We start from the raw sequence: 144,179 nt of genomic DNA, 5'->3' as shown, positions 1-144,179 counted from the left end.
CTGGGCGCTGTCCCTCAGCAATTCAGCTCAAGGCTAGCACTCTACTACTTGAGCCACAGCGCCACCTCCGGCTTTTTTCTTATGTGGTACTGAGGAATCGAACCCAGGGCCTCAAGCATGCAAGGCAAGTGCTCTACCACTGAGCCACCTTCCCAGCCCTTAGTTGAACTTTTTATACTTACTTATTATTGATTTTGTTGTTTACTATATTCAATGACTGAATACATATTGCTTATATACCTAAAATACTAGATCAGACCTATGCTCTCAGACTAGAATGAGCTCATCTAAAATCATAAGGATGGCTAGAATTTATATCCTAGCATCTACCACATTTGGTACCATGAGTGAGCTAATGTTGAATGAAAAGAATACTAAACATGAAATGGGCAAAAATTAATGAATGGTCTTTCAGAATAGGACTGATGAAATTTTCTGGTGTCATCAAAAGCCATGCAAATGAAGGCTCAAAAAGACAAACAGAATATTGAATATTGAAACAGAATAAATGTTAATTACTAGTTTATGTCATTCATAACTGACTCTGGTTCAGATAAGTTCTTATAAATTATCAAGAGACATGAGAAAATACAAAGGCAGATTAAATGCTCAAATGTTGCATATTCTAGTTGTTTGGCTTATTTTGTTGAGTGGTGCAAAGAATCATAATATCTGAAACTTTGAAGTATTCAGCTTTAAGATGAAACACTAAAAAAGTGTGTATGTGTAGGTGCATACATAGGGGAAAGAGTAAAGTAGGCATGGAGAAGAAGGCAGATAAGAAGCCAAAGCTATTCAAAACTGATAAATCTAAATGAAATGAGTTATTTTTGTACTCCTGGAAATTTTCTATAGATTCTATTATATCTTGGGAGAGGGGGAGCAAAATACCTTACTATATGAGAAAATAACTAGAAAAAAAACTGTAGCCACCTGCCTATCCCTAGTCATTTTTCAGCAACATTTCAGACCCATTTCTAACATTTTATTTCTCCCTCCTCCTTATATTTCACAATTTTGGATATATATGCCTTTCTCCAGCAAGCAATCTTCCCCTGGATTCACCTGGAACTGCGCATAGTTCTTCTTCTTCTTTCTCCTGGCCAGATCTAATATTATGAAGTTCAGCCGAAGCTCTTACTGGCTGTGGTCTCTCCACAGTAATCTGCTGAGCCTAGGAGTATGTGTGCAAAGTTTTATTCTTAACATGTATTGATAATATATGATGTCTACATGTAATGAATATATTCATTTTTTTTAACTCCTGGTTTGAGCACTGTCCTTCAGCTCTTCGGCTCAAGGCTAGCGCTCTACCACTTGAGCCACAGCACCACTTCTGGTTTTCTGGTGGTTTATTAGAGGTAAGAATCTCACGGCCTTTCCTGTCTGGGCTGGCTTTGAACCGAGATCCTCAGATCTCAGCTTCTTGAGTAGCTAGGATTACAGGCATGAGCCACCGGTGCCCAGCTGAATATATACATTTTATATATTATATATATCAACTATTCACAAATAACCAATAGACAGATCTAATCATAAGTTGAAAATATATATGTTCATAGTAATATTACTCTTCCTTCAGAGAGATGACTCCAAATATTTGGCCACAAGGACTTTGAGGTATTTTCATCTATAATTAGATCAGTGTGTGTCAACTCTTATATAAAAGCATGAGAAGGCAGCTGTAGGACATATTTCTGGGAAGCAGATGAGCATACATCTTCAGGCATCACCAGAATATCATCCTCCAGGCTCTTTACTCATGTTATTGGTGTTCTGTCTTTCTATACACCTGCATCTACTCTAGTTTATATTTAAAGATAAATTCCTGTGACTATACTCCTGGAGTATTAAGATACTCACAGCAGCCTCAGCTCTGGTCTGCAGGTCAGGTGCTTGATTATCTTTCCTTGATTTGCGGGTGGATTTCCTTGGAGTGCTCATGCTTAATTCTGAAAGTAACACTGACATTAGGAAAATGCACCTCAGGAACAACAGCATATGATCACTATTATGGTGAAAGGCTGACTTGTAAATTTTATAAATTGTGGAGATACATTAACATTTCATAGAGCAATTTTGAACCCCCAAACTTTCCAATCAAAGTACATACACATCTGATTATTTAATTTCAAATAAGCACAGAAATTTCCTCAAGGCTCGTGGCAAAAAAAAACTCATATTGTTCTAGATTCTCTTGCTTAAAGACTGCTGATAATCCAAACTTATTTAGAAAAATCAGTTGTTTGTAATATTTTATTTCTAATCAACAAAAAATTACTTCAGACTTTATTAATAAGGCTTGATTCACAAGTAGAACCTACCTTGAAGAAAACAAAGAAAACAGCAGAAACAGAAAGACCTAGTCAATGCTATATTGATCACTTTATGATTAGTTAAGACTATTCAGCAAAAAGAAAGGGCTTGTTGAAAGGAACTGCATCACCTATTCATTCCTGCGTAGTGCCAAGTGAGACAAACTCATCAATCAAGACCTTTCATTTTCCTCCTTCCTTTCTTTCTTTTTTTTTCTTTTTAAACGATTTGTTTTTCCCCTTCCCCTCCACAAATTATACCGACATCAAATACAGTGAAAGCAGGGGTTATACTGTGGGGGAGGGACATACAAAGCAACAAAGAAATAATCTTATAAATGTGTTAGAAACAATCGCATGAAAGAAAAAAACATTTGAATACATATCTTAGGGTTCATTTCCCTAACATCACCTTATCTCTTTTTTTCTTTCCTTCCTTTCTGCTTTTTCTTTTGTTCCTTTCTTCTTTCTTTCTCTCTATTTCTTTCTCTCTTTCTTTGTTTCCTTCTTTTCCCCTCCCCTCCTTCCTTTCCCTCCCCTCTTCCCTTCCCTTCTTCCCTTCCCCTCCTCCCTCCTCTTTCCTTGTCTCCCCTTCCTCTCTTCCCTGCCCCTTCCCTCTTCCCTTCCCCCTCCTCTTACCTTCCCACTCCCCTCCCCTCTCTCTCTCTTTCCCTCCTTTCCTTTCCCTTTCTTTGTACTTAAGTTTGAACTTATAGGCTCTAATTTGGTAGGCAGGTCCTTTACCACTAAAGCCACACCACTACCCTTGTTGTTTGTTTGTTGTTTTTGAGACAGATTCTAGCAAACTTTCCTTCCCAGAGTGGACTAAAAACAACCCTTCCCCTTCCCACTCCTGCCCTGACAGGATGCTAAACAGATCGCACCAATTTCCAGCCACTTTCCTCACTGTCTGCTCTATCCCCCAACCCCCACCTTCAGGGAAAATTCAGAAGACTAGGGCTTCTATCCTGTGAGCCCCTTAGGGGTCAGTGAATGCTTCCAACATCAGTTTAAGTGTTGTCTTTCTCATATTACTCCATCCCTTCCAACCCAAGGCCAACTTACTCCGCAAAGCTTGATGTCCTGTTCTTTTCTACTTTCAACCTTCCAAGTTGTTACCTTTACAGCTGGGTGCTACTGGTGTTCATTACTTATTCCTGGGGGAGAAATGGACTCACAAAGCATTAGGACCCCTTCCTACCATCCTTACTCTGACTGGTTGCTGACAAATCCTACCACATAAAGGTTGCCAAGCAATTTCCTCACTGCCTGTTCCGTCCCATCCCACCCCTACCATACCCACTTCACCCTATCCCCAGCCCCATCCCCGTGGAGGACTGGTTCAGTGGTCTCTCTCATATTAACACTCTCTCTGAAGGCTACCTTACAAGAGAGGCTTCTTAACACGATCCTTCCACTTTCAGCCTTCCAAGTAGCTACTTTTAAAGGCATGAGCCATCAGAATCCTGTTTTTATTACTGCCCAAGGCAGAGGAGGAGAAATTGATTCACAGAGCAGTAGGATTTCCCCTCCTCGACACTTGCCCTGCCTGAGTGCTGAGAAAGATCTACCAAGCAGTTTCCCACCCCAACTCCCACTGAGAACTAGATTTTCTGTCCCATGGCTGGCTTTTCCTGTTGCCATCATGGGTGCCCTTTTGGGAGCTCAGTGAGGACCTCAGAAATAACCCCCATACCAACTCATCTTTTCTCATGTTACCCCCACCGCACCACCCTCAGACCACCTTACTCCAGGGTCGCCTTAAAACGGATTCCTCCACTCTCAGCATCTCAAGTAGCTACTATTACTAGCGTGAGCTTCCATCAGCTCACAGCAGTGAGCAGAAGTATATTCACTTAGCACTGTGACCCTGTCCCCATCTACTTTACCCTCAATGGGTACTAAATAGATCCCACCGCATCCTGGGCCCAACCGCCCTCCCTTCCCCAATCTCTTAGAGCCTGCCTGCCTTAGGACCTATCTGGGTAGCGGTTACAAGTGGCTCCAATCTGGGGCTCAGTGAGTACCCCTCGAATAACAAAAAATTCTTGTTCTCTTTCATATTACTCCTTCCTCCCCTGTGGGACACCTTACTCCCTGGTCCAGGCTGTGCCACCATGGCAAAGACTTGTGGTGGCAGCAGTACCTGCTGGGATTAAGGATGTGGACCTAGAGGTCAAGGCCGAGTACCACAAGTCCAACCCTCCAGAAGCCCTCTAGCTCCTCCTCACACTATCACACTTAAAGTGCCAAGGAGTGTTCTGAGGCCTTACCTGAAGTCCTAGGAGAAGGAGAAAGAAGAGGCACTCTTCTCTGGTAGCTGGGCACAACTAATCCCTATGAGCCCATGCAATGAGCAATAAGCACACGGCATAGGCATGCGCAATAAAGACCTTGCTCTACGTGGCAACATGCGCAATAAGGACTTATAGGGGGAGGGGCATGGATGGTGCATGGACAGGGGTGGAGGGAGGACCCTGGGCCAAAATCACCCTGTAGTTTGCTCAGCAAAAGCATGTCTGGGTCATGTCTGCCCACTTGTGCACACGTGTCAATTATTCCTGCCTCTGTGCAGAATGGACCCTTAACTGTATCTGAAGACTCAAAACAAAAAGGCCTACAATGCAGTCTTCTCTATTCCTTCCCAACCCTTACTCCTATTTTCAGGAACTTTGAAGAACAGCCCAAGGTCCCCCTCTAGAAGTCTATGTCTGAAAACACTGTGACAGCAATAGATTTTAAGGTGCTACTTTTTTTTTTAATTGTGAAAATACCGTACAGAGGGGTTACAATTACATGGGCAAGGTAATGAGTACATTTCTTATCAAGCATTGTTGCTTCCTCCTTTGTTTCCCCTTCCCATCCCTTCCCATTTCTTGCCCCCTCCCGCCATCCTCCTCCCCCCCCACCCCCCACACCTGCTCCAAAGTTGTAAAGTTCGTTTTTCGACATAACATCTTATACATCTCATTGTTGCAATGGATCCACCTGTATCCCTATTTAAACAATTTGTTTTTTTCCCTTCCCCTCCACAAATTATGCCAACATCAAATACAGAGAAAACAGGGGTTATACCGTGGGGGAGGAACATACAAAGCAACAAAGGAATATCTTATAAATATGTTAGAAACAATAGCCAGAAAGAAAAAAAAACATTTAAGTCCTTATCTTGGGGTTCATTTTGCCTATGGATCAAGAAATTGTGGTATATATACACAATGGTATTCTATGCCTCCATCAGAAAGAATGACATTGCCCCATTTGTTAGGAAATGGAAAGACTTGGAAAAAATTATATTAAGTGAAGTAAGCCAGGCCCAAAGAAACATAGGTCCCATGGTTTCCCTTATTGGCAATAACTAGTATATGTCTGAGGTGCTACTTTTTTGTATATGCTCTAATCGATCATTTAAATTCTTCATCTAGCTTTTCTGTCACACAAGCCATGATTTTACCCTCTCTTGCAGGCTAGAGACATTCTCTTTTAATGGCTTTAGTACTTCTTTGGTTTCATTAGTGTATAAGATCTTTATACTCTCCACAAAGTAGAACAGTATGAATATCCTGTGCTCATTGGAGCCTCATCACTTTTTATGCTTGTAAAACAAACATTTTTAGACAATTGTCTGCTCTTGCTTTTATTATGTACTGCTGATGTCTGTGTGTGTGTGTGTGTGTGTGTGTGTGTGTGTGTGTGTGTGTGTGTGTGTATACTTCTATAATCCTAAATCAGGATTTGCCTTGTTGTCTGTGTGCTGGTACTGTGGCTTGAACTCAGAGCTCTTTTTTTGCTCATGGCTAGCAGTTTATCACTTTTGCCACACTTCCAGTCCAGCTTTTTGCTGGCTAATTGGAAATATAGAAGGATTTTTTCTGCACAGGATGGCTTGGGACTGTGATCCTCGGATCTCAGCCTCTTGAGGACCTAGGATTACAGGTATGAGCCACCCATCCCTGGTTTATGCCATTTAATTTTGCCTAATCATGCTTAACATATCAAGTACTGTTTGTGCTGTAGAGACAGATCAGAATGACACACTACTCCCAGGGGCACAGGAGCAGGGATTAAACATCAGTTAAGGGCTATGAAATACACTTTAGGTAAGGGCAGGAGAGAATGGTGAGGAAGAAGGAGTGATTGATCAGAATGCATTGTACGTAGAAATAGTCATGTTACAATGAAACTTCCTTGTACAAGTATTTGAAGACAAAAGGGGTTAGAGATTTACCTCAGTGGAAGAACCTTTGTCTGGCAAGTGCAAGGCCCTGAATTTGGTTCTCAGCTCTGAAAAAAAGAGAGAAGAAATAAATTTTTTAAAATACTACTGAATTCTGACAAATGCTAATAGAATTTTTGTGCTGCTGTGTTAACTGTCAAGTCTGTATTACAATGTATCCTTTTATTGATTTCTGTGAATTATTAAAACTATCACGATTGGGTAGTTATGGCTTATGGGTAGCAATCTTGAGTGTGAAGGTCCTGGGATTCAAGTTGACTGGATTCTCCTCCTGATCCTAAGCAGGTAGCCTGTTTCCACACTGATTTACTTAGCATTAGAAAAGGAACAATTCAGTCATTCTTGTTTTCTTTTCTTTGTATGTATTTGTCACTTTGTGTGTGTGCGTGTGCGTGTGCGTGTGCGTGTGTGTGTGTGTGTGTGTGTGTGTGTGTGTGTGTGTGTGTGTGTGTGTGCAGGTCTGAATCCTAGGGCTTGACTCTGGACCTGGGCATTGTCCCTGAGCTTGTTCTGCTCAAGACTATTACTCTACCACTTGAACTACAGCTTCTTTTCTAGCATTTTTTGTATATATTTTTTATTGTAAAAATACTGTACAGAGGGGTCACAGTTTCCTATTGAGCATTGTTACGTCCTCCTTTCTTTTTCCCATGCCATCCCTTCCCTCCTTCCCTCAACTCTTCCCTCCCACCTCCCCCCGGAAGTTGTAAAGTTCTTTTTCAATATAGTGTCTTGTGCATCTCATTGTTACAATGGGTCAACCTGTAGCATTATTGATAGTTAATTGGAAAGAAGAGTCTCAAGGACTTTACTGCATGGGCTGGTTTGGAACAGCAATCCTCATATGTCAGCCTCCTGAGTAGCTAGGGTTATAGGTGTGAGCCATAGGCTCCCAGCTTATATTTCACTTTTATAGTAAAATCAGACACTCTGGTCTTTCATCTGATTTCCTTAGCTTCTGAAAAAAGATAACTTGATATGTATATAACTGTTCAAGTTGATGTGTCTATGGAGAGATGATCGTTGGATGATCACACACATCCAACATCTTGCACTTACCTCTATGATTTTTTTGCAAGATGTATGTGTGCACTTTTCAGTTGCTGATGCATTTTGAGGATTACCACTAGGTTTAGACATTTGCCGCATAAATCAGTAAATGTAATACAGGATATAAACAGAATCAAAGGTAAATGTATGAATGTCTTATTTGATGCAGAAAACCCCTTTTATAAAATTCAACATGTTCTCATGATAAAAGGGCTGAAGCTTCCAGTATAATCTGGTTAATAATCCCTTGTCAGATATATAGCTAACAAAAATTCTCTTCCAATCTTTTGACTTGTCTCTATACTATAGTGATTATTTCCTTTGTTGTGAAGAAGTTTTTACATATTGAGAAACCTAAGCAACTCCATTTTACTTAAGACCCCATCTCAGTTCTGCGACTTAACTCGTGACCCACTTTAGCCCCAATGCCAGGAATTTATGACAGAAAGCAATGCACAAACAATTCTTGGAGCCATAGATGGTGTTTGCTTAAGGCAGGTGTTTGCCCCTGAGTGACTTAGGGCTAAGAGTTTCAGTTAAAACCATATAATGTCCCAACCAACTGGTTCTTTAGAACTCAGGGCGAAACATGTCATGCATACTGTTGGTCCAGGTGTGACTCATATCCGTTTGTGGTCAAGCTATGGAACAAGGATATTCTTCTGTAAAGGTCAGCCAATCATATTTGCCCAGCTTATGTTGCTTTAAATGTTAACCAATCATGTAATTTCTTATGTAAAAGTTCCTTAAAGTTGTTTGTTCAATACTATAAAACCTGTGCTGATTCTATGCTTGGGGCCTCTTAGCATCACCAGTTACCGAGTGCATGGAGGACCAAGCTCGAGCTTGCAATAAATGACTCTTTGCTGTTTGCATTAATCGTGGTCTCTGGCAATCTGTGAGGTGGCATCCGAAACTGGGTACTTCAATATGATGCAATACCATATATCAAATCATGCTCATATTTGCTGGGCAATTGGAATCCTATTCAAAAAGTTATTGCCTATAAATGTATATTCCATTATTTTCTCTATTAATTCAATTTCAGCTTCCAAATCTTACATTCTTTCTTCTTGTAGTTTCAGGTCTTACATTAAAATTTTTCATCTACTTTGAAGTTATACTAGTATGGAGAGAGAGAGAGATAGGAAACTAATTTCAGTTTTCTACAGGTAGATATCTAGTTTTCCCAGCATCATTTGCCAATGAGGCTGCCTTTTCTCCAACATATATTCTTTGTCAAAAAGAACATGGCAAAAAAAAAACCAAACATGAGAGTAGGTATATGGATTAAATTCTGGGTCATCTGTTCTGTTGCATTTGGTATTGTGGGGCTTTTTTTTGTGCCAATGACATATTTTTGTTGTTATGGCTCTGTAGTTTGAAATCTAGTATTTTGATACTTCCAACATTGCATATTTTTGTTAAAGATTGCTTTGGCTCTGAGTCAAGCAGAAAAGGTCAGATAAGATGATGTTAGGGAAATGAACCCTAAGATATGTATTCAAATGTTTTTTTCTTTCATGCGATTGTTTCTAACACATTTATAAGATAATTTCTTTGTTGCTTTGTATGTCCCTCCCCCATGGTATAAGCCCTGCTTTCACTGTATTTGATGTTGTTATAATTTGTGGAGGGGAAGGGAAAAAACAAATTGTTTACATAGGGATACAGGTGGACCCATTGCAACAATAAGACGTACAAGTCATTATGTTGAAAACGAACTTTACAACTTTGGTGGGGGGGGATTGGGTAGGGGGATAGGGGGTGAGGATGGGAAGGGATGGGAAGGGGAAACAAAGGAGGAGGCTACAATGCTTCATAAGAAATGTACTCATTATCTTGCTCATGTAATTGTAACCCATCTGTACAGTATTTTCACAATTAAAAAAAAAGATTGCTTTGGCTGTCTTTTGTGCTATGAATTTTAGGATTAACTTTTGTATCTCTATGTTGAATTAACTTCGGTTGCTTTGAATTTACAGATTATCCCAGTGCTACGGTCATTTTTACAATATTAAATCTGCCGAGCCTGAACATGGAAAGACTTTTCATCTTCTAATGTCTTTGTCAATGTTTTATAGTGCTGTTTTTGTTGTTGTTGTTCTTATACTCAGGTTTGAACTTCAGGCCTTATGCTCTTGGAGAGTGGTGCTCTACTACTTGATCTATACCTCCAGTTCTGGGATTTTATTACTTAACTGGAGATAAGAACCTTTTAGATTTGTCTGGCTGAGCTGGCTTCAAATTACATTCTTCAGATCTCAGCTTCCCAAATAGTTAAAGATTATAGGCTTGTGCCACTATCACCTGGCGCTACTTTCACTTTCTTTGTTAAATTTTTATGTGGGTATGGAATTGTAATTCTTCTTTGTACAACTACTTAATAATAAAAAAGAAAGAAAGAAATTGTGTCTAGGTATTTTTGGAAAGCTATTGTGAATGGAAATGTTTTCCTGATTTCTTTCTCAGACTGTTCATTGTTGATGAATAGAAAAGATACTGGTTTTGTGTGTTGATTTTATATGCTGCTACAATGTTAAAAGTCGTAATTAGATCTAAAAGGTTTTTGGGTGTGGAATCTTTAGAGTATTTTAAGAATAGGATGATATCATCTATAAACAAAAATAATTTGATGTTTTACTTTCCTGTTTGAATCTATTTTTATTTATTTCTCTTGCTTCATTACTCTGGCTAGAAGTTTCAGAACTATATTGTGAAAGAGTGCGGAGAGTGGATATCCTTGTCTCACTTTTGGCTTCTGAGAAAATGATTACAGCTATTTCCTATATAGAATGATGACATTTAAAGCTATCATAGAAAAGCCGAGCGCCGGTGGCTCAAGCTTGTAATCCTAGCTACTCAGGAGGCTGAGATCTGAGGATTATGGTTCAAAGCCAGCACGGTAAGGAAAGTCTGTGAGACTCTTATCTCCAATAAACCACCAGAAACTGAAAGTGGCGCTGTGGCTCAAGTGGTAGAGTGCTTGCCTTGAGCTGAAGAGCTGAGGGATAGCGCTTAGGCCCAGAGTTCAAGCCTCAAGACCAAAAATCCCAAAAGACAACCTTGATCATATATAGCCTTTATTATATTGAAGCACACTCTTTCTATTCCTAGTTTCTTCACATCTCTTATCATGAGAGAAAAGGCTTTTTATCATGTAGAAAAGGCTTTTTCTGCATCAATTGAGTTAGTCATACATTTGTCTTTGATTCTGTTTATATCCTGTATTACATTTATTGATTTATGCAGCAAATATCTAATCCTAGTGATAATCCCTGAATGCATCAGCAAATGGAATGTGCAAATAGAGCATTGAGTTTGATAGTGACAAGAAGGTGAATTGAGCCTCTCTGCCTTCTGCTTCAGTGTTCCCAGAAGTATCAAGTAATCTGTCTGTCTGAGGGTTTTGGAGTAAACTGTAAAAGTCTTCTAATTTTGAGGATTTAGACTCAGGGCCTTCTATCACACCTTGTAACATTCACCAGGTTGCAATTCCTAGAGGTACGTCTCAGTGTTTACAGATCTTATGCATGGGGTGTGGAGGATGCACACCAAATGTGTGCTTTATGGCCCTCAAAGACATGCAGCAAAGACATGGCAGGACTACAGATCCCACATGTGGGCTTTAAGGCTTTTAGGTCATGTATTGCTGTTCATCTCTTTGTTGAAGAAAAGCAGCCAAGGTTCTTAGTCTTACCTACAGCCAACAGATACAACTAGGAGGTAGACTTTAAAGAATAAATAGTATGCCACCCAAAGGCTCAGTGTTTGTTTCTAGTGCAACCCTCAGGCCATGAGCCTTGTTCCCTGCCTGGGGGATCACAGTATCTGACAATTGTGCCAATTTGGTTTTGCTTCCAAAGTTCTCTATTAGCTGCACTTCTCTTTGGAACTCTATCAGTCTCTTTCTTTCTATTACTATCTTTTGTGGATGTCTTCTACTCAGACACTATGGCATTGTGTCCCAACACTCTCTGAAATAATTGTTTCTTATTTTCAAGCCTCCAAAGTAACTCAGTCTCAATCAATAGGCCTTTGTCAAGATTGCACCTTGATTGGTTTCACTGGTGAGGGGAGCTACAGAATTTCTTCCTTTATTAAGGTTAACTTTTCATACAGGACTAGTCATTGTCTCACCAAATCACTATGCTGTATTTTATTTTATATTTTCCCTTAACTATTTAAAAAATATTGTGAAGGTAATGTACACAGGGCTAATAGTTACATAAGTCAGGTAATGAGTACATTTCTTTTTGAACAGTGTCACCTTCTCCCTCATTTTCTACCAGTTTTTCCTTCACCACCCTGTATTTAAGATTTGGAAGAGGTATGGTCTTATTCTGAAGCTGAAATTATTATTTTGTCACCAGGGCCATCTGTGATTGTGATAGTGTCTTCAGTTTCATCCTCCCTTCCTAGGGGCCAATATCAGGATGTTTAACTGTTTTCTGGTTTTCTCTGTTGTTTCCATTTCTCTGTGATTTTCTTCTATCTTCTTCCTCTTTTGTTATTCTTAATGATATTCCTTTCTTCAGCATTCTCTCCTTTGTTACCCTAACTTTTCTCATTCGTGGAGTCAAAACAATGGGCACCATCTTCTCTTTTGTTTTTGTTTGTCATGGAAGGGATTTTCATTGTCGTTGTTGCGGGTTGTGGGGCTTGAACTCAGGTCCTGGACCCTGTTCCTGAGCATTTTTGCTCAAGAGTAGCACTCTTATCTCTTGAGTCATAGCTCCACTTAAGACTTTTTGGTGGTAAATTGGAGATAAGTATCTCACAGACTTTCCTACTCAGACTGGCTTTGAACCATGATCCCCAGATTTCAGCCTGCTGAATAGCTAGGATTACAGTTAAGAGCCACCAACATCTGGCTTTTTTTTTTTTTTTTATGAAAGGAAGCTTTGCTAAACACAATAATCTAGTTTGGCAGATGTTTTGCTTCAGGGCTTGGAAAACATTATTTCATTGGTGTATCTTTTGGGCTGGCACAAGTTAGTTCATAACAGTGCCTTCTGACCCCAATTCTCCCAAGGATCTTATTGTTTATTCACCTGCAAAATGCGTTCAGACCATCTTAACATCCTGACTACACTTAATCTATTCCAGAATCAAATATAAATCCAAAATATCTAAAGTTAATGATCAAGGTTTTTATTTGTTTTGTTTTTTGTTTTTTGGTTCAGATTCTGCAGCAGTTTGAACTCAGGGCCTAGTTACTCTCCATGAACATATTTTTGCTCAAGGCTAACCCTCTTCCATTTGAGCCACAGATACACTTCTTACTTTTTTGGTGTTTAATTGGAGATAAGGGTTTCATGGAATTTCTTGCCCAGTATATATTTGAACTGTAATCCACAGATCTAGCCTCCTGAGTAGCTAGAACTATAGGCATGAACCACAAGCACCCAGCTAAGAAGTTCTTAAATTTCGCCTTCTAAATTATCTTTATCACTTGGGTTAAGGCCATTGGGTATTAATTATCCTGTGCCAAAACTCTTCTTCAGGGCCACCAGGAAGAAGGAGGCTGCAGAAGATATCAGCGTCACTTTTGAAGATCAACAAAAGTTAAACAAACTTGCACAGAATACAAGTAGAACCACAGAGCTAAAAGAGGAAATAGAAGTAAAAAAGAAACAGCTCCAAAACTTAGAAGATGCCTGTGATGCCATCATGCTTGCAGATGACGACTGCGTAACGATACCCTATTTGGAGATGTGTTCATTAGCCACTCTCAGGAGGAAAACCAACATATGTTAGTAGACTCGAAGAAAAACTTGCAAGAAGAAATTGACGCCTTAGTATCCAGAGTGGCAGCCATGCAGAAAGATCTGAAAGTTCAGCTATATGTGAAATTTGGCAGCAACATAAACCTGGAAGCTGATGAAAGCTAAACATTTTATAATACTTTTAACATTTGTTAAATAAACTTGAATATTAAAAAAAAAACCTCTTCTCCATCTGTGGATTGTGGAACCTCAATAGCAAGCTAAATGATTCCAATATACAATGATGGGATAAGGAAAGAATTGTAAAAGAAAAAGTTAGTTACAATGGAAGAAATGAATAACTTGGAAGGAACAAAAGCGAATTGCTTCAAACAAATCTAAAACTAGTAGTGAGAATTTCTTGAATTCCAAGGTAATAGAATAATCACTTGTGGTTTAGTGCACTATTATTTAGCTCTACTGGGGGGCCCTGCTCTTATTTCTGCACATAAGTAGACCCATACTTTCTGGCATATAAACTTTATGACTTTTCTCCCAATCTCCTCCTTTGTTTGCCAGTCTATCTGGCATGATTTCTGAAGACATAAAACTGAAATGAGTTGCCCCGGCCCGCGGGGCCGGTCAACAAGGGCTCGAAGAGGAACTGACCTGAATGAGAGACAAAGCAGACCACGAGGAAGGAGACCAAGACAGGGTTCTGATCAAGGTCTCAAACTTTATTTTTTACACAGCAGTATATATAGCACGCTGAGCAGGGTAATTAGCATCAGCAGGTCAATAGGGTTGCTAGGCACCAAAACTGCAAAGTACATCTTGCAAAAGGTCATAGGTGAGGAATCTTCAGAAGGCGCCAAGCAATGTTGTCAAACAGGACATCGGTAAGTTGTAAGGCTTAACGGCTCTTATGCAAAGTAGTGGCGGTTCTTATGCAAAGTGGTGGCTCCAAGCAATGTTGTCAAACAGGGTATCAATGGGCTCCGAGGCTTAACAACTGTTATCGAAGGTAGTAGCTGTATTTTCTAGCAAACAGCACTTGGTTCCTGGCAATCAGTGGGAAAGAGGAAACAGCTGATGCTATGTAAAACAAAAGAGATGTACATATCACCCAATGTGAAAGAAATAACTGTATTGCAAAGCTCATAGAACTCATAAATGTTATAGACCACAATAGACAATTTGCCCCATGAAAGTTAGAATGTGTTTGTGACTTTAAGCATCACTAGCCACAATACTGTGAAATTTGGGAAACTATGTAATCACTTAATCACAATAAAAAAATTGAAAAAAAAAGAAATAATAGGCTCTGACTTTTGATGCACAAATAGCCAATGTCATGTTGAAGAAGAGAATGCCTATCTTTTGGATATCATCTCTTCTGCATTTGGGCCATTCTTTTGTGAAATGCCATTCTTTCTATTCTCGGCAGCAGCTGCTAGGCTTTTAAAGCAGATCTTTAAAAAAAAAAAAAACAACTCTAACACTGTATGTTGATTTTCTGTAGTTTTAAGGAAATCCACACCATAGACATGAAGATTCTCCTCATATCCTTCATGGTTAAATTTCATGTCTGTTTTTGGCTTCTACTGAAATGGTTGAGTGGATTCATAAATCCCAGGCCTACAAACCTTAACAAATATGTGGCCAGACCAACTTTTAGCCCTGTTTTAAGGGCATGCTATCTGGACAGGCTGGGAATTGTATAATTTTTAAGTGCTGAATGGTCTAACTGTTTGATTCCTCAAATTGTCCCTTTCATCTAATCCAGTGAGACCAAGGGATAGAACTTCAATATATCTTTTGAATTAAACAATTCAATCTCAGGTACATATTTTAAGTTCTAATTTTGTCCTCATTAAAAAAAAAAAAAAGAAAAATAGAGGGCTTTACCAAAATGTGTTCAAGGCTACATAGTTGGGAATTCGGACTCTGAATCCAAAACTGCCAGAAAAAATTCTCGGTTGTACATGCTATGGATGGCATTAGCAGTGTTAAATATATTAAGACCATTCAAATATCTTAGCTTTTATTTATCTCTACATTTAGAACCAGAAGGTGGCAGTCTTTAGATTGGAGTCTAGAGTGGAGTTCATTGTTACTTGTTTTCTAATTTAAGGACTATGAATTTGAAGATCTGTTTAATCTCCTGTGATGATTTCTGAGGCTTGGGGCCTTACCACCCCCATTCTTACACAGTTTCCACTAAGCATTTCCCTGGCAGGATGGATGCAGGGGACTTCCTTGTGGGACTTAGGTGGCTGCAGATGTTCTCCGAGGATGGTGAAATGGGTGGTCTATGCTCTTTCCAGCAGATGGGGACTTTGGTAGATTCAATTCTTCCTAATGTGTGGGAACCTAGGTAGTTGCTGCCCTTGTGGAGACCTAGGTAAGCACAGACACAGGCGGTTACTACACTTTGTCTGTACCTAAACTGTAGCAGCCAGTAGACAGTAGCCTAGCAGTTGCAGGTGCCTAAGCTTCTGATATCCTATGCTGCCTGAATGGTTTCTCACAGCTTAAACTCTGCACATCTCATGGCTCAGCCTACACATCCTTGACCACTACTCATGGATGTTTTTCACCCCAAATTTGACATGATGTTCCAACACTCTCTGAGCCTAAGTGTGTCTTGTTTGTCAGTACCCTCCACCCCCCTCAGAGTGTTCCAGTTCCAAGTAGCAGGCTCTCTCTCAACATGGAATCTTTTGGTTGTCCCCTGAAGTAAGGTGGTAGACACAGAATGTCTTTCTACCAAGGCTAGCATTCCACACCAGAACCATTACTGTATCACAGATCCCTACTCTGGATTTAAGGATTGGGGTGTGAACTTATTGTGCAGTTAGAAATGGCAGTTTGTTATCAGGTCCATCTATTTTAACTTGTAATGAAGTTTTTTGCTTTCATTTCCCTTCTGGAACCAGTAGGGCCTGCTTGGAACTTCTTGCTGTTTTTTGTTAGTTGGTTGGTTTGTTTGTTGTTTATTCCTCCAGCCCCCCTATTTTTCTGTGGTCTCCTGCCTCTCTGATGAACTTTTTATGGTTCCTGATACTGTTCCTTCCCTATCTTCAGACTCTAGTAGCACCGGTGTCACTTGATTTTTCTCATTCATGAAATAAAAATAGTGGATGCTTCTAACCTGTCATTTTGCTTCCTTTCATATTTCTCATTTCCCCCCACAATTCCCATATCCTTCCTGAATTACTAATCTGTGTCAATGACTGTCTCAGCCAGATCATGCTTCATTCAGCTGTTTCTTTGATCCTTCCATGTCTTTTAAAATAGATACCTCTTCCAATTTTATTCCTTGACTTCTTAGCTATATTTTCTTGAGGGATCACTAGAGGCAATAACAAGCCCTTATAACAATTGTTTCAGGTTGAATTGTGTGTGAGGGCGGGGCTATCAAAGGTTAGTTGTGAGCATCAGGGTTGCATTCACTTTAAGATATCATTTTGTACCTAGAGTTGCCGCTGGCCCTAAGAACCATAGCTGTTGGCTAGGCACCTTCCTTTCACCCATATCTCTGCGCATACATGGATAATAAATGTCCAAACCTAGGGATTTCCACAGAGTCTATGCAAACAGAGCCTTGAGATCTTCACTTGTTGGGGGGACTAAGGATATCTGGCATTTGATTTCAACATAATAGACATTTCTGAATCTGACCAACAATAAATCACCCTGCAGGAAGGAGGCAACTAGAGAAAGAATAACCCACTAGACTTAAGCTCTGAGTTCTCAGAGCTCTCAGTCCCATCTACCAGCTACCACATTTGACATGGATGCATTCCCAGATATTGAGCAGTCCCTTGACTGGCTTGGATGGTTCAGTCTCTTGATTATACACAGGTGATAGGGTTCCTTCTTCACTACAGTGTCTAGAACTACCAATATCTATGCTTTTTACAGCCTAAGTTTCCTAAGACCTAGGCTTGTCAGTGGGTCCAAGTCCAACCCTGCACCTCCTCGTAATATAACTATGTCTCCTGGTTGTATTTCACCCTGTATATCATTAGGTGTCCTCAAATTTCTAGACAGACTCACATTTATCCCTTGTTTTCAGGCCCCTAGTGTAGCTGTCAAGATGGCTCCCAGCCATAGTTCCCAATATTAGTCTGTCATGTGAGAAGGTTGATTGTCACAATAAATTCATACACTGAATTTAAACTTGCAAGGGCTGTTCGTTTGTCCTGTAGTTAGGACTGTCTGGCTTACCTTGTCAATTTGGCTTCCTTTTCCTTTAGTTCAATGCTGTGCGATGTTTCCTCCTTGGTGGGTGGCCTATCTATTCCTCCAAGGGACTTCAACTCTCTTTTCACCTATTTCATGGTTTAAGATACTCATCCTTTCTTTGGAATAGTCTCTTCTTCATTACTCTGACTCCTCTCATTCATGGAGTTAATTACGTGAAGGAAGCTTCTGTTGTAACATTATTTCTAGTCAGTCATCTTTTGTTTGTGGTGGGGGGGTGATGAAGAGGGCGGGGGGTGATGAAGAGGGCGGCGGGTGCCAGTCCTGGGGCTTGAACTCCAGCCTGAACACTGTCCATGAGCTTATTTTTGTTTATGACTAGTGCTCTACCACTTGAGCTACAGCTTCACTTCTGGTTTTTTGGTAGTTTTTGGAGATATGAGTCTCACAGACGTTCCTGCCCAAGTTGGCTTTGAACTGTGACCCTCAGATCTCAGCCTCCTGAGTAGCGAGGATTAGAGATATGAGCTATTGGTGCCTGGCTATTCAGCCATCTTAAAAGGACCCAGATTACTTTATCTTCCTGTCTCCAAATTTAACACAGCAATACAGGGCTAATATCCTTCTTTGATTGTTTGTAACCTATTTTTGGCTTCAAACAAAGGAGGAGGCTACAATGCTTGATAAGAAATGTACTCATTATCTTGCCCATGTAATTGTAACCCCTTTGTACAGTATTTTCACAATAAAAAAATAAATAAATAGTAGCGGTGACAGTAAGATGTAATTTGATTTGAGTATGCCATAAGATCTACAATATCTTTCTTTGCCTCTGTGTGGAACTATTCTCAGGGGAATTTTGGCCCACCTCATGACATCCTGCTTTAAGCTGCTTAGGATCACATTACTTTTTTCCAATTTAGAAAAAAGCTTTCTAGAAACAAAAACAAGGTTGAGATTTATTTGAGTATAGTAGGCTGTGGTGTGTGAGCAATATTCTTACAATATTTTTCCATTACAACAAGGAATTTTTCTAAGTATTCAATCCTCAAAATTTGCAGTTAAACAATAACCTGTCTGCCAAAAAATTGTATACCACAAGGTTTATGACAGAGAAGGGAGCAGTTTCCATATATTCTTTCTCAAACTATATCACTTATAGTAGATAAAATATGAAAAATAAGAGCCATTAAATTGCTAAATTTTCTAAGAGATAATACTATCTTGTTACTTTGAGCTTCACTTGCAACATCAGTTGAATTGTCACTGCTGCTTAATTGATTTATTTTTTCCCTTTCTAACAGCTACTATCTTTCTCAGCAGTTATTATTTATTTTTACCCAAACACTTACTTGTTTGAATGATATATCAGCTTCTGTCACTGTGCCTTTTGCAATTGACAGGAACAATATTTATTTAACACATGTCAGTCAATCCACCCTCATTTAAATTAGATTTGCACATATTAGGTAGGGTTGCATAGGCTTAACTATATATCTTCAGAATTAGCCAATGTTGTATTTATTGTCAACTTTAATTATTCAGGTGGTATTAAAGTTCCATCCATTATATTGATTTTTTATTAATTTTTACATAAAGGTTTGAAAGTATAGAATGTATTGCTTGTGAATTCAACTAATTTGACAGGGCTTTTGTAACAAAGTAAGACAGCCTGAGTAGTTTAAATAACAGAAATTTATCTCTTTGGAATTATTTAGGTTAAAAAAAATCTGAGATCAAGTTGTTAGCAAGATTGATTTCTTTTGAGGCCTGCATCTCTCCCTGGTGAATAGATGGATATCTTCTTCTCCATGTATCTTTAAGTGGATACCCTTGTACATGTACACATGTATTAATCTTTTCTTCACTTAAGACACAAATCATATTGGTTTAGGAACAACTCAATGAACTAATTTAACCTTAATTACTGCTTTAAAAATCCTTTATAATAATACCATTATGGGAGTTAGGTCCTTGACATACAAATTTTGGAAATCATGTTTTAGACCATATCAGAAGTCATTCCTGTTATGACAAGTGAAAAAGAAGCCCTTGTCTTGGCATCTGTTCCTCAGGTAGAAAAATAAGGAAAGTTGTGATGATGTGGGCAAGAGAGGAAAAAATTGGGTATAGGAAAGAATTATATACTCATTATCCTCTAGTCTCCTATTCTTAGAATCTCATCTTGAATAGCATAGATGCAAAAATCCTTAACAAAATACCAACAAATGTAATTCTGCACTACATAAGATCATACACCAGAATCAATTTGGTTTTACTCCAGAGGTTCAAACATGGTTTGATATTTATAATTCAGCAAATGTATCACACTAGCAGAATTAAACTTGGAAGATTATATCAACTGCTACAGGAATACCATTTGGTAAAATTCCACATGCTTTCATGTTTAAATTTCTGACACTATTACATATAAAAAGATTATCTCTCCGGGCTGGGAAGGTGGCTCAGTGGTACAGCACTTGCCTTGCATGCAGGAGGCCCTGGGTTTGATTCCTCAGCACCACATATGCAAAAAGAAAAGAAATCTGGAAGTGGTGCTGTGGCTCAAGTGGTAGAGTGCTAGCCTTGAGCTGAAGAACTGAGGGACAGCGCCCAGGCCCAGAGTTCAGGACCCATGACCGGACCCCCCCACCCCAAAAAAGGATTATCTCTCAAAATGTGAACACTGTATATCACAAACCTACAACCACCATTGTATTCACTATAGTGAATTGGGAACAACTGAAAGCATTTTCCCCAAGCTAAGGAACAAGACAAGACAACTCACTTATTTTAGCAATAAGTACTATATATTTTAGCTAGAACAATGAGGAAAAATAAATAAATAAAAGTTATATAAATTTGACAATGGAAGTCAAACTATCCTAATTTTCAGACAATGCAATACTATATATTAACAAAACCAAAGGTCCAGCCAAATCCTAGAAATGAAAAATGAATTTAGAAAAACAGAAAATATAAAATCAATATACAATATTGATTAGGTTTTTTTATACAATGACAAATTTGTGGAAAAAGCAATTCCATTCACAATATTCACACCAATAAATAAATAACCTGGCACTGAAGGCCTTGTTACTCAGAAAGCTGAAATCTGAGGATCATGGCTTGAAGCTAGCTTTAGCAAAAATGTTCATGAGACTTATAGCCAATGAACCAGCAAAATGCCAGAAATAGAAGTAAGGCTAAAGTGGTAGAGCACTAGCCTAAATCTAAGAGAGCTAAAAGAGAGTGCCCTGGTCCTTTCCCTTTCTCTGTGTTTTTTTCCTTTCTCCATTCCCTCTCCCTCTCCCTTCCCCCCTTCTCTCTCACTCACACACACACACACACACAGAGAGAGAGAGAGAGAGAGAGAGAGAGAGAGAGAGAGAGAGAGAGAGAGAGAGAAATAATTTTTTTAATGGTAAGGAAACAAAAGACCTTTACAATGAAAATAATTAAAAACTGAAGAAAGCAATTGAAAAAACCTTAATAGGTGGAAAAAAAACTCCTAATTTTCATGCATTGGAAGAACTAGTATTGTTTAATTGGCCATTCTATCCAAAAGCATCTACAGATTAAATGAAATCCCCATCAAAATACTAATACCATTTTTCACAGAAATAGAAAAAATCCTCAAATTCATAAGGAAACACAAGATATTGAATAGCCAAAACATTCTTGCAAAAAGAAAAAAAGAGAGCATAAATAGAGGAATCAAATTAGCTGTTGAGCCATAGTAATGAAAACAGCATGGTATTTTCATAAAAATAGACACATAGACCAGAGTAAAGGGGCAGGGATCCCATAAATAAACTCATACATTTACTGCCAACAGTTCTTAAGAAAGATGCCACAAATATGCATTGGAGAAATGATAGCCTTCTGAACAAATGGTGCTGTGAAAACTGAATATCCATTTGCACAGAATTGAAACTTGACTGTTATCTCTCACTCTGTATAAGAATCAAAACAAAATGAAACAAAAGCCTAGATATAAGAAAAAAAAAGATATGGAACTCTGAAACTACTCAAAACAAATGAGGGAACATTTCAAAATTCTCATTTTGTGGATATGACTCCAAAGCACAGAGGGGAAAAAAAGAAGCAATGACAGGATTACATGAAACTAAAAATCTTCTTATATCAAATCACATAGTGAACATAATGAAAATCCAGTATGTATAATGGGAGAAGGTATGTGACAACTATTCATTTCAAAGAGAGTGAATACCCAGAATATATGAAGTACTAAAAAATGTGAACAATTAGAAAGCAAGTAATCCAGGCTGGTAGTGTGATTCATGTGGTAGAATGCTTGCCTAGCAAGTACAAGGCCCTGTATTCAAACCTCAGCACCAAAACAATAAAATATAAAATTAATCCAATTTTTAAAAATAGTATTTTATTTGAATAGACACTTCTATGAGGTAATACAAATGGACAAGTATATGAAAAATGCTCAGTATTATTAGCCGTAAGGGAAATACAAATAAAAGCTACAATGAACTACCATTTCATTTCACCCCTTTCAAATGATAAGTAAAAAAAGGTTCTGATGGGATTGTAGAGAAAAGTGAACTCTTTTTTTTGGGGGGGGGAGTCCGGTTGTGGGACCTGAACTCTGGGCCTGGGCGCTGTCCCTCAGCTCTTCAGCTCAAGGTTAGCACTCTACCACTTGAGCCACAGCACAACTTCCGGCTTTTTTCTTTTTGCTTATGTGGTGCTGAGGAATCGAACCCAGGGCCTCATGCATGCAAGGCAAGCACTCTACCACTGAGCCACCTTCCCAGCCCAAAAGTGAACTCTTATTCAATGTTGGTGAGAATATAAATTGCTATAGCCACTACAGCATGGAAGTTCTCCAGCAAACTAAAAATAGAACTCTTGTCTGATCTACACACTTCATTTCTGCATAAGTCCAAAGAAAATGAAATAATCATACCACGAGATTCACAGAAGGCCAGATTTATTGTAACACTAGTCCAAGTTACTAAGATATTAGATCACTAAACTCATTGAAAGCTTGAATAATAAGGGATAGTGGGAATGGGGCCAGTGAGAATGAAGGAGTTAATCTGAATATGCATGGTGAAACCCATATGAACAATTAGCACATACTAGAAGTTGAATGACAAGAACGTAAAACAGGTAGAATGGGTGTGAGAAGCATAAGTAAAGAGGATTTTGGATAGCAAATATGTTCAATATACTTTATGTACATGTGTGGAAATGGAACAATAAAACCTAATTGGATTGATTTGGGAAGTAGAGGAGGATGAAGGAAAGTGACAGAAGGAGTGAATCTGATCAAGGTATATTGTATGTGTATGTGTGTGTGTACACATATACTACATTATACACATATGTATATATATTTATATCTTGATGGATATATTATTGTGAAACTGCCTTTTATATCCTATTGATGCTAATAAAAATAAAAAATACTGGGATAGGAAGTGTGACTCAATTGGTAGAGCGCTAGCTAGTGAACAAAAGCATCAGGTATTGAGTTCAAGTTTAGGTCTTTGACCTAAAATAAATAAATAAATAAAAATAAAAATAAAATCTTGTAAGTTAAAAAATACATTTCAAATCCTAAGTCCTTTGAAATATCTTTTATAATTTAATGTAATATGAACTTTTGATTTGAAAAATATAAAATAGAATTCCTGTGCAATCTATATCCATGAAATGTAATATGTTCAAAATATCAAATAACTTACTACATTACTCCATGCTTCTACCTGTTTTCTAAGTTACTTCTAAAAATAAAACTATAAGAAAAAACTAGACAATATAAATACAAATTGTGTTTTTCTTCAGTAAAGAGAAACTACCTCTCAAAAAAGGAGTCTCACAGCCAGAGGATAAAAAGTGAAAAAGAATGAAAACGAATGGTGAGAAACTTTCAGACAATATTAAAAGAGCAAGCATTTGGGCTAGTGAGGATCAAGCAGGATTTGAGAATGCAAAAAGGGTAAAACCTCTTTAGAGAAGGAATAGCTGAAAATTTCCCAAACTCTAGGAAAAAGTACAGATATGAATATACAGGAAAATCAGTGGGTAAAATTCAGTTGTAGTGGAGTCTTGTAAGTCCATGAGAAAAAACTTCAGTAGCAATTAGAGCCAGTGTTTCACACTTGTAATTCTAGCTACGCAGGAAATTGAAATCTGAGGATCACGGTTCAAGGCCAGTCCAGGCAGGAAAAATAATGAGACTCAACTCCAATTAAACACCAAAAAGCCAGAAGTGGAACTATGGCTTAAGTGGTAGAGTGCTAGTCTTGAGCAAAAAAGCTCAGAAACAGTACCCAGGACCTGAGTTCAAGCCCCAAGACTGGCACATACACATAACAAGCCTCAGTAGTGTTCAGCTTTGTGGTCATATTGTCAAATAAATGGTTAAACTCATTGAGTGCCCAGATACATACATATCATTGAACCATGTATGGGTCAGGTTTGTTGATAACTACTTCTAGTTAAATTCTATGGTATTGGAATGGAGAGCAGATGCCTGTGCATTTAGAAGATATCTGTCTTTTACTAAGGACCAAAAACAATGCTGTGTAAAATAAGTACAATTTCTTGTCAAGACCACCTCAACAAAAAGCGCAGTTTTGCTATCTCATGTGATATGGCTAATATTTTTACTATTTGTTTTGGCTACTGGTCAATCTTGAACTAGATCTTAAAAAAGCTTCTTGTGGAGATGAAATTTGAATTAAGCAAGTAAGCTCCTAATAAATTGTGTGTGTGTGTGTGTGTGTGTGTGTGTGTGTGTGTGTGTGTGTGTGTGTGTGGGTGTGGGTGTGTGTATGCACGTGCACACGCGTGCGTGTGTGCTCACATGTGCACACATGATGTTTGAACTCAGGACCTTGACACTTTCCTTGAGCTCTACCTATTGAACCACAACTCCATTTCTGGCTCTTTGGTGATATCTGATATCTTTGGAGATAACAGTCTCATGAACTTCCCTGCCTAGGTTGGCAAAAATTGAGATCCTCAGATCTTAGCCTCTTGAGTAGCTAGGATTACAAACATGAGCTATTGGTGCCTGATTGCTAATTAACTTTTTTTTTTGCTGGTCCTGGGGCTTGAACTCAGAGACTGGGCACTGTCCCTGATCCTCTCTGTGCTCATGGTTAGCACCTACCACTCAAGCCACAGCACCACTTCTGGCTTTTTCTGAGTAGTTTATTGGAAATAGGAGTCGTATGGACTTTTCTGCCTGAGCTGAATTCTAACCACTATCTTCAGATCTCATCTTCCTGAGTAGCTAGGATTATAGGCATGAGCCACTGGTGCCCAGTTTGCTAATAAACTAAAAAACACTCTATATGGCTGCTTATAAGAATGTCTGTTACATTGATGAGGAACTTATAATCATCAATGAGCAGATTGTGGTAATCAGCTAAATAAATTGAATAGAAATAGAATATTCTCTTCTCCTACAATAAATTAAAGTTTAACTGATCATCTCACTACATAACATCTTCTGTAAATTCAAACACTGTTCTAGAATAGGGAATCAACTATTATTGTCCCCAGGAGATGCTGAAAGAACCTGAAAAAGCTGTTAACACTTGACTTTTGTTAAAAATACTGTCCAGAAAAAGATTCCCCACACCAAGAGGTCAGGATGTTCTTGGCTAAGTGGGTTGCATTGGACCTCTTGCTCATCCTGAAGGCTTGGCTGGATCCTGATCACAGTTGACATGTTCTTTGAGTTTGGCCTAGCAATCACTATGTGTTCCATAAACTTAGGCTACACTGTCCAGAAAATGTTAGACTATGTTTTTTCCTGTACAAGTTTCCTAAACACACTGCATCTGATAACAGTCCTTGATTTGTGGCCTAAGCAATATAACAATGGGTCCAGTTATGGTTTGTATTGGACTTTCATGCTCTATAGCATCCATACGTTATAGAGTTGTTTAAACATTTTAATGAACAATTAAAGGACAAGCCTAGTCTGGCTATTAGTTCTCTTGTCTGTAATCCTAGCTACTCACTAGGCTGAGATTTGAGCATTTCGGTTCAAAGCCAGACTGGACAGCAAAGTCTATGAAACTCTTATCTCCAATTAAACCATCAAAAAAGCCAGAAGTGGAACAGTGACTCAAGTGCTAGACAACTAACCTTGTGCACAAAAGCTCAGGGATAACACCCAGACTCCACTTTCAAGCCGCAAGACTAGCATACAAAAAAGGACAAACCTAAGCAAGTTATTTGGAGGAGATAAGTTAACTCCAGCTTGGATAATACATCTCAGGTAAGTGGTCTGGGGGTTCTAGATTTCCTGAAAAAATATTTTATATTGACTATATATTTGGTAAGATTGTATGCTCGCTCCCTCTCTTCAATTGTATACTGTTCATTTACATTTATAGATCTCATTTTTCCTGTGAAAAAACAGAAAGAGCCTTCTATCACCTACAACTAATTTCTGAAAACTCAAATCAATGAGAAATCAAAATAGCTATTTTAATTAGAGGGGCACAAAAACCAATAACATCCATTTACTTTTATCCTCTGAGTTCAGTGAATGGATTTTGCCAATGTGAACTTTAAAGATAACAATCATTGATTTGAGATTTCTAGCTCAACATTTTCTTTAATGTGTCTATGTTAATTTGTCCATGGAGTTGATATAGATATATAATATAAAAACTTTTCTTGAGTCACCAAGTCTGCTGTGGAGATTAATGGTATATTGCTCATTGAACAATGAAGGCTGTTCATGTCATAGTAGAGAAATGTCCCCCAAGATGATAAGGCTATGAACATGTTCAGTCATGTGATATGGAGAGACGAGGTAAAGATCTGTCTTCTCTCTTTCCACAGAGTAGTGTGTATGGCATCATATTGTCAAATTAATTTATCTGCTTATCTCAGGTAGTTCTATTAGCCCTTTTATTGCTGGATATGTTATGTATTATCTGACTCCACAGACAAATATCAAATACATAGTCATTGAATACAGTAACTCAATAAATGGAAATTTCTGTAAATATGGTACCTCTCTAAATGGAAGTACCTTTATGGTACCTTAGTCACATCAACTTTATTAATGTGAAATTGATGTGTTGCCACATCTAACATGTAAGAACAAAATGCCTTCTTTTTTGGGAGGGGGTCCAGTTGTGGGGCCTGAACTCTGGGCTTGGTTGCTGTCCCTCAGCTCTTCAGCTCAAGGCTAGCTCTACCACTTGAGCCACAGCGCCACTTCCGGCTTTTCTCTTTTTGCTTATGTGGTGCTGAAGAATCGAACCCAGGGCCTCATGCATGCAAGGCAAGCGCTCTACCACTGAGCCACCTTCTCAGCCCCCAAAATGCCTTCTCACATGTAAACTCACAACTGCTGACTAAGGGGGTTGCATTGCAACTTCTGGGGGAAATGGTGTGGTGTCTTCCTTTGATTTATTGAGGGCATCTCTTCCTGTAATACTTATTTCTGCTTTTACATATACTTTTCAATTTCACCCAAAGATTCTGCCTTTTGGAATGGATTTCTGGCTGATTAATCCCAGTTGTAGACAATGACTCTAATACTCTTAGTACTGCACTTCAGTTGAAGTAGTATTTGCTTAATTTTAAAAAGCCTTCCCTTGCCTTCCTCCTATCAATGTAATGGGTATATATGCATCCTTATAACAGACTTCTGAATACTCAAGCTTCTCTCGTTGAAAATGTCATACATATGACTAAATTGGAAATTCCAAAACAAAACAAACCCTGATTAAGCACAGGAAATTCCAAGAGACTACCAACTCTGATCCCGCACACATTAGGGGAGATTATTTTCACTTCTTAAGTCATTGAATTAGAAATAGTGTGTGACAATTTCTTGATCTTTATCAAAGTCAATAATACTACTTCAGCTTTAGAAGCCCAACAAACTAGCTTCATGTCCTTGGCCAATGTACTGTTAGATAATCTCACAGCTCTTGACTTCCTTTTGGCCTGTTAAGGAATGATTTTTAAAATTTATATAATCTCATATTGTACTAAGATCAATAAAAAACTTATTATAGAGACATTATTTCAGGTACCGATGGCTTTTACCTGTAATGTTAGGTACTTGCAAGGCTGAGAATGAGAAGATCACAGTTCAGGGCCATTTGAGGCAGAAAAGTTCACTGGACCCCTTTGCAACCTATAGTTAGGTTCAGTGGCAGAAAAGTGTACAAGATTCCATTTCAATGAAGGGAAGATGGACGCAGTGACCTGTGCCCATCATCTCAGTGATGGGAGGAAAATAAGCAGATCCTTACCCAGGCATGTGTCCAGGCAGGAATCAAGACCCTATTTCATGGAAAGACTTGGGAAAAATCATATTAAGTGAAGTAAGCCAGACCTAAAGAAACATAGGTCCCATGGTTTCCCTCATTTGTAATAATTAGTATATGTCTAGGATAGTCCTAGCAGAGGATCACAATAGCTCAATAGCTATATACATATGACCAAATAAAATGATGATAATTGAAATGAGCTCCAAGATATGGAAACAAGAGAGTTTTTGTTAATGTACTGTATGAAGTTCTTTCTTTTTCTTTTTTAAAAAATTTGGTTTATTCCCTGATGTCACTTTTTAAAAAATTTTGGTACCATATATGTTTATCTGATTTGGAGAAGGGAAGGGAAATAACAAAATGGTGAGACGAAGGACAAAGGATGAACCAATACAACAGCCATACTCACAAGACAGTATATTGGAAATGAACTTTACAACTAGGGGGGTGAGGGGAGCCGGGAGGGAGGGAAAGTGGGAGAAAAATGAGAAAGGGGGTAACACAGAATATGATTACCACATACACCACCATCTTTTTTTCATGTGAGGCTTTGAGCAACATTCCAAACCCAGCTATAACATTCTATTTTTGGCTCCCAATGGCTTATGTCACTTTCATAATAGAAAGCTCCTTCATCTAATCTCCAAAAGTCTCCAGAGCTCCAAAATGCCTGTGACTCAAGGTACACTCATCTGTGAGCTGCTTCTAAAATGTTTTATATAGAAGAACAAAAAGGTAGGGCTCAAGATAAAGCAAGCTTGAAACCCAGCAAGGAAAATTAATTATATATAAATTATATAGCTCCATGACTGGCATCTAGACATACTGTAGTGGGATGTGGGTTCCCAAGAGATTTGGCAACCCCTATGTTTATGACTTTGTTGGTGGCCATTGTGTCTGGCTTTGCACATTGAGTGACTTTTGGCAAACATCCCAAATTTCTGACACCTATGACTTTCTGAGGTCTTTATTGACACTTTTGTCTCATTTTACATCTCTAGGATTCAAAGGCAAACCCATGCCAGCACTGTCTGGCTATCCTGTCTTTCCTTTGAAATCTTGGAGGAAACCTCAAAGACTCCATATCTCTTACATTATGCATGCTTACAAAACCAATATCACATGGTCAACATTTGCCAACAGCACAAGCTGTACTTAGACCTTGAACTACATCTCCAGAGACCTTTAAATATCTTGCCAGCTGCATGTGGTGACACAAATACCAGGGACATAATTCCTAAGCACTTTTGGATGATCGGTATATCCTGAGGCACTTTTCTCAATAGACTCCTCCAACGAGATCCTTGAAACAAAATTTAGTCTCCTATACCCATGAATCTATAATGGGTCAGGTCTGGCTGAGTTTTGAAATGCCCTGAAGGCATCTTTCCTATCATTCTGTTGCAAAGCATTTGGCCTTTTCTGTTACTTCTCATCTAGCAATTACACTCTCCTTGGCTATATTGATCATGATGCATTGTATTCATAAAGTGCTTTGTTGAATGGCAACTCCTTTGTACAACTACTTGAAGATATTTAAATTGTTTTTGAAGGGACTAAATTTTCTGCATAAATAAATACACTCATGGATAAACTACGTTTCCCAAATATTTCCACTCTGTTTCCACACTATAAATTTGATTGAAAGAAGCTACTTTTACTCATGCAGGTCTGAATGTAACAAAGACTTGAAATGTATTCTGCCAAATAAAATAGTCCATCTTCTATAAGCTTCACCTCACAAAGGTTCAGGGCACTTTCAAAATGGACCTATGTTCTTAGCCATACCAGTAGCCTCTATCTTAAAGTCCCAATAAGCTCCATTTTCATCTAAAATCTTATGAACATAACTTTACTATTTGTATTTCTGTCATTATTCTAATTTTATGTCTTCATCAGAATTGCCCAGTAAGTTCTATTTATGGCATTCTAGGGTTTATGTTGCTTGTTTCTCCATTTTTTCATCTTCCTCCTATGAACCAATTTCAAAGGTTTTCTGTGTGGTTTCATGTATAATAAACTACCCTAATTCTCAATACCAACTTTCTATTTTAATCAGTTTTGTTATAGCAAATATCTGAGGCAATAAACTTAAAATAAAAAAGGATTATTTTGGCGCACAGTTTTAGAGGTTCTACCTTATGATCAATTGGTCCTGTTGCTTTGGGGCCTATGGTGAGAGAACAAATCATGACAGGTAGTGAAGCAAGCTGTTCACCTTATGGTTCCAAAGAGAAAAGAATAGACTAGAGTCCCATAATTCCTTTGTGTGAAATTCCCAATAAACTGATGTTTTCTCACTAGCTCAACATCTCCTAATAGCGTCACATTAAGAACCAAGCCATTACTACATTTTGCATATGAAAGAAAAGTTGTGTTACTTGTATTTTCTGAGTCTGACCATAAAGCTCTCATCTTATGGAGTCAAGATTATCTGGATTGGGGCTGGGAAGGTGGCTCAGTGGTAGAGCGCTTGCCTTGCATGCATGAGGCCCTGGGTTCGATTCCTCAGCACCACATAAGCAAAAAGAAAAAAGCTGGAAGTGGTGCAGTGGGTCAAGTGATAGAGTGCTAGCCTTGAGCTGAAGAGCTGAGGGACAGCGCCCAAGCCCAGAGTTTAGGCCCCATGACTGGACCCACCCAAAAAAAGATTATCTGGATACCAAAATCACCAATAATAATAGTAATAGTAATAGCAATAATAATAGAAGAAGAAAAGAGAACTACAGGACAATATATTTGATGATCACAAGTGCAAAAAATGTCAATACTATAAACTGAACTCAACAACACTATAAAAATGCTATTCACGATCATCAAGGAGGAATTATCTTAAAGATGCAAATATAGCTCTACAGAAACAATTTGGTATCTATGATAGACCACATTAATAGAACAATATTAATAATACTAAAATGGTATGGTTATATTAATAGGAGAAAAATTAACAAAATTCAACATCCTTTCATGATGAAAATTCTCTAAAGCTGGAGATACGACTTACATGGTAAAGTGCTAAGTTCAAACCCAAGTACTACCAAAAAGTCCTCAGAGAATTAAATCAACAAAATTTACACCTGATATCAACACAATGAAGGCCATATATGAGAAAGTCACAGTCAACAGCGTACTCAAAAGATGAATAGCTTTTTTTCTAAGGTTAGATTGGCATAAGGATGTTTGATCTTAGCACTTCTTTTCAATTTAGCACTAGAGGTAGTAGCCAGAGCAATAATGCTGAAGAAAGACACAAAAGGCATAAAAGGCATCAATATCAGAAAGGAAAAAGTTAAAATATTGTAGTTTGTTGACCACAAATCTTGTATATAGAAAGTTTTAAATATTTCACCAAAATGTTAGGACTAATAAACAAATACAGTAAAGTATCAAAACAAAAATTCAGTACTCACAAATGAATAATATTTCTTTCTGAAAAGGAAATTAGAACACTCCTATTTACAATAGCTTCAAAAATACTCAGAAATAAATTTAACTACAGAAATGAAATGTTTACATATTAAGAACTAATAAAACATTAATGAAATTGAAGAGTGCATGGTTAGCATTAAAATGTCCATACTACCCAATCAGATCTACAAATTCAAAGGAGGTTTTGTCAAAATTTCAATGTCATTTTTTAAATAAATAAAAAGACTAGAATAATACTAAACCAGACAACATCCTGTATATTCAAGGAAATCATGAGTAAAAGGAACAAACCTGGGGGCATCAATCATGCTACCTGATTTCAAAGGAAGAACAAAACAATAGTTATTAAACACTTCAGTGCTGGTATAAAAATAGACTCACCAATCAGTGGACAGAATAAAGATTCCAGGAATGAACCTAAGCATATATTGTCAACGGAGCTTTGACAGAGATGCCAAAAATGCACAATGGGAGTAATAAAACAGGGTATTTCATAAGTGATTCTGTGAAAACCACATAGCCACATATAGAGTGAAACTAGACCCTTATCTGACACCACATAAAAACAATTCTAAACTGATTAAAAATTTAAACGAAGGTCTTGAGACTTTGTTTAGAAGAAGCTAGGAGCCAGTAGTTCATGCCTGTAATCCTAGCTACTCAGGAGGTTGAGATATGAGGATTCTGTTCAAAGCCAGCTTGTGCAGGAAAGTCCATGAGACTCTTATCTCTAATTAACTACCAAAAAATTTGGCAGTGAAGCTGTGACTCAAGTGATAGAGTGCCAGTCTTGTACACAGAGCTCAAGGACAGCACCCAGGCCCTGAGTTCAAGCTCCTGAAACAGCACTGAAAAAACAAAAACAGAACATACAAATGCCCCCCCTCCCCCAAAAAACCTTCTGGAAAAGACATTGGGAAAAATTACATGACATAGTTTTGAGCAATTATTTCTTAGATTTTTACCACTAAGGCACTGCTTTCAATATCAAAAATCAGACAAGTTGTATTGAATTAACAGTTTCTTTTTTCTTTTTTCTTTTTTTTTTTGTCAGTCATGGGGCTTGAAATCTGGGCCTGGGAGCTGTCCCTCAGCTCTTCAGCTCAAGGTGAGCGCTCTACCACTTGAGCCACAGCGCCACTTTGAATTAACAGTTTCTGCTCAGCAATATAAACAATCAACAGACTAATGAGGCAGCCCACATAATGAGAAAACATTTTGTAGCACGTACATCTGATAAGGCAATAATATCCAGAATATATCAGGAGTTCAACTTTATAAAAAGAAAACAATCTATTACAAATGGGAAAGAAATGTATAGATATTTCTCAAGAGAGGATATATAGGTGACTAATCAATATTTGGAAAAAAGTTCAATAGCATTAATCATCAGGAAAATGTAAATCATATCTAAAAGGAAATATTAGTTCACAGTTTTAAGAAATGCTATTGAGGATGTAGAGAAAAATGAAACTTATATATATTGCTAATAAAACCTAAATTAATATGAACATTATATAATATTATATTTATTATATTAAGTTCAAAATAACTTAAAAGTAGATTTACTATATTGTTCAGCAATCCCAGTTGTAGTTATTTACCCAAAGTACTTTGAAATAAAATTATCATAGAGAAGTCTGTACTCTTATGTTCATTTCACTATTCACACTAACCAAAATATGAAATCAACCTTCATGCCCATTAGCAGATAGCTCAATGAAAAACAGCACAAATATCCCTTGAGAGTTAAATGAATAAACAAAAAGTGCTATATTCATTATGCTAGTTAACATGTTATCTTTTCATTACTGTGATGAATGGTCTTTTGTAGCTTTTTCTTTTTCTTTTTCTTTTCCAGAGCTGAGGACTGAACTCAGGGCTTTGCACTTGCCAGGACAGTACTCTTCCATTGAGCTAAATCCCCAACCCCTACTGTGATGAATGTGATAAATTAACTTAAAAAGAGGAAAAGCTTATTTGGGAACAGGTTTTTTTGTTTTGTTTTGTTTTTTTCTTGTAGGTTGTGGGGCTTGAACTCGGGGCCTAAGTGCTGTCCCACAGCTCTTCAGCTCAAGGCTAGCTCTCTATCACTTGAACCACAGCGCCACTTCTGGTTTTCTGAGTGGTTTATTGGAAATAAAGAGTTTCACGGACTTTCTTGCCCCGGCTGGCTTTGAACCGCGATCCTCAGATCTCAGCCTCCTGAGTAGCTAGGATTACAGGCGTGAGCCACCAGCAACCAGCTTTGGGTCAAGTTTTGAAGGTTTCGATCTATGAGCAATTGGTCCCACTGTTTTTGGCCTGTGGTGACATAGAACAACAGTGTATGGGGTGTCCACTCACCCATATACTGCAGTGAAAGAGGTAAGAGGAAGGGGAAGGGGCTGGGTTCCATTACCCCTTTGAAGGCACAATCTCAGTGACCTGAGCTCTCAGTAGGCCTCACTACTTAAAGGTCTCCACCTCCTCCTAACAGCACCAAGCTGAAAACTTTTTTTTGGGGGGTGGGTCCGGTCGTGGGGCCTGAACTCTGGGCCTGGGCACTGTCCCTCAGCTCTTCAGCTCAAGGCTAGCGCTCTACCACTTGAGCCACAGCGCCACTTCAGGCTTTTTTCCTTTTGCTTATGTGGTGCTGAGGAATCGAACGCAGGGCCTCAGGCATGCAAGGCAAGTGCTCTACCACTGAGCCACCTTCCCAGCCCCCAAGCTGAAAACTTTTAACCCATGAACCCTTGGGGGACATTGAAGACTGAAACTATAGCATAGATATGTAGATATATAGATAAATAGATATATTATAATGGATTATTTTTCAGTCATAAAATGATGAGGTATATGCTACATGTGTGGATAAAATTTGAAAGCATGCCACTTGAAAGAAGACAGTCACAAAAGACTGATTATTAGGATTCCATTTATATGAAGTGTTCAAAATAGCAAACAGAAAGGGAATTAATGGTTTCTTTTCTTATCTTTCTTTCTTTTTTTTTTTTTTTTTTTTGCCAGTCTTGGGGCTTGAACTCAGGGCCTAGGCACTGTCCCTGAGCCTCTCTGTGCTAATGGCTAGCACTCTACTACTTGAGCTAGAGTGCCACTTCCAGCTTTTTTGAGTAATTTATTGAGATAAGAGACTCACAGAGACTTTTCTGCCCAGGCTGACTTCAAACTGCAATCCTCAGATCTCAGACTCTTGATCAGCTAGGATTACAGGCATGAGCCACGGGCACCTGGCAAATTAGTGGTTTCTTATAGCTGGAGGATGGAAGGATTGGTGGGGAATGGGAAAATGAGAGGAATAATATTTGGTAATGGAAATGGAATTGGCCTTTAGCTTTTTCACTTAAGACTGGAGTGCCACCATTTGAGCCACAGCTCCACTTATGATGTGTGTGTGCCTGTGTGTGTGCCTGTGTGTGTGTGTTGGTATGTTGGTTATTTGGAGACTTTTTTATTGCTAGTCCTGGGGATTGAACTCTGGTCCAGGGTGCTATCCCTGAGTTTTTGTGCTCAAAGCTGGTGCTCTACCATTTGAGCCACAGTTACACTGCTGTTTTTTATGATTAATTTTAGATAAGACTCTCATGGACTTTTCTTCCTGGGCTGGTTTCATTCTGTGATCCTCTGATTTCAGCCTCCCGAGTAGCTGGGATTGCAAGCACAAGCCACTGGCACCTGGCTATAGAGGAGAATTTTTAAAAAGCCATTGTAATCAATGTGGTAGGTCTAGAATGGGACACAATATCTCATGCAATGTGGCATTGCTCAATTGTAGGTAAAGTATGAAAAGATGTGGTAGCAATCAAAATAGAGTCATTTAACTTTGATTACAATTATGAAAGTGAATGTATTGTCATGTCTAGTATAATGGCAGATTCAGTAAGGTATTCTAGCCACTTAGGTAATGCATTCTCAATTTCAATACAGTCTTAGAAAATGTTATATTACTATGATCATCATGTACATGAATGACTTTAGGTAGTTTGAGTATTAACAATTTGTTTTTGTTGTTTGCAGCTCTAAAAGATGTTTTTAGTCTACAGTTTTCCAAATGGCAGACTGAACAAGTAGACACTAGTCAATATTCTTTGAATCAGTAAAATAATACCAAACTTTGTTTAGGGGTATATGACCAAAATCTATGAAAATGGCCTTGAGTTGTGGCCACTCAGGAGAGCAATCATATTGGTATTAAATTCTGAATATGCTGACACACAATGGGACTGAACATAAGCAATAACCCAAAAGTCACCAGTGAGCTTCAACTTATCCAAGTCATCAGTGAACCAGGTCAAAGCAATTAGTTTAAATTTTATGAGTCAAGGGCTTAATTTAGGTAGTAGCTTTAGTTCAGATGGCAGAGCAGGGAGTTTCCCTGAAAGTCCAACACACTTTATTTTCATTAAATGCCTGTATACCAATAAAGTGGAGTGAAATTAAATAAAAATATTATTTACTGTTGAGAAGCAACCTTTTCTGAGGCATATTAGGAACCATGTTGTATAAATGCAAGCAGATCTTTTTTTTATGTGGTACTGGGGTTTGAGCCCTCGACTTTAGGCATGTTACAAGAGTATTCCACTATACAAGCAATACTCCAAGGTCTTTTGTTTATGTTTTGTTTTTGTGATCTCAGAAACTTGTGAGATATTTATAATGTACTATGTGATTTTTTTTGTTTCTTTTGTATGTTCTTCCCCCACGGTATAACACCTGTTTTCACTGTATTTGATTCCGGTGCCCTGCATATAATTTGAGGAGAGGAAAGGAAATAACAGAATGCTGAAATAAGGATACAGATTGACCCATTGTAACAATGAGATGTACAAGACACTATGTTGGAAACGAACCTTACAACTTTGGAGCGGGGAGGGAGAAGTTAGGGAGGTGGGGAGGTAAGGGACAGTAGGGGAAAAACAAAGGAGGAGGTAACAATGCTAGATAAGAAATGTACTCATTTCCTTACTCATGTAACTGTAACCCCACTGTACAGTATTTTTACAATAAAAACATAAAGAAATGTGAAATTCTCACAAACTTGACCCAGGCTAGCCTTGAACCCACAATTCTCCTGCCTGGGCCTCCCAAGGGAATGTGTGAGCATTCCTGGTGAATGCAAACAGATCTTACAGGTGTCAGTAGTATAGGAAAGGCATTGCCAATGTACAAAACAGTGACTCATGTAGCATTAGTCTGCATAATGGATTTAGAGTTCTAATGTCCAGTAACAGCTGGAACCATAGAAGAAACAAATGAGTTTATTTGCCAATGATCCACTATAAGGCTTTAACTCTCATTATATCCTTCACTGTGCATACAAGGCTGTTTTATAGGAATCTTGTATCTCTTTCCACTAGCGACTCCTTTAATATTAAATAAATGCTTTGATTTTCTTTCCTTCTCCTGGAATTCTATACTTTTTGCATTGGACAACTCAGAAGAAGACAGGAAGACTGGAAGAAAGGAATTTATGCATATTGCTAGCTTTTCTCTTCATATGGTTGAATTTTTTATCTGGGAAATATAATAATAATAATCTGTTTCTAATATATATCCAGATATGATATACCACTTTGAGTATGCAATATTTACCTAAAAAGTCACTCACACAGTATCCCTTTTCTTCTGATAATTCTAGTAGCCTAGTGTCCTTGGCATCTGTCTAACAGAACAATAAAAGTTTAATTTTTCCCAATATTTCCAAAAATTACCCAGACTTCTTAAATGCACTATAGTATTTGATTTTCATAAGAAAGCTAGAGCCTAAGGCTTCAGTCTATAATTATTTTGTCTTCATGCAGTATCTGTGGAAGCATGGGATACAGAGGGAGAGCTAGTCAGTACCATTAGGAAAACTTTATAATTACGTTTCATTCTCTGTGTTGTAGTGGTCGTTTGTGTCACGGCAGATTTAACTTTCAATCTTTTCAGATGATTCAAATGACATGAAAAAGTTTTAATTGCCAGCAACACTTTTCACCTAAGACCGTAAGTTTTGTGCTCTCTAGCTAACATGTCCCATACCGTGCTGAGACATTAATCAGAACCAAAGGTAACAAGATAAAAAAATTAATTTTCTCACATGATTTAAATATTAGGACTAGTAGTGTTTTCTAGAATTGAGGTTTTGTTCAAAAGAAGTTGTATTTCTTTGGGACTGTTCCTTGTTGATTAACTTTTTCAGCATTATATACCCACTGTGAGGCAGTAAGGACACAAATACAAATAAATGACTGATCCATGGTGTCCACAGAAATTTTGTTTGTCTTAGAAATCTGTGAAGGCCAAAATTCCTTTAAGTAGCAAGTAGTCATCAGAAAAAGAACTTCTAACTTATCTTTAGCTATTTCTCAATGTATCTAAGATAGCATGATTGTCTGAAGGATGAACTGAGTCATGAGACATGACTCAGACCCTACAGCCTTTGTCTTTGGGCACTATTTGTCTAGCCCCTCATTGCCCATGTAAATTAACATAAGTGTTTTTTTTTCAGGTTCTGGGACTTGAACTCAGGGCCTGGGCTCTGTCCCTTGAGCCTCTTTGTGCTCAAGGCTAACACTACCACTTAAGCGACAGCACTAATTTGGCTTTTTCTGAATAGTTTATCAGAGATAGTCTCATGGACTTTTCTGCTCAGGCTGGCTTCCAACATAGATCTTCAGATCTCAGCCTCCTATATAGCAAGGATTACAGGTGTGAGCCACTGGCACCCAGCTTATTTTCTTACTTATTTTAATCCTATTGCTCTCAGTATTGCCATATCTCTGTCACTGTTTTCTGGAAGGGGACAAAAACCCAGAATGAATATGTGTGAAGAGAGGAGTAGGCCAGAGGTTACCCAACAGATAGATAGTAAAATTGCCTCAATGATACTGATTAAGATGCATTGTACTCATATATTGGCATGTTAAATTGAAGCCCAGTTATAAAACAATTGAATTTGGAATATTTCTTTTAAATATTCTTAAATTTAATTTTTATTTATTTTAAATAATTTTTTAAAGTCTACAAATTATAGCTGAGTAAGCAACAAACAAGTATGGTTCCAGCCTCTGTCTTTGAATCTGGCATTTATACTAATACCAACTACCTCCTTAATTTCAATCATTAATACTTTATTGTTCACTTAGAAAGTTTAGCCAGGGGCTGGGAAGGTGGCTCAGTGGTAGAGTGCTTGCCTTGCATGCATGAGGCCCTGGGTTCGATTCCTCAGCACCACATAAGCAGAAAAGGCCAGAAGTGGCACTGTGGCTCAAGTGGTAGAGTGCTAGCCTTGAGCTGAAATGCTGAGGGTCAGTGTCCAAGCCCAGAGTTCAGCCCCATGACCGCCAATTAAAAAAAGAAAGAAAGAAACTATAGCCAGAATACCAGAATTTAACTCTGATTCTTGAGCCCCATTTACCTCATAATAATAAGAAATGGATAGCTGACCATACATATGTATTAAGTTTCATTATGGAGGAAATCTCAGTTTAAGAAACTTGTAAGATACATTAAATATTTCTTCTTTTAGACCAGAAAGTGATGTTATATTTGCAACATTGCAGAATGAACTCCCATCTTTCACTCTGTAGATAGTTACCATCTGTATTTTACAAAGACTTCTATTTTATTCAAACATTCTTCAGGGGGGAGGATTGGGTGGGGGGGGGCTGGGAAGGGATGTGAAGAGTAAACAAAGGAGGAGGCTACAATGCTTGATAAGAAATGTACTCATTATCTTGCCCATGTAATTGTAACCCCTCTGTACAGTATGTTCACAATAAAAAAAATTCTTCAAAAGTTAATAACCAACTCTTTGCCTTACTTATGAGATATAGGGAAGCACAAGATAATGATGCAGAATTGTCTTTGGACAATATAACAATGAAATTGGTAGAAATATGCAATCTGCAACTACATTAGATAATAAAAAAATTATCTCCAACTTAAAACTCCTATTAGTGGTGTAAATTCTCTCTGACTTGTTTACTTGGTGGCATTATACATATTTAAACTTCTACATGTCCTTGATCTAATGTATGAGAAAATGTCATTTTCAGTTCTACTTTCCGGAATGCTGAGATTAATAAAGGCAAAAATACACTGAATACCTATATGCAGTAAATATGGTCCTAAGAACATGAGATACATTAGAAAACATGAACCAAAAAAAATCATGTATTTGCTGGGTACTGATGGCTCACACTTACAATCAAGCTATTCACGAAGCTGAGATCTGAGGATGGGGGTTCGAAGCCAGCTGGCGTAGGAAAGTCCACAAGACTTTTATCTCAAATTAAGCATCAGAAAACCGAAAGTGGCACTGTGGCTCAAAATGTTAGAGCACTAGCCATAAGCAAAAAAGTTCAGGACAGTGGCAAGGCTCTGAATTCAAGCCCCATCTCAGACAAAAAAAAATCGTGTATTTATAAAACTTACATTATGGAAAGAGGAAGACAATAAATATAACTAAGAAACTTATATGAGTTAGAAGATAACAAATGTTATGGAAAAGATAGAGTTAGTATCAGGGAACAGATTAAGATAATGTATTTTTTTATTATGTGGGCTTTTGTTTGGGGCATTTTCTTCTGTTAGTATCCTTTGTCAAATTAGTGTCAGTCATTTGTGTTTATTCATTAGATATAATACAAATAATTTTTTTCATTTGTTCAGCAAGGCAAGGTTTGCTTCTTTGAATAAGCACATGAATATACTGAAATCTAATTTTTTCATTTGGAATATGCAAGTTTGTAGCCTACTATTAACTTTCTTCCACTATGTATATAGGTTTTAGAAATACAGTAATATATATTTTAATATAAAGAAATTTATTTAAACTTCATGCAGTATCAACATTTTATGCATTTAAAAGATATATTTCAAATTTCCAAAGAAGATGAACATTCTCCCAACTAATATTCTAAAATTTTCATAAATGTCTCTTACAAAATATAGGTATTAACATTTTTTTGTATCAGTCCTTGGGCTTGTACTTTGGGCCTAGGTGCTGTCCCTAAGCTTTGTGGTCAAGGATAGTGCTTTACCAATTCAATCACAGCTCCACTTAAAGCTTTTTTAGGTAGTGAATTGGAGATAAGTGTTTCATAAAATTTCCTGTTTGGGCTAGCTTTGAACCACCATCCACAGATCTCAGCCTCCTGAGTAGCTAGGACTGTAGGTATGAGCCACTAGCTCATGGTTGGGTGTTAAATGTTTTTTAAACAAAGTAATGCTCTTAGTAGCTGACAAAAATTGTTAATAAGCAATCTGTACAATTTTTTTTTCTGTTAGCGGTGGGGCTTAGACTCAGGGCCTAGACTCTGTCCCTGACTTGTTTGTTTGTGTGTGTGTGTGTGTGTGTGTGTCCGTGTGTCTGTGTATCTGTGTGTGTGTGTCTGTGTTTTGTTTTGTTTTGCTACAGGCTAGTGGTGTACCACTTTTGAGCCACAGTTCCACTTGCAGTTTTCTGGTGGTTAATTGGAGATAAGAGTCACATGGACTTTGCTGCCTGGGCTGGCTTCAAAACTCCATCCTTAGATATCTGCCTCCTGAGTCACCAGCACCTATCTGTACAATTTGCTTTTAAGGTTATAAACATATATTTATTATACAAATTAATGTGATTCATAATGTTTCTATAATAGGTCTATTTGAAATATATTTCATGTGTAAAGAGTGAAGAATTTTAAGTTCATCTTTAAAATATGGAAAATTAATTTATTACTATTTACTAAGTGAAAGATTTTTATCATTACTCATCTGAAATATCACTTCTATTATGATTAGTTTCTGTGTCTGTCATTCTTCTGTTATATATGATCATCCTTACTGAATTTTTATATATCATAAAATCTATGCTCTAGAGCTGCGAGTGATCCTGTTAAAACATAGTATCACTCCACTGCTATAAACAGCTGAATAGCTTCCTCTTAATGAAAAATCCACAATCAAAGTGGCTAGGGTTTAGTTGAGGAGAGTTCTCACATACTCAAGCCCTGACTCTAATACTGATCTTAGTAAAAACAAATAGTATATAAATAAATAAAAAGAAGTAAGTTAAATAAGTTAAAATAAATAAGTTAAAAATAAATGTCACAGACTGCTAACTGACAGGGCTCTTAAGTTTGTTGATTCCCCACACCCCATATCCTCTCTGAAAACTCCTCCTGCTCTCCCCTACCTTGCTCACCCCGCTCCAGCCATGCTGCCATCCTGCCTGTTCTCCTCATATATACCAGGCCTTGGGGCCTCAATACTTTTTGGCCCTCTACCTGGAATGGTCCTTCACTCAGACAGCTACAGGACCACTTCACTATAACCTTCAGGATTCCACTCAAAAGCCAAGTGCTCAGTGATGCCTCCCCTGGCAAACCTACCTTTCTGAAATTTCAAGTCCATACATTGCTTTTATTTTTCCTTCTTAGCGCTTGCCACTACAAAAGCATATTTACTTAGCTTGACCACAGTCTTTGTCCCTAACATGAATGTCTGTGTGGGTAAGGTCATTCTTTATTTGTTCCCTGCTTTGTCATCAGCACCATCAGTACCTTTGTCTAAACAATGCCTGGCAGCCCCCTCCCATCCAAAGTACCTGTGAGATAAAGAGACAACAAATGAACTAAGAACACAGTCAGGACAAGGAAAGTTAAAATGGGAAGGATTTGCTGGGTGTATCCATGAAGTTACAGACACATGCCTCCAAGGGACAAGTGTGCATTTTATTACAGTGAAGCAGGCCAGCTGGGGGAGGGGCAACTAGAGAGAAGATTCTGAGCCTAAAATGGCTGAATCCTACCTCAGACCCAGCTGCCTTTATCCTTGATGGAATGTGGATCTCAATTATTTGGTTTTTATTAGTATTCTGATTGCTTTCCCACAGAAGGCAGGCATGTATTCAGATTAAGTGAACTTCCCCAAATGTCTGAAGTACAAAATTTAGCTGGGCACCAGTGGCTCATGCCTGTAATTCTGGCTAATCAGGAGGCTGAGATCTGAGGAGGGGGGTTCAAAAGCCAGCCCAGTAAGGATAGTCCATGAGACTCTTATCTCCAATTAACCACCAGAAAAATCGAAAGTGGAGCTGTGGCTCGAGTAATAGAATGTTAGCCTTGAGCAGAAAAGCTCGGGGAAAGTACCCAGGCCCAGAGTTCAAGCCCCATGACCGACAAAAAAAGTACCAAATTTAAACTAGAAAATAATAAAATCCAAAGATTAAGCAAATGTGATAGTGGACTGAAATTGGTCCCTAGATGGAAAGCTTGTGTTGGATGGAGGTGTATGACAAATTAATTTCTCTATGGTGAATTGGACTTGCCTTGTATAGTTTTTGAGTTGAACAATCTCAGGTTCACTGTTAGGTTGAAGTTCACAGTTAGGATGAAAGAATGAACTACATTTCTCATGTTTCTTTGTTGATTTTCCCTAATGCCTCCCCCCTATTAACTTGTTGCCAAAAACCAGCATGTAGGCCAGGCATTCTGGCTATCAGGGATTAACCAGGACTCTGTTTGAGGGTAAAAGTATAGGTTATTGGGTATACAAAAATGAGAGCATGCATTTTTGAGAGTATGCATTTTTCAGTTGTGGGGCTTGAACTCTGGGCCTGAGTGCTGTCCCACAGCTCTTCAGCTGAAGGCTAGCACTCTACCACTTGAGCTACAGCGCCACTTCTGGTTTTCTGGTGGTTATTGGAGATAACAGACTTTCTTGCCCGGGCTGGTTTTGAACCTCAATCCTCAGATCTCAGCCTCCTGAGTAGCTAGGATTACAGATGTGAGCCGCCGGCACCAGAGCATGCATTTTAAGAGGGAGCTTTGGACTGGATAAATAGAAGGCAAAAAGAGAAAGGAAGACACAGACTATGTGCTAGACATCATAGTTTTCAGACTTTATTGAAGTTTCACACTACATCTCCCAACCACAAAACCTCTCCATGTGACAATATACAACCAAAGGAATAACCTAACACAAAATCACAACTCCCACCTCTACTCTTCATGACATCTACCATCACCTGGAAACAAAGAGCTCTGCCAACTTCCATGACACTTTCCTGTGAGTTTAGGGCAATACTAACCAGAGGGTACCAGTGAGGTGTCAAAAGCCACAGGCTTTGTGGAGGATATAGGCAGAATGGGGCTTCTAGGGAAAGAGAGCTGCTCTTTGTTGCAGCACTGATTGAAGTTCAATTGTGGCTTAAGGCAGCTGTTAACAGAAGAATGGGCAGTCAAGGTCTCCCCTTGCCTTGAGAACCCTTAGGGCTCAATCTTCTGATGTGCTTCCTCTCTGGTGAAGCAAGGAATACTTTAGCAAGGGCTACAACAGAGATGGTACTACTGTATCTGGGCTCAACAAGGTTCTATTTTTTACCAGATAAAGGTGATTATCTCTTCCTAGAGCTTCTGAAGCCTAATGTTTAGGCTGAGAGTTGAGGTTCTGCTTAACAAGTGTGACACAAACTCCCTGAAACAAGAGAAGTCTTATAAGTAAAAAATGGACTCCTGCTGAATTTACTGGAGATATCCCTGTCTAAATGTCCTTCTAAGGAAGCTCCAATGCACCTGCCTTCTTTGACACTTTACACTGCCTTTGTGCACATAAGAAAGAGCAACAATATTGTCAGGAGTCTTGATTTTTCCCTGGTCCTTCCCAATCCTCCTGAGATCTGTTCTCCACACTTCTTAGTCTATAATTTCACTCATTCAGTCTTTTTTGTCTTCCCAGAATTTGTCCTTACTGTGTCCCTCCCTTGTGGGTCACACTAACCTTGCATCAACCATCCCTTAGCCTCTCCACAGATCTCCACCAACTTTATCTTTCCTTGACTATGCTGGATATTTTCTGAGTTTTGTCTCTATCTTTGTCTCAATCTATCTTGTCTGGTTTTTGTTTGTTTGTTTTTCTGTTAGTCTAAGCTCCAATATCACTCTCTGCTATGTTTTCATCTTTCCTTCCCTTCCCTACTAGATGTTTCCCCCTAATTCTCCTTCAGGAAGCCTCCCACTGTTCTGGCACCTCTCCACCTCTTCCTAAGCAGTCATCTCCTCTCTTTAACCCACAGCCCATCTCTAGTTCCTTCCCCTCCCTAAAGACCAGACCAGTTAAGTCTCATTCCATTTTTAGATGACTGGTCATACTAGCAGCACTTTATTCACAGGTTGAATTGACAGCTGCTCCTTCCTTGCCCTACCCACCAAAAACATAGTGCTTACACACAGTGTGTCACATCCACATACATTTGTATTTTTCAGAACACAACAACCATTATACTGTCCAAAATGTTTGGTCATCAGGGACCCTTTAACTTCTTCAATACACTGAAGAACAACATTTGTTGCATGTTTTAACAAACTGTTTATTTTCACAGTTGTGACCAATTTTACCCTAACAGTTAAGTCTTTTTCACCAGATCATAGACATAAATATGAAAATCATCATCAAATTTGATAAAGTATACAGAGGGTTTGGCTTCCACTTGATGAATGACCATACCAATCCTTTTGGAGCCATCTTCTTTGGTGTATTCCACATGCTTTCCTATTAGCCCATCTACCACTACTCCCAGCTCCCTCTCTGTTAGAGCACTCTCACTGGCCTCTGGCATAATGCGGAGATCGCCTTCTTTGTAATCATCTAGAAGCTGGTACATGTACAGAACAGGATCTTTCTCATAGGTGATGTAAAACCAAGCGTTCATGATAGGTGCTTGGGCTAGTACCATCCCCCGCCATTCATCCTTAGAACCATGCTCACCCTCAAACAGGTGTTCCACTGCTTTGCCAATGATGGTATTTGCAAGATTAGCATCGCTAACTTGAGATGATGCTACCTTCTCCGACATAATTGTAAGTGATAACACTCTTTCATCCTCGTGAAGTTCTAATCCATACACACAATCAATTCCATCGTATTTCACGAGGTAAAGTGAGGGGTTAATTGGCACCTGGTCAAGAACTGTTCCTTTCCACTGTGTGATGGGACCGTTGCCCTCCTTCCATCCATGCGAAATACGGCAACCCACGATGTTCCTGGTTGGCTGGGAAATACGTCTGCCCCTCTGCTTCTTCTGCGAAGTTTTCTTCTTCATCCCATTGTTAGATGCGGTGGCCTCTCCTGCAGCTTCCTCGGTTTGTTGCACGTCCTCCTCGTATGAATTAGGGGTGTTCATGTCTGCAGGGACGACAAAGGGGTTAGAGACAAATAGCAAGTGTGTGTGCTACAAGACTTCTCTCCACGATGGTGATTGTGTACACTGTGCCAGTGCCTACATTTTCCTTGTTATCCAGTCAGCTGTGTTAGAAATTCTAGCTATATGCCTTCAGTCTTAGCTTTTCCCCCAGATTCTTTTAGGCTGTGGGGCAGGGCTGAAGCTGCGGTCCCGCAGAGCAGGATTAGAAACTCTGCAGGAAAGAATTGGCTCTCTTAGCTCAGTGTCCCCTGCCCCCACCCCTCCCCCACCTTTGGCGCCCATTCAAGATCTTCGGCTAAGCGCCTCCCCTCCACTACCTTTTCCCATACCTCTGCCTTGAGCAACCCAGCCTGCAGAACAGAGGCCCCTCCCCACTCAACAACAGCACCCCCCCTCCCATTGTCCCAACCCACTTCCCCCACACCCACCTGGCTTCTCCACGCTCATTTCCAAATTCTTTAGTGGCTCCTAATGCTCCTGGTTTTCTTTGCCCACCGCACTCCCGACACTGCTCTTGCCAAGAGCACACCACCACCCCCTTATCTCCTGCAGGATTCCAGGATTCCATCCCATCCCCCCTCTCTGTTCTGACGTGTACCAATGGCCTTGTCCTGTCTGGCGACTGTCGCCAGGGGGGAGGGGAACAGGGGGCCTTACTCGCGTAAATTAGATACCTCCAGTTGCCCCAGCTAAGATCCTCTGGCAGGGAGGATCAGTAAGAGACTGGCCCCCAAGCGTTCTTGCCGGATCTGAGAAGGGGGGGGGATGGAATTCGTAGGCTAAGTGTCTAGAGGGTTGCGGGGCAGTCAAAGGAGGTGGGGGTATCCTGAGCCCTCCACCCTCCTCTTGGAGGAGGCGGATCCTCTGCCACCTTGGGCTTCCACCAACTGCAGCTGCAGCTGCAGCTGTTGTCTCCTCCTTCTCTCTGTATAGGATTTGTATCTCATTTTCTCGTCCATATTGAAGACGCCCCTTTCTTCCAAATATGGAATTGACTGTCCTCCTGCCCTGGAAACCTTCCTGGCCTCCTCCTTTTCTTTTCAGTATTCAGAACCTCGGAACTATAAGTAGCTTTCTCTTCTTTTGCCCTCTCTTAGTGGATCCAACCAGCTCCTCTGCTGCACTCTTCAGCTCTCTTTTTGCAATTTGTATTCTATCTTTCTCACATTCCTCACATTTTGTTGCACACAAATTTACATAGAAATACAATAGTCATACATTTATGGAGACATAATCTGTAATCTGTCTTGCTCATATGCATACATATTTATGAATGTGTATACACATATCTTAATATCCATTCATTCTGTTCATTCTGTATTCATAGATATTTGTATCCAATGTCAAGTAATCTCAAATACACATGTCATTAACATTATTCTTTGTACATACATATATACCAACAAATTTACATGTTATCTCCTTTATTTAAAGCAGCATGTAACCTGACAATACAAATAGACATAAGGAGTTTATGTATAAAAATGACTCCAATGTAGAAGCATTAATAAGTGGGATTGTTTCAAATTAAAAAGCATCTACACCTCAGTGAGAACAATTTCTCAAATGAAAGATTGCCTACAGATTGGAGAAAATCTTTGCTAGCTCTTCCTTTGTGGTAGGATTAATATCCAGAATATAGAAAATGCTCAAATTAATTGCCAAGAGACAAATAATCCAGTTAATAAAAAATCAATTTTAACAGATACTCTTCAAAAGAAGTTCAAATGGCCAATTAAACATAAAAATAAATATTCAACATCCTTAGCCAGAAAGGAAACTGTAATTCAAAACTTCATTAAGATTCCAATACACCCCAATCACAGTGGCTATCATCAAGATAACGAACAACAGCCAAGGTTGAAGGTTCAGGGGAAAGAAATCCATATATACAGTTGTATGAATATAAATTAGTATAGCAACTAAGGAAATTAATATGCAGCTGCCTCAATAAACTAACAATAGAACTACCACTCTGCTGTACCACTCTGGGCAGGAACCTGATGGAATGTAAAGTAACATACAGTAGAGATACTGATACTGGGAAAGAAAACTGAAACCAAGTCTCTTGGTCATGCCATGGGAAACACACATAAATTTTATCTTCTCCTCACTACCCTTGCACAGTCACTCCTTGTAGGTAATTAGTAGTCAATCTGTAGTTAGAACTTTTTCTAGGAATAGAAAAACTATGGACCAGTTCTAACTAGACACAGGTGATTGCACAGTGGGAATGGTTGTATCCTTTGCCTGACCTTTTCAGAAAGAAAACCCTACCCAAGGCTTCATGCATCCGGGTCTCATTTCATACATGTTAGGAAAATGGAAGAGAATGGAAAAGGAATAGACCGGACTCAATTGTCAACAGGCTAGGACTGTTCATTGCTAGCCAGTGGTACAGACCTTCCTGCAGGTTTGGAGGCTGTGTGAGGGATTGGTTTGGGGATCCTGCTTATATGGGTCTTAAGGATGAAATGAAGGAGTAAAAATCAGGCTGTAATTACTCCCGGGCTAGAGATGGGTACTTTTGGTTAGGTCTAGAGTAGAATGTCCCGCCAGGGGTGATAGGGATTTTTGGCCAGGCCTACATGGTTGGAATAACCTGCCTGTGGACAGGCATGTGGTCAAGCCTCTTGGTGGGCACCAAATGTCTTGCTTGACCAGGGGGAATAAGGTGGAGTCAACTCTTAATACAAATACTTAAAATTGTGAGATGGCAAATTTGCATATTGTTGATCCCTTCTAAAAAGTTGTCCCTCATTTCTCTAGTGACAGGCCACTATTATTAATATGATAATCTATGCCAACAATCCCTGAATCCTAGAGCACTAAAGCTTTGTAACAAAGTGCTGGCTCTTGAGTTATCCATCTCCAGATATTTCCCTTTATTGTGTACTCTCAATCTTTCCAATAAACTCTGCTTTACATTACCTTTGTGTGTGCACACACCAGTTCTAGGGCTTGAACTCAAAGACTGGACAGTTTCCCTGAGTATTTTTACTCAAGGCTAGCACTCTATCGCTTGAGCCACAGCTCCACTTCTGGATTTGGGGTGGCGAATTGGAGATGAATATCACAGACTTTCCTGCCCAGGCTGGCTTTGAACTGCGATCCTCAGATCTTAGCCACCTGTACCTGGTACCATTTTTTTTAATGTACTTTGGTTTAATTCCTTGTTCAGAAAACCAAGAATCTAGGATCTTCACTCATAAGGCCACCCAACTGTAAGAAAACCTGTACACTCAAGTTAGTCATAGCACTTTTTATAAAAGCCAAGTTATAGAATACACATTATTCATCAATAAAGAAGAATAAAATTTTGTCATTTGCAGGAAAATAAAAGGTATTGATCTCTTAAGTGAAATAAGCCAGATCCAAAATGATAAATATCATATTTTCTCCCCTATATAGAATCTATACATTAAACAATATGATATGAATGTAAAAGGGAGTGTGTTTAGCATAAACACACAGAGGAGAGCAAAGGAAAGGAGAGAGTGATGGAAATATCTAATGTATGAAAATAGAACAATTAAGCCCTTAATTGGTTTTACAATTTTAATAATTGTAAAACTGGGAGGATGTGCTGGGAGAAGGTTAAAAAAGAATCATAGAGGGCTGGGAAGGTGGCTTAGTGGTAGAGTGCTTGCCTTGCATGCATGAGGCCCTGGGTTTGATTCCTCAGCACCACATAAGCAAAAAAAAAAAAAGCCAGCAGTGGTGCTATGGCTCAAGTGGTAGCCTTGAGCTAAAGAGCTGAGGGACAGTGCCCAGGCCCAGAGTCCAGGCCCAACAGGATCCAAAAAATACATTATATGCATGTATAGAATCCACAAGGAAAGTTCTCTTTTTAACGATATGTTTACTATATGTTTCCTGTTTTTAAATAGTTGTGCAAATGGGTCACTGCTTTTGTCAGTTATCCCCATCCTCCCAATCCTACCTCTCTCCTCAACTTTCCTATCCATTCAATATTATGATTGTATTCACCCACCTTTCCTCTCTTCATTCATGTGCTACCCCTTCCCAGATTGATCACCCTAGACCATATAAAATATCAGCTTTCTGGTATTAAAATACCAGCTTTCTGGTATTCATTTTATTAGACTGTGAGTTAGTTTTGCTAAGCAATTACATGAAGTTTCTTTGTATAATTAAAATACACTACTATATAAAAAATTTGAAAAACTAGTGTAAACTAGTGGCTTATTTTAAACTTAAAGAATTATGTCAGTCATGAGGTTTGAACACAGGACCTGGGCACCATCCCTGAGCACTTTTGCTCAAAGCCAGCGCTCTACCACTTTGAACCACAGCTCTTCTACCAGTTTTTGAGTGGTTAATTGGAGAAAAGAGTCTAACATGGACTTTTCTGCCCCAGTTGGCTTTGAACTATGATCCTCAGATCTCAGCCTTCTGAGAAACTAGGATTACAGGCATAAACCACTGGCATCCAGCTAAGAATTATTCTTCTTAAAAGATTTTTTCTTAGCATGCATTACTTATATAAGAGGGAGTCGTTTAAACATATCCATTAAAGCTATTTTTGTGTATGTGCTGGTTCTGGGGTTTGAACTCAGGGCCTGGGCATTGTCCCTGAGTTTTATATGCTCAAGGCTAGCACTCTACCACTTGAGCTAGAGCTTCACTTATGGCTTTTTAGTGGTTAAGAGTCTCACACTTTCCTGGCTGGCTTTGAACCATAATTCTCAGATCTCAGCTTCTTAAGTAGCTAGGACTACAGGTATGAAACCCCAGTGCCTGGCTTTAGCCAGTTCTTCTTCTTCTTCTTCTTCTTTTTTTTTTTTTTTTTGTCAGTCGTGGGGCCTGAACTCTGGGCCTGGGCACTGTCCCTCAACTCTTCAGCTCAAGACTAGCACTCTATCACTTGAGCCACAGTGCTACATCTGGCTTTTTCTGCTTATGTGGTGCTGAGAAATAGAACCCAGGGCCTCATGCAAACAAGACAAGCACTCTACCACTGAGCCACCTTCCCAGCCCTAGCCAGTTATTCTTAACTTTTGTTGAAATTTATAACTAACTATATTTTTTCCAAAGTGGGATGACTTCGAATATTGTTGTTTTTCAGGTTGTTTATATATTTTTTAACAAGAGCTTAATAACATTTTGAAAATAATAAAAACAGGGTACTGAATGAGTCAGAATGTTTTGTTTTGAAAATGGTCTGAGCACATCCAGTAAACTGTAAAGGATGCCACGGTTTCTACATTTTCTATAGTTACTGTCATCAGTAGAAAATAGTTGAAGAAAGCTGAATTATTCGGGTAGAATTTCAGGGAACTGAGATTGCTTTTATTTTTATTTTATTGTTAGTACCAAGGATTAAACTCTGAGACTTGCGCTAGGCAAATGCTTTATCACTTGAGCCATGTCCCTGGTTTTTTTTTCTCTTATTTTAATTTTCAGATAGGGTCTCACACCTTTGCTTAGGCTGGCCTCATATTGAAATCCTTCTCAAGATTGCTATCTCTCAAGTAGCTGAAATTATAGGAATATGCCTCCATTTCCAGTCCCTAACTAAATCCAGTTTTTAAAGGATCACTTTGACGCTGAATAAGATTTTTACAAGTTTTACTTGAAGAGATCATTTTATTTTACCTGATAAGCATTGCTTGAATGATAAGTCAAATTGTGAGTCTACAGGTATGTAATGATTATAAATTTAAATGTTTATTAGACAAAATTTTCTTTGAGCTAATATAGCAATTGCTTCTTATGTTAGAGTATCTTATCAAAACATGTCTTGATAGCCAGGTGTAAGGTTTTTAAAAAGAGGACAGGTAAGAAGTACACCACCCACGTGGTATTTAGGTTAAGAGTTAAGTTTATTCATTGGTCTGGCTGGCACCAGGCCGTGTTAGCACTCCACATGACTGGGATAGGCCTGGGAAAGAGAGTGTCTGGTCCTGGGCTAGGCCTTATCTAGGGTAGGGGTGGGGAAAAGTGTGGCCACATCAAATCCAGATGTGATCTGAGTGGATGCAGATGTGACCTCTTCCAGGTGTTCCAGTTGCCTAGGTAATGCAGGTACTGGGTGGAGACTTTGCTGCGAGGAGGGTGGAGTCTGCTAGCCTTCCAGGAGTCGACCTTACATCCCAGCCTTTTAATAATCATGAAATAGGGCACAGATTCTCTCTGCAACTTCTTGCTGACAAGGGGATGTCGACTTTAAGAGTAAAAGGCTGGAATGTGGTCCCCTCCCAGAGAAAGTAGCAAGCAGCCGCTGTCCCTTGGTAGGCATGAGTCCTTAGATGAAGTCTGCAGGAGGCAAGTCTCTTGGATGAAGTCTGGAGAAAGTCTCATGAGGCATTGAGGGGCTGGAAAAAAATACTAGAGAGAGCTGGGCGCTGGTGGCTCACGCCTGTAATCCTAGCTACTCAGGAGGCTGAGATCTGAGGATTGTGGTTCAAAGCCAGCCCGGGCAGGAGAGACCATGAGACTCCTATCTCCAATAAACCACCAGAAAACCGGAAGTGGCCCTATAGCTCAAGTGGTAGAGCGCTCGCCTTGAGCTGAAGGGCTGAGGGACAGCGCCCAGGCCCAGAGTTCAAGCCCCACGGCCAACCAAAAAAAAAAAAATACTAGAGAGCAAATAAATGTCAAGAGGAAGGACCTGGGGCTGAAAATGTTGGTAGAAATGTCCCTAGCTACTTCTGACATCTGGTGACTAGGTAGAGGAGAAGTCAGGTAACAAAGGCAATAATGTAAATTCCTATCCAGTTAAAAGGTAGACAGGTATGGACATTAGAGGGGCAAGGTTCTACTTCTATTAACCTCCCTACACTGGTTAAGTTTGAAAGGGCAGGCACAAAGTGGCTGATATGACATCATTTCCTCTTACTTCTCTCCATGGTCCCTTGTTCCCCAGACCGACTGAGTCTAGGTGCTCGTTGCTGGGATGGCTTGTCCCAGTTAGTATTCATGGATATTTGAACTCAAGGCCTGGGCATTGTCCCTGAGCACTTCTGCTCAAGGCTAGTGCTCTACCACTTTGAGTTACAGTACCACTTGTGTTTGGCTGGTTAGAGATAAGAGTCTTGAGCCATGCTTCCAGCCTGGCTCTTTGCAGGTTAGTTGGGAGATGGAGTCTTAGGGATTTTTCAGCCCAGACTGGCTTTGAATTGCAATCTTTGCCACAAAAACCCTTTATTATTTCCAATTAAAGCAACAGGGAAATCAAGTAGAATAAGTAGAGCTTACCTGGTCCTTATCAAGAATTGACCAACAAATATTCTGCAATGACAAAACTCATTAGATGTGATGAGAATCTTAGCACAGATCTGCCCAATATTTTAGAATCACGTATTCAGTACTAGAATACACAACACAAAACAAAAAAAGCAAAACTCAAAATCTAAAATTTTTGACAACAATGTTTTGACATCTTTGCTAACAGAGCACATCAGGTGGGTGGGCCTCAGTTTCCAGGGCTTGTGAAAAGAGCAACTTGTTAGCAATGCACCTAAAGAAAAGACGGATGGAGTAGTAAGCTTAGTGGAAGGGTAAGGGTCAGATGGGGCCAAACCCTTAACCCACCATGTGGCCAAGATGGCAAACTCAAGATGTCGAATTTCTGAAAAAATGCAAAGAAAGCCTGAACAAATAGATCAAGCCTAGATTGGCTAGCCTTTGAGAGGGAACCTAGAGTGGGGGAGGGTCCCTGGGATCCAGCCTGTGTTGCACTCTTCAGGGCACAATCCAAAAAGTTGTAGAAAAGAGAAAGGGAGAGATAGAGAAAGTTGGACAGAGAGCAAAGAAAGCCTGAAAGCAAACTGACTTCTGACCATTTAGCATTGCAGAGGCAAAAAATTGTGAGGTAAGGGGTAGGTTTATTCATCTGTCTGGCTGGCACCTGGCCATGTTGACATTCCACATGGCTGGGAAAAGCCTGAGAAAAAGAGCATCTGGCCCTGGGCTAGGCCTTATCTAGGGTAGGGGTGGGGAATGGTGTGGCCACATCCAATCCAGATGTGACCTCAGAGGATGCAGATGTGACCTCTTCCAGGTGTGCCAGTTGCCTAGGTAATGCAGGTACTGGGCAGAGACTTTGTTGGGAGGAGGGTGGAGTCTGCTCACCATCCAGGAGTGGACCTTACCATAAGGTGATGTGTGACTGTAGTCCAAGCTACTCAGGATGATGAAGCTTAAGGATCACTTGAGCCCAGGAGTTGGAGAAATTAGCCTAGATACTATAAGTGAGGCCCTGTTCTCTTCTCTCTCACTTCAAAAAAAAATCCCAAAGGAGATGGGGAAAAACCAGTTGTTTAAGGATACAGGTGGACCTGTTGCAACAATGAGAAGTACAAGTTGTCATGTCCAAAACGAGCTTTACAACGTCGGTGTGGGGGTGGGGGAAGGGGGGGAAGGAGAAGGATTGGGATTGGGGGGGAGGGGGGAGGCTGGGAAGGGATGTGAAGGGTAAACAAAGGAGGAGGCTGCAATGCTTGGTAAAAAATGTACACATTATCCTGCCCATGTAATTGTAACTCCTCTGTACAGTATGTTCACAAATGAAATAAAATAAAATTTAAAAAAATCCCAAAACAAAAGCAAACAAAAAATGACCACAAGAATATGTCCTGAGAGAATAAATTGCTGACAATGAGTTGCTGGTTAAAATAATTAATAAAGTGTGTGTGTGTGTGTGTGTGTGTGTGTGTGTGTGTGTGTGTGTATGAGTGTGTGTGAGAGACAGAGACAGAGACAGAGAGAGACAGAGAGACAAACAGACACAGACACAGACTGAGAGTTAGACTGAAGTACTTTGAATTACTTGTTGGATTCCTTAGCATATTTTTTTAAAAGATCAGCTCTTTTGAAACTGGAGTATGCAGTCTCTTTCCCTAACTGATAATAGTCAAGTAGTATTTTAAGCCTCAACTCCAGATATTGAAGCCTCGAACTTTAATACGTATATTAATTACATGGGTGTAATAGGTCTGAGTTGGGACCTAAGCTTCTGCGGTTCTAACAAGCACACTTGCTACAGTATATAGTAATTTCCATGTTGGTGACACCAAACTGAGGCTATCACTTCATCAGTAGAATGTCTTCTAGTAAGATGATTCTTATTGAGTGAGTTTTTTTTTAAGGGCTCAAGTAGTAAAATGCCAGCCCTGAGTGAAAAAGCTTAGAGAAAACATCAGAGTACTTATATCATTTTGCTGGTTAAAGTGTCTCATGGACGTTCCTGGCTGGGCTGGCTTTGAACCACATCCTCAGATCTCAGACTCCTGAGTACCTAGATTATGGGTGTAAGCCACCAGTAACTGGCAGTATGTTTTAATACATGTATACATTGAATTAAAATTCAGTATGGGTGAGTAGAATATCCATAATCTTAAATGTTCATTATTGCTTTGTGGTAGTATTGTAAAAATGTGAACATTTTGGTTTTCTTGCTATTTTGAAATATAGTCCTGTGGTGTTTAACAATGGAGACATACTCTGAGAAAAGATAAAAATCATTAAGTTACTTCATGTGAACATAATGTAGTGTACCTATACAAATAAGAATGGTGTGGCTTACTATTACATCTAGACTAAACAGTATAAACGTATTCACTTTTTTTATTTCTCTGAGGAATATAAATAGAATTTGCCATGTTGGTGTTTGCTTTGGATTCTTTCTTCATTCAACATTTTTTTTGTTGTTGTTGTTTTTGTTGTTATCTTGGTTGGGTGTAGGGCTTGAACTCTAGGCCTGGGCACTGTCCCTGAGTTCAGCTCAAGGCGAATGCTCTACCACTTGAGCCACAACGCCACTTCCAGTTTTCTGGTGGTTAACTGGAGATGAGTCTCATGGACTTTCCTGTTTGGGCTGGCTTTGAACTGTGATCCTCGGATCTCAGCCTCCTGAGTAGAGTGAGTCACCAGTGCCCGGTTCATTCAGTGTTTTATAGGTTCTGATGTAGAAGTCTTTCTTAAATTTGTTCCTTTAATTGTCTAGAAACAATTGTGAATGTAATTATTTTCCTAATTTCATTCTCTGCCTATTCTTTGGGCATGTATAACCTACTGCTGACTTCTGTACCTAGATTTTGCATCTTGCAACTTTGATGAAAGTGTTCATGAGATTAAATAATTTTTTTTTGGGGGGGGGTCCGGTCGTAGGGCCTGAACTCTGGGCCTGGGCGCTGTCCCTCAGCTCTTCAGCTCAAGGCTAGCACTCTACCACTTGAGCCACAGCGCCACTTCCGGCTTTTTTCTTTTTGCTTATATGGTGCTGAGGAATCGAACCCAGGGCCTCAGGCATGCAAGGCAAGCGCTCTACCACTGAGCCACCTTCCCAGCCCCGAGATTAAATAATTTTATTGATTGATTGATTGATTTTGCCAGTGCTGGGGCTTGAATTCAACACTTGGATACTGTCCCTGAGCTTTTTTTTTTTTTTTTTTTTTTTTTTTTTGCCACAGCTCCACTTCTGGCTATTTAATAGTTAAGTAGAGATAAGGGTCACAAGGATTTTCATGCCTGGGCTGGCTTCAAACTGTGACCCTCAGATCTCAGCCTTCGGATTAGCTCAGATTATAGGCATCAGGGTGAGAAAAAATTTTTAATGTTTTAGGAATAGTATTATATCTTTTTTTTTTTTTTGTCAGTTGTGAGCTTGAACTCTGGGCCTAAGCGCTGTCCCTCAGCTCTTCAGCTCAAGGCTAGTGCTCTACTACTTGAGCTACAGTGCCACTTCCGGTTTTCTGGTGGTTTATTGGAGATGAGTTTCACGGACTTTCCTGCCTGGGCCGGCTTTGAACCGAGATCCTCAGATCTCAGCTTCCTGAGTAGCTAGGATTACAGGCATGAGCCACCAGCACTCGGCTGTATTATATCTTTTGAAAATAGGAACAATTTGAAATTATTCTTCCCTATATTCTTCCCTTTCATCTCTTTGTCTTTTCTTATTGCTCTGATACAAAATTTCAATATTATATTCATTAAAAGAATGGGGGTGGTCATCCTTTCCTTATTCATGGCTTTGGTAAAAATAGTTTTAGGTTTTCCCAATTTAGTACTATGTTTGCTACAGGTTTGATATATAGCTTCTTTCATTTAAGTTATGTTCATTCTATTCCTAGTTTCTATAGAGCTTTTTCATGACAGATGGCTGAAGTTTGTTAAAGGCATTTTATCCATCTATAGAGGTGCTGATGTTATTTTGCACAACAAATCCATCTGGTTCTAAGTTTTTCTTTTTGGGAGATTATTATCATCATAGATTTGTTTTAGTTCTTCATTTCTTTTTTGTTCAGTTTTTGTACCATAATGTATTAAAGTATTTATACATTTCTTCTTATTTTTCTAGTATGTTGGAATATGTCATGAAAATCTTCCCTAATGATGGGAACTTTAATGGAATTGGTTGTAATATTACCTTTTTTATCTCTAAATTTATTAATTAGTGCCTTCTTGATTTTTCTTCTGGTTACTTTAGTTAAAAGTTCATCAATCTTGTTTCTTTTCAAAGAACCAATTCTTTGTCTCATTGATTTATTTTATTGTTTCTTTGATTTTCATTACAATAATTTCTGTCTTAATTTTTACTTCTATGTAGTGATGTGAGATTTGCTTGTTTTTATTTTTTAGTTTCAATTAAATCTTTAAGGTGCTTTTATTTTGGGATTTCTTTAATTCTCTGAAGATACTCATGACTTAACTTTCTTCTTACCACTGCCTTTATTGGGTTCCACAGGTGTTTTAATTTTTATTTGAACCTAGGAAATTTTAAATTTAATTCCTACTTTCTTCAGTTATTCACCAGTCATTCAAAAATGTGTTGCTTGGTCTCCATGTATCTGAATACCTTGTTTGTAGTTTTTCTTGCTATGGATTTCTAATTTTATTCCATTTAGGTCTGGTAGCATATAGGAAAAAAGGCATTTTAACTTTTCAGTATTTGCTGAGATTTGCTTTATGGCCTAAGATAGGATGTCTGCTGGAGCAAGTTCCATGGGTTGATGATAAAAACATGCAATCTTCTGCTGTACTCTATACATTACAAAGTCAGCAATTGAACAATAAATCAGAAAGTGATTAGAAATCTCACCTCCTAGCTGATAACACTGCAGAGAGATGGAACTCTGGGCCTTGTAGGCCAAACTGAGAACTTAATGATTAAAAGTATAAATATTAACGATTAATAATGATAAGGAATGGTGTGGGGAAAGGAAGGAATTAGGAAGATAGGGAAAGGGAGAGAGGTACAGGAACACATTGTGTGACAGAACCCTGCATGGTTCTTACAGAGAAACCTTCAGAAGTAGAAAAGGGGAGAAAATAATACACAAAGTCACAGGCTAAAACCAAATGAAACAAAATTAAACAAAGTCTACATTTCTTCCTGAGAAGTGATAACTGTTATACCCTCTCCAATTGTTCAAAACTCTTCTCCGACCTTTGGCAACTAGAATTCCACCTTTATTTAGTACTCATTCTTGAGCAGCAGCCTGCAACACTGCTATATTCATGCAAACAAGATGAGTGCTTTGTCAGGCCACAGTGGATGCTGTTGGTTGTGGTGAAGTCACCCTGTGGCTGCTGACATTCCTGCCTAAATCCCACCTGGCTTCCTTTTTTTGTATATTTTTTTTATTGTCAAAATACTGTACAGAGGGTTACTGTTATATGAGTAAGGTAGTGAGTACATTTCCTATTGATCATTGTTGCCTCCTCCTTTATTTTTCCCCTACCGTCCCTTCCCTTCCTCCCTCCCTCCCCAACTCCTCCCCACTCCCCAAGTTGTAAAGTTCATTTTCAACAGTCTCTTGTACATCTCATTGCTACAATGGGTCAACCTATATCCTTATTTCAGCAGTTTGTTATTTCCCTTCTGCTCCCCCAATTAGAAAAAAGTATATGTAAGATGCAGGATTTCAGGTCATCCTGATCTGCCTTGGCCACCTGGCCTGACCACAAACACCAACGCCCTCACAATATAATTTCCCAGCCATCACAATGCAGTTTCCCACTTCCTCATTTTTGCAGCTCACTCGCTATAATTACTCTCCCTAACTTAATGGCAGCTGTTGTTTTCTAGCCCAATAGAGGCTGCCTGTCAGTCTTTCCTGACATTAAACTTTTCCTTCCTTGGATCTGTGTGGTGTGCTTTATCCGGCAGAGACATATAACAGATGCTATATAAGCTGAGCAGCTATTTAGGTGTGTCTCATTTTGTGGAGCTCCTTTGGGAAGAGGAGCACGTGATGCTTCCCAGGGTACTTTGGTGATTCTCAGTCCAAACCAATTATTAGGTTCCCTAACCAAGCAGCGTTTTCATTGTCTGTGAGTTCCTTCCTCCTTCACTGGCAGTGAAGCCGGTACCTCTCAATCACAATCACTCCTTTGTGTCTGGGCCAGGTTGGTGCCTTTAATGGTTGCTACTGGGCCGAAGAGGCTGCTTCCAGTAATTAGAGGCTGAAAACACCAAATATACCTAAGATTTGTTCGGGAGAAACCTGTTTTCCCAAGTTTGGCAATCAGAATTTTTACTCTGGTGTGGTAAATATTTCTTTCACTGGCTTCAGTCAAGTTGTTCAGTGACTGAACTTGTTTAAGTTCCCACTTATTTACTGAATTCACGTAGAGTCTCAGTTGCTGAGTCTCAAATGGGCTTTTACTTATTAATGAAGTTCTGGTGGGATTTGGGGAGGGAGGGGTTGAATTAGAAAGGCAAAGTAAAACAACAAAAACAAGCAAAACAAATGGGTAATCAGTACTTCCCAGCTGGACATTTGTTTTTTATGTCTTCACACACCTGATGACTAAGTAAAGGTTCACTGTAGCTTCTGCTCTAGCTTGGGTTTGTGAAGCATACCTGCCATTTTATGCAGAATACTCTACACTGGATCAGTTTCTGTTCCATCAAATCCCTGTTTTGAGGCTTATGGGACATCTGGTCTTATTTTGCCACTGGAAATGTGGGCCTTTATCTTATTTTGTGTTCTTATCTTTAGTTCTTCTTTCCTTCTCTAAATAAGTCAGGGACAAAGTTGGGAATGTTTTGCTGTTTATGTCTGGTGCTCTTGCTTCTCCTTACTCTTTTATGTTCAGTTACCTCTTTTTGTGGTTCTCAAGCTTTTCCTCCTTTTCTTCAGAATATAATCTGTTGAGTTATTGCAAAACTGAATTCGGAAATCCTTACCCAAAAACCATCAGAGACTGTCACCAAGGTAAAATCAAAGGAGTCTTTATTGCAAGCTTGAGCTTGGTCCTCCACGCACCAGGTAACTGGTGACGCTAAGAGGCCCTGAGCCCAGGGTTATAGCACTTTTTATACACTTTTTTAGGGAAGGCAGGGACTTTGTATACATCATAGCATCTTACAACAAATTATTACACATCGCGGGAAAATCATAATACAATATGTTTGGCACACTACAAAGCAGAAACAGGTTGTTGGTTAGATCAAGGGGGCTGACGTACTTTAAACTGGTTGGCTTGCACCACAGAGAGTCTCAAGGAGATATGTTGTAAATTGCAGGGTTCCTTTCTTAAACAAACACCACCTGCGGCCTGACTGCAAGGTCACCATGACCTCCAGGACCTGCTTGCCCGCGATTTTCCCAAGGATTGTTTATGTTCCTAGCTGCCCAAGAAATGCTTCTTCTGTTCATTCCCAGGCCGGGCTCATGGTCAGCTGCATAACTCATACCTTAGAAGATGACAGCTAGCTCAAGATGAATTCACACATGCCTCAGACTCTTCATTATCTGACTTTCCTTGTTCAGACAAAATATAAGATGTCTTTAATGTGGCACCCTGCCCTCCCTGTGTATTCATTCTTCTTCAGAGTCTAGTCTGCTGATGGACTCTTTTAGTGAATCTTTCATTTCATTAACTGCATTTTTCAGTTACGGAATTTGACTTTATTTTGGGAGGGGCAGTCGTGGGGCCTGAACTCTGGGACTGGGCGCTGTCCCTCAGCTCTTCAGCTCAAGGCTAGCACTCTACCACTTGAGCCACAGCACAACTTCCGGCTTTTTTCTTTTTTCTTATGTGGTGCTGAGGAATCGAACCCAGGGCCTCATGCATGCAAGGCAAGCGCTCTACCACTGAGCCACCTTCCCAGCCCCAGAATTTGACTTTTTAAGAATGTATATCTATGGTGATTGTAAGGTCCATTCCTGGACTGCAAACAGATCTCGCCCAGTACCTGCGTTACCTAGGCAACTGGGACACCTGGAAGAGGTCACATCGGCATCTGATGAGGTCACATCTTAACCTGATGTGGCCACACCTTTCTCCCACCTGATCCCACTTCCCTTTACCTGGACACACCCTTCCCCGTCCCCCTACCCTATATAAGGCCAAACCTGGGGCCAGACGCCCCCTTTTGCCAGCTGCGTGGAGTGCCAACCTTGTCTGGTCCCAGCAGGTCTACTGAAAAAACCTACCCCTTACCTGAATACCACATGCGTGGTGCTGTTCTTACTCGGCTACCTCTTTTTAAAAAACCTAACAGTGATATTTTCATTTTGTTCATGAATAATTTTTTTCTCATACCATTTACTTGATTGTCTAGTATCTTTTTGCTGACTAATATTTATGAAGCTGTTTAAAATTCTCTGTTAATCAGCTGATAGATCTACATTTCTTTTTCGTAAATGTCTGGACTTTTGTTGCTCTTATTGGGTTATTTGCCCACATATTTTTCTAATCCCTTATATTTTTTTTCAAATCTTTAAGCATTTAGAAACAGAAAATAACCTCATCTGTCATTTTTTTCATACTGCTTTGAATACAGAGGAAGATTCTTGGACTTATTGAAACTTTTCTTATGTTTTCCAACAGGACATCCCCCTCCCCCATGCCCTGCATTATTTGTCAGGAGATTTCCAGAAGTAACATGTTCCTAGGATCACTATTTTTATAGGCCTCTAAATTATTACCCCAGTTCAGTTAGTTCTGTCCACTAGAAAAGATAGAAGCCAGTCTCTCAAGTTGTTTTCAGACATTCAGAACATTTGAAACCACTCCATTCCTTTATACTTAATTCTGTTTTTTTAGGTAGATTTTCAGTGTGAGGTGTTTTCTTTAGATTATGCTACACTATGCCATATAGTGTGAATGGCACGAATGTGTTTAAAAATCACTTTGTTGTAATTGCTTCTCAGTTTTACATTGTACTGGGTAGAAAAATTATTCAACTGCTCTCCACAAATTCTCACAGACTGTTCTGGTCTCTGTGGGAATAGAAAGGTCTGAAGCTTTGTGTTCTACCCTCTAACTAATATTATTTCACTATTTTGTCTTTGACAATATCTTTTTTCACAAATATATAGTTGCAAATACTGAAATCTATCCATAAGCATCTGAAGTGACATAGATATTTGTAAGGTATATTAAATAGGTAGGTTTCATTAGGTAGCCGATGAAGAGAACAACACGCGCTATTCAGGCAGGAAAAGAAGTTTATTTACAGAACTGCTGCCCTGCCATGCATTGTGGAGAAGCATGGCTGAAATAGAAAAGGGGGGGCGGGGTGCCACCTCTTGGCCAGGACTTATCTAGGCCAGGAACAGGAAGAGGTGTGGCCAGGTGGGGGAAAGGTGTGGCCACACTGGATCTGGATGCGACCTCAGGGTCTGGGATCCTCCTAAGGTCAGACAGGAGGCATGTGACCAGAGGTGGCCCAGGATGTGACCTAGCAGGAGGGGAAGGTGACTGCTTCCAAGTCTGCCAGTTACCCAGGTAACAGATACTGGGCAGAAAGTTAGCCAAATGGGAGAGAGGTGCCCCTGTTCAGACCTTACAAAATTGAAGTTGATCCTGAGATGGGGCCCTAGCTGGTATGATTCCATTTTGAACTTTGCCTTTGTTTTAGGGATTTTAGACTTGATGGGCCTACTTCCAGGAATGAAAAAAAATGCATCTGGTTCCCCTCCCCTTAACAACCTAACCCACCCTTGATTGTTGAGTTAAAGACTGACCCATAAAGCCAGTTGTAATCTGGCTCTAACTGGCAACACCACGTGCTTACAGTAAACCCTGCCTTTTGCACATGCTTATGGTAAACTCTGCTTATTGGCCACCTACTTGTGGTCTGGTATGACTGTACAATCCTTTGAGTGTGTTACGATCCCATTGGTCACCTTCACATGACCAGGCTCAACCTCATGAATTTTGCCTTTGGAAACCAAAGAATGGGGGCTGCTCCGGGTGGCAGTATCAGCTCCCGAATCTGTGCTGCGGCCCTGGCTGGTCAGTGTAGGAACCTTCTCAATAAAGTTGCTTCTTTATTAACAACTTCATTGCGGTGGGCTCTGTCATTCCGGACGACTCGGTGGGCTTCCCTGCCTGAGTAGGGGGGTCTTCCTACTACAGATATATTTATTATTTTACAGAGAGTTGTAGAATTATTTTTGCTCTGTGTTAGACTTTGAATTATTGTGCCAAATATTGAAGAGATATAAAGATAACAATTTCAGAGGATCCAGTTCATGGTTGGCTTGCTCTATTGATGTAGGCCTGTCACAACAACAACAACAACAAAATGATGGCACTAAAGCAAAGTTGCTGATCTTCTGGTATCCAGGAAGTAGAACAAGACCAGAAGTTGCAAAAACAGACCCTTCAAAGACTTGAAGTGACCAATTTCTCCAAGCATATCACACTTCTCAATAGTATATTCAACTTTTTAATTCTTCCATGAGACTCATGAGTCAGAGACTCATGTTCTAATTATCTCTGAAAATGCCAATATAGATATAGAGGTATGGTTTATTAACCTCAAAAAAATTTTTTTTTGTCGTGGGGCTTGAACTCTGGGCTTGGGTGCTGTCCTTGTGCTCTTCAGCTCAAGGCGAGTGCTCTACCACTTGAGTCACAGCACCACTTCCAGTTTTCTAGTGGTTTATTGGAGATAAGAGTCTCAGGAACTTTCCTGCCTGGGCTGGCTTTGAATTGCGATCCTCAGATTTCAGCCTCCTGAGTAGCTAGGATTAGAGGCATGAGCCACTGGCACCCGGCTAACCTCAGATATTTTTAACCCAATTAGTTTGTAATGGGGATGAACCATAATATCATTTTGTCAGTTTGACTCCCAAACTCATTTCCTTGAACATTACCTCATTTATAAGGAAAGACACTGCTAAAGTTATAATTCCACCTAATATAGTTTAACTGTACTGCACACAACTAGGAGTTCATAAGTACTTCCTCAACCTCAACAGTTCCAGTACTGCTCAAAGGTTCATCCAAAGTTTTCTCTGAGACTCAGATAAATAATTCTTATATGTGAGCTTCTGTGAAAATAAAACAATTATACACTCCTATGATATACAGATGAATAAATGTTTTAATAAAAAAAGAAGAATGGATATACAGAAAGGAGAGATAGGGAACATAGTAAGGATAAAACCTAGAAAGGCAAACAGTAAACTGTATAGCTCCATGTCTGTCCCGACCCGCAGGACTTCAACGAGGGCAATGAACCTAAGCGAGAAGGAATGAAGGGACAAGAGACACGAAGAATGACAGCAAGACAAGGATTCTGATCAAGCTGCCAAATTTTATTTTTCACACAGGGGTATTTATATGCTTGGAATAAGGAAGCTTTTTCATTGGCCGTAGCAGCTGCAGGATGCTTGCTTAGGGCAATGTGAAAAGGTGGTCGATAGCAGCTACCTAGTCTTTGTTTGGGGCAGGATGAAAAGACCAGATTCTGTAAACAGCCTCCAGAGATGTTCCAGCGAGATAGTCAAGCTTATCATGCAGAGAGACTCCCTGCAAGGCTCTGGACACATGTCCCCATTTGGGGAACCTAGTGCTATGTTACAAATTACAAAGAATGTGGGAAGCCCTGAACTTTATGGTTTTGCTGCTTGAAATCCAGTTAACTCCTTTTTCTTGAGATGGATCTGCTCTCTGCTTATGGCTTTTTGGACAGATATATTCCACATTCTTAGCATTACCAATTTCCTTCAGATCTACTTGTCAGGCAGGTGGAGGAAGTAGGCAGCTGGGAAAAATGTCAGGCCCGGGGACAGGGATGGGAGTGGGGGTGGGGGTAGGGAAACAGGCTACTGCTGAAAATGACCAGGTCCCTATCAAAAATACCATGTGAGTCAACCTTTCTTCTAGTGCGCTAGCCTAAAACTGCTCACAATTGCAAAACAAGCTATGTGCCAGAAGTCCAGCTCACTAAAAGTTCTACTTTTGCTCTGCTACAACCAAATTCAGATCCCGAGCAGCGAGTTTGCTGGGGATCGCACCCCAATAAACTTTCCTGTCAATCTTTTTATTCCTCGCTGCTGGTGATTTTCTTACCTAAAACCTTACACTATGCTATAGCTTATGAATCATCCTTACAGCTTTATACATTGTACTCTCGGGGATTGCTTGCAGAAAATCTGACTCTGATCTTTCACATATTTTATGATCTTTCAGGCTATTTCTATTGACACCTAGAAGGGAAACCTTCATGGTCAGGAAAACTCTTGTATTCTATATGACTGCAAAACTAGTATCACCTGAAGGGTGCCATGGTCTGTTATCAGCTGAAGAGGTATATAGGACTTCTTATATTGTATTATTATTATAAAGGTGATGTACAGAGGGGTTACAGTTACATATGTCAGATGAAGAGTACATTTTTTATTGTAAAAATACTGTACAGAGGGGTTACAATTACGTGAGCAAGGTAATGAGTACATTTCTTATCAAGCATTGTTGCCTCCTCCTTTATTTCCCCTTCCCATCCCTTCCCATCTCCCCTCCTCCCCCGCCCCGTGCCAAAGTTGTAAAGTTCATTTTTCGACTTAATGTCTTGTCTTGTACATCTCATTGTTGCAATGGGTCCATCTGTATCCCTATTCAAACAATTTGTTGCTTTCTCTCACTTTTTGACTCCCACCCCCAACCACAAGTTGTATAGTTCGTTTTCAAATATAGTGTCTAGTATGTACTACTGTTGTATTTGTTCACCAATTGTCTCTCCATTTCTGAGCTCTCTTACCCTCCCAAATACTGATAAGTGAACAAACAAGACAAAAAGGAAGGAGACAAAAGCAGCAGCAAAGAGAAAAAAAGCGTCTTGTTTCCATTTCCTGTAGTTCATTTCAATAAATATTATTTGAATGACCAGACACACATAGGCATTGTGCCTTTATGTTCCTCTCCTATTAGTATCCACTTTTGGTCTCACTGTGTGTGAATGCCCAATGTCCTGTATAATTTATCATTTCTCTGTGTATTTTAGGTCTAGCTTCCACATATGAGAGAAAACATATGCCATTTGTCTTTCTGAGCTTGACTTACCTCACTTATCATGATTTGTTCTAGGTCTAGCCATTTCTCTGCAAATGACATATTATTCTTTCTAATGGCTATGTAAATTTTCATTGTGTATAGGTACCACATGTTATATAGTGCTTCTTAAACTGTGACAGCAGGGGCTTCTGAGCGTTTAGATGGTTAATCCTGAATTTATTACTAGTTTATGGGTAGAAACAACCAAAAACCTAAAATAGGAGGAGGATATATATTCACGTTTGGATTTTGTTTTGTTTTGTTTTTGGTTTTTGGTTCCGGTCATGGGGCCTGAACTCTGGGCCTGGGCGCTGTCCCTCAGCTCTTCAGCTCAAGGCTAGCGCTCTACCATTTGAGCCACAGCGCCACTTCCGGCTTTTTTCTTTTTGCTTATGTGGTGCTGAGGAATCGAACCCAGGGCCTCAGGCATGCAAGGCAAGTGCTCTACCACTGAGCCACCTTCCCAGCCCCTGAAGTTTGGATGTTTTGCACATCATGACAAGAAGGGAATGTTACATCAGAGCTGTTCAACTCATAGAAGTTAGGAAGCATAAATAAGACAAAAAGAGGCTAGGACAAGATATACTCGTCAAGTGAACCCCTACAATGACATACTTCATCAAACCAGGCCCCAACTTCTACAATGTTATTAGCTCTCAATATCAATTTTACTAGCTCTCAAATATTCAGTCCATCAGTGTATTAAATCATAAATTAGCTCAGAGTGCTCATGATATAATCATTACTAGAAATACTCTCAAAGACAATCCAGAGATGTGTTTTGCTAATGTCTGAGGCAGTTTTCAGTTCAATCAGTGTGGCAACCAAAATTACCCATCACAAGTTTACTATGTATCAACTTGATACCCAAAGACATTTCCTTTTCTTTTTGGTTGGTCTTGGGGCTTGAACTCTGGGCTTGAGCCCTGTCCCTCAGCTTTTCAGCTCAAGGCTAGCACTCTACCATTTGAGCCACAATGCCACTTCCAGCTTTTTCTGCTTATGTGATATGAGGTATCGAACCCAGGACTTCATGCATGCAAGGCAAGCGCTCTACCACTGAGCCACCTTTCCAGACACATTTCCTTAAAGCATAGCATTGCACTCAATTCTCAAAAGGCTCATGTCCATCTCATAATGTAAAATGTACTCAATCCATTTCTGTGAGTTGCCATAGCTTTAGCAGTTACAACAGTGTTTAAAGGCTCAGGTTCATAGTATCTTCTGTGATGCAAGACATCTCTGAGGGGTGAACACCCAACAAAATTAAAAAGCAAGTTGTATATTTATTTTTGTATATGTTGAATGGCTAATGGGCACAAAATAAACATTAATATTTCAAAACAGAAGGATAACCGGGTGCTGGTGACTCATATCAGTAATCCTAGCTGTTCAGGAGGCTGAGATCCAAGGATTGCAGTGTGAAGCCAGTCGGGGCAGAAAAGTCCCCATGAGACTTTTATCTCCAGTTAACCATGGGTGAAGCCATGGCTCAAATGGTAGAGCACTAGCCAATCCAAAAAAAAAAAAAAGAAAGAAGAAAAAAAGAGAGAGAGAGAGAGAGAGAGAGAGAGAGAGAGAGAGAGAGAGAGAGAGAGAGAGAGAGAGAGAGAGAGAGAGAGAGAGAGAGAGAGAGAGAGAAAGAAAGAAAGAAAGAAAGAAAGAAAGAAAGAAAGAAAGAAAGAAAGAAAGAAAGAAAGGAAGAAAGAAAGAAAGAATAAGAAAAGAAAGGATACTTAGTAAGGAAAGCCGGGTGCTGGTGGCTCAAGCCTGTAATCCTAGGTACTCAGGAGGCTGAGATCTGAGGATCACGGTTCAAAGCCAGCTCAGGGATGAAAGTCCATGAGACTCTTATCTCCAATAAGCCACCAGAAAATTGGAAGTGGTGCTATGGCTCAAATAGTAGAGCGCTTTGCCTTGAACTGAAGAGTTCAGAGAGCCCAGGCCCAGAGTTCAAGCCCCACGACTGACCAAAAAACAAGCAAAGAAACAAACAAAAAAACCAAAAAAACAGACGTAAGGAAGCATCAACTAAAGCAAAAGTGAAAATTAACATGGCACACATTAAATTCTATAGCTTCATAACCTGTATCTGGGGCATATATATACTGCAAAAGCATTAGGCAGCCTCAGTCCCATAGTTTTATCCTTTGTAGCCTCCAAACCCTCTGTGTGTGTGTGTGTGTGTGTGTGTGTGTGTGTGTGTGTGTGTGTGTGTGTGTGTGTGTGTGTGTGTGTGTGTGTGTGTGTGTGTGTGTGTGTGTGTGTGTGTGTGTGTGTGTGTGTGTGTGTCCTGGAGCTTGAACTCAGGGTCTGGGTGCTGTCCTTGACCTTTTTTTTGTTCAAGGCCAGTACTGTATGCCTTAAGTCAGAGCTCCTCTTCTGGTTATTTGTGGGTAATTGGAGATAAAACTCTAATGGACTTTCCTGCCTGAGCTGGCTTCTAACAATAGTCCTCTGATCCCAACATCCTTAAGTAGTTAGGATTACAAGCATGAGCTGCTAGCTTGGCTTACATTTTAAGCATATAACTTCTCTCTTCTTATATACTTTACATGCCCCCAACTTTTCTTTCTTTCCTGTGCAAACAACATATTTTTCAAGGTTTTTCCTCTGATTTTTGCTCATAAGTCTCACTGTACATTTGGCTTAAAAATAGCCAACAGCAGGGCAATGGTGGCTCACATCTGTAATCATAGCTATTCAGGAGGCTGAGATCTAAGGATCATAATTTGAAGCCAGCCCAGGCAGTAAAGTCCATGAGACTTTTATCCTCAATTAACCACCTGAAAATCAGAAGTAAAGCTGTGGCTCAAAGTGGTAGAGTAAAAAAGCTCAGGGACAGCACCCAGGTCCTAAGTTTAAGCCCCATGCCTGACAAAAATAGTAGCCAATAGTAACTATATCACAGTTTGAATTCTTAAGTACCTTAAAAATTTCACAGACAGATAAATTAGTCCAGTAAGCCAGTCCAGTGAGCCAGTAGCTTACTTCTTAGCTACTCAGCAGGCTAAGATCTGACAATCAGAGTTCAAAGCCACACTGGGTAGGAAACTCTGAAATTCTTTTTTTTTTTTTTTTGGAAACTCTGAAATTCTTGTCTCCAATTAACCACCAAAAAGCCAGAAGTGGAGCTGTGGTTCAAGTGATAGAGTGCTAGCCTTGGGCACAAACACATAGGAACAGCGCCCAGACCCTGAGTTCAAGCCCCAGGATCAGCACACATAAACACACACACACACACACATACACACACACACACACACACACACACACACACATGTGCATGCGCATACACACACACTTGGCAAAAAGAGCTCATAGTTTCAGACCCTTCATCTATCATGCAGCGAAAATATGCACCAATATTCAATTCATAGCCACCAGGAAGCAAAGCAAGTCAGGAAGGGACCAGGACAAAATATGTCCATCAAAGGCATGCTCCCACGGATTGACTTTTTAAAACAGGCCTCATGTTTCCCAGTTTCAGCATTCATCTATGAGTTTATTCAAAATTTGAATCCATAAATGGATTAAATATTGATTATATCAAAGTCCTCATAGTCTAATTATCCCTCACAAAGGCCCACACTGACACATTAAAAGTTATGCTTTACTAATCTCCTAGACATTTTTCAGTCAAATGAAGTTCACAATCAAAACTATCGCATTGGAAAAATATTTCTCTAAAGATCTTTGTGAGAGCCAGGCACCTTTGTAGTACTCTCTTCTAAAAGGCAAGTCTCAATTGAATGTATGCTTTTTCTCATTTTACCCCATTGTGTCTTGCTTTCTCCCCAAATAAGTTCAAAATAGCTTGCCTATTATTCCAGTGCAAAACATTTGTTTTCTTTATAATGGCTCTAATTACTTCATAAACCATGATTTTTAGCCACAAATCTACATGGAATTTTCTATGCAAATTACCAGTTTTTCAACTTTTCTTTGTTTCTTTATTTGAGATTATCACTGTAAATCTAACTAAAATCAAATTAAGACCTATGTGAAAGTCTGAATTTTGGGCTTCCTTGTACTTCCTCCAGCAGATTAAATAGTTCATCATATTTAAATTCAGTTTCATATAAACTCTCAAGTCATGGGCAATATGTTAATTTGTTTTTGTTCCACAGTAACTTGTATTGCCTCTAGCTATTCCGAATTGAGTTCCTTGTTTCATCTGAAACCTCAGAAGCAATCTATTTCTCTTCATTTCTATTGCCATTATGATTTTCTGTGTCCTTTCAGAATTTCCCATTGAGTTCTCTTTGTACAATTCTAGGGTTTCTTTTTTTTTTTTTTTGGGTCCGGTCATGGGGCCTGAACTCTGGGCCTGGGTGCTGTCCCTCAGCTCTTCAGCTCAAGGCTAGCGCTCTACCACTTGAGCCACAGCGCCACTTCTAGCTTTTTTCTTTTTGCTTATGTGGTGCTGAGGCATCGAACCCAGGGCCTCAGGCGTGCAAGGCAAGCGCTCTACCACTGAGCCACCTTCCCAGCCCAATTCTAAGGTTTCTTTAACCTATATCTTCAAATTTTCAAATTGATCTTGCAAAGCACTTGCATATGCTATGAACAATATATTTGGGAATAGTCACATCAGTGACCCCCCACTTCAGACAACAGTTTACTCTGTCAGACTTTTCATCACTATGACAAATATCTGAGAAAAAGTTAAAAAGAAGAGAGATTTTGGCTCAGAGGTTTCACTCTATTGGCTGGCTCATTCTATTCCTGTGGACTAATGGTAAGACAGAACATCACAGTAGCAAGAGTGAGGTTGAATGAAGTTGCTCATTTTATGATGGTTAGTGGAGTGAGACCAGAGTTTTCCAAGGCTATGTTTACCTTTCAAAATCATTCCCACAGTAAATTAATTCCTAAAACCAAGAGCCTTCCATTCAATAGTTTCTATTCAAAATTTCAAACTGTCAATGTATTAAACATGTATTAGGTCTTTTTGGATATAATTATCTCTGAAAATGGCCTCAGATTCACACCATTGATATACATTATTAATCATCTATGTATCTACTAATCCAATGTAGTTGTCAACCTAGATTAATCATCACAGAATTATATTTTATACTAATCAATTATAATTCATACAATTCCAATTAACTTGGAAATGAGGCTTCTAAACTTCATTATCAGCTATATTGGGATAAGAAATGATTATGGGACAATGTCTTCGCCAAACATAAAAACCCACAAGTCCATGGCTTCAAGGAAAGGCATATAGGTAATTAATTAAGCTAGAGAATGATACTGGTAAAGAAAGCATGCTATCTAGTCAGATAGTGGCTAGAGGAAATCAAAATTACCAAGCCGTGGCTCCCCAGTAGACCCACATAAGCAAAGCCCCAAGTATCCAGCTCCACAGCAGATCCAGGAGAATGCAGCCCTGAGCACCCAACTCTCTAGTGGACCCACTTGAGTGCAGCCCTATGCACATAGCTTCACTCTAGACCTAGCAGTATGCATCTCTGAATGCCTAGATTCATTGCAGACCCATACGAATGCATCCTTGAGCACCCAGATCTACAATGGACCCAGAAAAATGTAACCCCAAGGGCCCAGCTCATTGGAAGACCCACAAGACTGCAGTCTTGATTACTAAGATCCCCAGTGAACCTATGTAAGTGAAACCTCCAGTGCCCAGCTCCACAGTGGAACTCTGAGACTGAAATCCCAACAGCTTTGCTAACTGAAGGATACAGTAGAATGTAGCATCAAGCACTAAGCTTTTCCATGAACCCACAAGTGAAATCCCAAGCATCCACCTCAACAAATTCAATGTTATACTGACCAAAATTCTAATGTCATTCTTCATGGGGCTAGAAAGATCAATTGTAAAATTTATATGGGAGCACAAAATGCCCTGAATAGTCAAAGCAGTCCTAGGCAAAAATATCAATGTATCAAGGTATCACAATTCCAGATTTAAAACTTTTCTGTAGAGCTATAGTAGCAATGATAGCCTGGAGTTTGCACAAAACAGACCTGGAAAACAATATAACAGATTAGAAGATCCAGAAATGAATCCGCACACCAACAGCCATGCAATTTTGGACAAACGAGTCAAAAAGATATGATAGCCTCTTGAACAAATAGAACTGGGAAACTTGAATATCTATATGCAGAAGACTGAAACTGGACCCTTGTATCTCACCTTTTGCTAATATAAATTCAAAGTGAACCAATGACCTCAGTGTAAAATCTGAAGTCTTGTGTATGACAAACCTATAGCCAGCATTATACTTAATGGAGAAAAGCTAAAGCCATTTCCTCTAAACTCAGGAATGAGACAAGGATATCGACTCTCTCTACTTCTTTTCAAATTAGTATTAGAATGCCTAGCTACAGCATTTAGACAAGGTGCAAACAAAAAGAGGATCCAAATAGGGAAGATGAAGTAAAACTCATCCACTTTGCAGATGACATGATTTTTTTGACATGATATTTTTTGGGGGGGGCAAGGGGGTCAGGTCATGGAGCCTGAACTCTGGGCCTGGGCCCTGTCCCTCAGCTCTTCAGCTCAAGGCCAACACTCTACCACTTGAGCCACAGTGCCACTTTCGGCTTTTTTTTTCTGCTTATGTGGTGCTGAGGAATGGAACCCAGGGCCTCATGCATGCAAGGCAAGCGCTCTACCACTGAGCCAACTTCCCAACCCCTTGACATGATCTTGTATTTAAAGAATCCCATGGACTCCACACCCAAATTACTTGAGCTTTTCTAAAACTTTGGCAAAGTAGCAGGGTACACTTTCAAAAATCAAGGGCTTTTCTGTATGACAACAATGAGAAGAGCGCAGCTGAAATCAGGAAAGAAACTCCTTTTGAATAGCCCCACAAAAAAAATACCTAGGAGTTAACTAAAGAAGTGAAGGACCTCTCTGATGAAAATTTTAAAAACATGAAAAAGGAAATTAAAGCAGAATTTAGGAAATTGAAAACCCTCCCATGCTCCTGGATTGGGAGGATTAACATTGTGAAAATGGCAATACTTTCAAAGGCTATCTACAAATTCAATGTGATACCTATCAATATTCCAAACTCATTCTTCAATGAAATAGAAGAAACAACCAAAAAATTCATATGGAACAATACAAGACCCCGAATAGAGAAAACAATCCTTAGCAGAAACAACAATGCTGGAGGAATATCAATACCAAATTTCAAACTCCACTACAAAGCCATAGCAATCAAAACAGCTTGGTACTGGCACAAGAAAAGACCCGAACCAATGGAATAGAACTGAAGACCCAGAAATCAACCCACACAGCTATAGCCACCTAATCTTTGACAAGGGAGCTAAAAAATAAACTGGAAGAAACATAGCCTCTTCAGTAAATGGTGCTGACAAAATTGGTTAAACACCTGTAGAAAACTAAAGCTAGATTCTTATCTATCACCCTGTACCAGAATCAACTCCAAATGGATCAAAGACCTCGAAGGCAAAGCAGACACCCTGAAAACATTACAAGAAGGAATAGGAGAAACTCTAGGGCTCCTTGGCATAGGCTGAAAGTTTCTTAATAAAGACCTAGAAACACAACAAATCAAAGAAAGGCTGGACAAATGAGATTGCATGAAACTGCAGAGCTTCTGCATGGAAAAGGACATAGCTAGCAAGATCAATAGAAAGCCCACGGATTGGGAGAAGATCTTCACTAGCCATAGAACAGACAAGAGTCTCATATCTAAAATATACTTAGAACTCAAAAAACTAACCCTCCCAACAACAAATCCTCAAAGAAACAACTGCCCAATTAATAAGTGGGATAAAGACTTAAAGAGAATCTTCTCTGAAGTGGAAATAAGAATGGCCAATAGACACATGAAGAAATGCTCAACTTCTCTAATCATAAAAGAAATGCAGGGCTGGGAAGGTGGCTCAGTGGTAGAGTGCTTGCCTTGCATGCATGAGGTCCTGGGTTTGATTCCTCAGCACCGCATAAGCAGAAAAAGCCGGAAGTGGTGCTGTGGCTCAAGTGGTAGAGCACTAGCTTTGAGCTGGAGAGCTGAGGGACAGCGCCCAGGCCCAGAGTTCAGGCCCCACGACCGGACCCAAAAAAATGTATATATATAAAAACAAGTATACATACACACACACATACCATACAATGGAATTCTATGCCTTCGTCAGAAAGAATGACATTGCCCCATTTGTTAGGAAATGGAAAGACAGAAAAAATTATATTAAGTGAAGTAAGCCAGGCCCAAAGAAACATAGGTCCCATGGTTTCCCTTATTTGCAACAACTAGTATATGTCTAGGACAAGCAGAAAATGTCAAAAGCTATGTACATCATTATGACAATACAAGATAATGTTAAACAAAATGAACCCCAAGATAAGAACACAACTGGTTTTTGCTTTCTTGTTATTGTTTTTAACGTATTTATAATGCACTATGTGATTTTTTTTGCTTCTTTTGTATGTTTTTCCTCCATGGTATAACCTGTTTTCACTGTATTTGATGTCAGTGTCCTGCATCTTGTATATACATTTTTCTAATTTGGGGAGGGGAAGGGAAATAACAAAATGCTTAAATAAGGATACAAGTTTTCCCATTGCAACAATGAGATATACAAAACACTATGTTGAAAACGAAGTTTACAACTTAGGAGGAGGTGAGGAGGGAAGGGATGGTTGGGAAAAAAACAAAGGAGGAGATAACAATGCTCAATAGGAAATGTACTCATTACCTTACTCATGTAACTGTAATCACTGTACAGTATTTTTACAATAAAAAACAATAAAAAGAACCTGAAGCCTTGAAACTACTTCAGGAAGAAGTAGGACTAGAACTAATTGGCATAGGCAGGAACTTCCTGAGTATGTAGATGTCCAGTAAACAGGAGAAAAAAATTGACAAGTGAGAGTGCATCAGTGAAGGGTATAGTTTGTAAGACAAAAAGACAGTCTATAGAATGGGAGATCATTCAGAGTTATGTATCTGACAAGGATCTAAATACCAAAATATAAAAGGAGTTCAAAAAATGAAAACTCACATGGTCAATAACCCAGTTAATAAATGGGCAAAGAAGTTAAACAGAAACTTCTCAGAAGTACATATGGCCAATAAGTACACAAAATGTTCAACATTTCTTTCTATAAGGGAAATACAAATCAAAATAGCATTGAGATTCCACCTCACTCCAGTAAGAATGGATAACCTCAAGAGTACTAACAATAACAAATTCTGGTAAGGATATGGGGAAGAAGTGACACATTCCCATCCTGTTGATGAGAGTGAATGTAAATGTAAATTAGTGTAACCATTATGGAAATCAGTATGAAAAATCCACGGAAAACTAAGCAGAGAACTACCTTGTGATACAGGGATAGCACTCGTGAGCATTTATATGAAAGATTGCATGATAGAATACAATAGAGGCACTTGCAATCCATGTTTATTGCTGCAATATTTACCATAGCCAAGTTATACAGAAAGTCCAGTACCCTAAACTGGACAAATGGAACAGAAATGTGAGCTATGTACACAATGGAATTGGATGCAGCCATCAAGAAGGAGGAAATTATGTCATTTCAGGGAAATTAATGGCTTTGAAAAATATCATACTAAGCAAGTTAAGCCAGTCCCAGAAAGACAAGGGTGCCTATTTCATCTCATACGTGAATTTTAGACCCCAAATACAACATCTCATGCAAACATATTCAGGGGCAAGTGCATATATACATAATCAGTGTGACTAATGTAGAGAATATCAAGAGTGAAATTCCATAGAGTAAAACTTGGAACAATTAACAGACAGTTTAAGTGTTTACTAAATGGATATCAGGAAGCTAAAAGAAAGTTTGAATGCATGGTGTACTACAGATGTGTAGAAAAGGGAATGAGTGGACAAATATAGTCATAACACCCAATGTAGATATGTGATAAAGGAAGCAGAAAACATAACATGAGTCCCGAGAGGAAGGAATAGACAAGATAGGGGAAAATGCTGGAAGGGATAACTCTGATCAAGAAGCACTGGAGAAATTTTAACCATCTTATACAAACACTGGAAGATTAAAAACTGAAAGGAAAAGGAAATAATATCCCAATTTCTATAAAGAATATAGACACAAAACTTCTCAATAAAATCCTTTAAACAAAGTAAACAACACATTAAAAAGATTATACACCATGATCAAATTTGTTTCATTCTCCAGACACAATGATTATTCAACATATGGAAAGCAATAAAATTTTAAACAGAACCAAAGACAAATATCACACTGTTATATCAATACACACAGAAAAAGCTTTTAGTCAACTGCAATATATTTGATAATGAAACCTATGAAGAAACTAAGAACAGAATGAACATATCTCAACAAAATAAAGGCTGCCTATGACAACCAATAGCCAAACAATACTAAGTGGAGAAAAATTAAAAGCATAAAAGGCTATTAACTCTCTCATTCTTATTCAGTGCTGGAATTCCTATCTAGGGCAATAATGAAAGAAAAAGAAATCAAAGGAATACATATATAAATGAAGTAATAAAATTATTCCCATTCACTGATGATATGATCATATCATTAAAAGACCTTAAAGACTGCACCAGAAAATGTGTAGATCTGATAGACACTTCTGGGAATGTAACAAGATACAAGAATAATGTTAAAAAATCAGTAGTGTTTCAATAATGAATAGGCCAAGTGGGAAAATTCTATATACAATATCCTTAAAATTTTACCTTGAAATAAACTTAAATAAGGAGGTGAAAAACTTATATAGTGGTAACCATAAAATGTTGAAGAAAGAAATTGAAGAAGACACAAGAAAATGGAAATATAGACCTTGTTCACAGATTGACAGTTTATATTGCATTACTACCCAAATAACTTCTAGATCCAATGCAATTCTCATCAAAATCTTAATGTCATTTTTCACAGAAATAGAAAATCTCATATGGAAAACTAAGACTTTGAATATCAAAGCTAATAAAACAAAAGTAGATTAAAAGATCTATAAATACACTCATGCAATCACATCCAAATGAGGGTAGACAAAGGAGAGAAAACACACATTGGAGAAAAGATAGTTTTTTTAACAAGTAGTGTTGAGTAAACTGGTTTTCCATGTGTATAATACTGAAATTAGACCTCCTGTCCCTCACCTTGTAATACAATTAATTTAGAATATCTCAATACTCTTAATATAAGAAGTCAAACTTTGAAGCAAACACAAGCAAAACACTTGGAGATATGGAAAATTATTTTCCATATCTCAAGAACAAGAATTCTCAAATGGAATAGTATAAAAAAACAAACTTCGGAAGTGGCGCTGTGGCTCAAGTGGGAGAACGTTTGCCTTGAGCTGAAGAGCTGAGGGACAGCCCAGAGTTCAAGCCCCACAACTGACCAAAAAAAAAAAAAAAAATACGATTTTGGAAGTGCCCTATGGCTCACGTGGTAGAATGCTCGCCTTGAGCTGAAGAGCACAGGAACAGCACCGAAGCCCAGAGTTCAAGCCCCACAACCAACCAAACAAACAAACAAAAACAAAAAAAAACCTTCTATACATAAAAATAATTATCAAAATGAAAAGACAACCCAAAGAATGGGAAAATATTTTTCCAAGGTATTAATTGAACAAAAGATTAACATCCAGAATATATAAAGAGGTAAAAATAAACACCAAAATACCAAATAATCAAATGAATAAATCAGAAAATGAATTGAGTTTATCTGGCTGCTGCCTGTTGCTGCTGTCTGAGAGGCCTCTCAATTGTTTAGGAAGGATAGGGAAGCCATAAACAGCTGGTCTTTGCCAGAGCATGCCAAATACTTACTGTTGGAAGAAATGGCGAAGAATAGCACAGGGACATGGTGGTATATAAAGAGCCACACTGAGTTCCCATGCTGGGCACTTTATAGCCACACAATCTTGTGTCAGTCAAGCTTGTAGCTAAACAGTTTGAATTAAGATGAAGTTTGACAAGTCCACATCTGCCAGATGCTCAGCAGGTAGTCTGATCAAAGGATCATAGCCTGGAGGTGCACATGTGGAAGCCTCTGGTAAGTATAGGCGATATAGTCTGATGTTCAGGTTCCACACAGTGTAGACATATCCTTCATTCAGCACAGTGGTGGCGAAACACCCAAGGTTACAATAGCAAATTAATGTGACTTCAGAACAAGAGAGCAGCACAAAGCTGTCATAGAAGAACTGTATGTTATAGGATGAACCACAGGTTCCCATCTCTGTGCCCATGCTGTCCTCTGCATTCTTATGCGCCTCCAGAGTGTCACAAACCAGGCAGATGTGAGACACAGCCATGTGATAGAACTCTGACTTCAATTTCATGGACCACAAACTCTAGAGCTTGATGCAGAAGCTATCAAACCCAGTGGCAAGCAGCTTTCTATTCAGACATTTCTGCCATTTTCAGCAGCTGCTCAGTGTTATAGAAGGCACTGAAGCAGATATAAATATTATGGGTAGCAAGAGCTTCTTTAGGATGTTGGAATAGTTCTCTATTTTAGTTGTGATTGTGATTACATGAGCCTAAGGATGTGATAAAATTTCATAGAACTATACAATGAACAGAGGGAAGGGGAAGGAAATGACAATGTGTAATGTGGTTAAATGTTTTAAAGAGGTTGCCATCTAATAGTATTGTGCTGAGATTAATAAGAATTAATAAACTAAGCTATATAAAAGGTTATCATTGGGGTAATCTCGGTAAATGACACTGATGCTTTTGTGATTTTACAATTATCAAAGCATGCGTACTTTAGTAAGTAAAAAGCAAAGTTATCCCCAATATATGTTCTTTTAAGGATGATATAAAATTAAGTCCTAAGCAAGGGTGGCACATTTTTGGCCCATGAACTAAATTTTGATTGAAGTCACTTTGCCAAGAAAATGTTGGCTCACATATCTATGGCTCAAATATCTATGCCATGTTTGAACTTTAATCTATCTGGGTTGAGCCTGATGATATGCAATGTTCTTTTAAAAATGTAAGGAATTCTGACATGTACCTAAGTTTGAAAACCACAGCTCTAAGAGACAGACCCAGAAGGTAAATGAAATTTTCAGGCTTGATCAAACACTGAGAGGATTTGAAATGTTTAGTGTCAAGGCTAGGGAGTTTTAGATTGTTGGATCTCTCACAAAACAAACAGGTGTAGGGAGCAATATTTTTCAAGTCCACCTAGAACTTAAAGCCAGATCTCCTAGGGGACAAAAACAAACATACCTTCTGTGTCTCGGGGTTGTCATAGAGACAGCAACAATAAAGGCAAAATAAAGCTGGTTTCCCTATGATGACTATTGATAGGATATTTATATAAGCCCAGACAAAAGTTGTGGAGTTTACTATCATCATATGGTTATGTATATTAAGGGATCCTTACAATTCCAGCCATTCCTATTTTCTTTTCCTATGTATTTCTTCATTCTGCTACTCTGCCTTTCTTAGTCCGATCCCTTTACTACTTATCAGATCTGCTTCTGACCACATTTGGATTCATGCCCATCTATAATGCCAAACTCTTCATTTTGTTAGTGAAAAAATGAGCAATTGTCTTTTTCATGAAGTTTCCTTTGCTAAGAGAAAATTTAGTGGTTCGAGGAAGACTATAGGATGAATTTAAAAATTCCATCCATGGGAACAGCTTACACTAAGCAAAAGGAAAGAAATGTACATATCACCTAATTTGGAAGAAATAATTGTATTGTTAGTTTGTAGACTTCATAAGCTTTATAGACCATGATCATGACAATTCGCCTTGTGAAGGTTAAAATGTGTTTGTGACTTTAGCTAAGTATCACTATCCCACAATACTGTGAAATTTATGCAATCATAAAGAAATTTTTAAAAATTCCCTCCATAATCCAGCACTTGAGTTCTAGTCCAGACTTATCTTTAACACTCATTAATATGCGCACTAGACTGTAGCTATACTCAACTACATAATGGTTATGTAGAAAAGAAGAAATATTATTTGTATGTGTTATTACTTTTTAAATAAAAATAAAAATGAATATCCATTTGGTGGGTCTAAACCAATTTTAATGAAGTAGTAAAATACTATTTGCTATCTAACAGGAAATTGAACTAGTTTGGTCCAGATTTCTTTTCTTCAGTTTCCCTGGTAACCAAAATCTGTTCTTTGATTCCAAGGTCTGACTTTGATCAAAAACAGCAAGCCAGAAGCAAGAGAAACCTAGCTGGGAATCTTAAATAAAGAAATAAGTAAAACATCCCATTTTTAGTTGTGACTACAATTTTGATTCACAATCATATTTTCCTCAAATACCATGAATACATCACTTCCTCTCCATCCTTCTCCCATCTCTACTATGGAAGGCTCACAATCTCAGCTGGTAGAAGTCATGTCTGAGACCACAATTACTCTGGAAAATGGGATCCAAAATAGTAACCTGTCCATTCTAGGGAAGGGGAAGTCAGGCAAGAGGGTGGAATGGTCAAGTGACACTATAGACAATGAACATTTGGGCCGTCGCTCATCTAAATGTTGCTGCATTTATGAGAATCCACACTCCTTTGGTAAGAGCTCCTCCGAGAGTGAAAAGGAAGAAGATAACATGTTATACTATGTGCCTAGGGTCATCACAAGGGAAGGCATCATGCTCTTTCCAACAATGCTGCTCATACTTCATCTTGAAAAATCTCAAGATATAACACAATCTCTTTCTTCACTTATTAAGGACTAAATATCATTGTGCCTCTCCTATCCCTGAAACAGACTGAACTGCAATATATCCAATTGTTATTTAGGGATTAAACATGATTATACCCTTTAATGTGTATTTCATCTTTGTTGATGGAAAATGAAAGCAGAGAGTGGAGCAATAGGACTAAATAGAGTACTTGTTACAAATAAGCTGGCTAGGATCCTTCTCTGTCTGGATAGAAATTTTAATGGGAAGAAATTTTACCAGCTATTTTGGACTCTTGGTAGGTATTTGCAGGTGGTACAGGGATAGCAGTGGGCAAGTATCAGGAAGTCCTGGGCATCTGAGAGTTAGGGGGCAACATGAGGTTCAAACCTAAGCCTTTGGACTGGGTACCCTCTTTTATTTTCAGGTCTTGTTATGTAGTCCAGTATGGCTTAACTCTCAATTTTTCTGCCTCAGCTTTCTGAGTGCTGGCTGGCATTGTTGTTCTGATTTCTCTTTTAGATAACTGACTACAATAATAGAACAACACTTACCGATTGTTGTATGTTCATTTTATATCCTGTAACTTTGCTGAACTCCTTTGTTAGTTTCTTGCTGGAATCTTTGGAGTTTTTAGGCTATGTTTTTCAAAGGTTTGAATAATTACTATTACTGTAAGTCAACAACAAAAGGACAATGCAATTAAAAATGGACTATCCAGTGATAGTGGCTCACACCAGTAATTTTAACTGGTCAGGAGGCTGAGACGTAAGGATTTTGTGGTTTGCAACTAGCAGAAAATTCCATGAGAATCTTGTCTCTATTTAACCAGAAAAAAAATAAGTGGATGAATAGGGATACAACTTAGTAGTAGAGAACTTGTCTAACATGTAAAGGGTTCTGGGTTTGGCCCTAAGCACTTCACAAAAAGGAAAAACATGGTGTGGAGGAGGGGCAACTGACTTGAATAGATCCTTTACTAAAGAAGATATACAAATGGAAATAAGCATATGAAACGTTCATTGGTGCAATGCAAATGAATATGGCAATACAACTTCATAATCATTAGGATACAGAAAATGAAAAGAAGCTGTGGCTGTAGCTCAGTGGTAGAGCACTTGCTTAGGAAGAATGTGGAAGGCCTGGGAATGATGCTCAGCAGTACAGAAATGAATGAATGAATAAATAAATGAATAAAATAGAAAACAATGATTTTAAAAATCAGCAATAGGAAGGATGTGGCCAAATTGGAACCCTGGAATGTTGATGATAGTCATATAAAAGGGTACAGCTGCTGCATTTACTTAATAAGCTAAACATTACATTACTATACCACCTGACAATTTCATTCCTGCAAATATAGCCAAAAGAATTGAAAACATACATTCAAGACAAAGGGCACAGAAATAAAAAACAGTGACAAAAGGGAACAAACCAAAGTAGGGAGGGGAAGAACAACAAACAGTACAATTAAAAAACTTCTTGCTTCCATTTCTTGGAGTTCATTTTGGTAAACACCATTTTGTATGATCAAATGCACATAGCTATTGAACCCTTGTGATTCTCTCCGAAGAATATCTGATTTAGAAGGGGAAGGGGAAGCACAGAAACGTTGGAACAAAGGGTGAATACTCCCTAAACACTATGTTGGAAATGAAGTATACAACCTGGGGATGGGGAGGGAGAGGGCTGGAGGGGAAAACAGAGAAAACGAAGGAAGGGTAACACTGTTCAAAAAGAGGGGAAGATGGAATGGGAAGGGGAAACAAAGGAGGAGGCTACAATGCTTGATAAGAAATGTACTCAATATCTTGCCCATGTAATTGTAACCCCTCTGTTCAGTATTTTCATAATAAAAAAAAAGAAAAAAAGAAATGAACTCATTACCTGATTTATGCAACCCCTCTGTACATCACTTTTATAATAAAATTTAAAAATAGAAAAAGAAGGAAAACAGACATTTCAAGAAGTACATATACATGAATGTTTATGGTAGCACTATTCAAAGTAGTCAAAAGCAGAAACAACCCAAATATTCAATTTCAATTTCATGAATGACTAATCAAAATGAAGTATATGCAAACAATGAGTTATCACTCTTCAAATTTAAAAAGCATGAAAGTTGGGCACCTGTGCCCAGGTGCCTATAATCTTAGATACATAGGAAGCTGAGATCTATGGATCAAGGTTCAAAGCCCACTCATGCAGGAAAGTCCATGAGACTCTCACCTCAAATTAACTGCCAAAAAGGCAGAGGTAGAGCTGTGGCTCAAGTATAGAGTGCTAGCCTTGAGCATAAAAACTCAGGGGACAGCATCCAGGCCCTGGGTTCAAGCCCTAGGACCAGCACACACATACAAATATAACCATGGAGTTTAGATAGAGGGTATAGTATAGGTTAACCCTAAAAGTGTTATGGTAAGTGAAATAAACAAGATACAAAAGCAAGATATTGTATAATTCCATTTATATAAACTATCCATGATTTAAAAAAAATCTATGCAGACAGACAGAAAGCAGATTAGTTGCCAGGTGCTGAGGACGGAGAAAATGGGGAGTGGTTGATTACTGAGGACAAGATTAACTTCTCAGGTGATGGGAATGTTCTGTAGGTAGTGGAGGATGTTGCACAATATTATGAACACATTAAATGTCATTAACAGTATATTTTTATATTTTAGTACAATAAAAAGATTGATACTTCTTTATCAAACTTTCTTTGCTGCCTGCTGTCAGGAGATGAGCAGCTCTGCACCACCACATTCTCCCCATCCAAGTGATCTGGGATTTCAAATTATAAGCCAGCCAAAATACACCTGTCCTTCCTTAAAAATTGATACCTCTAATAAAGAAAACAATCCAAAAATTCATATGGAACCATAAAATACCACAAGTGTCCAAAACAATCCTGGAAAAAAACAAAGCAGTGATGGAAGTATCACAGTCCTAGACTTCAAATTTTATTGCAGAGCTATAGTAATAGAAGCAACTTAGTGGTGGCACAAAATCAGGCCTGAGGACCAAGTGAACAGAATAGAAGGTGCAGAAATAAACTCACATACCTACAGCTATCTGATATTTAACAAGGGAACAAAAAATACAGTTTGGAAAAAAGTCTCTTCAACAAATGTTGGGAAAATTGGATATCCACGTACAGAAAACAGAAACTGCATCCCTATCTGTCACCCCATACTAACATCAATTAAAAATAGATTAAAGACCTTAATACAAGTCTTTAAGCCTTGGAATGACTACAAGGAGTAGAAGAAACATCAGAATTTATTGCCATAGGCAAGAATTTTCTAAGAAGATTCCCATGGGCTCAGCAAATAGAAAAAAGAATTGACAAATGGGATTACATTTAGCTAAAAAGTTTCTGCACAATAAGGAATTAGTCACTAAGCTAAAACAGCCTACAGAATGGGAAATGATCTTTTCTAGCTATGTGAATATCCTAATATCCAAAATAAACAAGGTGTTCCAAATCTAAACCCTAACAGAATCAATAACACAATTAATAAATAAGCAAAGAGGCTAAATAGAGACTTCTCAGAAGAAATGAAAAAAAAATACATGAAAAAGAAGCTCAGTGTCTCTGCCCATAAAGCAAATACAAATCAAAACAATACAGATAAGCCAGGCACTGGTGGCTCACTCCTGTAATCCTAGCTACTTAGGAGGCTAAGATCTGAGGATCTCAGTTTGAAGCCAGCTCAGGTAGGAATGTCTAATTAACCACCAAAAAGCCAGAAGTAGATCTGTGGTTCAAGTGGTAGAGCACTAGCTTTAAGCACAAAAGTCAGGGACAGTGCCCAGGCATTGAGTTCAGCTCTAGGACCAGCACAAAAATAAAAATAAGTAAAGAACACTGATATTTCATCTCACCTCAGTAAGAATGACCATTGTAAAGAATAGGAACAAATGCTGGTTGTAATGTGTGGGAAAAGGAACACTATACATTGTTGATGAGGCTATAAATGGAGGTTGCACTACTTTATTTTCCCAACAACAGTGTATTAGGGTTCCAGCATTTGCATAATTGATGCAAGAAGATTCATAAATTTTTTACATTTTTTATTGTAAAAATGCTATACAGAGGGGTTACAGTTACATGAGCTAGGTGAGTACCATTTCCTATCGCATTGTTACCTCCTCCTTTGTTTTCCCCCTACCATCCCTTCCCTCCCACCTCCACAACTTACCCCCCCCCCCAGCCGAAGTTGTAAAGTTCATTTTCAACATAGTGTTTTGTACATATTGTTACAACGGGCCAACCTGTATCCTTATTTAAGCATTTTGTTTTTTCCCTTCCCCTACCCGAATTAGAGAAGTGTATATACAAGATGCAGGGCACCAACATCAAATAAAGTGAAAACAAGGGTTATACCATGGGGGAGGAAATACAAAGAAACAAAAATTCATATGGCACATTACAAATACGTTAGAAACAATAGCAAGAAAGAAGAAAGGCATTTGTGTCCCTATCTTGGAGTTCATTTCACTTAGCATCATCTTATCTGGTCATATGTACATAGCTTTTGGCCTTTTCTGCTTGTCCTACACATGCACTAGTTATTGCAAATAAGGGAAACCATGGGACCTATGTTTCTTTGGGCCTGGCTTACTTCACTTAATATAATTTTTTTCCAAGTCTTTCCATTTCCTAACAAATGGGGCAATGTTATTCTTTCTGATGGAGGCATAGAATTATATATATATATATATAATTATATATGTAATATATAATTATATATATATACATACACCATGGTATATGGTATATATATATGGTATATACCATATATGGTCATCTGGGTTGGTTCCATATCTTAGCTATGGTGAATAATGCTGTGATAAACATAGTTGTGCTGGTAGCCTTAGTATGACCTTGTTTGTGATAGTTTGGGTAAATGCCCAAAAGTGGAATTGTTGGGTCATAGGGGAGCTCTATGTGGAGTCTTTTGAGGAACCTCCATACTGTTTTCCAAAGTGGTTGAACACGTTTACATTCCCACCAATAATGCAGTAGGGTTCCCTTCTGGCCACATTCCCTCCAGCTTTCAAATATATGCATAAACACTGGAAGGATAGGTAAGGTATTACATATATATGAATACATATGTATATATGGTAGGTTCTGTTTTTCCCAGTATTAAATGGGTACTTAGCCTGAGTGGAACCTGTTCTCCCTCAAATCTGACCTACCTGCTCTCTTCCTTAGCTAATTTTTCCAACAACTTGTTTTTCCATACATACACAAACATGAATGCATACATACACATGAACAGAATACTTTTCATATATACAACAATGAAATTTTGTAATTTTTGACAGCATGCAAGAGAAGACATTTATGACGTGAACTTTTCTCACATATGGAATGTAAAAAAAAATAAGACCTCATATTAGTTTAGAGTGGAATTGGGATTGGCACTGGCCAACACAGCAGTTTGGATTTATAATGGGAAAAGTATTACTTTTCAATTAAATATTTCCCATTAACTTTAGCTTATTATACAGTTTGATGGCCATGGAAAGCCAGTCTGTATTCCCAAAGGTAGAAGAAAGGATGTTGGAAGTTTGAATCATAAAACTTTCACTACATGAGTTTAATTTAAACATTTCAGGACATACATGTATGAAGATCATACCATACCAAATAAAAAATTATGTTTCACACATCAGTATATAACTTTAAATGTAAAAATAGAGTTCATGCTGAATCACATAAACATGGATAATTAAGATGTGTTAATCAGGAATTGTAATGAATAAGAACTATGCATGGTAGACTGTTCCTGAAATCCCAGCTACTGAATAAGTGGAGACAGACAATTAGTAGGTGAAAAGTTATATTAAAAAATAGCCACACAATAGCTAACTAAGGATCACGTAAACAAGAATATAAAAAATTCAGCATGTGGAAGAATACCATTCAGCTGCAGTTTTTTTCTTAATAGTAAAATTTCTCTTTCTAAAATTTGTTTCCTTCAGTTTAAAACCATACTAAGATCCTGTCATTTCTGAATAGCTTGCAATAAACAAAAGATATTTTATAAAATACTTGGCATACTACAAATCAAAACTATATAGTAGATAAACCAAAAATTATAATTAAGAATTCAAAACACTTCTAGAGCATGCCACTTAACCACAAATGAAGACTATAGGAGAGGGAGAAAAAAAGAACTACCATAAAATAATAAAGCTATAAAATGGCCTTAGTAAGACAATTGCTGTTGATCAATGTCTTTAATGTTTATATTCTTTTCCAACAAAAATCCATACAGGGATGGAATTAATAAGCCAAATATAAACAAAGTGTATGTTGCTTGAAGATGACCACCTCTAAGGACACATAGATGGAAAGACAAGGCATTGAATGACAATCCATGCAAATGGAGTTCAACAAAGCAGATATAGCTGTGCTTACATCAAATAAAGTAGACATTAAATAACAGTAAAAACCATAAGAAAGTCATTACTTATTAACATTGGATACCATTAAGAAAGAAGAAATAATTATTCTAAATGCATATTTAACCCACACATCAAAGTGCTTATATGCACACAGCAAATATTAACAGTTCTAAAGAGGAAGATGGACTCCAATACAAAAATAGTTGATGATTTTAATATCCTACATAAAACAATTGACATATTATTCAAACAGAAAAGCAACAAGGAAATAGCCAACACATTTCACATCAAAAAATACCGGACAAAGGTCTATGTAACCCTATATCCAACAGCTGTCAAATATACATGGAGCATTTACTTGGACAGATCACATGATAAGACACCAAAAATATCACATCAAAGTTTTGTTTACTCCAGGTTACTAAGTATCTCTTTGAACTATACTGCAAATAAGTTTAAGTCAATAACAAGAATACTTTGGAAACTGTACAGATACATGGAAATTAAACAACTTGTGCTTGAAAAACTGAATAAATCCAGGAGGAAATCAAGAAGGAGTAAAGTACATAGAAATAAACAGAAATTGATACAAAACCAACGAAAACTTAAGATTAAAAATACCACAAGGAACCAGGTGCCAGTAATTCATGCCTGTAATCCTAGTTACTCAGGAGGCTAAGTTTTGAGGATTGCAGTTCAAAGTCAGCCTGGACAGGAAAGTCTTTGAAACTCTTATCTCCAAAATAATGACCACGAAAGTTGGAAGTGGAGCTGTGGCTCATGTTGTAGAGCACCATTATTGAGCAAAGAAGCTCAGAGACATCATAAATTTTAGAAAAGTACAAGTCAAGTTGTCACTTTTTGCAGATGACACCATATTATATATAAAAAACATAGGAGATGTAATCACTATACTGTCAGAAGTACTAAGGTAATTCAGTAAAATCACTGACTACTAAATCATCCCACAAAATTTATTTTTGTTGCCACAGGCTAATCATGAGTTATCTGAAATAAAAATTAAGGAAGCAGTCCTATTTAAAATTGCCACAAAAACAAAATAAATATGAGTAAATTTAACTAAATGGGTGAAATATATATATATAGTATTAAAATTATAAAATAATATATACAACATAGTGTTATAATCATAAAACTGTGGTATTGGTACAAATACAGATTCATAGGTCAATGGGGTAGAAGAATAAAACTAGAAGTAAAAACACTCAACTATAGACAACTAATTTTTGAAAAGATGCTAAATACACATTGAAAAAAATATTTTTAATAAGCCATGCAAACAAATTTAGAACTCCATATTCATAGAATGACATTAGACTGCTTTCTCCCACTAACTTCAACAAATCACTCAAAATGGCCTAACTGGAATTCGAAAATACTAGAAGAAGACATAAGGGAAAATTTCAGGAAATTGGGTTGAGCAAATATTTTCCACATCTGAACTCAAAAGCACAGGAAACAAAGCAAAAACATGAATTGCATTACAGCAATCTAAAAGGCTTCTTCTCTGTAAAGGAGTCGAAGTATAGCAAGGCAACACACCACAGAAAATATACATACGTTATCCATCTGAAAAGGGATTAATGCACAGAACATAGACTAAAGGCTTAATTAAAATTTCAAAATGAGTGTAGCTCGTAGCCAATTCTACCAGAATGGTATCTGCACATTATCCCTCTCTCCTCTGATATTATAAGGTCATAGTTTTGTTTTGTTTTGTTTTTTGTCAATCATGGGGCTTGAAATCTGGGCTTGCACTCTTCAGCTCAAGGCGAGTGCTCTACCACTTGAGCCACAGCGCCACTTTCAGTTTTCTGAGTGGTTTGTTGGAGATAATTGTCTCACTGAGTTTCCTGACCAGGCTGGCGTGAGCCACAGATGCCCGGCAGTCATAGTTCTTTTATGATGAATATATATGTACATGTATACATACAGAGAAATTTTGATTCCCTGAATTATAAAAACAAAATGTTTTCTTGCCAAGAGGCAGAGTAACAAGTTGGGGGTTTGTACCACTTAATCCATAACCTTTGAGGACATTTTTATCTTACGTAATATCCACAATACCTGCATTTGCTTCCTGTCACTATCCTCATTGTCTTTCTTATTCCATGTTATTGCCATGACACATTTTGTTCAGGCAAAATCATATAAAGTAATTACTTTTTGGGAAATGTAGGTCTTGTGAAGGTAATTGAAAATAATCTGATAGTGACCCAATAATCAAGATTGTAATGCAGAAAAAAGAGAACAGATTCATTTGGGACCCCTTCAATAAGAGATCTCATTTGCTAGTAAAGTGTTGGTTACATATTAATTGAGTGGAAAAATACTGTCATCTTTCAGTAAGAGATCTGCGTTAATTACCATTGTGTATCTTCCTTCTTGTGTGGACATCAACATAGCAGCTCTCTTTAGAGAAATTCCCTTATTACTATATATTGAGTCAAATCTATGAATGCTTTGAGAACAAAATTCAGAAATATAATTTTATCCATTCTTTTCATATTAATTGAGGGAGTATTCCTTGTGGAAAGCCAGTTGCTAAAGTGTGCTGAGGTATGTTACTCTAACTTGCCATTCATGATGTTGCTATGTAGAGCAAGTTGAAATACAAGTATGGGTATAAAGTTTATTTTTTTTATTTCATAGCTGTCCTTTATGAGCTACACATTTATTTAAGTAAATCAATTTATTAAGGGCAGAATTTGATCAAAACACATTATATGCATATGGAGATATCACAATGAAAAATTTATACAACTAATTTGCATTTATAAAGAGAGAACACGCTGTACTCAAGGCAAGCAAGTGAGAGGGCATGAGCAGCACTGCCTTCCAGCTTGGGTCAGCCTGGGAACCAGTATGCATGAGCTCCTGCTCGGGAGTGGGATTTGGATGCTGTGCCAGCATCAGGAGAGGCTGAGCAGCTGATTACCTGGGGGACAAAGAGCAGCTGATAAATCTTCTCCCATTCTGTGGGCTATTTATCTTGTTAGCTATGTCCTTTGCCATGCAGAAACTCTTTAATTTGATGCATTCCCATTTATTCAGTCTTTCTTTGATTTGTTGTGACTCTGGATCTTAGGAAGTTTCCACACTTGCTTAGGAGCTCTATTGTTTCCCCTACCCCTCACATAATATTTTCAGGGTATCTGACCTTATATTGAGGTCTTTGATACATTTTGAATTCAAGGGTGATATATAAGGACGTGGTTTCAGTTTTCTGCATGTGGATAGCTAATTTTGCCAGCATCATTTGTTGAGCAGGCTGTAGAGTTCAAAAAAACTCCCAGAAATAAACTCTCAAAAAAAAAACAACTCTATTAATAAACAGGCTAAATTCTTAAAGAGAGACTTGTCAGAAGAAGCAGCAAGAATGGTCAATAGACACGTGAAGAAATGTCCAACATCTCTGGCTATAAAAGAAATGCAAATCAAAACAACATTGGGATTCTACCTTACCCCAGTTAGAATGGCCATTATCAAGAGAACAAACAATAACAGATGCTGGTGGGGATGTGGCCAAAAGAGAATGCCACTACACTATTGGTGGGAATGTAAACCACTCTGGAAAGCAGTATGGAGGTTCCTCAAAAGAATAAACATAGAGCTTCCTATGACCCAACAATTCCACTCCGGGATATTTATCCAGTAGAACATGAACAAGGCCATACTAAAGCTGCCAGCATAACTATGTTCATTGCAGCATTGTTTACCATAGCCAAAGTATGGAATCAACTCAAATGCTCCTCAGTGGACAGTTGGTTGGTCATGGGGCCTGAACTCTGGGCCTGGGTGCTCTCCCTCAGCTCTTCAGCTCAAGGCTAACACTCTAACACTACCACTTCTGGCTTTTTCTGCTTATGTGGTGCTGAGGAATGGAATCCAGGGGCTAATGCATGCAAGGCAAGCACTCTAGCACTGAGCCACCTTCCCAGCCCTATATACATAATATATATTATATATTATAAATATTACACACACAAGGAATCCTACTCAGCCATCAGAAAAAATGATATTGTACCATTTGTAAGGAATGGAAAGACTTGGAGAAATTATATTAAACGAAGGAAGACAGCATCAAAAATCATAGGTTGCATGGTTTCCCTCATTTGTAACTAGAATGCACCTATCAATCTATAAGTAAACATACTGGGCAGGAATTGAAAAAAAAAATACACTTAGACATGAGAAATTACATAGGTCTCTAGAATTTCACACAGAATGAGACCAAAGGGGAATTTTTATAATAGCTTTGTGCATATGACCATACAAAATAATATTTATGGAAATGAAGTTCAGAAAGTGGTAACAAGAGGGTTTATTTTTCTTTGTTGCTGTTTTGTTTTCATTTCCTTTTGTCTTGCTTGTGTGTTTATCTGTCTTTGTCACAGAAATGGTGAGACAAAGGATGAACAAATGCAGCATTAGATACTATATCGAAAATGAATTATACAACTTGTGGGTGGGGACAGGAAGGAAAATAGGGAGAGTGAGGGAAGGGGTGACATTGTCCAAAAAATGTACTTTATCTGATGTATGTAACCATAATTCCTTTGTACATCACCTTTAAAATAACAATTAATATATTTTTAATTTCTTTATTGAGATTAAGTGATTACATAAATTTCGCAGTATTGTGGGATAGTGATACTTAGCTAAAGTTACAAATACATTTTAACCTTCACAAGGTGAATTGTTATTATCATGATCTATAAAGCTTATGAACTCTACAAACTTAGACAATACAATTGTTTCTTCCAAATCGGGTGATAAGCATATTTCTTCCTTTTTGCCTAGTCTAAGCTGTTCCATTGAAGCAGCTGCTGCTTCAGTAGGCGTGGCTGGCCAAGCAAGTGGAATGCTACAATGACATGGCCTACGTCATGAAGGCAGAGTACCTGGAGGAGAATTTGGTGAGCAAGATGAATTCTCTCCAACGAAGATTGAAATTTCCTCTTGTTGGCTACAAGACTGTGGCTGGTTCTAAACAATCTTATTGGAGGATCACTAGTAGCACTGAGCAGAAGACCATGGCTGATGGAAACAAAAAGAAATCGAACAGAATTAAAGTGAAGTGGGGGAAGATTGAGAAGGACCTGGAGACTGTTCACAATGATGTCCTGGCTCTGTTTGACAAGTTCCTCATCAAGAACTGCCATGATTTCCAGTATGAGAGCAAGGTGTTTTACCTAAAAATGAAAGGTGATTGATTACTAATGCTACCTGGCAGAGTGGCTTCTGGGGAGAAGAAAAACAGTAGTTGAAGCTTCAAAAGCAGCTTACAAGGAAGCCTTTGAAATCAGCAAATCACACATGTAACCTTCACATCTCTTCCAGCTGGGCCTGGTCCTCAACTTCTCTGTATTCTACTAAGCAATCCAGACTATATCTAAGCAGCCCTGTCTTTTACCCAAACAAGCCTTTGATGATGCCATAGCTGAGCTGGACTTATTACATGAAGATTCCTATAAGAACTCTATGCTCATCAAAGTTACTGTGAGATGACCCTCTGGAGGAGCAATCACCAGGACAAAGAAGCAGGCAGAGGCAACTAAGGATCCTTATGGTCCCTCCCTGGCCCTTTCTTTGCTTACCATCCCTATCATCACCGATGGTTCTTTACTATCATCATGAAATATCTACTGCTAAACCTATCTGTATTGGAGCACAGCTACTCAGATCTGCTCTCCTGTCCCTTGGGAAGCAGCTTCAGATAAACTTTGGGCATTGCTTGACTGATGGTTGCTTTGAGCCCATGGGACCGCCCTTTTAGAACTATGCAGAGACGTGTGCTCTGAAGGAGGCATTAACCATGTATTTTGATTGATAGTACATGCAGGCAGAAGTAATCGAGTTTAGAAAGGATAAAGGAGACAATCTGGTGAAATATCCCAGTTTCCTAGGACCAGTGGGACTCAAACCCATAATCAGCAAAAGGAGTCACTAGTACTCAGTCAATCTACCTAGAGGCTTTTATGTAGCTAAGTGGTAACTGTCTCCAGCTCGCAGAGCTTCAGAGAACATCCCCGTTTGCTTTTCATGGGATATTTTTTTTTATAGGAAGGGGTTTCACATAGGTGATGTTTACCAAAGCAAGCAAGCAAGGTTACAGAAACAAAACATAGCCTTGAGTCACAAGAGCATAGGCAAAACATAATCTTGACTTGGTCAGCATGACTGATACTATCAATGATATTGACATGATTGATTCTTCATTACAAAAAGTCAAAACATATCCTTGTATTACATTACTCAAAACGTATCCTTGGGTAGTGGTAGTCTATTTTACAGAAATCATTTTTATTATAAGCTCCTGACTAATACAGCAACTCAGTAGAGCTGGTGAGAAGCCTCAAGGTTGTCAGTGGCCCTCAGCGAAGTTGATGGCAAAATGCAAAGCTGCCAGCCTGGGAAGCTTGAGAGAGGGAGAGGTGCTTTTTTTTGTTTTTTGTTTTGTTTTGTTTGTTTGTTTGTTTTTAGCAAGGATAGAAAAAGGCTAAGGCTGATTTCTGGTCAGCCTTAGCCTGAGGTTGTTCTTTACCAGAAGGTTTTGCCCTTTATCAGTAATTTTGTTCTGTTTTCTGATTTCACATTTTTGTTCCCATGGATATTCTTCTTTTCCAAAGGAAAGGTGCTCAGGGGCAAGAATAAGTTTCCTGTAGCAGGAGGGAATGTGGCTAGACAATAGAAGGAACTTCCCTGCCATTGAATAGTAACTCAGATATCTTGATTTTTTTTTGCCAGTCCTGGGGCTTGCACTCAGGTCCTGGGCACTGTCCCTGAGCAGCTTTTGATCAAGGCTAGCACTCTACCACTTCAGCCATAGCACTAATTCCAGCATTTTCTGTTTATGTGGTACTGAGGAACCGAACCTAGGGCTTCATGCATGCTAGGCAAGTACTCTACTACTAAGTCAATCACATTCCCAGGCCCACCTTGATTTTTTTTTGGTGGGGATCATCACACTGGAGGATGGTAAATAGTGAAAACAAACTAATAGTGTTTAGTTCAACATCTTTCTTGTGCATGAAAAGATGAATTCAACCCTCCTGCATCTTTCTTCAGCTGATGGAACACTGTTAAGGGCTGATCCAGAGAGATAACTTGTTTCTATCCATCAGCTTTATTATGGTTAGTATGAGCGTTTCGTTTCTAAATTATGAAATGCACAAACACTTCTTTTCTTTTTCTTTTTGTCAGTCGTGGGGCTTGAATTCTGGGCCTGGGCACTGTCCTGCAGCTCTTCAGCTCAAGGCTAGCACTCTACCACTTGAGCCACAGTGGATGGATTTATTGGAGATAAGAGTCCCACAGACTTTTCTCCCTGGGCTGGCTTTGAACTGCGATCCTCAGATCTCAGCCTCCTGAGTAGTTAGGGTTACAGTCATGAGCCACAAGCGCCTGGCCAAACACTTCTTTTCAATGGAATGTATCTAAAGTTTTGATATGTGTAACTTTTTTTGGCTGTGATGGTTTGAGAATCATAGATTTCTATTTTGCAACTCTTTGGCCATTGTCCCTGTATATCCTGGGCATATCATGTACATGGGCACATGTCAATCAAGATGGGTGATTATGAAATACCAAACTTCTTAAATAAATGTTTTGAAATTCCAAGGGTAAATAAGTGCTGCTTTGGGGAAAAAAGGAACAAATTATTAAAGTTTTTCCCTATAGGTCGATGGATGATATGGGGGCAAGCAAACATAATTTTACAACTGTTAGTTGGAAGATGAAGAAATATTTAGAACTTCGTGAGTCAAATATTTAAAGTGTGCCCATGTGTTGATTCAAAAACAGTAAATTTCATGCTTTCTAAGGTTGTACCTAATCCTTAAACATACTGAATTACAAAGATCTCTGAGACATGTCAGTGGTACTAGAGTGTATTGTGGCTTTCACTAGAGTATTTGTCACATTTATCTTTTTCATAGAGCTTATTTCTCTCTTCTTGCATGAGACTTTCCTGCTGTTAAGGACTTCAGCTATGGAATGTTACAGAAGTGTCAAAGTTCTCATCAGGTTTTCTTTTTAATAGATTTTTGAGTTAATTCATCAAATACAGTTGGATTAATATTTTAATATTATTGTCAGAATCCTCATTTCTGATTTATTAAACTAGGCATGTCTCATAATTTCTTCCTGTTAGGTTTTGTAGAATGGCATTTTAATATAGTTGTGTGTGTGTGTGTGTGTGTGTGTGTGTGTGTGTGTGTGTGTGTGCGCACGCGCACGCGCGCTGCTCCTGGGGTTTAAAATCAGGGCCTGTGAGGTTTTTTTTTCTGGAGCTTGAACTCAGGGCCCTGTCCCTGAGCCTGTTTGTGCTCAAGGCTAGTGCTCTACTACTTTATCCACAGCACCACTTCTGGCTTTCTTTGGGTGGTTTATTGGAGATAACAGTATCATGGACTTTCTTGCCTAGACTGGCTTGGAACTGCTGTCCTTGATCTCAGCCTCTTGAGTAGCTAGGATTATATCCATGAGCCATCAGTGCCAAGCTTTCCCAGAGCTTTTTGATTCAAGGCTAGTGCTCTACCATTTGAGCCACAACTCTACTTCTAGATTTTGGGTGCTGAAGTTAAGAGTTTCACAGACTTCCCTGCCCAGGTTGGCTTCAAACCACTATCCGCAGGCCTCAGCCTCCTAAATAATTCTGATTACAGTTGTCAGCCATCAACATCCAGACTTTAATTAACTTTTTTACAATTAATTTTATTCAAGTGTCAATTTATTGTTAGCATCTAATATTTATAGCTTTGGAACATTTTGGTAAGCCCTTTAAGAAGATTAGAAATTAAGTACTATGAAAGTATAGGTTTAATGAAGCATAGTTTGGGTAATATCTGTGTATGTATATATATGTATATATATAGTTTGAGAATATATATGTATAAATACATATATATGTTTTGTAGTTGTATTGCAGTTATAAAATTGTGATATGGAATATAAAAGTTAATGTTACTATTTTTGTAACAAGCTGAATGCTACATTTTACCATTATGACTCTGAATTTTCATTTTTATTTGACACATTCCAAAATATAGTTTATTACATATTTTAAGAAAACATTTTTAAAAGTTACAAATTCTATATAGATGTCTTTATAACTGAAAATAATAAGCTGATAACGTAGCCATTTGTTTCTGTTTTTCCTAAGTTATTAATGTGCTGAGTGACCATATGCAATCCGTATAATTCATTGCATCAAATACATGTAATTCTTTTGTTAAATTGGTTAAGCATTTAGCTATGACAAATAATTATAAAACTTACACATAGGAAGCTACATTATATCTACATTTATTTTGAATGTTAAAATTAAACAAACCATTTGCTGTAGCTGTTGAATCCAAGTAAGGGGAAAAATTTTAAAGTAATGCTGTTTTACTGAGTCACTCATAATAGTTTGTAAAAGTCATCAGACATTGATAATTGTTGTTCACACAACAAGAAACAATGATCATATGAATATAAAATTGACAAAATGAAGCCACCTTCAAAATCCTGCATGGAAGAAAGTCATACATTATATACACATAATCCTATCCTTTGTCTTGGAAGCATCAAAATATATTGCCTTTGAAATAATTTTCTTGGACAGAACTTCATTAAAAGGAAATGGCTAGGTGCTGGTGGCTCATGCTGGTAATCCTAGCTACTCAGAAGGCTGAGATCTGAGGATAGTGGTTCAAAGCCAACCTATGTCTTATGTCTTATGTCCAATTAACCACTAAAAAGCTGGAAGTGGAGCTGTGGCTCAAGTAGCAGAGCTCTAGTCTTGAGCATAAAAAGCTAAGGGACATACCTAGGCCCTGAGTTTAAGCTCCAGAACCAACACATATCCCACCAAAATAGGCATAAATGTCAGGCTATGGTAAATAAAAACTTCTTCACCTTATGGTCAAAGGACTATAAAACAAATATTTATTTGTCCATCTATATTACAATGGGAAGAACGTGTAGGCAAGAGGTAGTGTAGTTACTTATAATACATGATGGCTATAAAAAGTAATGATAATTTTTAAGAAATACTAAGCTTGGCCAATTTCAAGTACCATAAAAACAAACTCTTAATGCTAAACTGTTTATAGACTGAGAGAAATTTTAATAACTAAAATGTGTTAAAATTGCATTTAAGCTGTGGGAAATCTCTGTTTTATCACTATATAGTAACTTTCAAAGAATATATTTAAATTTGGAATTGAAGCAAAATATTTACATAACTACACAGATTGATGACAGTGTATAGTAAACAATGGAATTTCATTGGCTTCTATAAGATTTTATATTTTTGTGTGTGCTGGTCCTGGGGCTTAGACACAGGGCTTGAGTACTGTCTCTAAGCTTTTTTGTTCAAGTCTAGTACTCTACTTTTGGCTTTTTGATGGTTAATTGGAGATAAGAATGACATGGACTTTCCTGCCCTGCCTGGCTTTGAATGGTGATCCTCAGCTCTCAGCCCCACTGAGTAGCAAGGATTACAGGCATGAGCCACTAGCACCTAGCATGATTTTACATTCTGTAAGCTAGGGAAGTGTTTATATCATTTGACATTGAGAAGCTGAAATTTTTCTTTTTATCTATTTACTTATTTACTTATTCTTTTTTTAAAAAATATAAGGCAATGTGTGACACATTTTTGTAAAAGACCCAATCTGATAGTCATATACTCTCTGAGTCAAGCTCTACTTGCCAGCCCCTGGCTGACATACTGTGCATGGATGTCTCCCTTTCTCCTCACCTAAATTCTTCACAGACTCAGAATACAGTCTACAAAAGTCACTCTTTCAACTCTTTTTTTTTTTTTTTTTTGGGTCCGGTCGTGGGAACTGAGCTCTGGGCCTGGGCACTGTCCCTCAGCTCTTCAGCTCAAGGCTAGCACTCTACCACTTGAGTCACAGCGCCACTTCTGGCTTTTTTCTTTTTTGCTTATGTGGTGCTGAGGAATCGAACCCAGGGCCTCATGCATGCAAGGCAAGCACTCTACCACTGAGCCACCTTCCCAGCCCCTTTTTCAACTCTTTCTAAAAGGACCAACCACACCCTAGAATCAGGCCAGAGGACTTTCACAACCAATTTCTGTCAACTGCTTTTTTGTAAATGCTCTGAGTACTCAAAGCCATTAAAGCAACTTGGACATTGGAAATACAGGTAGTTTTCAGAGCTCTAGCAGAAAACTTGTCCATCATCTACTTTTCTGGTTAGCTTTGGCCATGACTCTGAGAAGAGCATAGGTGAGAGTGAAACCTGTTCAGTCAGAGAGCAAATCCTTCCATTTAATATACAACAAATAATTTCCTTCTTGGGAGCTAAATTTTCTTGGTTGTTGAAAATGCACAAGCAGACTGCAGAATGACTAGATTGTATCCGTGATAGTCACAGAAGAATAAAAGCAGAATGTCCAGCATCGTTGCAAACTTGACTGTGTACAGAATGTTAAATCAGAAATTGAGAAGCTGGAAAATGACAAGCAAGGGCCGTTGAAGGAAAGAGAGGGTGTTTTGTCCACAAAACAAAAGCAAAACCTAACTGGATGTGGCTAACATATCCACAAGCAACTGTTCTAAGAACAAATCCAGATGTTCACCAGGTTCTCAACCTTAGATGCCCCCTTTTGGTTTCACTCACTGTGAAAGGAAAATGTACTATGAAAAATCCAGGATAAACTTGGACTACCATGGATATTTGATTGCTCTGCCCCACCTTCAGTGGTACTGCCTCCCAGCTGGCAAGAAAGCAAGCAAGGAAGCCAGTTACAAGCTCGGACTGAATGGAGCCCCTGCCAAACTGTGAGCCACATCTACCTGTGAGCAGCCGGCCTAGCAGTGCCTGCAGAGCTACATGACCTGATCTCCCCGTTAGTATATTACTGGCAAGTACACCAACTATTCAGGAGTTTTAGAATTATTTTGAAAGCTTAATATAGCCATCTTTTGCTAAATAATACTGTCTTTCCCTGGCAGCCTCTGTTCAGGGAATTTTCTTAAGTCAAGCCTGATTTCTCTGTTTCTGTAAAAGACAGCAAAATGACTTACCTCCTGGGGACCAAAAAACCCACATGCAAAAATGAAACTGAAATTGTGCTTTTAAGAATAACTGCTAGTAATAACTTACATCTTGGTATTCCAAACAACTGAGTTCCGGTTTCACATATATACAGTGAAATATATAGAGTTGGTTGAGAAGGGAGAGAACTATGGAAGGGGTGACATTAATCAAAATGAACTGTACTCATAAGCTGACATGTTGAATTGAAACCCTTTTGTACAACTACTTAAAGATAACTACCCCCCCAAAGAAAACCCCACCACATATAAAATATTCAGAACATCTTGAAATAGCTGCACATAGTACATAGAAATAAGTAGCCTGTAGATGTTTGATAATGTACAGTTTCAAAATACAGATTTAAAAGAAATTTCTTCCCAAGCACTATAGTTCTAGCCTATGAAAAAGTAGGATGCCAGCATTGGGGATATTTGATGTAGAGCTGCAGTGTGAAAAATAAATAATTTCTCCTGGATCCTAGAGCTTTTCTCTACAGCTTCTACTGTACCCAAGCATTGGTTGGACTCCGGTGTGACTCCTGTGTTAACCTGGTTGCATTTAGTGAACTGGCAGGTGGTGGCCTCAGGTGGGAGGTTCCTGCTCTTTTCCAGTATTGACTCTTAAAAAATTCTAGCTGAATAAAAAGTAGCTGTCATTTTCCCTCTTTTCTTCTTTGCCTCTACCACATGTAGGTCAATTATGATCTTACTGCATCCTGACACCCTTTTCCCTCAGAAGAAGAAAGAGGACTCAGAAGGCAGTGAGTAGCCTGAGTGAACATTTTGATACCATTAGGTTAGGCCTGATGGAATCTGAGAGCATTTCCCAGCATGCACAACCATTTATTCTCTCTTCCACCACAGGTTACTATGCCAGAGAAGCAGCAAGCAGGCATGAGGACTGGAGAAAGAACATTTCTTTCACTTACCAGGGATGTAGCTTATTTTTTTTAACAGTATTTATGAAGTGCTATGGTGTACCTACAAAAACATGGTTTTATATTCCATCTATATAAATGAAAATGGAACTTGGAAAATGGGGAGTCTAAGTGGAGTTGGGAGAGATGAGAAGAGTGATGAAAGAGGTGACATTAATCAAGACACATTGACACATAAACTGACATGGTGAAATGAAACTGCTTTGTATATCTGCTTAAAGATAATAACATTTGAAGTTTATCATGAAAACATTATATTGGAAAAGTACATATCATATATAATATATAGTAATTGTGTATGTTTACACTTTGCTTGAGAGCTTGATCATGAATAATGTATTAGTAAGTTTTCAAAAGCATTAATATTAAAACTATGAGTCAATAAATCTGTAAATAATTTTTAAAAGCATTATTTTGATGAAAATATATTAACTGTAGGTTTTTATAAAAGGATGACACTTGGTCTTATTCCATTAAGGGTTTGTATTTGAGAATCAAGTTTAATTCTTACAGAAATAAAAAAACAGTGAAAAAGAAAAAAAGCAAAATAAAAACCCCTCTTTTTTCTATTTCTTGGGGTTCATTTCCATAAGCATCACTTTATATGGTCATATGCACATAGCTTTGTGACCTTTGCGATCCTCTCCTAAGAATATCCTCCTTTGGTCTCACTGTGTGAATGTCTATAGTCCTATATAATTTATCATGTCCAAGTATGTTTTTTGTCTTTTACCATCCAGTGTGTGTACTTGTAGATTTATAAGCACATTGTGGCTACAACAAATGAGGGAAAATATGGGACCTGTATTTCTTTGGGTCTGGTTTACTTAATATTAATTTTTGCAAGTCTTTCCATTTTCTGACAGGGGATATATCATAATCACCTGTATTCTTTTAGGCAAAACATTCTTAATTTTGAGTCAAAGTTGAAATGCAATTTCCTACAATTGGACTTGGTAAATGGTTTAGTAGCCAAGCAGTTTCTTTCATTATCAAGTCAACAGGCCTGACTGCCAACTTTATTCAAATCAAAACAAACTAGCTGGGAGCTCTTATGCTGGGTCCATTACCTGATTCAGGATTGCTTTCTCTATAGAAATCAGCTTTATTTGTGTTTTAGGAGCTACTTTTGGCCATAGGGAGCTTTATAAAAAAAATTTTATTGTAAAGGTAATGTACAGAAGTGTTGCAGTTAGAAAAAAAAAGAAGTGTTGCAGTTAGGTAAGTCAGGGTAATGAGTACATTTCTTTTTGAACAGTGTCACCTATTCCCTTATTTTCTCCCAGTTTTTCCCTCTTGAACCCCCTCCCCTAGGACTTGTATAGTTCATTTTCAACTTATTACCTAGTGAGTATCACTGCTGCATTTGTTCACCCTTCATCCTACCATTTCTGTGCTTCCCTTTCCCCTCTCCAAATCACATAAACTTACATACAAGACCAAAGGGGAAAAATAGAAAAAACAGAAAAAAGTAAAATAAAACACCTCTTGTTTATAGCCTGTGGACCAAGCAAATTTTCACTTACTCCAAAAATCGTGACTTCTTTCCCAAGGGCAGCAAGAATTCAAATCCAGCATTGATTAAGACACATTCTATTCACAAACTGCTTTGTTGAATGGCAGCTCTTTTGTCTAAATACTTAAAGATAATAAAAATATAAAAATGAACTCAAGCCCAGTAGTAGCTCTGAATTCCATCAGAGAGCATGGGGATCCATGTAGCACTGAGTTCTGCAATGGCAGGAAGAATATTAAGAAACTGAGACACTTTGACTGCTTATTTCAATGCTTTCAGGTGCTGCTCTGTAACTCACTGCTCTATATGATAGAGGATGCTGGGTAAATCCCTTGGTCTAAAAGGTCTCTGCTTGTGGTGTCCACTTTCACCCATCATAAAGCTAATTCAGTTCTTGGAAGCAGGAATCAGTGCTTTTAGACCCTACCTAGTTTATCTTCTGGTTAAGGGAGGAAAGTATAGAAATTATGTTTGGAGGGCCTGAGCTCTGAACAGAAGTGGGTCTCAGAGAATTCAGAACACATCCAGCAGTTTGCCTCCTCATGAGAAAACTGTAAATCATGTGATTTGAAAGGCCTGAGCTTGAGGCTTTCAGTCCTATATGTGGATCTCAGTTCTTCACACCCCATCAAGCACTTTACATCCTTTTCTGAGGTGAAATCACATGATGGGGGGAGGGGTCTGGGCCTATGTTTTTCAGACCTGCCTGGGATCCAATACATGTAACTTTGATACAGGTACTGAAGGCCAAACAAACTAAGTACAAGCTCAAGGCTTTGCGTCCACTGTGACTCTCAGGTGTTGAGACTTTGCTCCTTATTAGGGGCTGTGGACATTGCAAATCCTGCCCTCCATTGCCTGAACTCCTGGCAGTTTTTAAATATTATATACATACATATATGTGTATATATGTATATATGTTATTGTTATTGTAGAGATGATATACAGAGGGGTTACAGTTACATTTCTTTTTGAATCATATCTCCTCTTCCCTCTCTCTCTCTCCCAGTTTTTCCCTCCCATCCCCACCCACAAGATAGGTAGTTCATTTCCCACATAGAGTCTAGCAAGTATCACTGCTGTATTTGTTCACTATTTGTCCTACCTTTTCTATGTTCCCCTTTACCCTCATAAAGACAAAAACTAACAAACAAGAAAAAAGGAAAAGACAACAAAAAACAGCAACAGCAACAAAAAAATCTCGTTTCCTTTTTTGGGGTACATTTTGATAAGTATTTTATATATCATAAGCACATAGCTATTGAGCCTTTGTGCTCCACCCCTATGCACATCCTCCTTTGGTCTCACTGTGTGAATGTCTAGAAACCTATATAATTTATTATGTCCCATTCAGTATGTTTACTTGTAGAGTTATAAGCACATTATAGCACTTTAAGCTTCTCAGCAGGAACACATCAGACTTTTTCTTTCTCCATGACTCCCTCTTGTGGCCATCTCCTATCCAGACATTGACAGTATGTCCCAAGACTCCCAGAACTTGACTTGTTCATTGTTAGGTCCCCAGAATAGCTCACCCTGAATGGGTCCCCTCTTAAGATGGAAACCTGCTATTATAGCTTTCTGAGGTAATAAGAGTGACAAAAATGTTTGTTTCACCCAAATTAACTCTTCACGTCGGAGCAGACACTACCTCACCAAATCCTGAACTGGGTTTAAGGTTTATTAGGAGTATGGGCCTTATTCTACAGCAGAATTTCTAGTCTGTCAATGGGATCATCAGTCTTATTTTAAGATTGTGTCTTTGGCTTCTTCTTCTTAATCTCCCAGGGATGAAGCTTGGGGTTTTTAAATATCTTGTACCCTTTTCAGTTCTCCACAGTTTTAAGTTGTCTTGCAACCTCTTTCCCAATTCTCTATGCTTCCTCTATTCTTCATTTAAAAATACTGTCTTTGGGAGTTCCGGGAAGATGGCAGAGGAGAAGCTGGAATCTGAACAAGCTCTCGCATAGAAAGTAGTTTTAGAGTTCCAGTGAACAGTCCTAAGCCAGAGAATCACACCAAGTGTGCCATCACAGGACAGAGAGTTAGACAAGAGAGGGGAAGCCAAGGAAACGCATCAGCTGCCGCTCCGGCGGCGGGGTCGCGGCGGTGACCACTGCCGCGGAGTCATACCTGAGACACAGAGAGTCGGGGACGAAGGAGCCAGACGCAGCGGACGAGCGGATCCTACTCAACACCAACAAGAACCGACAAGGAGCGAACATCTTCATCCTGCTGTTTGCAGACCAGAGACGACCCAGGATCCAAGACTCAGTGTGAGTCCAAGCCCGACGTCCTCACTCCTCAGGGAGCAGAGGAGGGAAGGCCACCCCTCCCCCCCCAGCACCAGTGATCTCCATCTTGGATACCGACAAAGCTCGGAGGAGCTGCTAGCTCCAGCTCAGGCCTTGGAATAAAATGAGTCATTTAGCAGGTCACAAGAACTTAACGGTGAAGTGACCTGCCAGACTCAGCTCCATCCAGGGAAAAGTCACCCAGCTCAGGCGCCAGCCATCGGAGTGCCTTGCCTCACTGGTTAACCAGAGCCAGAGGCTGCCCCTCCCTCTAGCAGCCTCCACAATCAATTGAAAAACAGAAACCCTGAGAATGGCTCCAGGCTGGGCCTTGTGAGCTTTATCACAAAATAGCCCCAGGGAAAAGCTACTGTTTGTTGAAAGGCCTCAACTCTACCCAGAACCTAGCCTCATCACCACATCCCCCTCTTTTGTGACTCTCAAAGCAGACCACCCTCCCAGAAAACTAACCTGGGAGGGGGATCTCAAAATCTTGGGTAAAGCAGAGCATTTTTCTGCCTCTTCCAACCAACCGACTTAAGAAACCAATCAAGCCACAGGACCTCAAGCTGACCAGAGACTCCAACAAGAGACTGGTTGCAGACAAAAGGGAGATACAGGATTCTTTCCACTCCTCCCCCCCCAAAAAAAAAAAATCAAAAGACTTTTTTTTTCTTTTTTTTTTCTTCTTCTTCTTCTTTTCTTTTTTTGCTTGTTTTTTGTTTTTTGTTACCTTATATATATATATATATATATATATATAGCATAAACCTTAAAAATGGAAAGATCTGAGGCACCTGAATTTTTATGCTTCCATTATTCTCCTTTTCATTGGATAGGTGAACAACCTCCTAGAGAGTCAATGTGGACCTAGGAAACTTGTGATTGAAAGATTTTACAGACATGAATCTACCTGGTGGGAAGAGCCAGATAAACAGAAGGAAGCCAAGGTCATCTTTTCTGGCATTGTTTTCTGACCTCTGGTTAGCCACACAATGATGGCTGATGCCTGTAATTCTAGCTACTCTGGAGACTGAGATTTGAGGACCATGTTTTAAAGTCAGCCCAAGCAGAAAAGCTGTAATTGAGGCTCAAGTGGCAAAAAGCTCAGAGAGCACTCAGGCCAGGAGTTCAAGCCCCAAGACTAGCACACAAAAAAGAGAGAAATGAGAACACTTATTTAGGGCTTTGTGTGAGAACTTAGGACAGACAATCCTAGCTAAGAAAGATAGGTTTACTCTGTGCTCATTTCTCACCCACCACCAAGACATATTTCATTACTTTGGTTGCTTTTTCTACTTTTAGAGCTCCAGAGAAATGCAATAGAAAAGCAGCTATTTCTGGGCATTTACCATGGCAACACAATTATTGGTATGTCTTTCTTTTTAATAAGAAGTGGGAATCTAACAGTATTATCTATACACTTAGATTTTGATGTAACTTGAGGGCGACTTCTATGTGTAACAATTTTACTAAGTCATAGATGACTGACACAAGTTTAGCTCAGCAAAAGTTTTTGTCTTTGTTCCCTGAGCAGTGGGCAAGCCTTAGCCTATACCTACCTCTTTATAATTTAATCTATTTGAATATAAAAGAGAAAATTACATACCTACTGAACTTCAAAACAAGGAGTTTGGGGAAAAAGTGAAGTATCTCCTTTCTTCATCTCCTGAGGAAGAATAGCCTACCTATAGATCTCTATTTTATGATTTTCTTTTTCCTCACTGTATTTTTCATATATGAATTCCATATATTTTCCCACTCATTCTTATATTGCTTTTTATTTTTTCTTTTACTCTATCCCTTTTTACTAAGTACTACTGGCTTTATATTATTTTCAACTTCCTAATACATCCCATGCAATTTTAGCTCATTTTTGTATCTATATTTGGGGTTTCACGATTGTGTTCAATTCTTTAATATTATTTAAAAATTTGGGAGCTGGGCAGGTGGCTCAGTGGTAGAGTGATTGCATTGCATGCATGAGGCCCTGGGTTCGATTCCTTAGCACCACATAAGCAAAAAGAAAAAAGCTGGAAGTGGCGCTGTGGCTCAAGTGGTAGAGTGCTAGCCTTGAGCTGAAGAGCTGAGGGACAGCACCCAGGCCCAGAGTTCAGGCCCCACGACCAGACCAAAAAAAAAACTTGGTTTATTTTTAGTTTGTTGACACTGTGATCTGCTTTCTCCCTGTTGAGTAATTATGTACACATGAATTACAAGCCCACTGGGAATAAAATCAGGGAAACAATTCCATTTACAATGGCCCTTAAAAATCAAATATCCAATAAGAAATCTAACCACAGAGGCAAAAGAGCTTTTCAATGAAAACTGAACACAATGAAGAAATAAACTGAAGACCCTAGAAGATGGATCCATGTTCATGGATCAGAATTTATATTGTGGAAAGGTCCATAACATCAAATACATTCTAATAATTCACTGAAATCCCTATAAAAATCTAATTGCATTATTCAATGAACTAGAAAAAAGCAATGTTAAAATGCTTGTACAAACATAAATTACTCTAAGTATTCAAGGGAATCTAGAACAAAATGGGCATAGCTGGACATATCACAATACCTGCTTCAAACTATACTATAGAGCCCAAACTGAGTCTTTCATGAGCTCACTGTCCAATTTCTGACATGCTCTAACGATATCTTTCCTATTTTACCAAACACAAAGCAATTGGCTTCTTTTTAACGATAGTAATCTCTTTAGCAAATACACAGCCCTTGTCCTTGAAAAATTAAAAATTAGAGTTACATTTTACAATTGCTAACTGCTGGTTTTGCTTCTGTAAACTTGCTTGCGCCAGCACTGACCCTTCCCCTCCCTGGAAATAAATAAAAAGTTTTGGAGTCTAGATGTCGGCCCTGGGACAAGATCTGTAGTCATAAATAAAAAGCAAACAAGTAAATTCCCCAAGTGGCCAAGTGGGACCCAAGAATGGGACCCAAGATAAGGACCCAAGATAAGAACCACCTGGCAAGTCCAGCAAACTAGGCCAAATGTTAATCAATCACAAGCCTGTAACTATGTAAACTCCCCTCCAGGGTGACCGCTCCCCCTAGACTTGCCTCGAGCCAACTGTTTTACAAAGAGTGTTATAAACTTCCCCGCATAGTAAAAATGATTGCTGGAGTACATAGTGACTTTTAAACAGGCCAATCCCGGGGACACCTGGTGTTATATGCTAATCTTGTGGATTTTGCCTTTAAGAATGCCTGTAACTGCGGTTCGGGGCTCTCTCTAGTGCCAAGGCAAAGAGACCATTTGCGCAAATGCTGAATAAACTCCTCTTGCATGTTGCATCTACTGGTTTGGAGTCTTGGCTTCTGGGGCACCCTCCCGTTGAAGAAAGTATCCCAGGAGTCTGGGGTCTTTCAGTCCTAACTTTACACTTCCTTCCTGCTCAAACCGAAAGTGTTCTAAATCTTTCTGCTTTTTATGTTGCTCTCAATTCTTTCTGTTAACCTGGTTAAAAACAGCTAGCAATACCCATGCTAAAGAGTGAATATTGTGCTTTCTTGAAGTATCCTAAATCTGTTTAATTAGTCTATGTTATATAAATTTAGCCTCAACAAATTCTTAGGACAAAAGCAAAATATAGACAAGTTTTTCTGGGCATCTGTAACCCTAGCAACTCAAGAGGTTGATCTCGGAGGATCTCAGACTTTCAGCCCACTCATGAAAGTCTGTGTAACTCTTATCTACAATTAATTACCAAAAAGCCCAAAGTGGAGCTGTGGCTCCAGTATTAGAGTACTAGCCTTGAGCAAAGAACTTCAGGGACAGTACCCAGTTCATGAGTTAAAGCTCCAGGACTGGCATCTATCTATCTATCTATCTATCTATCTATCTATCTATCTATCTATCTATCTATCTATCTATCTATCTATCTATCTATCTATCTATCTATCTATCTATCTATCTATCTATCTATCTATCTAAATATCTAGATATCTAGATATCTAGATATCTATCTATATTATACTATTTTCCAGAATGTAACAGGAATAGCCTCTGTTCAATTCCCAATGGAATCCTTGTTTCTATCTGAAATCTCATGAGCACAATCTTTACTGTCTGTCTTCCTCTTGGCACTTTGCTCCTAAGAGCTCCTTTCAGATTTCTCAGTAAGCTCTAGTCAAAATATTCTAAAATCTTTTTCAGCCCGAATCTCCCAAACTTCCCAATATCCTTGAAGAAACCAGTTCCAATCACTTCTGAATGATGTTGTCAGGTAAAATTATAACAAAAACCTTGCTTCCCTAGTATTAGTTTTCTACATTAGTCAGACATTCAGCAGTGTGACAAATATCTAAGAGAAGCAATTTCAGTGAAACAAGGTTCATTTAGGGCCAGTGTTTCAGAGATTGCAGTCATGACTAGCTAGGTGAATTGTTTCTGGGTTGTGGTACTATAACATGTGTGGCAGAAAAAGGATGGGGACAAAGATCCTCATATCCTTGGAGCTGGAAACACAGAGCCAAGGGAAAGAAAGGGACAAAGAATAAGAGAAACCTGTCAAAATTATATCTCCACTGACTTTCTCAAACTAGGACCTCTAATAAACTCTTACCTCCTGAATAGCCTATTCAGCCATGATCTCATGATTCAAGTGGGGGGGGGGGGAGGGCTGGGTGGGAGGAGGGGATGGGAAGGGGAAACAAAGGAGGAGGCTACAATGCTTGATAAGAAATGTACTCATTAACTTGCCCATGTAATTGTAACCCCTCTGTACAGTATTTTCACAATAAAAAAAATTTAGAAGTCAAGAAGAAAAAAAAAGAAATAAGGCATAAACTTCCAATAGTAATTTTTCATTCAAGTCATACAAGCCACACAATTTTTCCAGCACTAATTTGCTAGAAAGATGTCTCTCAGGAGATCTCATTAAAGATTCAATGATAGACCTTGTTAAGATTTAATCATGTAACCATTTACTATCTATAATACACCATGATTCCAACTCCTTAGAAGAAAATCAAGTGCTGATAAATCATAGTGTTTTACAATTTAGATATGGTGAGCCACTTTATCAATTGGTTCTGGTTAGCCTCCTGAAATTCAATTTCTCATACTTCAATAAAGACCTAAGCTTGAAAGAATTTTCTACATTTACATATATACGTATATGTGCATATACATGTACATTTATATAGACATATATGTATACATTTACACACACACACACAAACACACACACATATATATATAGAAAGCATTTCTTATATAGTAAAATAGCAATAAAATAATTTTCCATTCTCCTTTTAAATAATTTGAATATATTTTCCATAATGACTTATGCTCTACATCTAAGTATAATAAGTGCATATAATGATTTAAAAAAAAAATCAAGTGCCTGAGCTGAGTGCTGGTGGCTCACGCCTGTAATTCTAGCTACTCAGGAGGCTGAAATCTGAGGATCATAGTTAGCAGCCAGCCCAGGAAGGAAAATCCATGAGACTCTTATCTCCAATAAACTACTCAGAAAAAGCTGGAAGTTGCTTTGGCTCAAGTGATGGTAGAATGCTAGCCTTGAGCACAAAGAAGCTCAGAGACAGTACCCAGGCCCTAAGTTCAAGGCCCAAGACCTGGAAAAAATATGAAGTGCTTGCTTAGTAAGAGCACTTGAGCCACACCTCCTGTCCTATAATAATATTGTAGTGTTACCTAAAGTGCTTTGTTCAATATTTGTCAATATGTTTATGGTATCACAGCAAGTTCTAAAGAAGGCAACTTAGATACATATGTGTTTTGAAAAACACATATGGGCTGTCTTGTTAAAAACATATATGGGCTGGGAAGATGGCTCAGTGGTAGAGCGCTTGCCTTGCATGCATGAGGCCCTGGGTTCGATTCCTTAGCACCACATAAGCAGAAAAAAAAAAAGCCAGAAGTGGCACTGTGGCTCAAGTGGTAGAGTGGTAGCCTTCAGCTGAAGAGCTGAGGGACAGCGCCCAGGCCCAGAGTTCAAGCCCCACAACCAGACCCCCCCCAAAGAAATAAAATATTAATAAAAAGAAAATTATTGAGATAATTTTGTTTTTATTTATATAAACCACTAACCATGAAACTCCCTTGATCCTGATTTCTTCTACATAATAACACACTTGATACTCCAAACATATTATATTACCAGAATGTTAACTAGATCATAGTACTTCCATTTATTCTCTTTTCTTTTGTGGAATGGGTAAAAATAAAAAAAAAATATATGTTTTCTTTTCTTAAAGAGTCACTTCTGCTGGGCACTGGTAGGTTGTACCTGCAAGCCTAGCTACTTGGGAGACTGAGAGCAAGAGGCAGAGTTCAAAGCCCCACTCAGGCAGAAGAGTTAAGAGATCTTATCTCAAAATTAACCAGCAAATCCCCCACAGTATAACCCCTGCTTTCACTATATTTGATGTCAGTATAACTTGAGGAGGAGATGGGGAAAAACCAGTTGTTTAAGGATACAGGTGGACCTGTTGCAACAATGAGAAGTACAAGTTGTCATGTCCAAAACGAGCTTTACAATGTCGGTGTGGGGGGGGTGGGAAGGGGAGGAAGCAGAAGGATTGGGATTGGGGGGGAGGGGGGAGGCTGGGAAGGGATGTGAAGGGTAAACAAAAGGAGGAGGCTGCAATGCTTGGTAAGAAATGTACGCATTATCCTGCCCATGTAATTGTAACCCCTCTGTACAGTATGTTCACAAATAAAATAAAATAAAAAAATAAAAATAAAAAAAATTAACCAGCAAAGATCAGGGATGGAGATATGATTCAGATGATAGAGCACCAGCCTAGCATCAAATTCAATTTGACTTCAAATCATAGTGCCACAACCAAAAAAAAAAAAAAATAGAAAAAATTTCTACGCTTTTAAAGCACTACATCTATTTTAGACTACACTGAATATAATTAGGATTTTCATGTGCCAATTGATATTTGAGTCAGATGTATTTGAAGTATGTACAAATATAGTTACTTATGAAGTTCTTTCATTTTTAATAGTTGTAGCTTAGTGTTTGAAAATGGAACAAAAATGTATGAACCCAGACCTGTGGAAAGGCTTCCTACTTTTCTTCATCTTAAAATTTTTTATCCTTCAGGTGGACCTGTTGCAACAAGGAGAATTACAAAATGTCATGTCAAAGCAAGCTTTACAATGTCGGTGTGGGGGGGGGAGGGGGGTATGATTGGGTGGGGGGAGGGGGGAGGCTGGGAAGGGATGTGAAGGGTAAACAAAGGAGGAGGTTGCAATGCTTGGTAAGAAATGTATGCATTATCCTGCCAATGTAATTGTAACCCCTCTGTACAGTACGCTCTCAAATAAAATAAAATAAAATTTAAATAAAAAAAAATTTTGTCCTTTCTAACAATACACAAGGAAATTCATTCCTTTGTGATAGTTGTTGTACAATTTTTGCCATATGAAAAATGCATGTGATTATAATATCTCAATTGGATTTGGAATATTTAGAGTGTAAGATTTCTCTAGCATTCCAAGCAGACACGTAAGTTTTAATTAATTATTCCTTTTATGGTGACAATTAAATAAACCTACCTGCCTTAGTTAGCTTTTCAGTGTCTTGTGTATTATATTATCCACCTGTACTGGACCAATTGTACTAGATGTTTCTTTATGTCTTGAACCCCAAATGCATGCCACTTAATAGTCTGTTACTTTTGATTCCCACAAATAGTGATTTCTACAAATATTTCATCCCTTCCTAAGTTTTGTTTTGTCTTAAAACCATACCAACAATACGTTCTTATTTCTGTTGGAGATTTCCCAAAGAGAACCAGAGGGTTTGGGGACATTCAGCCAGATAGATGTTGCTGCTGACATTCTTCTGTCAGTTCTGCTAGGAGTATCTGTCATTCATGCATAACATATAGCTCTACTTACCAATATCTATGTCTCATGGTCTACCTTTAGCTTATCTAAGATTTTGGTATAAATCAACAATAATGAATTTCTTTCTCTTTGAATTCTCATTTGAAAAACTCCCTGAAATGATACAGTAAAATTTGAGGCATATGGATGTCTAAGTGTGTAAGCCTTAAAGAATTATCTAGCAGTATCTATATTCAAATCCTTCTTTAGGCATAATTAGTAAATATTACAACACCTTAATGAATTTTCAATGCCAAAATTTTAAAGAGAACTATAAGGAAAAGATGTGTTTTGCACGATATTTCAAGAAACTCTGGTATCCCCAAAAGGTTGCCTACTAGTTCAACATGTATTCCCATTCCATTTTACTCTAGTATCTTACTTAATGTTACACATGAACAAAGGAGAAATGATATCAATAGATAACACTATCATGATCCATAATTATCCAAAGTAACCAAGGATCATTGCTTTATATGTTGCCAAATTAAAATTATGTACATAATATCTTACCCATACTGATCTATAAATATAAGTAAATATCTATAAATATCTGCAAATAAAATGACACTCTAGAGTTCCATTTTTCACTATTTGTTTTCAGGAAGAACTGAGCTCTATGTCAAGTGTTAAGCATTAATAAGTAATATCAAATGAGAGAAACACTTATCTCTTGTGAGCTAAATCTGAGTTTTCAGATTCCATACAATCTCCTTCATGTTTAGAGTACAAAAACAGTAGAAAAGGAAATGTAGAAGGAAACAAGTGTCAGAACAAACCTTAAACATTCTAAAGCTCTTCAGTTCATCCTAAAGTACAAGAGAACCATTCTTCCATATGAATGACAATTTACCCATATGAAATTGTTATGCAAGTTCCAGTGAAATTACTGTGAAATTCAAGAAAAGCAGGGATATTCACTAGTAATGATGAAGCTACTGCCGGGCCATTATGATTCATGAGAACATAGGGGCCTTGAAGATAAAAATTGAAAAATACCCCATGTTAAGAAAATTAAATTGGGCTGGGAAGGTGGCTCAGTGGTAGAGCACTTGCCTTGTATGCATGAGGCCCTGGGTTCGATTCCTCAGCACCACATAAGCAAAAAGAAAAAAAGTCAGAAGTGGCGCTGTGGCTCAAGTGGTAGAGTGCTAGCCTTGAGCTGAAGAGCTGAGAGACAGCGCCCAGGCCCAGAGATCAGGCCCCATGACCAGACCCCCCACCCCCCAAAATATTAAATTGCTCTTAACTTAGTGCTCAAGAAGTAAGTGATATGATGAAATTTATGTTCATAGAAAAGACAAGCATATTGACAATAACACAAATTGTACTTAAGATAGTGTAAAATATTTGAGATTATAGCAGTCAGCTTAGCAGATTAAGATCTCTCTTCCTAGCTCAAAAATTGTTTGGAAGGCAGCTTTTTAAAGGGATGTTGTGTATTCTATTGACTTTAATTTTAGAGTAAATGTTACACTAAATAGTATGAAGATGAAAATAATAAGGCCTAGCAAAAATAAGAAGAATCTGTGGACCATTCCTCTCTCTATGTCTGTCTGTGTCTGTCTCTCTCCAATGTCTATTTATATCCTTTTAAAATTGAATCGTTTTCTTAGAGTTGAATTCAGTTCCTTGTCTGTTTTGAGTAATATACCCTTCTATAGATGGATCTCATGTATTCCTTCAATTGATGGGATGTGTCTTCAGTCATCAATATACAGAAACAGATAGTAGAAAGGTTATGAGAGACAGAAGGGAGGAGAGATATTGATTAAAAGATGTAGACTGGAGGAGTAAATTTTTGGGATATAGTTCACCATGCAGGTGATCATGTACTGTATATTTTTTAAAATGCCCAAATAGATTGTGTGGGGTGTAGTTTGTGTGCATGCGTGCATGCGTGCGTGCGTGTGTGTGTGTGTGTGTGTGTGTGTGTGTGTGTGTGTGTGTGTGTGTGTGTGTGTGTGTGTTTGTGCTGGTACTGGGGCTTGAATTCAGGGCCTAGGTGCTGTACTTTAGCTTATTTTGCACAAGGCTGGCATTCTACTATTTGACCCACTAATTCATTTCAAGATTTTTTGATGGTTAATTGGAGATAAGAGTCTCACAGTTTTTTCTGCCTAGGCTGGCATTGAACTTCAGCCCTCAGATCTCAGCTGCTTAAGTAGCTAGGTGTGCCAGTGCCAGGCCCAATTGAGACCTTTAACATCCTTAGTATAAAAATAAGAGTTGAAGTGATATGTTAAGTAGAGTCTGTCTACATTGTATACATACAATAAAACACCATATTTTATTCCATAAATATATACAATTATTTGCCAACTAAAAATGAATTAAAATGAAAAGAAAGATTGATTTAAGCACAAATAGAGAAAATGAAAAGTACTTTGAAATTACTCATATGTTGGTAGCTATAAAGATATGTTAGAGCATTCCACTTTCATTTAGAGTACTGATTTGCTTATCATTTCAAAAATTATCATTATAGTTTCTTCACATATAAATCTGTATAATTATATATAGTGTGTATATTTTATATAAATATGTACATATTTATATGTGTATAATAATTACTTGCATGAGTTTATATAATACATAAAATTATGTGACTGCAAATATGGTCACCGTGCAGTGCAATAGATCACTAAATTTATTCCTCCAGTTTAACTGAAACTTTGTAATTAACACCTCTCCTTTCGTATTCCTCTCCCTTCCCTCTCCCAGATTCTAACAAACCACCTTTCTACTATATGTGTCTAGGGATGGATGATTTTGTGAAAACATCCATCCATATCTATCTATCTATCTATCTATCTATTATCTATCTAGCGATGTTATCTGCATATATATGTAGATAATCAGAAGTACAGGTTCTCTAGAACATACAAAGATGGGCTATACAGAAGATTAATTGTAAAATAAAAATTACATAGTATGCAATGTTGTAAAATCTGATATTGTTCAGTTATTAGTAACCATACATTATATATTCTAAAGGAGTACCTGATTGCAGATTTCACATAATGAAGTACTCTTTTATGTAATATGCTACAATTAAATCACATTTGTGCAAAAGTTTCAGTAGAAACAGAATTTTTTATTTTCTCTCAATCTTAGCATCTGATTTATTTCTCAAGTTTTTGATTCTTTACAAATATGATTTCTTATTTCCATTTGGAGCTTGTCTGTTGAGAGTAAATGAAAATTAAAAGATGCCAGAATCAGTTTCTGTCTGATTTGACAAATATTTTGTTGGACTTAATTTTTTTCTTCATAGATAATAGATGCAATAAAGATGGAAAAGAGCCAACTATGATGTTACTACATTTGTAAGAGTATTTCTTGTTATTGATCATCTTAATTGTGTATGGTACAAAAGGTTAAATGAGGCATCAAAACATTTCAAAATGTTATTAAAGTCCAATTAGCAAGATTATTATTTTCCTGTATTTTCTGAAGATATGAACAGGAAGTTGCAAAATATATATAAAGGGAATTTCAGAACTGTGCTATCCAACCTCATTGCTATTTGTTCCTCATCCTTTTTGAAGGTAAGGATTTTACAACCTGTTGTTTTGCTGAAACTTAGGTTTCTAGTAGAATCAAAATTTACCAAGGTTAATCTGAATGCAATATGTCGCAGAACTGGTATACAGGTAGAACATTCATTCATCTGACTAAAAGTATTTTGCTTGAAAATTATATAATGACTGGTAAAGATGACATATAATGGAAAGCTAAAATGGAAGCCTGACCACTTCCAGGAGTATTTACCATTTCTGATAATCCTTTTACCACACCTCATGCTGCATCCTTCAAATTCTTTTATATTTATAACTTGAGGCCCAATTTCCTTGTGTTTTTGTGTCTTAAGCAAGGTAAGCCATTGTTGTTTGTAGACTGATGATAACCACTCAGAAGGTATTAGACGATCTTTTTCAATAAGTCTTGTGGAGGCCAGGTCACAGATAATGTGCTGAAACCTCAGTTTTTTAAACACTGGTTGAAATGGTCTGCCTTCTTCTGTTTCAAGAAGAGTGGTATTGTCAACACATTCCATATGCCTGGAAAGCCAGTTGTTAGCATTAACTAAAAGCTGATTAATTGAGCCTTTCCAATCTGGATTAAGGTGAAGGAACATCCATTCTTTGAGTGTGGTGTATATATCCACTTCCTTTTGCATTACTAGTAAATCAGAGGAAGAAATGAGCAGTTTCATGAGTACTAGGCTGATTTCTTTGTACAATTGAATAGTTGGGTGTGTCATCAAGTTGTGAAGAAGCCATTCAAAACATTCTTTCTTTACATAATCTAATCCGTAAGTGTCTGCTGCTATATAATATCTACACACAGTTTTCACATTAATTGTTTCTTTCATGATGTCATTACATTGATAAATTAAGTCATTTACTTGAAGCAGGCAAGCTGTTGCCAAAACACTTGGAACTTGAGGGGGCTCTATTAAGAAGTCCTCATCCCTGTACAAGGAACCAAGTACAAAGTGCAAGGATTGCACATCTATATTTTGGTCATTAATTTCAAGTTCAATAATATCTTCATTGCTTTCTTTCCATGAATCTCTAAACAGCTTGGCAAAGTATTCTGACTGACATAAAAATATTTTGTGCAAACACCAAATTTTCCCCAGAGCACGGATTTTAATGTCACTCATCATTCCATTCAAAAAAAAAGTTTGGTAAGCAAATGTCGATGCAATCTTAGCTTTTTTCTTGTGGCTTATGTGGCGTGTTATGTGTAGTTTCTCTCTTGGGTCCAGATAGTTGTAGCTGCCAGAGTCTGAATCTAAACAGCACTCTCCGCTTTGTTTGCGCTTTCGCTTTCTGCTGCCAACTACATAACTGGAGCTCGCCAGGGATTCTGGCTGCTCTGTGCCCGGCTCCCTGCGTCCCAACAGGCGACTGCTTAAGGATCCCATGAATGAAACCTCCCAGAGGCCCTAAGAGAAGCTTCCCTGCCATGGCATTGCAGCAGTCTGTCACGACTGCCTCAGTCCCAGACTCACTGGGTCTCAGAGGAACAGTCACAAACATCACAGAGAAGGTTCAGAATTCTTCTTTGTTTGCGTTGTGGCTCATGTATGTGGCCCCGCCCCTTTCATTGAGCTTGACCCAGTTTGAGTTTCTGAGTTTTCCGTTTCCTTCTTTCCTTCTTTCTTTCCTTCCTTCCTTCCTTCCTTTCTTCCCTCCTTCCTTCCCTTTCCTTCCTTCCTCTACCCTTCTCTCTTTTTCTTTCAACTCTTCTTTCTGTCTCATCCCCCCCCCTCCCTTTTTGGTTTGATTTAGTTTTAGTTTTAGAGAGAGTCATACTATGTTGCAGTCTGGCTTCAAATGTTCAAACCTCTCATTTCAGTCAGATTTTGCCTTTTTGTAACAGAAATGAGCAAGTGAAAGACTGTCTCCACAGTGTTTAAATATCCTCACATTCCCAACTCCTAGTATTTGACACAATTCCTTTTCTCAGCTGTCAACAGCATTGAATATAATCAAATGTCAACAAGTATTACCAATTTAAGTGGTGAAAGTTATTTCCTCAGTTTATTTTTTATTTCAATTACTATTAGAAGACAAATACTAATTTCATATAGATGCATATTTACATAGTTCAAATTTTTCTTCATTTTCTTTGTCTATTTTTACATTCCAATGTTGTAAGAATCATCCCAGAAGCCACATTTTAATAGAATATTGGAGTCTTTATTATATAGTTAACAGGCCTGCAGCACTCAAATACACATAACACAGCTAGGAAATATGCTAAAGAGGAAAGAAATAACAAAAACAATGCCAACAAGCCAATTAAGCTCCAATGGAGAGCTGAATTGTGACTCCATGATGACTGGAGACAAGCCAGGAGACAGGACACAGGACATTATCACAGAGATACACATGGCATGGTCTCTGGTGGCTAAGCTGGTCCGGGCCTCAATATGGCACCGGCCAGACCTGACCTTCTTACTTCAGCAGTGTATCAAAGTAGAATATTTATATCTATCTATCTAGCCTTGAGTTTAAACCCTAGTATAATTAAATTTGATTTTTGGCTCAATGATTAAATCACATTAATTTATCTATCATCTTACTCAGCATTTTATAGTGATATGTTTGAAATATATTCTCTACAGGTTTTGTGTGTGTCGTGTGTGTGTGTGTGTGTGTGTGTGTGTGGTGTGTGTGTGTGTGTGTGTGTGTGTGTGTGTGTGTGTGTGAGTGTGTGTGTCTGTGTGCCAGTTTTGGGACTTGAACCCGGGCCTGGGCATTGTTCCTGAGCCTCTTTGTGCTCAAGGCTAGCACTCTACCACCTGAGACTCAGTGTCACTTTCCGTTTTTTGAGTAGTTATTTGGAGATAAGAGTCTCATGGACTTTCCTGCCCAGGCTGGCTTCAACCATGATTCTCATATCTCAATATCCTGAGTAGCACAATTACAAGTATGAGCCACTACCACCTGTCTAGTTATTTTGAACTAAGCAAGCCATTATTGATGTTTCCTTTCGAAAACCTAGGACAGTTTATATGTTGCTTCTCAGAAACACAATCCTCCCTTTACAAAAATGATAATATTCCTTTAGTCTCTATACATCTTGAAAACTGTCTTTAAGTTTACCTTCATTCATTATACATTTCTCTTTCAAGACTTGCATGTCAATTATTTCTCTAAACTCGCTAATTATGTGATAAAATTTTTCTTTATCCAAAGTTTTTTGCCATTTGTTTCATTATCATTGATTTAGCTGCACCTAATGAAAGACCCCAGACCCCCTGGGATGCTTTCTTCAATGGGAGGGCACCCCAAGAACCAAGACTTCAAGCCAGCAGCTGCAATAAGCAAGAGGAGTTTATTGGGCCTTTGCGCAAATGGGCTCTCTGTCCAGGGCAGACAGGAAGCCTGAGCAGCAGTTACAGGCACTTTTAAAGACAAAAGCCACAGGATTAGCATAAGACCCCAGGTTTCCCAGGATTGGCTCAGTTTACTACAGGGGGAAGATTATAACACTCTTTGTAATAAAACAATTGGCAGGGATGATCAAATGGAGATAGTCACTCTGGGAGATAAGTGTTAGGGAGTTTACAGAGTTACAGACTTGTGATTAATTAACATTTGTCCTAATTTCTTGGGCTCACCAGATGGTCCTTATCTTGAGCCCCCTAAACTGAGAATTTTTTACACAGGAATGCTGAGGAACATTCCTTATCTTGGGTCCCATTTGGCCACCTGGGAAATTTACTTGTTAGTTCTTTATTTACGACTACAGAGCTTGTCCCAGGTCCTACAGAGCTTGTCCCAGGTCCGACATCTAGGCTCCGAATCTCCAGGGAGGGGAAAAGGGTCAGTGCTAGCGCAAGCAAGTTTACAGAAGCCAAACCAGCAGTTAGCGATTGTAAAATGTAACTCTAATTTTTAATCTTTCATTCCCCCATTTTTCTTTGGGCTAATTTTAATCTTAAAATTTAGAGGCTATTATCTCATTTGCAGGTGGGTCACTTGCCTGTAATACTTGGTATTGTTGAGTTAGTATCATGGCTTGTATGACGGACAGCCTTTTACGAATGAACTGCAATAGCTTGTTAATGATGCAAGGACCAAAGGTGAGAAGCAACAATAAAATAATGACAGGTCCTGCTACTGCCGACAGCAGAGTAGTGAGCCAGGGGGATTTAGACCACCAACTCTCAAACCAGCTACCTTGCTCAATCTTGTCCCAATTTCGCGCGTCTAAATGCTTTTGGAGTTCGACCATGGAGTCGCATGCTACCCTAGTATGATCAGCATAAAAACAGCATTTTTCTTTTAAGGCTGCACACACCCCACCATCCCTGAGAAAGACTCAGTCTAAACCTCTACGGTTTTGAAGCACTACCTCTGATAGGGAGGTGAGGGAGTGTGTTAATGCTGTGACCGATTTTTGTACATTTTTAAAGTCCTGGTTTATGGCAGCTTTTAGCTGTCTTAGTCCTTGTTGGCCTTCCGCATATGCGGCTGCCCCTACTCCTACTCCCGTAATACCTGCGGCGGTCCCAAATCCCAAGAGGACAGCTAACGTCATGCTGATGGGTTCTCTTTTGAAGGATGGGGAGTCATGGTGTATAACCCGGGGGTAGAGGTGTACTAGAACACAGAAACCAGTATGGTTTATCAGCATACCAGTCCTGACTCCATGTATCACAGTTAACTTAATTTTATACCAGCTGTACTTGTAAGCTCCAATTTTAAGACATACTCATAGCATCTGCTACATACTTAAACTTTCTGAGGTTTGTCTTAAAGACAATCCTTACTTTTTAAATTTCCCCAATTCCTTTCCCAAGGCTTTCTTTTACTACCTTTTTTCTTTATAATTTCTTGAGCATCTTTGTGGCTGGAGTTTAAAACTGCCCAATTTTCCTTTGGCTTGCGAAACATTTACCTTAGAACAGCCTTAAGGCACCACTGTGATGCAGAAGCTTGCTAGATTTTAAGGCTAAGAGTATCACCTCCATTGAGGTTATTACCATACCAGAGCCAAACTAGGCTGTGACCAGAGTGGATTTCCAGTCACTATGTACTGAAGTACCTAAGGCAAGCAAGCCAGTGATATCCTTGTCCCCAATATCCACTGTGGGAAGAGAGGGTTTCTGGATATCACACAAAAGAATGTCCCACAAGATCTTAGATTTAGCAGCAGTCAACCAGGAAGCAGACTCAGGTGATGGAATCAGGCAGGAGTTTTTCCAGGTGGCTGTCAGGCCGTCGTTGAACTTTACCCATTAGGGTATGCAGCAGCAGCAGCAACCGCAACAGCCGGGTCTCTCAGTGGCTCCAAGGGACTGTCACACCTCATGATGGGCTGTAAATTCCTACACAGACTGGTTAAGGATACATTGCATAGGCTTGGCAGGCTTTGATCCTGTTGGTTTTTAAGATCTTCAAACAATAGCCCAGGACAATTTACTCAAATCACAACTTTTTTTACTAACCAGATATTTTTGTAAATAGACACAGAAGGCTCAGAAGGCTTAGTCTTGTAACCATCTCTGACAAATGCAGTCTCCACACCTTGCACACCGACAACTGTTTACACTATTTTTATGCCTTTTTTAAAAAATTATTTTATCTATTTTGCTTCATTTTTCCAAAACTGACTCTGGACCCTTGATCTTAAAGTGGGGGTAGAAGGGCGAAGGTCCATCTTCTGTAACTTCTTCAAGCTGACTTCAGGGGCGTTGATCCTACCTAGCCAGGAACCTATAACCTTAGCCTATTTTACAAAGAGGTCATCAGGGTTAGATGTCATTAAGAACAATATTTAACTTTTGACAACTGCACAGACCTTTTCTCCGGCTACAGCAGTGTAGCTTGTTTAGCACTCTGGTTTGCAAAAGCATCTTCCTAGATGGCTTAGGAATGTGATCTCTAATGATCCCAACAATGCCTAAATTACCTTTGCAGGCCTTGAGACAGATATCAATAGAAACACACTCCCAGGTTTGTAAACTTTTTCCTGGGCAGATGAACTTCATGTAACTAGAGTCAGCTCAATAGTTACTGCCAATTAGAGCTTTTGGCACATAAAGGGGTTGAGATTTAAACTATCCCCCACATTTTATAACATTAGCTTTTTACTATCACAGAGGACTGGCAAGTTCCTGTCCCTTACAAGGTAGATAGTCATGGACATTTGGCATGCTTACAAACTCTTTTTATGACCTCCCGGCTCTGACCAGTTTTGAAGGGCCATGCACAAATGACTCTAGGATCTGACATTTTTGCCATCCAAGCAGTGCTTTACTGCCTCTGGATGCTCCTCCATTGCTTTTGTCCCAGGAGTGTCTTCTCCACATTGGGATAAATGCCTCATTGGCATTTCCCTTTAGCTGGTTGCTGGACTCGAACTCGGGGCCTGAGCACTGTCCTTCAGCTCTACAGCTCAAGGCTAGCACTCTGCCACTTTGAGTCCCAGACTCGGGGCTTGAATGCTGTCCCCTAACTCTTCAGTCCAGGGCTAGTACTCTGCCACTGTGAGTCTCAAGCTTGGGGCTTGAGTACTGTCCCCTGACTCTTTAGTCCAGGGCTAGTACTCTGCTGGCTGAATAGAGGTGACAGTCTCACAGGAACCTTTTTGTGCCCGGGCTGGCTTTGAACCAGTTTGCAGATCAATGAGTCTTACAAAAGGCCATTTTACTCCAATTAAAAGCAACAAGGTGGTCAACATAGAAGTAGCTTTTAAGCATGCTCTTACCTGAAACTTATTAAGAGTCAAAGTTACATCTGACAAACTTGTAAGAATCCTCTGTGCTTTGCTCTGGGCTTGCTGGAAACTTAAAAAAACCTATAAGAGCAAGCTAGAATAGCAATTATTTTGGTAATCCTAATTTTTCCTTTGTGCACATTGAGGCCAATGTTAACAACAATTTTACATTTAAACTTTATATCCAAAAATCCATTTCTAATTTTTTAAAGCCTCTTATTAATCACCTTTAATATTTCATACTTTAGTTTTCATTTGTGTTTTAAAAAAAATCTCTTAAAATCTTGAGGCCAAGTATCACTCATTGCCTCTTGGTTGCTTGTTTTAAAACAGACACACATTAAAAATTTTAAACTCAAATGACAATTTTTTCTTAATGCGAAAATAACAATCATCATAACTGAACCAAAAAACTAGACTTAGCGTCTTTATGACTTTCAAAAACATCCTAATTGAAAACATTAAAAGCAAGTCACATTATACAAATAACATTTTAACCCTCTTTTTAAGGCCTTCCTAATTTCAATGTTAACACATCCAAGGGGAAGTTTTAGCAATACTAATCAGATCATCACATCACTCATTTTAACCATCATGTTTTCAGTGTCTATCTGCAGGGAAAAGAGAGAACAAAGATGGGCCACTCAGCCCCTTCTATGGAATGGACACGCACCCAATCTGACTCTTTAGGGTTAGATGAACTGTGTTTGTGCCAGCTTGCCCTCTTTCACCCTGCGTGGACTCCTCCCAGGGCTTGTCCCACCATGCATGGCCAGCTGAACTGCACTTCTGCTTGTTCACCCCTCACCTCTAAAGATAGGTCTTCTGTTGGTTTCTAGTTTTCCCTTTTCTTATCTCTTGGTTCTTGAATGAAATACACAGTTTTAAACAAAACAGGTATTGTCTTTGACAGTGTTAAACTAACCTTTCCATTTAAATTTCTAATATTTATCCCCAAATTTTAGCCAAGGGAATTAAATCCCGAACTGCCAATGCATTTTTGTTAAGCCAGATAACTTGATTACAGTATAAAGTCTTATGCATTTTAAAACATTAGTCTTTTAAAATACCAGATTTTCTAATTTGCAAGTTAAAGAATCTTTACAAAGCCATTTAAAACAATGCGAAGATTTTTTTAAAATTTTTGGTAATGTCCAAACCTCATAACCTTTTGAATTTTAAATTTAAACTCACCCAACTGTTACAGCATGTTGACAATTTTTATCTTTGAACACATTCACAGACACACACAAAACACACAGATCTTAAAGCGCACAAAAATCAAAATCAGTCGTACGTACACCTTTTAAAGTTTTTAAACAAAAATTGAAGACAGTATTTCTTTTAAACTAGGTACCTTTGTTGGGCTTTATTTTCCCAGAACTTGTTTGTCTAGCAAGGCAATTCACTAATTAGTCTTTTAAATCCGTTCTGTTGGAGGAGGGCTGGGGGAGGGGGTCACTTCAAACTGGCCAGATTTTTTTTAATCCAATTTTAGACATGAGCACTTTACAAATTGTTACATTGTCAGGACTAGCTGAAAAAGTCCAAATTAGGCACACAGCCTTTTACACCCTCCCTGCTGGCAGCCTCCACAAGGAGAAAATGCAGCCTGAGGCTTTGAAGGGAACCAAACTAGCCCAGTAACCTTCCATGCCTCACAGGGAGGGAGGCACAACAGGTCTGTGACCCAGCCCAGCTGGAACTTTTATTCCCCCAGAGATGTTTAATTAAGTAACAAAAACACAGATAAACACAAAAACCAAGAATCCACATTTAAAACTGATACCAATTCTAGAACAGAACTAGACAAGAACTGAAGGCTGAGTTGGGGACTAATGGGACCCAATTTATCCCTACCGGAACTCTGTGCTGTTCTCATTCAGCAAGCTGATTCCAGAGTCTGCTGAGTGAGCCTGCCACACTCACCCAGAACTTTCCTACCCCATAGAACAAACACACACACTAAAGTAAACAAGACAAACAAGTGGCCACAAAGACAAAATCAGGTCTCAGTGAATGGGGCGACATCTCACCACCATTCACTTACTAGGGGACTCAACCCCCCTACTCACCTCCGGAGGATTTTTCTCTTAGATTCCTGCAGACGTTGACCCAGGGGCCTTCCAAGGCGGAGAAGAATTCCCAGTCATCTTGGGGCAAGGGAAAAGAAAAATCCCTAGCGGCTGTCCCCTCAGACTGATAGGTTCTCCCCCACGCTCAGACCACCTGAGCCAAGGCCCAAGGCTGAGATCTAACTGGGGCCACTCGCAGGTGGTCAGTGGCAATTTCATAATTGACAAGCAAGTTACAAAAGCAGAACCAGCGGTTTTTGTTTCTAAACGAACTAGGACAAGGTCTCGGGTGTCCTAGGAGTGGACTTACTTGTTGTCCCATCTCTATAGAGAATACAAAACACACATTAAAAACAAGTAAAACTAAGGAGACTAGACAAACGCTGCGCGGTCCCCGAGTGAGTACACATGAGGAGGGAAACTTCAGAAGGGAGAGGCCGGCCATGCCTTAACTCCCCCGAACACAGAGACACTCGGATCTCGTCCCCCATCCACGCGACCCTGGAGTAGGACTCCAGGGCGGGACTAGGGTAGTGGGCACATCTGCTTTTCCCTCTAGTCCACCACGAATTCACGCGACCCTGGGTTGGAACCCCTGGGCGGGACCAGGGTAGTGGGCACGTCTGCTTTTCCCTCTGGTCCACCACATACGTCCTGTACAGGCACCTTTGGATCCCAAAACATAAAACAAAGACAACAAGCACAGAAAACACAGAAAATTAGAGCTCTATCTTACCTCCAACTGGTCTTGAAATTTTGGGACTGGGGGCGCCTTATCCCTGACAAGCCCACACTGAAAGACCCCAGACCCCCTGGGATGCTTTCTTCAATGGGAGGGCACCCCAAGAACCAAGACTTCAAGCCAGCAGCTGCAATAAGCAAGAGGAGTTTATTGGGCGTTTGCGCAAACGGGCTCCCTGTCCAGGGCAGACAGGAAGCCCCAAGCACCGGTTACAGGCACTTTTAAAGACAAAAGCCACAGGATTAGCATAAGACCCCAGGTTTCCCAGGATTGGCTCAGTTTACTGCACCGGGAAGTTTATAACACTCTTTGTAATAAAACAATTGGCAGGGATGATCAAATGGAGATAGTCACTCTGGGAGATAAGGGTTAGGGAGTTTACAGAGTTACAGACTTGTGATTAATTAACATTTGGCCTAATTTGTTGGGCTCACCAGATGGTCCTTATCTTGAGCCCCCTAAACTGAGAATTTTTTACACAGGAATGCTGAGGAACATACTCTTGGTTCCTTGGGTCCCAAATTCCCACCTGGGGAATTTATTTACGAACACAGAGCTTGTCCCAGGACAGACATCTAGGCTCCGAAGCTTTTTATTTATCTCCAGCAAGGGGAAGGGTCAGTGCTAGCTCAAGCAAGTTTTACAGAAGCAAAACCAGCAGTTAGCAATTGTAAAATGTAACTCTAATTTTTAATCTTTCAGAACAAAATGGGCATAGCTGGACATATCACAGTATCTGCTTCAAACTATACTATAGAGCCCAAACTGAGTGTTTCATGAGCTCATTGTCCAATTTCTGACATGCTCTAACGATATCTTTCCTATTTAACCAAAAACGAAGCAATTGGGTTCTTTTTAATGGTGGTAATCTCTTTAGCAAATACACAGCCCTTGTCCTAACTTTATACTTCTTCTTTCCTGCTCAAAATGAAAGTGTTCTAAATCTTTCTGCTTTTTATGTTGCTCCCAATTCTTTCTGTTAACCTGGTTAAAAACAGCTAGCAATACCCATGCTAAAGAGTGAATATTGTGCTTTCTTGAAGTATCCTAAATCTGTTTAATTAGTCTATGTTATATAAATTTAGCCTCAACAAATTCTTAGGACAAAAGCAAAATATAGACAAGTTTTTCTGGGCATCTGTAACCCTAGCAACTCAAGAGGTTGATCTCGGAGGATCTCAGACTTTCAGCCCACTCATGAAAGTCTGTGTAACTCTTATCTACAATTAATTACCAAAAAGCCCAAAGTGGAGCTGTGGCTCCAGTATTAGAGTACTAGCCTTGAGCAAAGAACTTCAGGGACAGTACCCAGTTCATGAGTTAAAGCTCCAGGACTGGCATCTACCTATCTATCTATCTATCTATCTATCTATCTATCTATCTATCTATCTATCTATCTATCTATCTATCTATCTATCTATCTATCTATCTATCTATCTAAATATCTAGATATCTATCTATATTATACTATTTTCCAGAATGTAACAGGAATAGCCTCTGTTCAATTCCCAATCCTTGTTTCTATCTGAAATCTCATGAGCACAATCTTTACTGTCTGTCTTCCTCTTGGCACTTTGCTCCTAAGAGCTCCTTTCAGATTTCTCAGTAAGCTCTAGTCAAAATATTCTAAAATCTTTTTCAGCCCGAATCTCCCAAACTTCCCAATATCCTTGAAGAAACCAGTTCCAATCACTTCTGAATGATGTTGTCAGGTAAAATTATAACAAAAACCTTGCTTCCCTAGTATTAGTTTTCTACATTAGTCAGACATTCAGCAGTGTGACAAATATCTAAGAGAAGCAATTTCAGTGAAACAAGGTTCATTTAGGGCCAGTGTTTCAGAGATTGCAGTCATGACTAGCTAGGTGAATTGTTTCTGGGTTGTGGTACTATAACATGTGTGGCAGAAAAAGGATGGGGACAAAGATCCTCATATCCTTGGAGCTGGAAACACAGAGCCAAGGGAAAGAAAGGGACAAAGAATAAGAGAAACCTGTCAAAATTATATCTCCACTGACTTTCTCAAACTAGGACCTCTAATAAACTCTTACCTCCTGAATAGCCTATTCAGCCATGATCTCATGATTCAAGTGGGGGGGGGGGGGGAGGGCTGGGTGGGAGGAGGGGATGGGAAGGGGAAACAAAGGAGGAGGCTACAATGCTTGATAAGAAATGTACTCATTAACTTGCCCATGTAATTGTAACCCCTCTGTACAGTATTTTCACAATAAAAAAAATTTAGAAGTCAAGAAGAAAAAAAAAGAAATAAGGCATAAACTTCCAATAGTAATTTTTCATTCAAGTCATACAAGCCACACAATTTTTCCAGCACTAATTTGCTAGAAAGATGTCTCTCAGGAGATCTCATTAAAGATTCAATGATAGACCTTGTTAAGATTTAATCATGTAACCATTTACTATCTATAATACACCATGATTCCAACTCCTTAGAAGAAAATCAAGTGCTGATAAATCATAGTGTTTTACAATTTAGATATGGTGAGCCACTTTATCAATTGGTTCTGGTTAGCCTCCTGAAATTCAATTTCTCATACTTCAATAAAGACCTAAGCTTGAAAGAATTTTCTACATTTACATATATACGTATATGTGCATATACATGTACATTTATATAGACATATATGTATACATTTACACACACACACACAAACACACACACATATATATATAGAAAGCATTTCTTATATAGTAAAATAGCAATAAAATAATTTTCCATTCTCCTTTTAAATAATTTGAATATATTTTCCATAATGACTTATGCTCTACATCTAAGTATAATAAGTGCATATAATGATTTAAAAAAAAAATCAAGTGCCTGAGCTGAGTGCTGGTGGCTCACGCCTGTAATTCTAGCTACTCAGGAGGCTGAAATCTGAGGATCATAGTTAGCAGCCAGCCCAGGAAGGAAAATCCATGAGACTCTTATCTCCAATAAACTACTCAGAAAAAGCTGGAAGTTGCTTTGGCTCAAGTGATGGTAGAATGCTAGCCTTGAGCACAAAGAAGCTCAGAGACAGTACCCAGGCCCTAAGTTCAAGGCCCAAGACCTGGAAAAAATATGAAGTGCTTGCTTAGTAAGAGCACTTGAGCCACACCTCCTGTCCTATAATAATATTGTAGTGTTACCTAAAGTGCTTTGTTCAATATTTGTCAATATGTTTATGGTATCACAGCAAGTTCTAAAGAAGGCAACTTAGATACATATGTGTTTTGAAAAACACATATGGGCTGTCTTGTTAAAAACATATATGGGCTGGGAAGATGGCTCAGTGGTAGAGCGCTTGCCTTGCATGCATGAGGCCCTGGGTTCGATTCCTTAGCACCACATAAGCAGAAAAAAAAAAAGCCAGAAGTGGCACTGTGGCTCAAGTGGTAGAGTGGTAGCCTTCAGCTGAAGAGCTGAGGGACAGCGCCCAGGCCCAGAGTTCAAGCCCCACAACCAGACCCCCCCCAAAGAAATAAAATATTAATAAAAAGAAAATTATTGAGATAATTTTGTTTTTATTTATATAAACCACTAACCATGAAACTCCCTTGATCCTGATTTCTTCTACATAATAACACACTTGATACTCCAAACATATTATATTACCAGAATGTTAACTAGATCATAGTACTTCCATTTATTCTCTTTTCTTTTGTGGAATGGGTAAAAATAAAAAAAAATATATGTTTTCTTTTCTTAAAGAGTCACTTCTGCTGGGCACTGGTAGGTTGTACCTGCAAGCCTAGCTACTTGGGAGACTGAGAGCAAGAGGCAGAGTTCAAAGCCCCACTCAGGCAGAAGAGTTAAGAGATCTTATCTCAAAATTAACCAGCAAATCCCCCACAGTATAACCCCTGCTTTCACTATATTTGATGTCAGTATAACTTGAGGAGGAGATGGGGAAAAACCAGTTGTTTAAGGATACAGGTGGACCTGTTGCAACAATGAGAAGTACAAGTTGTCATGTCCAAAATGAGCTTTACAATGTCGGTGTGGGGGGGGTGGGAAGGGGAGGAAGCAGAAGGATTGGGATTGGGGGGGAGGGGGGAGGCTGGGAAGGGATGTGAAGGGTAAACAAAAGGAGGAGGCTGCAATGCTTGGTAAGAAATGTACGCATTATCCTGCCCATGTAATTGTAACCCCTCTGTACAGTATGTTCACAAATAAAATAAAATAAAAAAATAAAAATAAAAAAAATTAACCAGCAAAGATCAGGGATGGAGATATGATTCAGATGATAGAGCACCAGCCTAGCATCAAATTCAATTTGACTTCAAATCATAGTGCCACAACCAAAAAAAAAAAAAATAGAAAAAATTTCTACGCTTTTAAAGCACTACATCTATTTTAGACTACACTGAATATAATTAGGATTTTCATGTGCCAATTGATATTTGAGTCAGATGTATTTGAAGTATGTACAAATATAGTTACTTATGAAGTTCTTTCATTTTTAATAGTTGTAGCTTAGTGTTTGAAAATGGAACAAAAATGTATGAACCCAGACCTGTGGAAAGGCTTCCTACTTTTCTTCATCTTAAAATTTTTTATCCTTCAGGTGGACCTGTTGCAACAAGGAGAATTACAAAATGTCATGTCAAAGCAAGCTTTACAATGTCGGTGTGGGGGGGGGAGGGGGGTATGATTGGGTGGGGGGAGGGGGGAGGCTGGGAAGGGATGTGAAGGGTAAACAAAGGAGGAGGTTGCAATGCTTGGTAAGAAATGTATGCATTATCCTGCCAATGTAATTGTAACCCCTCTGTACAGTACACTCTCAAATAAAATAAAATAAAATTTAAATAAAAAAAAATTTTGTCCTTTCTAACAATACACAAGGAAATTCATTCCTTTGTGATAGTTGTTGTACAATTTTTGCCATATGAAAAATGCATGTGATTATAATATCTCAATTGGATTTGGAATATTTAGAGTGTAAGATTTCTCTAGCATTCCAAGCAGACACGTAAGTTTTAATTAATTATTCCTTTTATGGTGACAATTAAATAAACCTACCTGCCTTAGTTAGCTTTTCAGTGTCTTGTGTATTATATTATCCACCTGTACTGGACCAATTGTACTAGATGTTTCTTTATGTCTTGAACCCCAAATGCATGCCACTTAATAGTCTGTTACTTTTGATTCCCACAAATAGTGATTTCTACAAATATTTCATCCCTTCCTAAGTTTTGTTTTGTCTTAAAACCATACCAACAATACGTTCTTATTTCTGTTGGAGATTTCCCAAAGAGAACCAGAGGGTTTGGGGACATTCAGCCAGATAGATGTTGCTGCTGACATTCTTCTGTCAGTTCTGCTAGGAGTATCTGTCATTCATGCATAACATATAGCTCTACTTACCAATATCTATGTCTCATGGTCTACCTTTAGCTTATCTAAGATTTTGGTATAAATCAACAATAATGAATTTCTTTCTCTTTGAATTCTCATTTGAAAAACTCCCTGAAATGATACAGTAAAATTTGAGGCATATGGATGTCTAAGTGTGTAAGCCTTAAAGAATTATCTAGCAGTATCTATATTCAAATCCTTCTTTAGGCATAATTAGTAAATATTACAACACCTTAATGAATTTTCAATGCCAAAATTTTAAAGAGAACTATAAGGAAAAGATGTGTTTTGCACGATATTTCAAGAAACTCTGGTATCCCCAAAAGGTTGCCTACTAGTTCAACATGTATTCCCATTCCATTTTACTCTAGTATCTTACTTAATGTTACACATGAACAAAGGAGAAATGATATCAATAGATAACACTATCATGATCCATAATTATCCAAAGTAACCAAGGATCATTGCTTTATATGTTGCCAAATTAAAATTATGTACATAATATCTTACCCATACTGATCTATAAATATAAGTAAATATCTATAAATATCTGCAAATAAAATGACACTCTAGAGTTCCATTTTTCACTATTTGTTTTCAGGAAGAACTGAGCTCTATGTCAAGTGTTAAGCATTAATAAGTAATATCAAATGAGAGAAACACTTATCTCTTGTGAGCTAAATCTGAGTTTTCAGATTCCATACAATCTCCTTCATGTTTAGAGTACAAAAACAGTAGAAAAGGAAATGTAGAAGGAAACAAGTGTCAGAACAAACCTTAAACATTCTAAAGCTCTTCAGTTCATCCTAAAGTACAAGAGAACCATTCTTCCATATGAATGACAATTTACCCATATGAAATTGTTATGCAAGTTCCAGTGAAATTACTGTGAAATTCAAGAAAAGCAGGGATATTCACTAGTAATGATGAAGCTACTGCCGGGCCATTATGATTCATGAGAACATAGGGGCCTTGAAGATAAAAATTGAAAAATACCCCATGTTAAGAAAATTAAATTGGGCTGGGAAGGTGGCTCAGTGGTAGAGCACTTGCCTTGTATGCATGAGGCCCTGGGTTCGATTCCTCAGCACCACATAAGCAAAAAGAAAAAAAGTCAGAAGTGGCGCTGTGGCTCAAGTGGTAGAGTGCTAGCCTTGAGCTGAAGAGCTGAGAGACAGCGCCCAGGCCCAGAGATCAGGCCCCATGACCAGACCCCCCACCCCCCAAAATATTAAATTGCTCTTAACTTAGTGCTCAAGAAGTAAGTGATATGATGAAATTTATGTTCATAGAAAAGACAAGCATATTGACAATAACACAAATTGTACTTAAGATAGTGTAAAATATTTGAGATTATAGCAGTCAGCTTAGCAGATTAAGATCTCTCTTCCTAGCTCAAAAATTGTTTGGAAGGCAGCTTTTTAAAGGGATGTTGTGTATTCTATTGACTTTAATTTTAGAGTAAATGTTACACTAAATAGTATGAAGATGAAAATAATAAGGCCTAGCAAAAATAAGAAGAATCTGTGGACCATTCCTCTCTCTATGTCTGTCTGTGTCTGTCTCTCTCCAATGTCTATTTATATCCTTTTAAAATTGAATCGTTTTCTTAGAGTTGAATTCAGTTCCTTGTCTGTTTTGAGTAATATACCCTTCTATAGATGGATCTCATGTATTCCTTCAATTGATGGGATGTGTCTTCAGTCATCAATATACAGAAACAGATAGTAGAAAGGTTATGAGAGACAGAAGGGAGGAGAGATATTGATTAAAAGATGTAGACTGGAGGAGTAAATTTTTGGGATATAGTTCACCATGCAGGTGATCATGTACTGTATATTTTTTAAAATGCCCAAATAGATTGTGTGGGGTGTAGTTTGTGTGCATGCGTGCATGCGTGCGTGCGTGTGTGTGTGTGTGTGTGTGTGTGTGTGTGTGTGTGTGTGTGTTTGTGCTGGTACTGGGGCTTGAATTCAGGGCCTAGGTGCTGTACTTTAGCTTATTTTGCACAAGGCTGGCATTCTACTATTTGACCCACTAATTCATTTCAAGATTTTTTGATGGTTAATTGGAGATAAGAGTCTCACAGTTTTTTCTGCCTAGGCTGGCATTGAACTTCAGCCCTCAGATCTCAGCTGCTTAAGTAGCTAGGTGTGCCAGTGCCAGGCCCAATTGAGACCTTTAACATCCTTAGTATAAAAATAAGAGTTGAAGTGATATGTTAAGTAGAGTCTGTCTACATTGTATACATACAATAAAACACCATATTTTATTCCATAAATATATACAATTATTTGCCAACTAAAAATGAATTAAAATGAAAAGAAAGATTGATTTAAGCACAAATAGAGAAAATGAAAAGTACTTTGAAATTACTCATATGTTGGTAGCTATAAAGATATGTTAGAGCATTCCACTTTCATTTAGAGTACTGATTTGCTTATCATTTCAAAAATTATCATTATAGTTTCTTCACATATAAATCTGTATAATTATATATAGTGTGTATATTTTATATAAATATGTACATATTTATATGTGTATAATAATTACTTGCATGAGTTTATATAATACATAAAATTATGTGACTGCAAATATGGTCACCGTGCAGTGCAATAGATCACTAAATTTATTCCTCCAGTTTAACTGAAACTTTGTAATTAACACCTCTCCTTTCGTATTCCTCTCCCTTCCCTCTCCCAGATTCTAACAAACCACCTTTCTACTATATGTGTCTAGGGATGGATGATTTTGTGAAAACATCCATCCATATCTATCTATCTATCTATCTATCTATTATCTATCTAGCGATGTTATCTGCATATATATGTAGATAATCAGAAGTACAGGTTCTCTAGAACATACAAAGATGGGCTATACAGAAGATTAATTGTAAAATAAAAATTACATAGTATGCAATGTTGTAAAATCTGATATTGTTCAGTTATTAGTAACCATACATTATATATTCTAAAGGAGTACCTGATTGCAGATTTCACATAATGAAGTACTCTTTTATGTAATATGCTACAATTAAATCACATTTGTGCAAAAGTTTCAGTAGAAACAGAATTTTTTATTTTCTCTCAATCTTAGCATCCGATTTATTTCTCAAGTTTTTGATTCTTTACAAATATGATTTCTTATTTCCATTTGGAGCTTGTCTGTTGAGAGTAAATGAAAATTAAAAGATGCCAGAATCAGTTTCTGTCTGATTTGACAAATATTTTGTTGGACTTAATTTTTTTCTTCATAGATAATAGATGCAATAAAGATGGAAAAGAGCCAACTATGATGTTACTACATTTGTAAGAGTATTTCTTGTTATTGATCATCTTAATTGTGTATGGTACAAAAGGTTAAATGAGGCATCAAAACATTTCAAAATGTTATTAAAGTCCAATTAGCAAGATTATTATTTTCCTGTATTTTCTGAAGATATGAACAGGAAGTTGCAAAATATATATAAAGGGAATTTCAGAACTGTGCTATCCAACCTCATTGCTATTTGTTCCTCATCCTTTTTGAAGGTAAGGATTTTACAACCTGTTGTTTTGCTGAAACTTAGGTTTCTAGTAGAATCAAAATTTACCAAGGTTAATCTGAATGCAATATGTCGCAGAACTGGTATACAGGTAGAACATTCATTCATCTGACTAAAAGTATTTTGCTTGAAAATTATATAATGACTGGTAAAGATGACATATAATGGAAAGCTAAAATGGAAGCCTGACCACTTCCAGGAGTATTTACCATTTCTGATAATCCTTTTACCACACCTCATGCTGCATCCTTCAAATTCTTTTATATTTATAACTTGAGGCCCAATTTCCTTGTGTTTTTGTGTCTTAAGCAAGGTAAGCCATTGTTGTTTGTAGACTGATGATAACCACTCAGAAGGTATTAGACGATCTTTTTCAATAAGTCTTGTGGAGGCCAGGTCACAGATAATGTGCTGAAACCTCAGTTTTTTAAACACTGGTTGAAATGGTCTGCCTTCTTCTGTTTCAAGAAGAGTGGTATTGTCAACACATTCCATATGCCTGGAAAGCCAGTTGTTAGCATTAACTAAAAGCTGATTAATTGAGCCTTTCCAATCTGGATTAAGGTGAAGGAACATCCATTCTTTGAGTGTGGTGTATATATCCACTTCCTTTTGCATTACTAGTAAATCAGAGGAAGAAATGAGCAGTTTCATGAGTACTAGGCTGATTTCTTTGTACAATTGAATAGTTGGGTGTGTCATCAAGTTGTGAAGAAGCCATTCAAAACATTCTTTCTTTACATAATCTAATCCGTAAGTGTCTGCTGCTATATAATATCTACACACAGTTTTCACATTAATTGTTTCTTTCATGATGTCATTACATTGATAAATTAAGTCATTTACTTGAAGCAGGCAAGCTGTTGCCAAAACACTTGGAACTTGAGGGGGCTCTATTAAGAAGTCCTCATCCCTGTACAAGGAACCAAGTACAAAGTGCAAGGATTGCACATCTATATTTTGGTCATTAATTTCAAGTTCAATAATATCTTCATTGCTTTCTTTCCATGAATCTCTAAACAGCTTGGCAAAGTATTCTGACTGACATAAAAATATTTTGTGCAAACACCAAATTTTCCCCAGAGCACGGATTTTAATGTCACTCATCATTCCATTCAAAAAAAAAGTTTGGTAAGCAAATGTCGATGCAATCTTAGCTTTTTTCTTGTGGCTTATGTGGCGTGTTATGTGTAGTTTCTCTCTTGGGTCCAGATAGTTGTAGCTGCCAGAGTCTGAATCTAAACAGCACTCTCCGCTTTGTTTGCGCTTTCGCTTTCTGCTGCCAACTACATAACTGGAGCTCGCCAGGGATTCTGGCTGCTCTGTGCCCGGCTCCCTGCGTCCCAACAGGCGACTGCTTAAGGATCCCATGAATGAAACCTCCCAGAGGCCCTAAGAGAAGCTTCCCTGCCATGGCATTGCAGCAGTCTGTCACGACTGCCTCAGTCCCAGACTCACTGGGTCTCAGAGGAACAGTCACAAACATCACAGAGAAGGTTCAGAATTCTTCTTTGTTTGCGTTGTGGCTCATGTATGTGGCCCCGCCCCTTTCATTGAGCTTGACCCAGTTTGAGTTTCTGAGTTTTCCGTTTCCTTCTTTCCTTCTTTCTTTCCTTCCTTCCTTCCTTCCTTTCTTCCCTCCTTCCTTCCCTTTCCTTCCTTCCTCTACCCTTCTCTCTTTTTCTTTCAACTCTTCTTTCTGTCTCATCCCCCCCCCTCCCTTTTTGGTTTGATTTAGTTTTAGTTTTAGAGAGAGTCATACTATGTTGCAGTCTGGCTTCAAATGTTCAAACCTCTCATTTCAGTCAGATTTTGCCTTTTTGTAACAGAAATGAGCAAGTGAAAGACTGTCTCCACAGTGTTTAAATATCCTCACATTCCCAACTCCTAGTATTTGACACAATTCCTTTTCTCAGCTGTCAACAGCATTGAATATAATCAAATGTCAACAAGTATTACCAATTTAAGTGGTGAAAGTTATTTCCTCAGTTTATTTTTTATTTCAATTACTATTAGAAGACAAATACTAATTTCATATAGATGCATATTTACATAGTTCAAATTTTTCTTCATTTTCTTTGTCTATTTTTACATTCCAATGTTGTAAGAATCATCCCAGAAGCCACATTTTAATAGAATATTGGAGTCTTTATTATATAGTTAACAGGCCTGCAGCACTCAAATACACATAACACAGCTAGGAAATATGCTAAAGAGGAAAGAAATAACAAAAACAATGCCAACAAGCCAATTAAGCTCCAATGGAGAGCTGAATTGTGACTCCATGATGACTGGAGACAAGCCAGGAGACAGGACACAGGACATTATCACAGAGATACACATGGCATGGTCTCTGGTGGCTAAGCTGGTCCGGGCCTCAATATGGCACCGGCCAGACCTGACCTTCTTACTTCAGCAGTGTATCAAAGTAGAATATTTATATCTATCTATCTAGCCTTGAGTTTAAACCCTAGTATAATTAAATTTGATTTTTGGCTCAATGATTAAATCACATTAATTTATCTATCATCTTACTCAGCATTTTATAGTGATATGTTTGAAATATATTCTCTACAGGTTTTGTGTGTGTCGTGTGTGTGTGTGTGTGTGTGTGTGTGTGGTGTGTGTGTGTGTGTGTGTGTGTGTGTGTGTGTGTGTGAGTGTGTGTGTCTGTGTGCCAGTTTTGGGACTTGAACCCGGGCCTGGGCATTGTTCCTGAGCCTCTTTGTGCTCAAGGCTAGCACTCTACCACCTGAGACTCAGTGTCACTTTCCGTTTTTTGAGTAGTTATTTGGAGATAAGAGTCTCATGGACTTTCCTGCCCAGGCTGGCTTCAACCATGATTCTCATATCTCAATATCCTGAGTAGCACAATTACAAGTATGAGCCACTACCACCTGTCTAGTTATTTTGAACTAAGCAAGCCATTATTGATGTTTCCTTTCGAAAACCTAGGACAGTTTATATGTTGCTTCTCAGAAACACAATCCTCCCTTTACAAAAATGATAATATTCCTTTAGTCTCTATACATCTTGAAAACTGTCTTTAAGTTTACCTTCATTCATTATACATTTCTCTTTCAAGACTTGCATGTCAATTATTTCTCTAAACTCGCTAATTATGTGATAAAATTTTTCTTTATCCAAAGTTTTTTGCCATTTGTTTCATTATCACTGATTTAGCTGCACCTAAGAAGCCTGCCTTTGATTTAGACATGCTCAGTCCCACCACTCTCTCTCCTCTTGTGCTGTTTTTATCCCATAACCATTTCATCTTTGGAAGACATGCCATATTATTAATTTTTAGTCTACATATGTGGAGAAAATGTGATATTTTTTTTTAGTTTGGCTTGTTTGTTCAACATGATCTTTTCTTTTTTCATTCCCCAAGTACACAAAGTTATGTTTATTTATTTCCATAACTTTATATTATTTCCTAAGTTCTTGTTGTTCTTTGTAGCTGAAGTAAGGAGGCTGAGTCTAAGTAATTTTTTGCAGCCATCCTTGTGCCTCTAGCTGGGGGGAGTGAATTCACCCAGTGCTGAAAAGCCTAGATGCAGATGCCTAGCTCAAGATGAGCTAGGAGAACTCTTCCTCGGAGAAACGCAGATGTCATAGCCTTAGGAAAGCTTTGCATATAGAGAATGCTTTGATTCTGCCTTAATTAACTTCCTAAATGGTTTGAATCACCAGCCTCTGAGTAGCCTCTAAGCATACCCTATATGGAAGATTGAGGCCTAGCCTCCCTAGATGGAAAAGTTCTGCTGGTACCTGAGTATGTCCAAATAAGGTCTGGCATCTCATCTTCATGATGGGGAAAAGGTGAAACCTCCTTCTCCCAGGTGATGGGCATACCTGAATCTCTGGAGGTAGGGGCAAGGACTTGAATGATAGATTACTAAACCTGTCAGTCCAGTGCCGGGGACTGGGAGTTTCTTGTGATCCTGTCCCCTGACCTGACCCTATTTAGGCCCAGATCAGCTCAGGTACCATATTGTGCCATGCCACGTGTTTCCATGTTCATGTACTGTTTCCTGTCTTCTGGCTGTTCACTGGTCACCTTGGTGTCCCACTGAATTGATTTGTTGGTATTGTTTTTGTTTTCTCTTTCCTTTCTGGCTTTTATGGCTGTTTCCAAACAGCGTTAAGTGTATTTGCTGGATGCTGGTCTTTGAGACAGGAGTCCACCATGCAGTTGCCCACCTTTTAATAAAGACTCCAAGATTTGACCCCTCCAGATGTGGCTTCTCTGTTTTCACACCAGTACCTCACATTGTAATCCTAGCTATTCAAGAGGCTGAGATCTGAGGACTGTGGTTGAAAGACAGCAAAGGCAGAAATGTGCTTGATATTCTTATCTCAAATTAAGGAGCAAAAAGCCAAAGGTAGATGTGTGCCTCAAATTATAAAGTACCAGGCCTGAGGGAAAAAGCTAAAGGATAGTACATTGGCCTTGAGAAGCCCAAGTTATAGAACACTATCCAAAGAAAAAGAAAAATAAAGGAGAGCAAAGATGTGCAATGTAAAAAGAAAAATAACTAGAGGGGGATAAGAGAGGTGTGAGGAGGGAAAGGGAAAGGAGAGGAGTGGACAGGAGTGGAGTGGAGCAGAGGGGTGGAGAAGAGGAGTTGAAAGGAGAAGAAAGAAGGGCAGAGCAGACTGTCAGGCTGCTGGAGGAAGTAGGCATCTGGGAAAAATGTCAGGCCATGGGGGTGGGGGGGGGGCGGGGAACAGGCTGCTGCTGAGAAAGACCACATCCCTATCAGAAACACCATCTGAGTCAACCATTCTTTGAGTGCACTGCACTAAAACCACTCAAACTTGAAAACTAAGCTACTTGCCACAAGTCCCCGCTCACTAAAAGTTCCACTTTTACCTTGATTATAAGGGGCTGGGAAGGTGGCTCAGTGGTAGAGTGCTTGCCTTGCACACATGAGGCCCTGGGTTCCATTCCTCAGTATCACATAAGCATAAAAAGCTGGAAGTGGTACTGTGGCTCAAGTGGTAGAGTGCTAACCTTAGGCTAAAGAGCTGAGGGTCAGTGCCCAGGCCCAGAGTTCAAGCCCCATGACAAAACAAACAAAGCAAAACAAAACAAAAAACCCTCTGCAACTAAACTCAGAGTGACCGCTCTGATCCCGACCAGGAAATTTGCCTGGGAGCACACCCCAATCTTTTTATTCCTTTCTGCATGGTCTTTTCTTGCCTAAAACCTTACACAGACTAAAAAAGAAAAGGAGAGCAGAGTAGGGGAGAGGAGAAGAGAGGAGAGGAGAGGAAAGGAACCTACACTTGGATAAGAACCCCAGCCCCAGTTGCTTAGCTTAACCAATTCCAGAACTGCACCCTGGGGCCAGGGCATTGGAAGCAGTTGGCTCAGGCCTTAATGTGAAGGTCATCGAGGTTCCTGGTGGCTAAGCTAGAAGCATGAAAAAGCAGAAGACCCTGCAGAGTTGGATTGTGTAGTGGGCAGGCTGAAGAGGAGCACTGCAGGCCAGAAATAAGGGTACTGTGTGTGGCCTAGGAATGGGCAAGTTCTGCAAGAGGTGGGATATGTCAGGGCTCAGACATATCCCTGGCCTAGCTCTGAGGACTAACACATGTACCTATGTATCCTTTTGTAGAGTCTCACAGAGAAGACCTGCTAGAAAAATCCTTGCTTATTTTGTCACACAAGATCTTCAGAGAGAGTACTAGGTGCAAGGGCACTGTAGAGGAGGCCTTTGCACAGATAATGGACTCACTCAAACCTGTGAGTGATGAGCATGCCCTTCAGAGAGAGAGAGAGAGAGAGAGAGAGAGAGAGAGAGAGAGAGAGAGAGAGAGAGAGAGAGAGAGAGAGAGAGAGAGAGAGAGAGAGAGAGAGAGAGAGAGAGAGAGAGGGAAAGAAGGAAAGAGGCAGAGAGAGAATAAGAGGGAAAGAGGCAGAGAGAGAATGAGTTATTCTCCCCCTTGCCTAGAGGCAAGTTGAAGGCCATGACTCACACGAAGAGATAACTGGTACCACAAAACATTCTGGGATGTGGATTACAAATGCTGTCTGAGTGCATACAAAAAGGGCTGCTTGGTGCTAAATAATCTGGCAAGACCTTGGATAGAGGTATATACAACAGAGCAAAGACCCCCATAGGAGACTCCCCTTTGAACCTGAACCCCTCAAAACTACCCTCAGTGAATCCTCTTAGTGTTTCAGAATATCCTGGGCTAGAGCCATTACTGAGGCTTGAACTCAGGCCCCCATATCCTTATCTTTTTCTGCCCAAGGTTGGTCCTCTACTGCTTGAGCCACAACTCCACTTCAGGCTTTGTGTTGTTAGGTGGAGATAAGAGTCTCTAGAACTTAATCAAGCCCAGTTTGAAGCCACAATCCTCTTTTCTCAACCTCCAGACTGGTTAGGGTTACAGATCTAAGACACTGGAGCTTGGCTGCATTTCATTTTTTACAGAACTGGATTTGAACTTGCTTCTTTGCACTTGCTAGGCAGGTGTGGTAACACTGGAGGCACACCCCCAGCCCAAGACATATATTTCTTGAATCTATCCTCCAGCCTATTGGATACAATTCTTGAATCCCAACTCCATGGTTTCTTTCTGGGCTTATTTTCTATGGAAAATAAGTGTTATTTTGTTCTTCTGTGACCAGGATCTGAGTTTGTTACCTGTCCCTTTTGCTCACTGGCTGGCTGTCTACCAACCGAGTCTCACCTCCATCCCCTCTGAGTGTTATTTCTTGAATACTTACTGTGCCAGGAACCCACTCCAACAGGGAAAAGGCCATGTCTGCATCTGCTGTATTTATGCTCATGGTGCTTGGGGAAAGTACAGTTATAATTCTCAATGTACATTTGTGAAATTTAAAGTAGATAAATTGAAGGGATGGGTGGAGTTGAAATAGATGGGCTAGGGACAATGATGTAAGGGATGATACTCATAAATGGGCAATAGAATTGAAATCCCCCTTTTGCAACCATTTAAATATAATAAGAAATTCATTTGGAAATAGGATAATTTAATAGCACCTTCACACTCCCCCACCACCTTGTCTCATTTCACAGAATGTGTCCCAGAGACTGAGAGAAGTGTGGTAGGTAGTGGGCACTAAATCTGTGTCTACAACTGGAAATACATTGGGTGGTCTGAGTCCTTTCTAAACAAATCCACTGTTAGGAAAATGGAGGAGAATGGAAAAGGAATAGTTCAGACTTGATCGTCAACAGCGAGGACTGTTTATTGCCATTCAGAGGCACAGACCTTTTCACAGGTTTGGAGGATGTGCAAGCGGGTGAATTTGGGTTCAGGATAATTTGGGGACTGAGCAAGGAGGCAGAGGTTAATGAAAAAGTCACTAGGTCTAGGGAGTTGGGGGCTTGTCTATTGGACCCACAATGGAATGTTTATACCTGGGCTTAGGTGGATTGCCCAGCCTACACATCAAGCACATTAGCACATACCTAGGATTTTGCATGGCTGTAGGCATCTAAGACAATAGGGTGGGGATCAGTCATTCATACACCACTTCTCAGGACAGAATAATTAGAACCTACCCCTCCTCCACTGTCCCACCTACCAGAGGACCTTAGCCTTCATTCAAACAATTCTCATGTAATTACATTCTTAATGAATCACTAAGGACCTGGAGTCTGGAAATGTTCAACTTTTACCTGAGTCACAAGGCCTCTATCAAGTTTATATTTTAGACCGTAACCCACACTTCACTGTATTCCTGGACCTGAGTGAGCGAGTGAGTGACTTAGTGAGTGGAGCAATGAATGACATCTAGAGAAAACATTAGAATCTAGACTTCAATATAGGAAAGCTGAAGTTGGGTATTATGTAGAACTCAGCAAGTAGCTACTACAGAGGAAATAAAGCATGCTGTCTGGTTAAATAAATCTCTCACAGAGTAGGGAGCTAATGTATTCCTCATAATTTCCAGGGACAGGAGGACATTGCAGTGTTGAAGAAGTGGGCCCTGGGAGACTTGCTCTCTTGCAGACAGAGACCAAATTCAGGTAGGTGTCACCTTGTGATTATATACTTTGTAAGGCCTATCTGTACAAGTCCACAACATGAAGTAAGAATGCAAACATTTATTAAATACAACACATAAATTTGTTATAAACATCAACCCCCCCCAAAAAAACCCCAAAACAAGAGCAACCATCAGAGCTTTCCAGGTAAGGATTTTCTGGAGGAGAGTTCATACATTTTCTTTTGCATACCACACCTACATTGAGCTATAGTTATATGTCCTCCCCCCGTACTGTACAACAAATGGTCAGGGTGAAAGACAGTTTGGTTTTGTTGTGAATCCAGACTTCATCTTTGTAAATTACACAAAAATACCTAATAGGCAGACAGGTAGAACGACTTCACAGAAAGATCCATCTTCCTGCAACACTTTCACATGCACTGACCATCATGAATCCAAAAACAATTCCCCTTTACATAGATTTTCTGAAATAAACTATTTTTTTACTTATAATTTGTCTCTAAGAAACACCTGTCACAATAGAATCGTAACACATGGGCTTCACTTCACATACTATTAAAATAATGTCTCTATAATTTTGTCTGTCCAGGGGCCAAATTGAGGGTATGGTACTCATGAAGTCCATGGTCAAATATGCAGAGCTTGACCATGCACTGCACTCCAACTTGACAGGTCTTCATTTCTGATGACAGACTAGACTATATTTCTGTTGTATGAATCAGTTTGGCCCTATCCCTAATGACTTCCAAGCAGAAGTCTTGCATGGCTGGAGCTTAAAAAGCCCATTTGAAGGCATTCATTGTCCCTAGCAATTGCAGCAGGTTTATGGGTTCCTCAGTAGGCAGTTGGGACTCCCAGGTGCTAGGTAGCCCCCAAGATTTGTAGGATTCAATGTGTTTCTTGTGAGGACAGATGGCACTATGAAGAGGATTGAGTCTGCAGTCCGGGAGGTTGAGGGTCTGCATCCCTGCAGGCCTCAGGAAGTTGTTCAGTCCTTGAAGGAGGGTCCTCTCAGAGGGGAAAGTACAGGGACAGAGAGAGCCATTGATCCTGCCCTGGACTGACAAAGTGGTCAGTGCAAACTGGGAATTCTCCATGTCCTAGTAACACCTCACAGATGTGACACAACAAGTCTGTGTTTTGATGGACTGCAAGGTTATCAAAGAAATTATCTCTGTCACTGGGATCAACACTCAGGATTCTTTCCCCAAATATAGACAGGGATTACATTAGATCCAACAACTTAGATCCATTTGTCCCTTCTGAAGAATGATAGGTGCAATTGACCTTTCTGAAAAACTATACATGAGGTCTCACAATCACTGTCAGTTAATGCCTGGAAATAGAGAGGTTGCAGTCTATGTAATGATTATCTTCTGACTAATTTAAGAACATGACATATTAACTAAAGAGAATGACAGGCACAATATAATTTGAGGAAAAGGAAGACTTCATGTTGCTGAGCTCTCAAATTTACAAAACTTCTGTGCTTGCCTTACACTGGGTAAGCCAATATCAGCGTATAGAACTATGAAAGGAGAGGGCTCATCTCTCATGTGTACATGCAGTAGGTGTCTCACAGGAGCAGCTCTTCCTCCTTCTTCTCCTTCTCATTCTCCACCTCATTCTCCTCCTTATCCTCTTCCTTCTCCTTATCCTCTTCCTTCTCCTTATCCTCTTCCTTCTCCTTTTCCCCATTGTTTACCTTTTTCTCCTCCTTCTCCTTCTCCTCCCCCTCCTCCTCCTCCTGCTTCTCCTTTTCTCCCTCCTCCTCCTTGTCAACCATCACCTCCTCCATTTTTTCCTCCTTTTCCTCTATCACATTCTCCTCTACCTCCAAATTCTCCTTTTCTTCTTCTTCCCTCTTCTTTACTTTCACCTTCTCCTCCACCCTCACACCTTCCTCCTCCTCTCCCTTCTCTACCATCTCCTCCTCATCCTCTTCCTTCCTCTCCTCCTTGTCCATGTTCTCCTCCTCCAACTCCTCCTCCTGCTTTTCCAAATTCTCCTCTTCCTCCTCCTTCTCCTCGTTTTGGTCCATCTTTGCCTCCTCAAGCTCTACCTTCTCCTCCTTCTTTAATTCTTTCTTTTCCTTTTTTTCATCCCTTTCTTCCTCCTCCTTCTGTTGCTCCTCCTTCTCTTCTTTCTCTTCTACCTGCTTCCTCTCTACTTCCTGAGTCTTCTCCTTTTCGTGCTTCACCTCCTCCTCTATCTCTTTTTCCTCCTCTTTCTCCAACTTCTCATCTTCTTTCTCTAAATTATTTTCCTCCTCCAACTCTTTCTCTTCCTTTTTCTCCTCCTCCTGAAACTCCTGCTTCTTCACTTCCTTCTCCACTTCCTTCTCCCACTTCTCCCCCATTTCCTCCCCTTTTTCCACCTTCTCCTCCTCCTCCTCCATTACTGTCTCCTCTTCCAAATCTTTCTTTTCCACTTTCTCATTCTCTGATTCCACCTTGCCTGCCTCCTCCTCCTCCTCTTCCTCCTCCTGTATTTCCTTCTCCTCCACCTCTTGCTTCTCCTCTTCCATCCTTTCTTCCTCCTCTTTTCCCTCCTCTTTATCTGCTTCCTCTTTCTCTTTCTCCTTCTCTATCTTCTCATCCTCCTTCAATTCCCTCACTTCCCTTTTCTCATCCGTCTTTTCCCTCTCCTCAGTCATCTCCACATCATGCTCATGCTCATCTATCTGTTCCTCCTCATTATGCTCCTGCTCATTCACCACCTCTCCATTGAGACCTTCTGGTATATTCTGCTTGGTCAGGG

At 38.8% G+C, this 144,179-nt stretch overlaps 3 protein-coding genes and 2 pseudogenes across 6 annotated transcripts; 2 read left to right on the top strand and 3 right to left on the bottom strand.

The window, feature by feature from the left end:
* Positions 1-13,203: 13,203 nt before the first annotated feature.
* Positions 13,204-13,496, top strand: LOC138839579 (prefoldin subunit 4 pseudogene; annotated as a pseudogene).
* A 29,630-nt stretch (positions 13,497-43,126) lies between these two features.
* Positions 43,127-124,702, bottom strand: LOC138840298 (spindlin-2-like). Of its 4 annotated transcripts, none has more exons than XM_070040358.1 (2): positions 124,521-124,702; positions 43,127-45,403 (listed from the first exon to the last, which is right to left on the bottom strand). In XM_070040358.1, exon 2 carries the CDS (start codon positions 45,399-45,401, stop codon positions 44,625-44,627), a length of 777 nt encoding a protein of 258 aa, XP_069896459.1. In that variant the 5' UTR covers positions 45,402-45,403; positions 124,521-124,702; the 3' UTR covers positions 43,127-44,624. The 4 variants fall into 4 exon arrangements, with proteins under 4 accessions (XP_069896459.1, XP_069896460.1, XP_069896458.1 ...); XM_070040359.1 differs by lacking the exon at positions 124,521-124,702 and adding an exon at positions 103,417-103,473; XM_070040357.1 differs by lacking the exon at positions 124,521-124,702 and adding an exon at positions 45,851-46,177.
* On the top strand, positions 80,045-92,334 carry LOC138839866 (14-3-3 protein eta-like; annotated as a pseudogene).
* On the bottom strand, positions 114,602-116,481 carry LOC138839578 (germ cell-less protein-like 2). The gene has a single exon (XM_070039148.1). It carries the CDS (start codon positions 116,398-116,400, stop codon positions 114,901-114,903), a length of 1,500 nt encoding a protein of 499 aa, XP_069895249.1. The 5' UTR covers positions 116,401-116,481; the 3' UTR covers positions 114,602-114,900.
* An 8,317-nt stretch (positions 124,703-133,019) lies between the features above and the next one.
* On the bottom strand, positions 133,020-134,878 carry LOC138839577 (germ cell-less protein-like 2). The gene has a single exon (XM_070039147.1). The coding sequence runs from the start codon at positions 134,795-134,797 to the stop codon at positions 133,298-133,300; it is 1,500 nt and encodes a 499-aa protein (XP_069895248.1). The 5' UTR covers positions 134,798-134,878; the 3' UTR covers positions 133,020-133,297.
* Between the last annotated feature and the right edge of the window lie 9,301 nt (positions 134,879-144,179).

Source organism: Dipodomys merriami, unplaced genomic scaffold (genome assembly GCF_024711535.1).
Source record: "Dipodomys merriami isolate MVZ:Mamm:240054 unplaced genomic scaffold, mDipMer1.0.p SCAF_3, whole genome shotgun sequence".
NCBI classification, from domain to species: domain Eukaryota; kingdom Metazoa; phylum Chordata; class Mammalia; order Rodentia; family Heteromyidae; genus Dipodomys; species Dipodomys merriami.
Note: the sequence above shows the minus strand (reverse complement) of the source record. Positions and strands in the feature narration are given on the sequence as shown.

Excerpts from the sequence above, each read along its gene's own strand:
- LOC138839578 (XM_070039148.1), bottom strand. The coding sequence starts at position 116,400 with ATGGGATCCTTAAGCAGTCGCCTGTTGGGACGCAGGGAGCCGGGCACA.
- LOC138839577 (XM_070039147.1), bottom strand. The coding sequence starts at position 134,797 with ATGGGATCCTTAAGCAGTCGCCTGTTGGGACGCAGGGAGCCGGGCACA.